General features: G+C 34.8%; 1 protein-coding gene across 1 annotated transcript; it reads right to left on the minus strand.

The window, feature by feature from the left end:
* Positions 1-17,158: 17,158 nt before the first annotated feature.
* LOC143234124 (exostosin-1a-like) lies at positions 17,159-105,939 on the minus strand. Its single transcript, XM_076471204.1, has 8 exons — positions 104,818-105,939; positions 39,729-39,930; positions 37,852-37,971; positions 26,164-26,415; positions 25,602-25,697; positions 24,634-24,723; positions 22,096-22,256; positions 17,159-20,295 (listed from the first exon to the last, which is right to left on the minus strand). Exons 1-8 carry the CDS (start codon positions 105,795-105,797, stop codon positions 19,926-19,928), a joined length of 2,271 nt encoding a protein of 756 aa, XP_076327319.1. The 5' UTR covers positions 105,798-105,939; the 3' UTR covers positions 17,159-19,925.
* Between the last annotated feature and the right edge of the window lie 38,240 nt (positions 105,940-144,179).

The raw sequence follows: 144,179 nt of genomic DNA on the forward strand, positions 1-144,179 counted from the left end.
GGTGATGCTGGCTAGTCTATCAGACAGCCTCCAGTGTCCTTGAGCGAAAGTCAAATAAAGAAGAAAATCGTTTATTTTTTAAAAGAATTTCGTTCAAATTGAAATTCATCGAGCAGATAAAATTTCTATGTGCGTGTATATATATATATATTATATCTTAGAATATTTATCAGACCTTCCTTATAAAAAAAACCTAGTGCACTATGTTTTATTATTCTAAATTTTCAATTTTCAGTAAACATAAGTAGGGGAGGCGAGGCCCGGCATGGCCAAGCGTGTTAAGGCGTGCGACTCGTAATCTGAGGGTTGCAGGTTCGCATCCCCGTCGCGCCAAACATGCTCGCCCTCCCAGCCGTGGGGGCGTTATAATGTGACGGTCAATCCCACTATTCGTTGGTAAAAGAGTAGCCCAAGAGTTGACGGTGGGTAGTGATGACTAGCTGCCTTCCTTCTAGCTTTACACTGCTAAATTAAGGAGACGGCTAGCGCAGATAACCTTTGTGTAGCTTTGCGCGAAATTTAAAAACAAACATTAAGTAGGATATTATTCTATGTATGTGTTCCATGAAAATTGAGACTTTATTTAAAAATTATAAAAGATAAAATTTCCTCGCTTAAACGGTCTGTGTCAAAACTTTGTCAAAACAACAGTATAAATATTATAAAGCAACATAAAACTCAGGAATATTACTGCAGAAAAAGTGAAAGCTCACGTCTCGTTGCATGTGGACTGAAACAAATTAGTACAGGTTAATCGCTAGACACAGACCCCCCGCTAGTACAGCGGTACGTCTACGGATTTACAACGCTAAAATCAGGGGTTCGATTCCACTTGGTGGGCTCAACAGATAGCCCGATGTGGCTTTGCTATAAGAAAAACACGCTAGACACTGCCGACAGTATGAATGTCCTACACATAATAAGGATAAAAACACTTCTGTTAAATGAATATCCATCTCACGCCAGCTTTCAATCAGAGAAGGTTTCAGTTTTGTTACTCTTATAGACAGATACCCATTCGTATGATAAACACAGATTACTTAGATCACAAACTCAGATTGAATCAACTTCGTTATTTACAGATTACACAAACTCAGATTGATTACAGATATAACTTTGTAGAACCAGTGTTGTACAAACATTGATACTGTTAAACATCACATGCTCAGGTAAAGTAAATAATCGATTCCTACAGCTATCTCAAATTCAGACTGAGCAAACATAACTATCTGTAGATCTAACAGAAACTCTTTTCATACGATACAAACTGTAGATAGATATACATAAAGCCATACAAGCGTTAAATGTTTAACGTTTAAACTACAACATATACTGATCTTCTTCGTTTTAAATTTCATGTATTTATGTCATCTTAGTTTCGATTGTACATTGAAAACAGTTATTTTGAAAAGAGAGTGTTTTTTGTTGCTCAACAAACAATAATTTCACCTGATGCACGAAATCTTGGTTCTCAGGATATTCGGTTCCTAACTGCATAATCAAGTAGCAGTTTGTAACAGTATTAACCATTTCCTCTTGAGTTAGACTGTTTGTATTTTAAGTCAGTTACACTCTATTATTAAGTATTATTTAAGAGTGATACAGTAGCGAGCATAGTGACAACGCAAATTACGTAGTCAAACACGTTATAATAAAACCAAGGAGATTATCAATGGAGCTTAAAATAAAATCGCTTGTGCTTTAAAGACTGTTGAGAAACGGGTCACTCTTGTAGAATGGTAACACTTAAACGGGTCACTCTTGTAGAGTAGTAACACTTAAAAGGATCACTCTTGTAGAATGGTAACTCTTAAACAGGTCACTCTTGTAGAATGGTAACTTTTAAAGGGGCCACTCTTGTAAAGTGGTAACTCTTAAACGGATCACTCTTGTAGAATGGTAACTCTCAAAGGGGTCAGTGTTGCAGAATGGTAACTTTTAAAGGGGTCACTCTTGTAGAGTGGTAACTCTTAACCAGATCACTCTTGTAAAGTGGTAACTCTTAAACGGGTCACTCTTGTAGAATGGTAGCTCTTAAAAACATTAGACATAAAGTGCCAAGTGAAAATGTGTACTTATTCACAAAACTACAAATATTATTTGCCGCTGTTCCTAGTTCTGAACCAGTAATCAGATGGAAGACAACCAGTCGTTAGTACTTTATCACTCATTGTTTAGACTAAGGGAATGATATTCATTTTTATAACACACCCACATCTTAACTGCGTTGAATATCCTGTGGTATACTATATGAATTCGAGCTCGGATAAACAACTTCGAAATCCAGAGCTCTACCACAAGTTGCTATCAGCTCGTTCATACATGAAACGCTTATTATAATGGAAGTCTGACAATATATTTTATTTTTGTGATTTTATTCATAAGAATAGCAATGATATTCAATGTTCTAGGATCTTTTTACTTCCTGTTTCTCAATAGCTATGTTCGTGGAGTGGTGTTAAAATAGAAGGTCTGTCAAAATATATGCAAACCGGTAAGCTGCATCTTTTACCATTAGATTGCTTGGTACGCCAGAAGGTTCGACAAAGTTAGACATTTCTTGGCTCCATATCCAGATAAAAGGAGTATAACAATCTTACACGCTTTATTGTGTTGGAGAGTATATCTATTTGGATGGAAATTAAAAATCTTCATTCACCAAAGCTTCTGTTGAAATAGTTTAGGTTTCCCTTTCCTGTTCTTTCAGACAAGATGGCAGTCATTATTGAAAGCACAGCAACAGTTTCCACAAACCTTAAAGGTAACGTGCTTAACTTTCGAGAAACAAGCATACTACTGTGTGAGACCTATGATTCAGGTATCTGTTAAAATAATGCCTTTCACGAATGGTCTTCGAAAACAAAATAATTGTTATGTGAAGGACAATAGAAGTAAACACACAAAGGAAGCAATGGTTTCGTGTCTTAACTGCTTACAAGTAAAATCGAATAAAAAAAGCCGTTTTATAGCTAAAATAGAAATTATAAAGACAAAAATGACAATAATTGTTTTAGGTAGAAACATTGTAATACAGTTGGCAACAAAGAATTACTTTTGTACTTTTTATTCAAACCATTTACAACACGATTTGTTTTTTTTTTAAGCACAAACCTACACAATCCAATAAGCTACATCTAGTGTAACCCCCGCAGATAACGAAATTTATGAGTCTTCAGACTTACCGCTTAGCTATCGTGGGACGTCATACATCTACATACCTTAATTAATTAATTAAAATCAGAAACAGCTTTAGTGTTTTGAAAATAACTATCCAGACGTTTACATGAAATTTCGTATGGAGAGAATAGTTCATACAATGTACCAAATGATATTTGTTTTACTATAGGCGTAATGTTTGTACTTTTCGTATGAAACATCTATTAAAGACATTAATGAAAACTTTAGAGAACAAACGTTTCACTATGATTGGTTGTCTTTTGTTCTTATAGTTTGAATGGTCTATATTTAGATTTAATTTGTTATAAACGTTGGGAGTATGGCTTTGACAAGTTTGATGTCTGCACGTTAATTAAATTCGATTTTTTTTACCAGATCCAGTTTTACACAATTTGTAATGGTATAAGAAACTGTAGTTTCTATTGTTTAAATTCTTTGCATTATTTCTAAGAATACAACAATATATACACTTTGTTGTCTTAAACTATTTTATACATTACGTAATGGTATAGCAGCCTGTACATTTTCATTGTTTTGAACTCTTTACATAACTTGCAATGGAATAATTTGTCCCCGTTTTATTATTTCAGACGGTTAACACGATTTGTAATGGTATACGAATATGTACCTTCTTATTGTTTTAAACTATTTATATATTTGTAATAGTAAAATAGTCTGTACATTTTTATTGTGTTAAGCTCTGCTTAAACTGCTTACACAATTTGTAATGGAATAATAGTTTGTACCCTTTTTATTATTTTCAAACTCTTTGTACGATTTGTAATGGCGTAATAGTTGTTACTGTTTTAATGTGTTAAATTATTTATGAAGTTTTTACACAGTTTGTAACGGTATAATAGTCTGTATCTTTTTATTGTTTTACTAATTGAATTTCTATTAGTAGATACAAAAGAATGGTTTTTAGTGGGAATTTGTTACAGATCACCATATGATACTAATGAAATTAGTAATAAACTTTACATTGAAATTAAGATTTCAGCGATTAATGAAGCCACACTTGTGGATAATTTTAATTTCAGGCTTATAGATTAGAAAATATTAGAGTCAAACCATGACGGAGAAAGGCTCTTTGAAACCTTTTAAGGTGATTTTCTTCACCAATTAGTCAACAAACTTACTATAAACAATGATATTTTAGATTTATTGTCAACTACAAATATAGAAATGATTGAGAGAGTGGAAATTGGGGAACATCCGAGTGCAAATTATCATCTGTATTACATTTAATGTTTTGGTTCTACTGCTGATAACCCCCGCTAGTACAGAGAGATGTTTACAGATTTATAATGCCAAAATCAGTGGTTCGATTCCTCAAGGTGGATTCCGTAGATAACCTTAGGTGGTTTTGCTATAAGAAAACACACACACACTCTTATGGAGATAAGGATAATGATAGTTTGGTTATAAAATTTCCAAAAACAATTTTTGAAGAGATACGACAAGAATTGTCTGTTAAGAATTGGACAGCCGAATTTTTGGAGACACTAATCCGATATGGAGAAATGTTTAAAGATAAATTTTAAATATCCTTTTAAATAAAAGGACAGTTTCAAATTAAAAAAAAACAATAACAGGTTAGCTCATAAATAATTTAGAAAATAAAACGTTTGTTTGTTTGGTTTTGAATTTCGCGCAAAGCTACTCGAGGGCTATCTGCGCTAGCCGTCCCTAATTTAGCAGTGTAAAAGTAGAGGGAAGGCAGCTAGTCATCACCACCCACCGCCAACTCTTGGGCTACTCTTTTACCAACGAATAGTGGAATTGACCGTCACATTATAACACCCTTACGACTGAAAGGGCGGGCATGTTTGGTGCGGCCGGGATTCGAACCCGCGACCCTCGGATTACGAGTCGAACGCCTTAACACGCTTGGCCATGCCGGGCCCTTTTTACTGAGTCCACCAAGGGGAATCAAACCCCTGATTTTAGCGTTGGAAATCCGTAGACTTACCGCTGTACCAGCGGGGAACAGAAAATAAAATGAAAGAAAAGTACCACAAATTTAATAATCTTAAATTGACAAGAGATTTATAACATTATAAAATATCAAGAAAGCTAGCGAAACAGAAAATTGGGACATTCAAAAGGACGTATGAGAAAAGGTTGGCTGAAAATGTAAAAATTAACAGTAACCGTATCTTTAAATACATTAAGAGTAAATATCCTTAAGGGGTGATAAAGGAAGACTTGTATTGGATAATTATGAGAATACTGCGTTAATAAATTTTGATTTTACTTCAGTATTTATTAGCAAGATTTTAACTAAATATTATTCCAAATCTTGATCAGATGGTAGAAGGAAATAAAAAGATCAAACAAGATGACTACATTAATTTTGAGCTGGTAAAAATAATTTGGGATGCTTAAAAAATGATAAGTCTTCTGGGCCAGACAATATTTCGTCCACGGTTTTAAAAAACATTAAAGATTGTGTGTGAGCCACTTGTTTCTATTTTTTACCAATTCTTGAATAGTGGGTAGCTACCAGAGAATTAAAGTTGGCTAATATAACTCTTCTTTTCAAGTGAGGTGGTAAAATTGTCCTAGTAATTATAGTGTGTGTGTGTTTTTCTTATAGGAAAGCCACAAAAGGCTATCTGCTCAGCCCACCGAGGGTAATCGAACCCATGATTTTAGCGTTGTAAATCCGGAGACATACCGCTGTACTAGCAGGGGAGCAGTAATTATAGACCCAGTAATCTTATATCAGTTGTAGGAAACGTTATGAAGAGTATGTTAAAAGATAATTTGCAATTTAGAATTTTATTGGATAGTGAACGCGGTTTCAATAAAGGAAAATGTTGCCTTAAAAATCTTAAGACGTTCTTTGAAAAGTCTGCTGCTTATGTAGATGAGGGTAATGGTGTATATTTGGTGTATCTGGATATTCAGAAAACAGATGATAAGGTGCCACATAAAAGGTGAGGGGGTTAAAATTAGCAAATGGTATCTCAGATTGGCTGGATGGAAAAAGCAGATCCATGTGACAAGTGGGGTACCTTAGAGCTAAGTCTTAGAATCTTTGTTATTTTTGGTTTACATGAAAGAATGATCAATAAATTACTTAAATTTGTAGATGATATTGTGATCCATGGTGTTGCTATCTGTGAAGAGGATGCTGCTGATTTACGCAAGGATTGACATCATTTATTGAGTTAGGTAAATAAATGACAAACGGGCTTCAATTTTAATAAATGTAAGATAATGCGCGTGGGTTATCACAATTTGAGTTATAAGTATAATTTGGACGGGAGTAACCTTAAAACAGTGTTATTAAGGATAGAGATCTTGGCGTAATAATCATTCAGTCCTCCAAACTGTGCGCTGTTCCTAGCAGTAGGGCAAATAGGATTTTTAGGTTGTATCTACAGTAATACTAAATACAAGTCTAAAGAGGTTATTATTTCATTGTATAGGTTACTGGTTGGGGCACATTTGGAAATATTGTGTCCAGTCTAAGGCTCGTTACCTTAAGACTTTAAATTGTTGGAAAGAGTACAGAGAAGGGTTACTAGAATGGTACCTTGAGTGTAGAGATTATCATATAAGGAGAGCTTGAAATCTTTCAAATTGTTTTCTCTTGAAAAAAGAAGGGTTATAGGGATCTGGTTGAGGTGTTTAAGATTGTAAAGGGAATTTATAGTGTTCATGCATCATTCTTTTTCATACTTAACAATGAGAATAGTTGGATTAGGGGAAACATATGTAAATTTTGTTAGGGTAGGAGTCACCTGCAGCTAAGAGAGTTTTATTTTGTAAAGGGTGGCTGACATTTGAAACGAATTGTATTTGGATGTTATGGAGTGAATTTAAGAGGTTTAAGAAAAAACTTGATAAGTATATAAATAATAAGGACTGGTTTTACGATTTTTTTAGTATGTACATTTTAAAAATATTTTAAACTCTTTACACAATTTGTTATGGTATAATGATACAGTTTTATTGTTCTAAACTCTTTACACGATTTACATTAGTATAATATTGTACTGTATTATTGTCTGCACCTTTTTATTATTTTAAACTCTTTACACAATTTGTTATGGTATAATGATACATTTTTATTGTTCTAAACTTTTTACACGATTTACAATAGTATAATATTGTACTGTATTATTGTCTGCACCTTTTTATTATTTTAAACTCTTTACATTCTTTGTAATAGTATAATGATACAGTTTTATTGTTCTAAACTCTTTACACGATTTACAATAGTATAATATTGTACTGTATTATTGTCTGCACCTTTTTATTATTTTAAACTCTTTACACAATTTGTTATGGTATTATGATACATTTTTATTGTTCTAAACTCTTTACACGATTTACAATAGTATAATATTGTACTGTATTATTGTCTGCACCTTTTTATTATTTTAAACTCTTTACATTCTTTGTAATAGTATTTAGTCTGTGCATTTGTATTGTTTCAAATTCTTTACACGATTTGTAGTGTTTTAATGTCTATACCTTTCTATTGCTTTAAACTTTTACACGATTTGTGTTGGCATAATAACCTATAGCCTTTTAAATGGTATACACTTTTTACAAGATGTGTAATGGCATTATAGACTCTATCTTTTATTATTTTAAATCTTTACAATGGTCTATACATTTCTATTGTTTTAAATTCTTTACAGGTTTTGTTTGTTTTGGAGTTTGAGCAAAGCTGCACGAGCGAGAGTTATGTACGTTAGCCGTCTCTAATTTAGCAGTGAAAGACTAGAGGGAAGGCAATTACTCATCACCACCCACCGCCAAATCTTCGTCTACTCTTTTAGCTCACGGAGGGCGAGCATGTTTAATAGGACGGTGATTCGAAGACATGACCCTCAAATTGAGAATTAAACGCCCTAACTACACACAGTTTGTTGTGGTATAATATTAAGTTTGTACGTTTTTTATTGTTTTGAACTTTTTAGCAGTGACACAAAACTCAAAACGAGCTTAGTTCTATGCAGTTTTTGACTGATCTAACAAATTACACAACAATGATTTCTTTGTTCGTGTACACATAACTTGCACTGAAATTTCTATCTTTAATGTTATTTCATTTCTGGTATAAACAAATGACATTAAATTTTGTATTAGTTTTCATAGTTTTCTTACTCCTATTCGTTACTAATGCTAAGTTTTGGCAGTTTTATTTCCTCTGCACCACCATTAATGAAGCTTATTTTGATGTTGGTAGTTTCCTAAGTACTCTAGGCTGTTAGTTTTATAGTATTGTTATGTCATCTTTGAACTACGTACGTTGAACTTCTTACTAGTATTGTTACAAAAAATGAACTACCTTCAATTTTTGATAATTTACTGCCTAACTGCCTTACTATATGCAAGTTATAAAGTCACGTAACAAGCACAACCTAAAACAAGTGGCAGTGGAACAGTTTGTATCGAAACTACATTTTTATATTGTTAGGTGTTCGTAGGTAATATGATGCTAGCAAAAATGAATCGCATTTGGGAAAGGTATGTAATAATCCTTTATGTTGCAAAACATTTATAAACTTAGATCGTATAAACATTTTCAGATCGGTAATTTAGAATTTCCAACTACAGTTATTTCCCTTGTCCTTTATGGCATTTCAAAACAAAGGAACATATGAATCAATTTGGGGTATCAAGGCCATCTAGAAAGAGGCCTAACATATATCGTACCAAAGCAGTGATAAACAAAGTCCAGTGTTTTCTAACATGAAAATTCACGAAACAAAAGGCAGTAGCAAAAGCTGTCCAATGTCCCAGGTTACGGCACGCAACATACTAAAGACAAAAACGCAACAGAAGTTGTTTCTACAACTTATTTGTTCAATAATCACTTACCTCAAGCAATTGCGCAATGAAACGGGAATTTATGCTAATACATATGAAAATATATTGACAAAGTCACCAGACGAAGCGTCTATGGTTTCTTTCTATCGGTTTTAACTAGTACTGGGAAACCATCGTCCTTGTACACTAGATGGATTGCTTTGGACATTATTACCTCATGGTGTAGTCTTTTGTAATGGAACTATGTTGTTGTTACGATGCACGTTCTCCAGAGAATGCATGACTGGACTATAACAACGTGATAAGGTTATAAAATCATTTCAATATAAATTCTGTCAACAAATGTATTCTAGGTAAACACACTCTTAAAATTAAATAATCTATTCTAAAATATTCTACTATATGGTGCTGTGACATAGGGCCTGTTCTGGGAGTGGGCCGTATTTCGTTAATGTATTGGTACGTTAAAAGTGTGAAATTGATTGTTGTGAAAAAATAAGTCGTTTTTACATGTATTTATTCATCGATATCCATAGGTACATCCTAGGTAAAAACAATTATACTGCGGAAAGGCCATCGAAAAGCAAAAAATTTGTAGTAACTATGTCAATTTTTTTATCTTAAGTGGTTAAGGAACTCGACTCGTAATCTGAGAATCGCGGGTTCGAATCCTCGTCACACCAAACATGCTCGCTCTTTCAGCCGTGGGGGCGTTATAACGTTTCCATCAATCCCACTATTCGTTGGTAGAAGAGTAGCCCAAGACTTGATGGTGGATGGTGATGACTAGCTGCCTTCCCTCTAGTTTTACACTGCAAAATTAAAGACGACTACCGCAGATAACCCTCGTGTAGCTATGAGCAAAATTCAAAACAAACAAAGAAACAAAGCCAATGTTTAGCTTATATAATAGTTTTCAACACCATGTGACATAATTTATATCATTCGTATCATTAATCTGGCATTGTGATGAAATGTGCCATTTTTTGACTTGATTAGAAAATATTTACCCAAACACTTTTTATAATATTTCATTGTTTGGGGTTCTATTTAGTAGAACAAGGCTACTTTTTGGTGTATTAGGATCTCTAAGTTAAGACAAAATGGTTGTAAAATAAGCAACCCGTTTTGGTATGTTATTCAACATGGATATCCATAGGCACCCTTGTCGATATTTTCATCCAAAGAATTACGTCCTAAGTCACAAAATCTGCAATAACGTCATCAGTTTTTGTGACAAAATTTGTACCAATGATAAATTTGAAATAGAGCGTTTATTACTTAATACTATTTAATTGACCAAAATTTCATGTCAACTTATGTTTAATAAATATATTAAAACGGGCTACTTTCTTCACAACCATTTTTCTTTAGTTATGAGATGCTAATACACCATAAAAAGTTTCCTTGTTCTACCAAATAGAACTCCAAACGATGAAGTATTACAAACAGTGTTAGAGTATAGATTCAAACAAATTATGTCCAGAACTAGTATATTTCATCACAATGCTAGATTAATCATACGAGTGATATAAATCACGTAAGAAAGTATTGAAAGCCATTATATGAACTTCATATTGGTACCACTTTTCTCAAGATATCAGAAAAACTGACAAAGTTACTATAATTGTAGTTCCGCAGCACAATCTTTTTTATCGATAAGATACTTATCGATATCCATACGTAAATACATGTGGAAACGGGCTATTATTTTCACAACCATCTATTACATATTTCTAACAATAGAATGCATTAAAAAACAGCTGTGTTTTGTTCCACCGTGGATAAGTGTACCTCCAATTTCTAATCCCCTTTTCGTTTGTTTGTTTCGAATTTCGCACGAAGCTACAGGAAGGTTATCGCTGTTAACCATCCCTAATTTAGCACTGAAAGACTAGAGGAAGGCAGCTAGTTATCGCCACCCACCGCCAATTTTTGGGCTACTCTTTTACCAACGAATAGTAGCATTGATAGCTACATTATAACGCTCCACGGATGAAAAGCGAGCATGTTTGGTGAGATGAGGATCCGAACCCATGAGCCTTGGATTGCAAGTCCACTTCCTTAACCATTTGGACATGGGTCCTTTTAGAGAATGGTCACAGCACTAAAAACAAACTGGTGTCATGCTGTGGACATTTGCATGATTGGCCAAGAACAAGTGGCCAAGAAAGTTTACTAAGTTGAATGACTTACTGTGTGCTCTAATTATATTAACGTTTGATTAGATTTGGTAATCTACTCTCTTATCTAATTATAATATATTTAAATTAATATATTGATTAAACTGTTTTCTTCGAAAATAAAAAAAAAATGTGGTTGGTGTGATTATTTCCTTGGCGAAGATTTTTTTATAATATAGTTCGGCGCATTATTGGACTTGTTTGGCACTAAATGCAATGAATAAATATGTAGACGTAAGTAAAGTAATAACCGTTAACAAAATATATGTACACAGGTTATAAGTGTGACTCTACTGTGTTTAAAGACAGATACCTTGCAAGGCACAGAAAAAAAAAAAGAGATAACAATTTGTAAATGATTCCATAATTTATCGAACGTTCACACCAAATTGCATTTTCACAAAAAAAGTGTTATGAAAGATTTAAAAAATTAAATTGCACAATGCAACACATGAGTTATTTTTGGAAATTTTAAACTCATTTTATAAATACAGTAAAACCTGTCTAAGGCGGAATCGCATGGGGTTGAGTAAAATTGCCGGCTTGGACGGTGAACATGCATTTCCTTAATTATATATAATTTTTGAATGGAACGTTACACTTGCTTGACTCAAGGGAAGCAAGCGTTCGTGAATAAAGTTATTATATTGTTTATGCTATATTTATTAGAATAAGAACAAAAATATACATCCAAAATATACATTAGTACACAAAATCTTAATCAAATTTATTTGAAGAAAGTGTGCAGTTTCAACTGTTTCGTTTTTTTTTTTAATGGACTTTTTCATTCAGTTAAAAGAGAACACCAATTTACGAACTTTCCATGAAGTTCATTTTCCCCCTTCATTTTTGCATACAATTTGATAGCGTTAATATAACTTAACACTTGCGATGAAGTAGGAATTTCTATTTCTTCACTATCTTTTCGGCCAGGTGGTTAAGGCACTTGACTCGTAATTCGATGGTCGCGAGTTCGAATGCTCAGCACACCAAACATGCTAGCCCTTTCAGCCGTGGGGGCGTTATAATGTGACGATTAATCTCATGATTCCTTGGTAAAAGAGTAGCCCAATAGTTGGCGGTGGGTGGTGATGACTAACTGCCTTCCCTTTAGTCTTACACTGAAAAATTAGGGACAGCGAGCACAGATAGCCCTTGTGTATCTTTGTGCGAAATTCAAAACCAATCACTATCTTTTCCATTTTGTTCATCTTCTGAATCTCTCACACTGTTACCATCTTACGGTTCTATTATAGATTTTAAATCAATTTCATCAGTTTATGTTAAAACATTCATGTCAACGTTTACAACACTTTCCACGTTCACAGAATCATCTGCATCAATCTTCTCAATCAGAGTTTGGATTTCACTAGAATCGTCATAACAAACAACTTTTTTAAAAAATGAGAGTATTTAGTAGTTTGTTTTTTTTTATTTAGGGTATTAAGTAAATTTTCCCTAAATTTTGAAATTAGTGAAGATAGGAGTTTATTTTTTCATGAGAATTATTTTAAGAGTAGAATTTTGCACTTAAAAGACAAATATATTTCTGCAAATCATGAATCTAATTTCACTGCAAAAATAATGATGGCAGAAAAAGAACAGAATATATTTAACTAATATTTACTGTAACAAAATATCCGATAATTTATTAATATTTAAACAAATTATTAATTAAACAAGAAATTATTAATTAAATAAGAAATTAATATTTAATCAAAAATATTTCTTCTGCCTTATTCAGGTTCCAATCTTATTAGTTTTCCGTCCGCCACATAGAGGGACTTTTATAAGAAAAAATTTAATATAAAGCTGCAAAATTTTGATATTTCCGGCTCGTAGAGGTTTTGCCTTATGAAGTTTCCGGCTTAGACAGGTTTCACCGTACATTTCATGAAAAAAAAAAAAAAAGGGAAAATTATGCTGTTTTCAACTTCGCACAAAGCTACTTGATGAATATCTACGCCTGCTGTCCCTAATGTAACAGTGATAGACTAGATGGAAGGCTACTAGTCAACGTCACCTCTGTAAACTCTTGGGGTACACTTTTTTTTACCAACGATAGTAAGATTAACTGTAACTTTATGACGTTCTCATAGCAGAAAGAACAACTTTGCTGAATGACGAGGATTCGGACCCAAGACCCGCAGACTGAAAACCGAGCGTCCCAACTACCACTTATGCATTTCACCGTGTAAATAAACTTTATTTACTAATCGAACTGATGACATTTCTCTACGTCTAAAACACAAGATTTGGATTTAGCCTCAGTAATATATTCATTAATTATAGATGCAAATAATTATAAATACAAATAATCTGTTATGATCTGACTAGCATAGAAGCTTGTCAAAAGTGATAGAAAATCTAAGCCTACTAAGTTTCAATCCTTAAATATGCATTTGCAACTTTGCCATATAAAAACATAAAAGAAAAACGAAGGGCCTTCTGGATTCAGGAAACGAAAGCCTACTATGAACAATATCTCCTTTACCTAAGGAGTGTAAACGTGTTATATATATTGGTACTTTCGGGTAAAAGATGGTCGATAATCACGTGATTCCACACACACCTGTTCTTTTTTTGAGGAAAAATCATCCTCTTCCCTATAGATAATTGATATCTTCAGTCTATTTTAACAAAGTTTTTTTTCATAATCATTTCCAAGCCAAGCACAGATTTGCTCCAATCTTTAACTTATTTCTGACAGGAGTCTTCCTGGCTTTCGTATTTCGGATACTACCTATCTTGACGTCATAATGATATGGATGATGTGGTGTCGCAGTGCCCGATTTAGTGTTATTGATGTTAAAGTTTCTTACTTGAGAAACACAAGGCGCTTTCGTTTCTAGTTATAATTAGAAATTTTTACATTTTCATTTTCTTTATTTTTGATTGTAAATTGTCTGGAACTAGTATTTAGAATTGGGGAAATGTTAAATGTAAATGTAAAAAGCGCTATAGTACGTCAACATTTAACTTATTTATGTTACACCTCTTCTTCCTTTCGTTTCAAACAAGAGGAAATCCTCAACAGCCGCGGTTGTAATTAGATCTCAAATCAGTCAAGAGTTGGAGTATTGAGCTCAAAATGTATATTTGAAAAATACAACAAAAAACAGAGGCGCGGCTAACAATATCAAACCTCTCATTGCTTTCACTATAAAAGCTCTGTAAAGTGTTTCTACTGTTTATTAAGGTAAAAAACATAAAACATTTTCAACAGAACATTTGAAATTTTCTAACTAAAACAAGATACTAACAGCTTTGGAGTGTTGAAAAGAAAAGTAATAGTTTTGTTTTCCTTTTTCAGACGTCATGCGATGACATCGCTTGCGAATAAGGATCAGTTAGTAGCAAATCATGATTATGAAAAGTTTTCTCACTTGAAACCCGAAATGTTGTTCTCTTATTTGTTAATCACTTTATTTCAAACTGGCGAACAATTCATCTTATTTGTTTTATTAACATTAATGAAGTGTTTAACTTATCTTTGTCAAAGGATTCACATGAATTAGATATGTCCTCAGTTATTAATGTTACAGCCTTTAACAGTAAGATGAAGAGGTAAGACAAGTCGCTACTTACCAACGAGGGGGCCCGACGTGGCCAGGTGGTTAAGGAACTCGACTTGAAATCTGAGAATCGCGGGTTCGAATCCCCGTCACACCAAACCTACTCGTCCTTTCAGCCGTGGGAGCATTATAATGTAACGTTCAATCCCACTGTTCGTCGGTAAAATAATAGCCCAAAATTTGGCAGTAAGTGATGATGGCTAGCTGCTTTCCCTCTAGTCTTACACTGCTAGAATAGGGACGGCTAACTTAAATAGTCCTCGTGTAGCTTTGCGCGGAATTCGAAAACAAACAAACCAACGAGGGTGGGACTAATTATTATTTTTTGAAAACTGATTTGTTTGTAGTTAAGCACAGATAAAACCGGATTGTTAGTGCTATAATCCCACAGACTTACCGCTGAACCATTAAAAGGGTTGTGGAAAGTTGTACGAAACTTTCGTTTGTTTGTTTGTTTTTTACAGCAAAGCCACATTAAGCAATCTGCTGGGTCCAAACCCACGAGCGTAATGTTGTAAATCCGTATAATTATGGTTATTTCATTGGGAGACTATATGAAACTTTGTAACTATAAATTCTTCAATTATCATAAATGGTTTAAGCCCCAAATTCATAGAAGAGTAATGTATAAGGAGACAGAATAAAATATAATAATATAATATAATACGATATAAATGGGTTTTGAAACAGTCAAATGTTGCTATACACAGAAACTAAATGTAACAATTGATTTGGTTTTGAAGCAGTAAATATGCAAATATTGTTACTAGCACAGTTAAAAATGAAATTTAACAACTAATTTTTTTAAAAACAAAGATACAAATATTAATGTATAATCATTTTGCTTATACAAATAAAGTTTCTGAAATAATATTATCCAATATATGTTGACGTGGTAATTTTGAATTTAATATCTCTTAAGTAAAGAGGTGTAATTATCCAGGTCCCCTGTTACTTGTAATTTTAATCAGCCACTCACGTGCTGATTTTGTCTTGTTCCTAAACTTGCGTTTTCGACAGGAATACCTCATAACAATAGCCCGAAACATTTTGGAAAAAAAAACACGAATAATTCATTCTATAACGAATACTTCAACAGTATAATGAAGTCCATAGATTATTGTTATGACACTAACGAATCTCATAAAGAAACATTGGTGTTATCATTTGATAGGGGTATTTATTTTTAATAAGAAACTCACTCGATATATCACAACAACGTTCGAACTAATTGAAGTCAAATTTTTCTTATACGTGTGATTAATCTTCCAATGTCATAAACTGAAACGTATCCGATCTAAATCTACTGTCTTAAATGGATGTTTTTCAACATTCTAGCCAACAATGAATAGAAATAAACAGTTTAACTAATTACAGAATAAATATTTTTAAATATATTTTTAAGTATCATACAAATTACCATTTTGTATGATAGACCTGTTCATTTCTAATCAAGGACTAAATAAAAAAATATATTAATTAATTCAGCTTTTCCGCTTTAACCATCATGACATATTCAACATTAGATATTTAATAACAAAACCTTTAAAATATACATAATGATTTGGTGACTATATCATTAAGCGGCGGATCTTTGTCGTAAATTCACTTTTTTTTTTATAAATCTTATTCATCGAAAATAGTGGCTATTCAGAAGATGTATACACGAAAACAGTTTTTCTTTGTGAATTTCGCGCAAAGCTATACGAGGGCTACCTGCGCTAGCCGTCCCTAATTTAGCAGTGTAAGCCTAGAGGGAAGGCAGCTAGTCATAACCACCCACTGCCAACTCTTGGGCTATTCTTTTACCAACGAATAGTGGGATTGACCGTAACATTATAACGCCCCACGGCTGAAAGGGGGAGCATGTTTGGTGCGACCGGGATTCGAACCCGCGACCCTCAGGTTACGAGTCGAACGCCTTAACCCACCTGGTCATGCCGGGCCTACAAAAACAGTCATCTAGTGTGTTTTTTTCGCCTACTTAGATATTGAAAAAAGAAGTTGTCAAGGTGCTTACGTTGTCTTTGGATGAACTTCGAAACAGAAGGTATAAAATAACTCCGCAAATAACACTTTACTAATGAATTTGTCGTTAGCTTTACTTTCCAAAAGAGTTCAATAATTGTATAATGCTAGATTTCTGAATTATTGCAGGAAAGCTGGAGCAACAAGACCTAAAAAATAAACGTTTACAAAATCTGTTAACGATTACATACACACTGAAATTTTAGCTTTATAATTTAATATATTAATACATCAAATACGGATTCACCTCATAAATTAAATAGTCTAAAACAGAGAATTTTATAAGTGGCAGGAAGGAAATCTGGTCTTTTTAAAAGGTATTAATAAAGGCATTAATACAAATGATTTTTTTCTATTTAATAAATCAAAGACCCATCAATTAACAAGTGAAAAATTGTGATAAACAATGTTTTTAATGCAAAAAAGTGTACTTTTTCAATACATATTTGTGGCAACGAACTTATTTCAAAAAACAGAAAAAGCCTGAAATGAAACTGCTATTATAGTTTCTAATTTAATCTACTTTCCATTTTAAATCAACAGTTCAACTTCAGTATAACAACGCTATAATAGTCCTTAAATATCAATGATATAGACTAACGTATTAAACACAGGCTTAATCTTACAAACGACAGGAACTGAGAATATTCAAACTGAATTTTAAAAATGAACTAATCCAAAATATTTTATCCATTTAAATACAACACCATTAATTTGAAAATGATATGACAGTTGAGTGTTCAGTTCTTGAATGTCATACATGATATTCTACAAATTTTATAAAACAGCTTTATACTGAGGAATGACTAAGTCGTGTTAAAACAAATTTTAGCATGCAAACTAGCAGGTCACATGACAATCACAGCCAATAAAAAGTCGAGTTGGAACAAATCAAAATTACATTTTCATACTATTTGGCATTACGTAGGAAGTTTGATGCCTTGAAAAAGTGATTGCCTTTGGGAAGTGTATGCAACAGTCCTATCCAACTCACGATATTGATACAGCCAGATCATAAAGACGAGTTAAGTTCGGAGATTTAGAGTTTGCGAGACGAGAGTATCCTTTGTAAGCAATATAATTTGAAAACAAAGGAATATGAATCAATTTAGGGCACCATAAAAAGACCTGCAAGAAGTCATATCCCAGCCATGGTGAGCAAAATACGTTATCTTGTAACAAGTAATAATCCATGCAGAAAAGTTAATAGCAAAAGCCATCCTCGTGCTCCATGGTACATTACCTAACAGTATCTTTATCTGGGAACAAAAACGTAGGTTATAGGCTCATCATAATGAATAGTTTAGTCACAACCTCCCATTAACTTGTCATTTACTTCAAACAGTTGGAGAATATAAAAAAGACCATCTGATAAAAGTCGTTTATTTCTAGTATTAATATGTATCCAGTACACCAACACACACGAAAGAAAATAAATAATGAATTTTCTGGTTAGTTGAATAATTGAAATTTATACCCTGAAAAAAACCAGCACTATTGGCAACAATAGTATCCGTCTTTATGCATATCTTAACTTAATTGGGGTTGCAAGTAATAATTATTGCTAAATAAGTTAAACTATTTACAATTTTCAATAATTTGGTTTCGACCACACTTGGTAATAGAAGTAACAGCCGGTAACGTTTATTCTTCTTTAAATTCTTGGTTTGTTTGTTTCGGAATTCTGCGCAAAGCTACACGAAGGCTATTTGCGCTGGCCGTCTATAATTTAGCAGTGTAAGACTAAAGGGAAGGCAGCTAGTCATCACCACCCGCCGCCAACTCTTGGGCTACTCTCTTATCAACGAATAGTGGGATTGACCGTGACATTATAACGCCCCCATGGCTGAAATGGCAAGCATGTTTGGTGTGAAGTCACCTTTTGAATGTTTGTTGTTTAGTAACCTACCTTAAGAGCAAGAAAATATATTAAATGAAAATATTTTACTTTAAAAAAGAATGTCAAATTCGTAACATGGAATATAAATAAGGTATATCAAAACATATAACTTTATGTTTGTAGTTCGCAAAATATACAGTCTTGTCGTGTTACAGAGTGGTGAAGTTGAATTATATCTCTTAGAAAACTGAAATCAGTTGTTGTTCTGATAAATTTTTATGAGCTTAAAATAGAAATGCTTGACTGAGTTGTAAAGAATACTTATATTTCTTAAATATTTGGAACGTAATAGATAGCTACGTATTAACGAAATACGTAAATAGTGGAAACCACATACTGTTATTGAGATGCATCGTTATTTTAAATTATATGTAAAAAGAGTCACTACCTGCACAAACAAACGAGAATACACTTGGATAATTCACGTTTCCTGTGTCACGTTAATACTAAAGCGAAATGTTATTATGTTTACGGATACAAAATAGCGCGTTTTTCATATTTAGTTACATTAGTACTTTTATTAATTAATTTGTAAAAAGTTGATGTTAGTGTTTTGATTTTTTTTTGCAGTGAAGTGTTCTACTTTTCGTTCAGTAAGCTATAGTATTTTTTTTCCAGTTCTCACTCCGTTTCAAGAGCTTGGAGCTGATACCAGATGTCAGTTAGAGTCTCTCTTCAACACTGAAAAATTATCTTTAAGCAGAAAGGTGTCGTAAGTCTGAGATTCCATGAAATGTTCTGCACGTTACCAATGCCACGGAAACCAAATGTTTTTACTATCAGAATTATCTTTTCTATATAAATAGTACTCTTTCTTTTTGTCTTTTAGTGCTTCGCGATGAATAATATATTTCATATGGACCATACCTTTCCCTGGTATTGAATGATCACAGGTCAACATGCGCCTGATTTACTGATAAGACAAAAAGCACGGCGAACGGCAGAACTATTCTAATTTAGGTGTAGTATTACAAGTATACTGTTATTTACATTTTAACATGTGAGTATTCTGAAGAATCAAGAGAGGTGTAGCCAGACTATTAGGTGGCACATGATTGATAGCTGACCTTGTCTACCAATTCAATAGTCAGATTAACAACTGTAATCAGTAGAACACAAAAATCGAGATTTTTATTATTGCTGTTTTTCCAAACATTATATTGGCCAGCCAAAGAATTCTTTTCTTTTATTTTGTGAATAGAATCAGATCTTGATCGACGCCTATGCTTTACAATCACTTTAATGGCACTTAAAAAACTCTTTTAACTCTCATTTCCAGACTTCCTGCTCCAGTTTCCGGTATCGCTTGCGTAAATTGGACACAGGGTCTTTAAAGAGAACTGGATCGAGGCGAAGACTAGACCTCACCAAAGGCATGTATCCAAATGCGTCAACAAAAGTGTTCACGCAGATCTGTCTTTGGACAAAATGGTCAGGGTCATTCCAAGGAGTTGGGTACGTTTTGCCATCTGCTGCGATGTTTTCCTTGTATTGCTTTCGTTGGGTCACTTTGATTGGTGGTAAGTTAGTCACATGACTGACTAAAAAGTTCATCAGAATATCCTCACAATTCTGCGATTGGTCCACAGTTTTGTGCAATAGATTGTGTAGATAGAAAGTGTACAAATAGTTGTAGTACCTGAAAATAAACAATGCCAGATTATTGTCGACAACTTTTGTTTTCGATTTTATATCTTCTTCAGGTTGTAAAGAAACAAATAAATTGATTGCTTCTAATTGTTGCAGAGTTAGAGTTACAAAAATTTGTCAGATATACGAGAAGACCAGCAGAAAGGTCACTATATCTTTAAAATATTAGTTCTCTGCTATTATTTAAAAGATAAAACACAAGAGAAACTGAAGGGTTGCATAGACAGTGAACTTATTAACACACTTACTTCATTGTGTCTCCAAATACGATGTTTATAAACTGATTAAAAAAACAAAACAGGATTTTATAATTCATCATTGTCACTGATTTCGTTTCGATGAAAATAACTGAAAAACACCACGTATGGATTTGTCTGTCACAAGAACGTGTATTTTTCTAATGTGTTTTAGACCAGTCCTTTCATATATAAACCAAGATCTTTTATTTTGTTTCAAAATCTGCTTCTTTCGCATTAATGGATAAAGTCAGAGTATGGAAAGGATTTGGTTAAGTAGTGTTTATAGAATAACACTAGTATGGCTCGCCACAGATGATAAGGCTAGTGCTATCCTTCCCCCACTCGATAGTGTACCTTAACCTCGCATTTCATAGCTAACTAAAACAAATAAAGTTTACGAAATCAAACTTCACCAAAAAAAGATACAGAAAACTACAGTCGAGGCAGTCATATGTCCTTTATGAACCAATCAAAATTAAGATCGTTCGTGAAATACATTCGTGGCGTATTCATGGAATAATTATTGGCAAAAATCAGTTAGATTAACAGCTTCTAATAAATATAGAAAAGTCAGTGTGTTTTAGTAACACTACGTTCTGACAATGACTTTTATGTGTGTGTGTGTGTTTTCTTATAGCAAAGCCACATCATGCTATCTGCTGAGTCCACTGAGAAGAATCGAACCACTGATTTGCGGGTTACCAATCCATAAACTTAACACTGACCAGCGGGGGACTGGCTTTTATGTCATCCAGCTTAGCAACAAAAGTATAACCTAATATTGTTGTTCTTCTGTACAATAAAAGTATAAAATGAAATCTATAGTGAATAAAACCGGAACAAAATATTAAAAACAACATCAACAGTGGTTTCATTAAAACCAGTTTGGCAGTAGATGTCACTAATAATCAATAAATAACTGAGTTCCAGTAAATTCCAATGACAATACTACGTCAGTAGTTTCAGTTTCGAGATAATGTAAAGTATATTCCAATAACAACAGTACATCAGTAGGTTCCATTCTGAAATTGTGGATTTTATTGAGAATCGGTAAATCAATGAATTTCTGTAATAATCATTAGCTCAGTAGAAACTGTTAATAACTGGCGTACCATCAGATTTAATTAATATTGACGCTATGCTATATTCCAGCAAGAAAACATATACCGGAAGAATCCTATTGAAACCAGTACGCTAGTAAATTCAAGTGAGAAAATTAGCAAACATTACGAGCCTACGAATCATGGAGTCATATAAAATGGCACATTACTGAATTCTCGTAAAATACAAAATACGAGTAAATTCAGTGTGGGTCAGCACTTCATTGGAATCTTGTAAGTATCAGTACACAATCAAGTCCCATTCAGAATCAGCGCTTCGATCACTAGGTTCCAACAAACGATAAAAACCAATGGTCAAAACAGGACTAAACTAACTAGCAGTTTTCACCATTTGTTTTGTGGTGAGTTGGCCTCTTCAGTGTGAGACCTTAATTTCAATAAATCACACCTGAAATATAACAGTAGTTGAATTTTAGCATGCATTCTTACCTGTGGTAGAAAGCAGCCCCTGTGAGGATCATCGAATATTCATTGGTCCACTTACTGGTATACCCCCAGCAGGATTTACTCTCTTCCCAGTAATGTGATCGAGCAGGATATCCAACAATCCTTTCTGGATATGATTGCCATACTTTAAAAGCAAAGTCAACCTGCAGAGAAATTAATTAGTAAGTGATATTATTTTGAATCATTATCTATTGGTTATAGGTTGATACGAATCTCAAATGACATATTGCGAATCTGAATAAACTTTTTATACCATAATAACATGGGTTTCTATTGTTTGGAATTTCGCACAATGCTACACGAGGACTATCTGCGTTAGCCGTCTCTAATTTTGCGGTGAAAACTAGAGCGAAGGCAGCTAGTCGCCACCACCCACCGCCAACTCTTGGGTTACTCTTTCACCAACGAATAGTAGGATTGACCGTCACTTTATAATGATCTCACGGCTGAAAGAGCAAGCACATTTGCTGTAACGGGGCTCTCAGATTACGAGTCGAGCGCTTTATCCACCTGGCCATGCCAGGCCTAATAACATGGGTAAATTTATTGTTATAAATCCCCCATGTGTTTATCATAAACTTTTGTTTGAGTCTGTAAAACCGATATTTAACGTACAAAGTCTAGTAATTACACTCTCGTTTATAACGACAGTGATTAAAAATCAAAACGAACACCTTCAAACGCTTCCTAAGCAGTCGAGTTCAAAAAGAAGTATTAATCAAATTAGAGTTATGTTTTATGGAAATTATATGCAGAAAATAATAACAGATACAAACATGGTATATAATACCCTTAAAAATTTAACTTTTATTATGCTTCCTTAGCGCAAACCTACACAATGAACTACTTTCGTTCTGCCCACCCTAAGGAATCGAACTCGGGACTTTAGCATTAAAAGTCCATAGATTTCCTGGTGAGCATCGGATGATAAACCAAACGTTCCCCAGTGGCACAGAGGTATGACTGTGAATTCACACTGCTTAGAAACCAGGTTTTAATACCCGTTGTGGGCAGAGCACAAATGGCCCATTGTGTATCTCTGTGACTTAATCCTAAATAAAGAAACAAATAAAGACAAACCAAACAACAGGTTTTACTTATTTGTTTGTAGTTCGTCACAATGTACCACGACGTCACCAGTGCTGTGTTTGAAACCAGGTTTTTAACTTTGAGCCTTCAGACTCATCATTGTGGAATCTGGAGACCCAAGCAATTGAGAAACCAACCAAGAAGAGTTCTTTTACTAAATCATATTAACACACTACATTATAAGACAGAGACTGTAAACCATTATCACATTACATTATAAGACAGAGACTGTAAACCATTATCACACTACATTATAACTTGGAGACTGTAAACCATTATCACACTACATTATAATTTGGAGACTGTAAACCATTGTCACACTACATTATAACTTGGAGACTGTAAACAATTATCACACTACATTATAACTTGGAGACTGTAAACCATTGTCACACTACATTATAACTTGGAGACTGCAAACCATTGTCACACTACATTATAACTTGGAGACTGCAAACCATTGTCACACTACATTATAACTTGGAGACTGTAAACCATTATCACACTACATTATAACTCGGAGACTGTAAGCCATTGTCACACTACATTATAACTCGGAGACTGTAAGCCATTGTCACACTACATTATAACTCGGAGACTGTAAACCATTGTCACACTACATTATAACTCGGAGACTGTAAACCATTATCACACTACATTATAACTTGGAGACTGTAAACCATTGTCACACTACATTATAACTTGGAGACTGTAAACCATTGTCACACTACATTATAACTCGGAGACTGTAAATCATTATCACACTACATTATAACTTGGAGACTGTAAACCATTATCACACTACATTATAACTCGGAGACTGTAAACCATTGTCACACTACATTATAACTCGGAGACTGTAAACCATTATCACACTACATTATAACTTGGAGACTGTAAACCATTATCACACTACATTATAACTCGGAGACTGTAAGCCATTGTCACACTACATTATAACTCGGAGACTGTAAGCCATTATCACACTACATTATAACTCGGAGACTGTAAACCATTGTCACACTACATTATAACTTGGAGACTGTAAACCATTATCACACTACATTATAACTCGGAGACTGTAAGCCATTGTCACACTACATTATAACTCGGAGACTGTAAGCCATTATCACACTACATTATAACTCGGAGACTGTAAGCCATTGTCACACTACATTATAACTCGGAGACTGTAAACCATTGTCACACTATATTATAACTCGGAGACTGTAAACCATTATCACATTAAATTATAACTCGAAAACTGTAAACCATTGTCACACTACATTATAACTTGGAGACTGTAAACCATTATCACACTACGTTATAACTCGGAGACTGTAAACCATTGTCACACTGCATTATAACTCGGAGACTGTAAACCATTGTCACACTGCATTATAACTCGGAGACTGTAAAAAACAAGATTACCTCCTCTGTTGATAAAACAGCGTCTTCATCTAGATTCAGTATGGCATCAGTCTGAACTAGAGGGTGCGGGTGAAAGCGAGAACTGATTGTCTGGATAAGAAAAAAAATCAAATAAAAGTATATAAAAACCCTACGTTAGAGTCTTTAGTTAGCTATTTAACTCAGTAAATAGTGTTAAATTTCAGTGATTACATTCGAATACTTGTGTAGAAACATTGTTTCATTAATCTTGGAAGTGTGTTGGAAGGAGGTTGGACTAACTTTATAAGCGCTAAATACATTCAATAATTACCTTGGTTTGTACGAAATACAACTATAAAGATTATTTCCAAAGATCAGTACACACATAACTGTGTTGCCCGTGTTGCATGGACAGAATAAAAAATCAGTAACAAAATAATTATTGTGGTAATAACAACTACCATATGTTAAGGTACAGTGAAAATATCTGAACACTATTTTTTAACTTCGGATCTTTTGACAGAATTAAGAACCATACGTTCTTATTTTGACATTATTGTAGTAGTTGTTTCTACTCATAAACAAACTGTAATCAACATATTTTAACTGTCAAACTCTGGCATATATTTTTTTTTGTATATGGATGTACGAGTACATATACATATATATATATATCGTTTTTTCAAGCTCAAAGTTCAAAATAGGTTAACTACAGTGTGTCCTCTACCGGCACCAAAATCCAATTTTTTAGCATGTAAATTTCACCTAACCTCCTTACCCACAGGTACTTGTTTGTGTCACTGGAATAAAATCCTAGAGAAATTTCATTTGGAAAGACATTTAAATTGTAATAATGTCTTTCAAAAATGCAATCGAAAATTAAAGTTTATTAATGAAGAGAAACCAGCTGAAACCTGTAGAATATAAATATATTGTTCTTTTCAATAACCAATCGTAATAGTGAATTTATGAGGAATATTTCGTTCTAAACATTTACAGAAGCTTACCTTTTGGGGTGGCTGAATAATATTCACCGGCACAGGGACTTGAGGTAATTTATTGGCAATAGGGGGAGGTATTTCCCCGTTCCATAAAACCAAAATCTGTAATTAACAATAATAAGGAATTTAACAATATAACCAGAAGTAGAAAAAGAAACAATTCTTCTCCCCTATTTCATAATTTCAAAACATTTTCATTTCTTAGTATTGCACTCTCAACAAGTCTGATTGCTTTTATGAGTTTGCGCAGGCATGGTTTTAAATTAAAGTGTTTTAAACTAACGTACTTAACACTTTATACTGAATATTTGTTATATTATAGTAGACAGCTGCCTTACTAAAGAAGGTATAAAAAAAGCAAGTTAGATTACGACAAAAAAAAAACAGGAACAGCTCAACGTTTTGTACAAACTACACGTTGTAACCAATCAGTCGCTTTAAAATATAATAAAATGAGCATTGAATGTACAGAACTAAGGAACATGGACTGTTCTGTTTACTTCATTTTTCGGAAGTAATATTACGTTTAAATATAACATACCGCAACACATCACAGATAAGCACTTACTCTTGAAACAAACGAAGATTTGGCAACGTTCTTGATAAGACGTACAAGTGGAGAAGAAGAAGACATAATGGGCACAGTAGCATAGATAATGGCTGTAAAATTAGGGCTTATGGATGCTGCCAGGTGGCGCCAATAAAAAGGAAAATCTCGCAAAATGTCGGAGAACTGAGGAAGTGATAGAAGTGCTCCAGGATGACTGTTCCAAATAACATAACTTCTCGCAGTGTGAGCACTTATTCGATCCTTAATAATCTACCAAAAACAAATAAAAATTTGATGTAACTGTTTAAAAAAAAATATATGCGCATACAACGTTAAAAACTGTAAAAAACCTAAATTTTTTTAACTTCATAGTAATTTTACATAATTTTTGATCAAATGAGAAATTTATACGTTCTAAGTGTTTCATTTTGTGAAAACAAATTTCTCATAGTTATCATACGGATTATCTAAATCTGACATAGTAGAATTTGTTTTTCATGTACGTATGTCTCTGACATTTTAGCCCCATGCAAAGGGCTGTTAGAAGTCAAGAAAGGCTGTTACATTGAAATTCACATAATCTCTATAGCAACTTTATCAACCTAAGAAAGATCGGTTTGTTTAACAAAATGGCGATTTGATGTCGTAACTGGTTTTTATTTTAGCGCTGCAGCCAAATGTATAGTTTTCGAAAATATAACAAGACCAAACAGAAGTGATTGTCCACTTTTACCGTCCTGCACAGTAAATATTGCCTGGATATTTTTCATTCATTTTAAACTGTAAAATGTCAGAGGTCAAAGCACCATATCAAAAGTATTACTGTTTTCATGATTGGCTACATTTAAAGTTTTACATTCCTAATCTGCTCATAATATAAGATAAAGGTCATTGTGAGTGTCGAGCATAGCAAGGGAGGTTAAGGCGCCAGACTCGTAATCTCATGGTCGTGGGTTCGAATCTCCCTCCTGCCAAACATGCTCGCCATTTCAGCCGTGGGGCGTTATAAAGTTATGGTCACTCCCACTATTCGTTGGCTAAAGAGTAGCCCAAGAGTTGGTGGTGGGTGGTGATGACTAGCTACCTTCCCTCTCGTCATACACTGCTAAGTTAGGGACGGCTAGAGAAGATAGGCCTCGTGTAGCTTTGTGCGAACTTCAAAACAAACAAACCAATCGTGGTGAGTTTTGCTCTTGATGACATCATGTAATATCAACTTTCTGGAGGTCACAGATTGGTCTAAATTAAAAATATTTTAAACTGTGCTCTATTTTAAGGTTGTGTCTTATTTACTGCATTACGTTCATTTTATTCTCTATTAGTCTAATACCCAAATATTTCCTTTATTTAATTAATAACTCATTTACCATCCGAGATAGTTACTGACTTTTCCTTTTTTTTTTCAGGTTTATTTTGTGTAGCAAGGAGACTTTGCAACAAATAAACTGCCAAGCACTAACAGAAGATGCTTCTGGCTGTTGTCTGAGGGCACGTGCAGAGCACGAGATAGCTCGTATGGGGTGGGGAGAAGAGGCAGTCAAATCGATGACAAAAGAACCTCAGTAGTTCATCATAGTACAGTATGTTTCAGAAGAAATGACATCACGCTTTTACGAACATGCGGCACGTGCTCGTTCTTCCGGAAACCTCGATAAGAGAGAAAATCCGATGTTACCTGGAGAGATGTGGCTTGTACATCGTTGCTAATTCCCCGATTGGATTAGACTGGTCGTTCCAGTATACATTATTGTTTGACTTCCGTACCACGGTTTGTGATAAGACTAACAATTGTACAAAGTGATGTTATGAAAAAATTCCAACCACAGCCTTTAACGTTCACCTGAACAACGTTATAATCATTTGTTTCTGTAGCATAGATTTTTGTCAAGTATGAAAACACGTGATTAGAAAAACAATATTCTAAGTTACCCGTAATTCACTTGAAAAAACTATGTGGAAACGAAAATCTTAAGTTAACGGAGAAAGTTAGAAAAACTGAAAACTAGCTATGCATTCCCGCAATGCCTAAGCAATAATAAATGACAAGAATTTTACAAACTTAATACATGTAAAATGTCACATTCTGAATTTTGTACAGTGATGACCAGGCGCTAGTGAGTGTTCATAGCGTAAACATTTTATTTCGTCTAATTTTCATATATTCTTGTTCAATTTGTACTTTTGTTCCATATTTCATTCCATCTTCAATTTAACGTTTACACAATTATACTTCAATGCCATTTACAGGACAACAAAAGTGAGTTGTATGAGTATTGGGTGATACACTCTTCCAACTAATTCCATTTATCTCTCACCTCTTTTCATAATTAGACCAAGCTACCAGTTTAGGCATATAGGCCACCCGACAACAAGATAGGCAAGACCAGTTTCAATAAATAATCATCTGACCATTGGTCAGTGTGATCCCGTCAGGAACTCTAAAGCCCACACAGGCTGTCAGTCTCAGCAGGATGACGACAGGTAATTATATCATAGAGACAATGATTTCGGTTCTTCACTATTAACAAACAAATCACAACCACAATAACTGGAGTTGTAAAAGAAGCACAACTAAAAGAGGCATGACTCGACTGTCCTAGTCCCACTCATTGACCATCAAAATTACCAGTTTATTGTTATATTTTTAGGGTATTTATATTGCATTATATTGAGTAATTTGTTTAATCTAATACAACGCTCACTGAAAAGAACTGCGCAACAATATTGAATAAAATCGAATTTTTATTGCGTAAAACAAATAACGGATTTAAGCTGTAATAAGCAGGTTTAATCGCATTATTAAAGATAATTTTGTTTGAATATTTTGGATAGCTGATATCTTATTAAGATCTTGTCTCGTAAACAAAAATGTCATAAATCGATAAGAGATTTGAGACATTAATAGTTTAGAAAAGAAAATGGATTTAAAATGCTGACCGTCAGCAGTTATAGGATTAAAGGAAGGAAAAACTTACCGGAAGTGCTTACATGTCAAATTCTAAACATCCACTACCATTGGATTACAAAGTCACTAAATCAGAATGGTGTCTCATATGTCTCATGTATACACACCATTTGTACGTGGATGAAACGTGTGTAGTACAAGTGATATATAGCAGACAAAAAATTAAAAAGTCCCAACAAGGTTGGTCCCGTAGCTGGAAAGTGGCAAAACAACCAGTTTCACTGACTCCAGAAAGGAAGTGCTTGGATAAAGCAAATAAGATCAACAACTTCGGTGGAATCGTAAAAATAAACTCCTGGAGTAAACACAAAGATGTGATAACTTTAAACATATGACTTCAAGTTAGGTCACTTCTCTTGATGCGATGGAACATTTTGATACAGACCAGCTGAACAGTTGAAATATGCTGATGGAGAATTCTAACGCTATTCTGATTCAATAAAATACTGAGAAAAATATCAGTTAGGGTTGAGAACTCATTGATAAAGAGCAACACTGAATATACATAGACGGTGTGCATTATCAGCAACAACAAAAAAACTATCTGGGAAGAGTTGTTGCAGATTAGGAGAATATATCGTGACACCAGTCAATTAATATTCGCCATCCTTGAACGATGTGGAGTTCATTGCCAAGTAAGATAATATTGACCATATTAGCAGTAACGTATTACCAGCCTCTAGGAGAATATTAAAACTCTGGAGATAGCCAGTCAATCTCAGAGTATTAGAGTATAAACATGAATTGGTATCGGCATCTCTGCTGTACTCTATCTAAATCCTAACGATAAATTAGAACCAAATAAGAATATTGATGAGACTTCTGAGCTTAGGCAGTTCACAAGGCATGGTTCTCATCCTGTGCCAGCTAGGAATGACTCTAGCTTAAACCATGACCACCCCAAACTACATCTAAACAATGCTCTGGAATGGTTTGCTTGAAAATAGCAACGTGAGGCCAGATATGATGTATACTTGCGCGATACAAGGACGGAAGTTCCCGTTAGATACATAGACTTCCATGACTATGTTTACTTTCGATAGCGAAACTTCCCATAATACCCATCAACATGAATTTTTGTTTGCCCAGTGGGGGTTTATTTGGAATACTTTATGAGGAATGCTTGGATCTACACACCACCAAGAAATCTGATTTGTTGGTTACCTTGGTCTTGTTTTGACCACTATCGTCCTTAGTAAAATAAGTTGCAAAATATTGTTCTTAGGAGGACAATTAATGCTTTCCAGCTCTTAGCTTAAGTACATTACATCAAAGGGTAATCATACAACCAAATACTTAAACACAATTCGGGATAGTTATGAAAACATTTGTAAGTGTTTTTCTGGCAAACACAGTAATAGAATTCACAAAAGAAACCTATTGTTAACGAACAAGTAGTAACGTAAGATGTCATGAAATTAAAAAATAGCACAGGTCGATTATTAACCTGCAAGTACACACAGAAGCAAGTAAACTTGCTTCGAATGATAGTAGTATTCGAAAGGCAGTGTAGTAGAAGAAGGCTACTATACATCAAAGCAGCACCTTAGTGTCAGAGCAATCTGGATGATAAGCAGATGAACGTAATTATAACGTAATGGTCAATCCCACTTTTCGTTGGTAAAAGAATAACCCAAGAGTTGGCGGTGGGTGGTAATGACTAGCTGCCTTCCCTCTAGTCTTACACTGCTAAATTAGGGACGGCTAGCGCAGATAGTCCTCGTGTAGCATTAAGCGAAATTCAAAATAAACAAACAAACAAACAGACAAGAAGAATATTTGGAGAAATTATAGTAACGTATTATTACATAGATACGGAGATTTCCATGCCATTGAATAACCACTACGTAGGCTAACATTGTTGACACGGGATCTGGGCGCTACAAAAACATATTGAATTTTAAAGACTGTATAGATAACACAGTCATTGGTGAAAGTGTGGTTAACGTTAGTAGATAATCTAAAGAGAAATTAAGAGACAACGAAACTATGCACAGAATACTCACCCTATGAACATGGGTATGCAAGAAGATACATTGTTGCTATTGTATAGAATCAAATGTTTAGATACTTCTTAGGTTCTTGCTGAATGGGTTCACTGAATCTGAGATTTGGTTACTCACAAGTTGACTCAATAAAAGGGCTAACCTGGTATTACTCTTACTCTAACAGACGATACGATTACGAGTTATTTGTCTTGTATTTTGGGCTCAAAAATATGCCCGCAACCAGCTAGGGTTGATGTAGTTGACTTTGTATGAACTGCGATTGGAGGATTGTTTAATCTATTTCAGTGGTGTGCTTATATTTGGCCAAACATTCAGTGTTATTCTCGAGGACTTGTAGCTGGCGTCTCAATATATTCAAACCGTTGATGTAAGACTCAGGCCCAGAAAACGTGCACTGAGCATGGAAGTTGCATTTCGTCATTTTTTTTAGTGATATTATATGCAGAAAAAAAGTACAGGTGGATCCTAAAAAAGATTGTACAAATGGATTCATAACCACAAGAAGACATAAACTTTATTGGATTTGCTTCCTACTCCTAGTGCTTCATCAGCAAATTATCAATTATTTTAGTATCGCTGGTGGTACTAGCAGAGATAAGAAAGAACCGTTTAAAGGCTCTGGAACTTACCTTAATGTTTCTGGCCAAATTAATATCAAGTAACTGTCTCACACCAGCCAAGCAAACAAGCGCAGACATCTACATACTCGAGTATTCATTTTGGCTAGCTGGCAACTGTGAATAAGTGCAATGAACCTTACAGACAGTCGTACAGTAGTTGTCAATACCAACAGTCTTTTTTTTTTTTAGCTGGAAATCCATTAAGCTCTTCTTGACACTGGAAAATTTTCTGCACAGTCACCATTCTGAATTCACAGCTTTAACGACTGCAGTAATGCCAGAACGTAAGTAAAGTGACAATACAGATAATACAGTCGGTGTGCATCCAAGCAGAAATATGCGCTGTGTCAAGTCTGGGTGAAATAGTGAATCGTAAAACTGCTTTTCAAACAAATTGACCTTGACGTTACTGGATCTTTAGTAGCCGATTTCTGCTGGTCAGAGTAATTTGACACACTAAGTGGACTAACGCCTTTTGTACTGTTTATACGACAGTACAGATTTCATTATCTGAGACAAAAAAAGAGCCAAATACACACCAGAAGCGTATTTTAGCAGTAACTTTTAACATTGCTGTACCATCTACTGAGATACGTAATGACATATACTTTGTAGTACTATCCTCAGTGAAATGGTCATACCGAAAGAATTGAGGCGCGGCATAGCCAGGTGGTTTAAGGCGTTCGACTCCTAATCTGATGGTCGCGGGTTCGAATTCTCATCGCACCACATATGCTCGACCTTTCAGCCGTGGAGGCGTTATAATGTTACGGTCAATCCCACTATTCGTTGGTAAAAGAATAGCCCAAAAATTGGCGGTGGGTGGTGGTGCCTTCCCTCTAGTCTTACACTGCTGAATTAGGGACGGCTAGCGCAGATAGTCCTCGAATAGCTTTGCGCTAAATTCAAAACAAACGAAACCGAAAGGGTTGAATGAATGAAAACAGAGAGCAGAACTTTAGAAAATTAGAGTATTGGTTTCGGCTTCATAAAATAACCATTTTTGTTAAATATTTGACGTAAATTAATAACCACGTAAACTAGTTCAAAAGTAAAATGAAACATTTGACACTTGTTAGAAATTGAAGTAGGCAGCGTTCGTAGATTTTTAAGAATTTGGTATTGAAGAAAATTTTTGTTTACGAGTTCATTTTTTTTTATTTGTTCTTCCCTTAAAGATGGAATAAAGTGATTTTCCAATGTTCTGTATAAGTGACGTAACAGTGAGTACAGTTTCTAAACGAAGGAAAAAATCTATTAAATTTTCTCGTTTACCAATTGATCGAAGACAATTATTGAAGTTTCCTTGGAAACCGGCTGCTCAAATAACATTCCTTGTTCAGGTCAAAACAAAAGAAAGCGACATGTTAACTACAGTTGTATGGGTAAGGATACCCAAATCTGGTTGATTTTATAATCTAGATAAAGATAACACTTTTAATAACCCAATGAAGCAACTCATGCAAAAGCAAATGAATAACTTCGAGGAAAAACTGAAACGTGGATTCCTGTTTCGTTTCATTACTGATCTGAATAGAGATCATTACCCCCAGTAGAGCTTAAATACACTTGCAGTAGTGTTATGGAGATTTCAAACGACGATCCGATATACCCATAATATTCGTGTGCTAGGAGCGTCCTAACGGTGAGCTTGTTTCACTGTAAACCTGAAGGCTCGTGGTTCGCGTCCAGTTGCCGTAAAACACATCACATGGTAGAACGCTGTTGACTATCACTTACCTTCTAGTCTGTCTGTTTGTTTATTTTTTTATTTCGCGCGAAGCTACACGAGGGCTATCTGCGCTAGCCGTTCCTAATTTAGCAGTGTAAGACTACAGGGAAGGCAGATAGTTATCACCACCCACCGCCAACTCTTGGGTTACTCTTTTACCAACAAATAGTCGGATTTACCGTCACATTATAAAGTCCCCACGACTGAAAGAGCGAGCATGTTTGGTGCGATCGGGATTCGAACTCGCGACCCTCAGATTACGAGTCGAACGCCTTATTCACCAGGCCATGCCAGGCCTGTTAGGGATGGTTTCCGTTGGTCAGTTACTTGAATGTTCGAAACAAACAAACAGAATATAAAGTAAAAACGTGGTCAACGTTATCATAACCGTTTCTAAATCCCACTTGTTCCTCCTAAAATACTGAAACCGTTAGTGATCGTCTGCTTAACTCCCCATTTAGTGTATTTATAAAAAAGAAGTAATGAAAACACGATACTTGTAACATTTACTGATATTTGCAACGCCAACTAAAGGAAACATCAATATTAATGGTTTACATTTATATTGTGTTTTAGCCTACACCTCTCGTTTAGGTATATGTCAAAGAGTTCTAGCAGTGTGAGTTCACAGACATGTCACTGAGGGGCAATATCAGAGATTATTAGTAACCATCACTAATCTTAACTTCGAAAGAAAAAAGTTAGTAAATCCATAAAAGGCACCGCGCCCCCCGCTAGTGCAGCGGTATGTCTCCGGATTTACAACGCTAAAATCAGGGGTTCGATTCCCCTCGGTGGGCTGAGCAGATAGTCCTTTGTGGCTTTGCTATAAGAAAAACACAAACACACAAAAGGCACCGCGTTGTGTTAGTTTTAAAACTACAAGACACAATACGAGTATGACAGTAATGTTACAAGAAACAACAGCTTATTACTTGGAAACGTTTACATAAAGAAATTTCTCATTTCCTGTGACATTTTGAGTGTCTTAACTTAAAACGATTTGTGAGAGCAGAATATTTGTGCAACTTTAAAGAAGGGAGGAATAGCTTTCTAAGAAGTTAGCAAGTTGAATAAAGATATTTATCACAATAAACGTGTGCGTTTTCTTACAGTAAAGCCACATCGAGCTGTCTGATGATCCCACCGAGGGGAACAGAACCCCTGATTCTAACGTTGTAAATCCGTAGAATTACCGCTGTACTAGCGGGGGGGGGAATCACAAATAAAATACAACAATAGATGCGAAAATGTACTAAAGATGATCATTCCAATTTACTGAAAAATAATAACTTAATAAGTTAAATCTGATATTTAAAATTCAGGTATTAATATCACAATACTTAATAAAAAATATGATGTTTGGATAGAACAATGGTTTAGCAATATTAAGAATTACGACGTGAAGTTTCGTCGATTAGAATAAGGAGAAACTTCACCACATCTTTCAATCAAATACACTGTACACGTTAAGCAATCTTAATACTTCAAAGGCCAGATAAATTTTGTATTAAAGTCTGGTAAAACAGTTCGCGAGTGACAACAACCGAGTCCGTGCACGCAAGCAGTTTGACATGGTCACGTGACTCCCATGCTTGCATCAATTTCCATTCGTGTGTAATTAACAGAGTGCTTTCCACGAGTGCTCTGTAACGAACTTGTAGTTAATTTCATTAAATACTGTGCATAAGCTTCTCCCATTTTGTTTTATTGTAAAGGGAAGAAAAAACATTAATTAAAATAAAAGAAAATATTTCTCTCAGAGAATTGGCAGAGTTTAATATCAGAATACACAAAAGGAACGAATAATAAAGTTAAATGGTAAAACATATATAAATGTAGACGTAAAACACAATGAAACCTGGAAGAAAAGAGCGATTAACAAAGCATAAGAATAAATAACCCTTGAACGTAAGTTAAAAATGGTTAAACTAACATATGCTTGGTTTCAATAGACCCCTCGCAAGTTGCCATTTTCAAGGATACATATAAAACTTATTTAAATTTTTTATTTATTTTTAGGTAGCTTTAGATTCCAAGGTTTTATTTCTCAGCCAAACATTCAAAACTACATTCACTAACCGCTGCTCTTCTAGAATCATTGGCGAACGTATGATAATCCGACATTATTTATAATTTTGATCGTGATGAAGCTCAAAGTTACGTAATGGTTCTTTGCGCTGTGCCCATTCCAAAATTCTAACGCTTATTTTTAATGTCACAAGATCCTTACACTTTCCGTTCTACTACTCAACAGTGTGCGAAGAGATCTTGAAGTGCTAATACTTGTGGGAGAGCAAAATGAAACGAATGGAGAAGCTTTGCTGCGAGGTCCGCAGATGTATCTCCGCGGAAAACGTTTATAAGTTTCAATAAAAATGATTCAATTTGGCAAAACCTGATGACGTTCTTACACCCTTTAAACATAACCATCAGTGGGAAAAAGATAACTACAGAATTTCACAAACTAATAACTTTCATAAGATATTATAATGCAAGAATACTATAAAATAAGTATTCAATTGCAATACTGAAAGTTTCAAGTTTATGCGCTAATTAAAATTGAGTATATGTTAATTAGAAATGTGCATATCAATATTTGTTCTTGTAAAGACTTAAAACCGCTTAAACTTCTTAAATCAAACGAAGACTTATTTTTGGGGCCCAGCATGACCAGGTGGTTAGGGTCAAGGGTTCGAATCCCCGTCACACCAGATATGCTTGTCCTTTCAGCCGTGGGGGCGTTATAATGTAATCGTCAATCTCACTATTCATTGGTAAAAGAATAGCCCAAGAATTGGCGGTGGGTGGTGATGACTAGGTGCTTTCTCTCTAGACTTACACTGCTAAATTAGGGGCGGCTAGCGCAGATAACCCTGGCGTAGCTTTGCGCAAAATTCAAAACAAAAGGACAAACTTTTTTCACGTTGTAAGCACTTTCCTCTTTTTACATGTGACACATACAATTAATGATTGTACGTATAATCGTTCATTTTTTGTCGTAAACGTAATTGTCATTTTTAATTTTGCGGATTAAATCAAGCAACAATGCAAGCTAAATGACCGTACTTACATTTCGAGAAGAATCGTTTCCATTATATTTTTAGAAGCAGTTTGAAGGTTAGTTTTCTGACCCATGTCTGAAAGAAATTGTTTAAGAAGAACGTGTCATAGCATTAACTATAGCGAGTTATAGTTTGTACTTAGGCGTTAAAAGACAAGTTGGGAATATTGAGATAACTCTAGAACAAGATCTCAACCTAGAAGACATATTGCGTTCAAGCGTACTTCAACCATATTTATAGTGTGAAATACATCTAAACAAAATATTATAACATTTAAATTGTGTTGTACGTATATGTGTAGGTACATATCCATCGTATTCATTCATTACGAAACTGTATAAATATTGGAAAGCTTCGTTACTCTAATATGTGTGTGTGTTTGCCTTGACAGTAATCAAATTATGAGACTGTAGAATTAGCCCATTACGACGTTTCGTTTATTTAGTGTGAGTGTGTAATCAACAATAATCAAACTACAGTTTTAATAAACGATCTACTATAAGGTCTGACATTCTTAATGCATAATCGATATTCTTAATATAAAATAATTTCGTACGTTTGTGCTATCGTTGTGTATTAGTTTGTTTTGAATTTCGCGCAAAGCTACACGAAGGTCATGTGTAGTCCTCCCTAATTTTGCAGTGTAAGACTAGAGGGAAGGCAGCTAGTCATCACTACCCACCGCCAACTCTTGGGTTACTCTTTTACCAACGAATAGTGGGATTGACAGTAACATTATAACGCCCTTACGGCTGAAAGGGTGAGCATGTTTGGTGTGACAGGGATTCCAACCCGCGACCCTCAAATTACGAATCGAGTGCTTTAACCACCTGGTCATGTCGGACTATGTGTGCTCTGTCCACCACGGGTATTTAAACCTAGTTTCTAGCAGTATAATTCCCATCATACCGCTGTGCCACACGTGTTTGTCAATAAGTTGTGTATATTTTCTTAACACATTACCAATACCACAGGTCATCAATATCATCAAAAACTTATTTTCATTTGATACCAGTTGTGACGTGTATAACTTCCGACATCAGTATCCCTATCATAAATTATGATTTTCTTATAGAACGATTTCTCTAGCTTAGTGCTAATCATGAAACTCTCAAGTAACGTAATCGTATCATAAGTAATGTAATACCTATTGTATTATAGTATGTAAGAGTGATTTTTATATTACAAATGCTGTAACATTAATAATAAAACAGATACACAGAAAATAATAGTAGCGTTGACAATACTGAAACATGCTTGTAGTTCATTTTTTGATGGAAAAACATCTGAAACAAGTGTTCTATTTCATGTTTACCTCCAAAGTAGTCATCACAATTTTTTCCATCGATGAAAAATAGTTATCCCAAATAATTCGCGTGTGTTGTCGAAGCGCGTGTACACGGGTCTTCCTAATCGAACGAATAATATCAGGAACCTACAAAAAGAATATATATATGTATAGAATATTAATACTCAACAGTCAAGTACAATAAACAAAATAAAACAAAATCAAAAGGAAAGAATGCGTTTAAGACAGCAAATCCAAACCAGTGTCTAATGATATTTTCTAGCAAACAAAAACAAGCCTAAACAAAAATCAAAAACGTTTCACAAATTAAAAAGACCCTCAGAATACAAGCTTTAATGTATATAAAATGTATCTTTGGATTTAGAGGTGACTGAAGAAGTAGGACCTACATTGCGGGTGGGATACATCATATTTCAGTCTTAACCTCCGTTCGCCAGTCTCACATGAAAAAATTAATAAGTAATAATAATAACTGAATAATCAAAAGCAATAGAAATTAGGAGAGCAAAATGTGAGTACTGAAACCCACAACGTCCCACATCCATGTCACTCTTCACTGTCTCCAGACAGTTGTGGGAAAATGATTTCTCTCCAAAGTGAGAGAAAAAAATAGAGTAATGATAATAAGGTACAACCGCTTGAGAGTAAATAAGGTAAACTTACCTTTTTTTAATAATAATGTACCGTACTCTTCTATTATAAACATTATAACTTCACAGTTATTCGGATTTTGTAAAATGTGCAATAAATTACAGTTAATGTTGAATTATTGATGCATAATTTAATATTTAATGGATTTAATAGAGAAACTTCAAATGAAATTATTAAAATATTCTGTGATAAATATAAGAATGTATTAAATAAATATAAAGATGTAAATACTAAGGATATTTCACTAAAAGTATATGATAACTATTACTAGTTGTTAATAAGATCATTTAAACAACTTCGCACTACTTTATGCGGATGAACACCTTATCGTATATAAAGGCTTGTTTAGAGTCGGAAAATTGGTAGCTGCAGTTGACTTGATGGGTGGTGGTTGGGAGTTATACTAATTAATTTAGATAACTGGTTGGGAAACCTTTATACTAGTATAATTTGTCAACAGGAATACTAATTAGTGCCTTACCGCCTTAATTGAGGTTGGAATAGCCAACTTCAGGAAGTACGTTTATTTACCTTACCCCCAAATGGTAATACCTTATTATTATTATTATATTACTTTGAAAAGCAGTCACCTTCGCACAACTGTCTGCAGGAATGAAGGGTGATATAGATGTGGGACATTGTAGGCTTAGGCACTCACATCTCGCTCTCCTTGTTTCTATTTCGTTTTATTACCTTATTATTATTTATGAATTTCTTCATATAAGACTGAGAAACGAAAATTAAAACTGATAGATGATGTGTCCCCACCACAATGTTGGTTCTACTACTTCAGTCACCTCTAAAACCTAGGATTCATTTTATATCCCACATTATATATAGCATGTATTCTTGGAATCCTTTTAATTTGCGCAGCATTTTTTATTTTTGTTTATTAAAAATACATATACATGTAGAGAAAGAGAGATTAGATGTCTCAGCACTGAAACTGATTTTATAAAAAGGCAACTAAATCATTAGCATTATTAAACATTAAATGATGTAAAACCATTTCAAAACTTCAATCTGAAAACGTATTTTCCTGAATGTAAATGACAATGATAGCTGGTAGAAATGTATACAATCTTAGGTGGATAATATCACGTCTTTAAAAATTAGGTTATTTTCTCTCATTATTAATTTAGCATGTTTTCGGTATTTTGTTTCATGCGAGCATTTCACACAATTACTGCTTTCAGTAAACCTAAACATCGAGTAGAAGTAGCGCCCCCTACCTGGAGTAACAATCTTTCGTCAGCCCAGATTGATGCTTTGCTCCAATCAATCACTTCGCCAAATGGAAGTTCCCAGCCATTGCTAAGCAAGACGGGAACACAGCCAACTTGAAGTGCCTCTAGAAAACGAAAAGATCCTAGACGACGCCCTCTGGGAACAAGGCAGAAAGTAGCATTTTCCATCAGCATTTGATAGTCCCATCTAAGGAAAACAAAATAATAATAATAAATAATACCTCATCTGTCATTTCATAAATTACTTATTTCGTAATCTCATAGACATCAGGCTGGTTTATTATACCCTGTAATCTCATAAATATTAAGTTGTTTATCATACTCTCTAGGCCTACTGCCACAGATATCAGATTGTTTATTATTTCTTGTAACACCATACATATATACTGTCCATCATACCTCGTTTATTTTATGAAAGTCATTCCATTTATTGTACTCATTTAACTCTTGACACTTCTCATGTCATAAACTAAACATTGCTTTCACGTTCAGTCGTTTCCTAGACTACAGATTGTCTTTATATCACAAGATCATTCAATAAATTAGATATATCTTGTAATGTCAACAGTCTTAAAAATCTGTTAATATCTACATAATGTAACAACCCAGTGTTACAGCGGTATGTTTGCTGACTTATAAACTAGAAACTAGATTTCGATACCCGTGGTGTGCAGAGCGCACATCGTCCTTTGTGTAGCTCTGTGCTAATAAACAACAACAGCACAAATGTACCAAATTATTGGCCCAGCATGGCCAGATAGTTAAGGCACTCGAGTCCTAATCCGAAGATCGCGGGTTCGAATCCCTATCACACCAAACGTGCTCGTCCTTTCAGCCGTAGGGGCTTTATGATGTGACGGTCAATCCAACTATTCGTTGGTAAAAGAGTAGCTCAAGAGTTGCGGTGGGAAATGATGACCAGCACTCCTCCCTCTAGTCTTACACTGCTAAATTAGGGATGGCTAGCACAGATAGCTCTCGAGTAGCTTTGCGTGAAATTCAAAAACAAGCAACACATAATGTCATATTAAGATGTACAAATTATATTGCAAATGTTTCTAATTCCATAAATAGATGGCAGGACTTACAGAACACGCAAAGCATGGAAATTGTTACATAAACATGTGATAATAGGTTTACAAAAACACAACATGATAACCATTACACAATGTGATAATATAATTTATATGTTAAACTGAGGACACAAAACATTCAACATTCACGCTATTTCTATATTTCAGAGACGTGTTCGTTTAATTCATAACTTTGCCCAAAGTTTCAATTGGGCTATCTGCACGTAGCCTTTCATCATTGGGAAGTGGTAGACTAGAAAACAGGCAGCTAGTTCACCAATAGTAGCCCACTGCCTACGATAGAGCTACTCTTGTCTAGTCGAATAGTGAGATCCAGCCTTCAATTTTAACGTTCTTCTACAGCCTCAAGTACGGACGAATTTTTGCGATATGGAGGGACAAACCACACCTCCTTCTAAGCACAGTTTAAATACACACAAACCGATAGAGCACGCCCGTCCAGTTTTAATTCTAAATTATTTTAATCTGCCATATTCTCAAGTCACTCCCACTGTTCTGCGTTTTTGTTCTCGTTGGAAGGAAGTTTCAGTCGTCAATGTCTGGTTACTGGATTTTGTTTATTTAAAATTTGTTTGTAGAGATAATTACATGGTATTGGATATGTAAGAAATGTAAGTCATATCAACATGATTGGAAAAGCAAATACTACTGTGAAGGTAAGCCACTGGGCTAGAGAGCTTAATACAGTGTACTTAGACGTGAAAAAAAGAATGATCACAGTATAGTCGCTGCTAATATAATTACGACACTTGAGTACAAATGTGGTTAATTTTTCGAATGAAAATTACCGAGATGACAACATCCCATTTTAAGAGTAAAATGTTTGTTAAGTAATTAATTTAGTCCATAATAAATATTGATAATAAATAAAGTAGTCTGTACCGGGAAAGATTTATGTAAATAAAGGACTGTGGAGAAAAAAGCAATTTAAAGGAAGAGCTGAAAGCATTTTTAAAAGACCGATCTAACGTAAACAGAAGTTGAGTTCGCCACATTAAAGCGATTTCGGAGTGTCACCACAATTCATATCGCCTCGTCCGGTGGTATTCTATATGACAACCGTGCATCTTGATAAGAGACCTGTGGCGTTTTTTTTTTTTTCATATCATTAGGTTTCGTTGTGAGGCAATCATATTCAATGCACACCACTCCTTCCTGTTATCATTTTATAAACCATTTCAAGTGCGAGGACGAAGGTTTTCTAGCGCACGTTCCAACAGTCTGATTACACAAAAATCCTTTGGCGATTCAACGTGACAGGACAGATATTCCTTTGAATAAAATAGCATGAATATTTGTTTCAGTCTTCAGCTGTATGAATTATGTGACGGCTGAACTGAGCCTTATACTCATGAACAACCTATACCTTGTTGTTCTCATTTCCAAACTTCTTGATCATTTTATTTTCTGTTACCTGCAGCACATTAAGGCCTTTATTAATGACCCATGTGCTCGTGAATTACTACCTCTTACAAGATGCCACCCTTTGCTTACAACGGCAGGGTTGGGACATTTTGCAAGTTCTGGTGGTCCCAAGTTGATTCATATTTCTTTGTTTTCCGATGCCATTAATTACTAGAAAGCTTCTTGTCTTTGAAGTACTGAATCTCTGATCTGAATACATTTTTAGTGATCTGAGTGTAGGAACATCTTGAGTCGGAAAGAGCTGTTAAATACATTTTCCCTAAAAACGATCAAGTTTTGGCTGGACCACATTACCATCTAAACATTGAACAAGTCGGAATGTGATTATGATAAAAGTTGATTGTGGCTGTCGCGTGACTTTCTGACTTGCATATAAAAAATGGTTTTAATATAGCATAATAAATCATATTTTACATATATAAAACTTATTTTATGCACCTATTTATAGACATTTTTCAATTTTAAAGAAAATTATTTTATGCTTTGCTTATAACGTTAATAAATTAGTATTTATCTATAATACCAAGATTGAAAAGATATAGTTTGATTGATTAATTGTTTGGGATTAAGCACAAAGCTGCACAATGAACCATCTGTGTCCACCAAGGGTATTGAAACCCGGTTTCCAGCGGTCTGAGTCCGCAGACATATCGCTGTGCCACTAGAGGGCGAGAATATATAGATAACTGATTATAGACATGTATTTTCCAATACACTGAATATCGATTTTTTATGGACTTTCAATACTAATACTATAAAGGTTAAACTAACCGTTCCTGTATGGCCTAGTGTCAATGAACATATACGTCTCTTCTAGTGTGTTCAATAAATGATTACAAAACATCTTGAAGACGATGTCATGATGAAAAATACCTATGAAATCACATGATAAATGTTTGCGATTCACCGTATGACGTATGTTTTATATTTTGGAACTGTATATCACATTACCTTAGGAATTTGTCTGAATACATAACTTGCAAGATATCAGCAGGCATTGCGTTGCGTTTCAGTGGTGAAAGGAATGCTTGGCAATACAGTGTTTGTACTTAACTTGTAGGCTTACGTTATGCTCATTAATTCTATTGGTATAAAGTATTGGCATCCACAAGTCTGTATCGACTAGACGCCCAGTTAATATTTACTTATTTAAGCAACGTTTCGAACTAATCAAACATGTAAGAGTTCTGGTTAAGAATAGTTGTTCGGAAAGTCGCTTTGCCTAAATATATGGCCAGGTAGTTAAGGTACTCGACTCGTAATCCGTAGGTCGCGGATTCGAATCTCGGTCGCACCAAACATGCTCGCCCTTTCAGCCGTGAGGACATTATAATGTGACGGTCAATCCCACTATTCTTTGGTAAAAGAGTAGCCCAAGAGTTGACGGTGGGTGGTGATGACTAGCTGCTTTCCCTCTAGTCTTACACCGCTAAATTAGAGACGGCTAGCGAAAATAGCCCTCGAGTAGCTTTGTGCGAAATTAAAAAACAAACAGAATCTAAATATATTTTGTCCTCTTGTTTCTTTGTAATTAAGCACAAAGCTACACAAGGAGTTATCTGTACTCTGCCCACCCCACGTATCGAAACCTGAATTCCAGCGCTGTAAGTCCGCAGACGTACTGCTATGCTACAAGAGGACTTTTTTGTTTCCTTTTAATACGACTTTGGGGTATTACAACCTCATTTGTGAATGTCTTGGTATTTCATCTTTATGAGTATTAAACTGAAAAAAATGCAGAATATAATTTTATTGGTCACTCACTGCAATAATCTTAATTGAAAAAAGTGTTGATGTCTTAATACACTGGTGAAAAATAAATATTTCATTCTTGAAACATGCATAAATGAGTTACATCAATTCATGAAACTCAAAACGATAATGAATTTACAATGTTGTAGATATGACAAAGCGAAAATTACTATTACAAAATAATGTGATACACCTTACCAAATTAAGTTTTATGGAAATCAGGCTTGTGATTATTAGTCACATAATTGGAAATGCAAAATATTGGCAGTTCAACCTGTACTCGTAAACGAACACTCAATAGAGGTTCATTTCAGATCTCTGTAATTCGTGGCATTTCTCTTCACTATCAAGTATGAACACTACGAACAGTCTAGCATAGAAGTTGCATGACCAAAACCAGAGTACTGATAAGTTGCTAAATATCCACGACCACTCCAGTGAAAAACTGTTTTCGGGGCATATTTAATGTTTGGAGTTATGTGATCGGATGTGACATGTCTCATAGGAACATATTCTACATTAAAATTCATTCAGTTAATATATTTTTTTCTCAGTTTAGCACAAAGAGAGTGTACTTTATCGGGTCAGCTGTACCAGTATATAACAACACAAAGGCTAGTAAGACATTATCATGAGCAACGATAATTATACCTTATGTAGGCTACAAAGGTCATGTTTATTTATGATCACATAAAAGTTCCACCGACAACGAGATATGTATCATCTCTGTGTATGAATATGGGTTTGATCTGGTTCTGAATACTCTATAAAAGGAATCGAACCTTTCACGTGATAGCAGGATAAAGCATGTCTAATCTGTAACATTACTCACGTATCTTTGACCAACTTCGCGAAATCCATTTCTAATCATTTGTACACTGACGGTGTTCACTTACGGCTACGAACATTTATTCAGTCACGGATCAGGTGGTGTTTGCAGTTGTGGATAACCAAAATTCGTAGATAACAGTCGTTCAATTGTGATGTGGATGTTGGTTTGCTTCTACAAAGTATCCACGCAACTATGCCATCGGTTTTACGTTCTGCTAATGACACTTTGAGAGACATTTTTAGCCAGTTCGCAGCACCTTGCTGACATTCAATCATATTTTAAATATGAGCAGGCTTCGTGAATAATTTGTGATACCATAAAACCAGACTGTGTAAGACCACCATAAATATCTAACAGAGCTTAAATGACCAATTGATTGCATATAAGATCACGTGGTTGATCATAAGATTCCTAATTTGCATAGCATTAAACTGAACATTGAAATGGATGTTATTCCTCACGAATAGTTTTCCTTGTCATGGCAATCATATTGCATATTCCTATCACATTTGGATTACTTTGTGTACTTTACATGATGTGGAACTTTGTCATGAGATTATTTGTCAAGTAAATGTTTGTTTCTCATGAACTTACACAAAGCACTTTGTGTGTATATAACATTACTTACTTGCATTACTTATCCATACTAAAGATGTACTTACTTTACTTTCTGTCATCGTAGCAATGCTATGGCTACTAGGGTGGTATGCATACCATTGGATATAGCACAGAGACACGACAAAATACGTCGTTCATGTTTCCAAAACAGTGTTTGTTGTTGTTGTACGTTTTAATCGTTATTGTGATCCGAGGTCGATCTTCCCTTATTGGAGTTACTTATATGCTATAAAATATTTAGATAACATGTAAATATATGCATGTATATGTTTTAACGTATATGAGGTGAAAGAAAAAATATTTTGGTCAAGGGAGCACTTGAATTTATCACCTTTTTGAAGTGACAATTCAAAGTTTCTTCCTAGAAGAAGGTTATGTAATTCATTCAATTTATTTGTGATTAATTATAAACTCTTATTTTGTTATAAAAATGTACAAATATAAAACTATAGCTCTAAAGAATACAAACTGTAAACTGGAACACGAGACACTGTCAAGATAATCTGTTTATCAAACAACTCTAGTTCTTTAAGACGCAAATAACAAGGAATGTATTACAGAAGAAATTTAGTAAACTAGTGAATATCTCACCACATGGTAAAAATCATATATGTACAAATAAGTAAATGACTATATATATTAGTCAAATTAAATAATTTATATGCAAATGAAGTTAAATGAATAAACAAAATCATGAGGAAGGACTGCTTTAGAAAGAGCAAATCCAAACATCTGATTAATTAGATTATAACCATAAAATATTCAAGCCATAAATCAAAACACATTAACACGAAAAAAATTTTAATGTTTACATGTGTTTTTTTTTAAACTACGCTGCGTATTTAAAAAAAGGGATCCCAGGGTACAAGCTACAACGTGGGATTATCAAATGTATCCTAGGTTGCACCTCCAAAGCCTAGGATTAAAATTTATTAAGAATCTTTAATTAGGAAAATTTTGCAAATTTTTGCTTGAACGTTAGCAATGAATAATACCTACATACTTGTTTGGTTCTTTTAGAAAGTTCAACCAGAAAGTGTGAATCTATATCTGCGCATGCTTTCGCCCTATAGTTTTGCTGCATTAAATCAGCTGTTTTTTTTTATCCGAATAACAAATATCTAAAAATGTCCACCTTTACTTTTAGGTGAAGCTGCAGAAACAATCTTAAACCGATAGATCACGTGATATTTTGCGTAGGTGTTCGCAAAAGTTTTGGGCAGAATTGGATGGTTTTTGTTACATGACTTTGCACATGTGGCTTATACGTTGACCAAATCTGACACCTAATTGTATGTTATAAAGATTTATTAGTGTATTAAATTTGAAAATAAATCCATAAAAATATCCGTACTTTCGATTATTGGAGATTTTATATTTCAGGTATTTCTTAATAGATCGCCTTAAAATATAAAATTTGAAGTAATGGTCCAGTAGTGTGTCCTGCAGGTTGTTTTGGGTGCACGGCACACTACCATCTGTCTTGATGGAGGAAACACAAAGATACAAGCAAAACAATTTACGAGTTGTGCATATTATAGGAGGGAGCCTGTACGTGAACATGAAGGATAATATATTATTTCGTGCTCACGACTTATTATCTCGTGCAAATGACTTACCTCGTGCTCACGAGATATTACATCGAGCGCACGACTTATTAACCTCAAAAACACGAGATAATTATTTCGAAAGCATAACTTACAACATACACACGAAATATTATTCGTGCTGACCGCTTATTATCTCTCAAAATAATTATCTCTAGCACTCAATAAAATATCTAGTGGGCATGAAATAACTCGTTTGCACGAGATAATAAGTCGTGAGCTAAAAAAAGAACAATTTGTTTCGTCCATGTCTTCTCTCAGTGTTCTTATCAATGGAGCTGACACGAATTTTATATTTTATTGCTATCATTTTTATGGTTGAATTATTTTGATTCAGTTCTAACCTCAGACTTTTTATCAAAAATTTTCTGCACTCGTATATCCTTGGTTTTAATTAAAAGCTATAAAACTGTTTATTAATACAGAGTTCATCAATACTGCAGATTTATGGTAAAACTCCTACGCTACAGAAATACTAAATGCACTATGTGTTGTTCGTACCCGGTGCTTGGATCCGCCACAAAACTGTTGAATTTTGTCATTTAGTAATGGTATTTCCTGTCAAAGGGCAACAGCTAATTTGCAGGTGATGTACTACATTCCTGTTTCAGGTTTAACTTTAGTCAAAGTCGACGCAGTCCTTATTTGAATAAAATATGTTCATGAGAAGATACTAAAACTTCTATAGGATAATTCGGCCTCAGACTGGTTAATTAAATTAACAATGAAACTAAATTGTTCAATGTTTTAGAGCATAATTAAACAACCACAACGATTACACGGTTCAGTTCGTTAACGCACGTTACAGATTTAACAGCCATTTCTTCTTCTTACAAACTAAAACTAAACAAATATCACAGACGTTTAATTGTCAAACAGGTAACCGTATATACTTCCTACGAGTCTTCAAACGAAAGCAAGTTTCGTGAAAAAAAATTTTAAAAATTCAAATTCTGTTGTTGAGAATTTTGCCTATTTTGGCTGTGAGGGCATTTTATGTGACGGTCAATCTCACTTTTCATTGTGAAAAAGTGATCCAATTAGAGACGACTAACACAGGTATCCTTCCAGTAACAAACAAAAACAAACCTAAGAAATAATGATAACAATAACAAATGTCCCGTCCTGAAGCAAAAACATTATATTATCACAAGTATTTTTCTTTCAGCGAAATCGTTCTTTAAACATCACATCTCGCGGATATTCTAGTCACAAATACAATTACACCAAAAGCTGTGAATCGCACTACGTCAGGCCATCATTACATGTTATTGTCTAGTAATAATGTTTGATGGCGGGTAGTAATAAAGGTTTATAATCTGGAGAAACATAGGACTAGATGTTTGACATTTCATGGCTGAATACACTTGTGTTAACGAATGTATCTATAAACATAACTGTGGAATATTCTAACAATGTGTAAATTCAAGCACTACACAAAATATAATTCATTATACACATGAAATATAGAAACTTCATCAAACCACGTACAGTTAGTACCAAAAAGTTTCTAGAAGTGTAAGCACGAATCAGAGACAGCAAAAAACAAATAACAACAACAATATTAATATGGAACACAGGTTACACTGTCCTCGTGCTATCATATCTCGTGAAGTGAACAGTCCCGAGGGACTTACAAAAAAAGAAGAGAAAAGTTACCAAGTCACATCATACTTCGTCATAGCAACATACCGTTGCTTCAGGGTGTCATTCTTTCTAGTACAAAAAAACAGGGTTCCGCCCTCCAATAAAAGAGTAATTTCCTTCCTTTTAACAGGGTTCGTAATATCAACCAACTGCTCATATAGCATGAAGTTTCACTCTTGAAAAAGTTTTATATTGTTTTCAAGTTTCTTTACCCTTAAGAGATTTAAAGAAACTTTTCTCTTTCTGAAAACAAACAACAAATATGTTAATATACATTGATTTCGTATCCATACATATGTTATTGTGTTTTTTTTTCAAGACTTAGTACGTTTATATACGCGTCAATAAAAAATACAAACAAGATAGTAGGGATGGCATTTGCATCATTCCTACATAAAAACACAGGCATACAGTACAGTACAACGTTACCAGACAGAAATAGGATAAGTTAAACTCGGTTGTGATTGAATAGTTACGAGCATTGTTATATGTTACTTCCCTTCTGTGATTTTATGTAAGAATGATGCAAATACAATCCCTACTGTCTTGTTTGCATCATTCTAGAGAGATTGATATCAACCACCCCTACATTTATTTCCTTTTTTTAAATGGTTTTCATTACTTCTGTGCTTGTTTTTTTTTTAAATCAGTGTTTTAGTAGGCATAGAAATACTATATTTATAACTAATTTGTAAATACAATAAGGTTCAAACTTTATTTATTGCTTGTCTATTATTGGCTGATAATTCCTGTTTCACCCCGTACTTAAGTTTTCTAAGCGAATACCTCATTTCTGTAACAAAGCTGACTTCTAGGGGTAATGATAACATTGTTTACATTGTTTGAATTATGAGGTTCTTAGTTACCACTAGTTATTAATAAAGCGTATTAATACTCTTCCTACCACTGCTCATAAAGCCTAATCCTATCAACGTGTACTACTGAATGAACGATAGAAGTTAATGCATATTTCCAACAACAGATAAATGGTAGAAACTGAGAATTTCAAATAAACACGACTTAAAATGTATAATAATACATTAAAACTTCGTAAATTGAATAACAACTTACAACCCCTCAATTTTGATTAAATGAACTATAAGTCACTGGTCTAATAAGAATGCCATGATTTGTTTGTTTGTTTTGAGTTTTAGCGCAAAACTACTCGAGGGCTATCTGTGCTAGCCGTCCCTAATTTAGCAACTCTTGGGCTACTCTTTTACCAACGAATAGTGGAATTTACCGTAGCATTATAACGCCCCCAAGGCTGAAAGAGCGAGTATGTTTGGTTCTGCGGGGATTCGAACCCGCGACCCTCAGATTACGAGTCGAACGCCTTAACTCACCTGACCACGCTGGGCCTACGTGATAAAAAAAAACCATCATTTGTCAAAACTTTCTCGATTACTGTGGTTATTATAGAAATCGTTGCATGTGCAGCATTTATTAACACATTGCTCGATTAATTAACATTTGTACATTTAATAAATTTAGTGCATGTATGAGTACAGAAAACGTAATAAGTTTTATTATATTTTGTGAACTACGTCTAAAATATTTATGTCGTTATAACTTGTAACCTTAATTTAGAGACACCAGAATCGCAAAGTGTTTTGTGTATATTTACAATAAAAGGTAAGTCTTTGATGGCACCATTGTTTCCTAGCAAATATCGATCGTGCACTTTTAGTAAAGTTAACCCATTCTTGTCTAACAACAAATGTATGTAACACCGCTTCTTTTATTGATAGTGTTCCTAAAACCCCAGGAAGTCTTTATAATCCCATCTTAAAAATAAAGCCCCAAGAATAAAGCATTCAAATAATCATTCTTAAGTAGAATTCGGAAATTATACAAGCACATGATCACACCCTGAAATATTCACTCCTAAATTGAATTTTCTGCATGAGGAGGAAGTCTGACTTTGTTAATCATGTAAACTAATAACATATTTTTGAAGGTTAAAACTCCTCTTGTGGGCAGAGCATAGTTAGCCTGTTATTTAGCATTGCGCTAAAAATCACAAGAACAACAAAGGTTAAAAAATCAATGTTCAACAAATTATTTTTCATTGCAATCGGCTCGGCATGGCCAGGTGGGTTAAAGTGTTCGACTTGTAATCTGAGGGTCGCGGGTTCGAATCCCCATCGCAACAAACATGCTCGCCCTTTCAGCCGTGGGAGCGTTATTATGTTACGGTCAATCCCACTATTCGTTGATAAAAGACTAGAGGAAGGGCATCTAGTCATTACTAACCGCCGCCAACTCTTGGGCTGATAACCCTTGAGTAGCTTTGCGCGAAATTAACAAAACAAACAGTCTTAACACGTATTTTTCCATTATATTTACTGTCGAGATATAACATTACTTTTTTTGTTTGGTTAACACTACAAATGTGCCTTCTTATTGACGTTTCTCTTAGAGCAATAATTTATTTAAGTCTTATCTTGTTGATGATGTCATCATTTCCTGAACGTAGACAGAATGACGTGTGAATTTTGTAAGTAATCCCTTTTTCTATTTCCATGTACTTAACAAAAGAAATAGAATCAGTAACCTGGTTTTTAAGATATGTAAAATTAAGTACATGGCTGATGAATAAAGCTGACTGCTCAACAATAGCGTCTTTGTCACAGTTACGGAAATTCGAATTAAGCGCCATGATGGAACTCAAAGTTAAAAAATGTAGTAACTAGTAAAGTCAAAGATAGGAAGAAATGTAAGGTGTCTCTTGTAGTAACTAGTACAGCCTGAGATATGGAGAAATGTGAAGTATCTCTCGTAGTAACTAATATAGCCTGAGATATGGAAAAATGTAAGAGACCTGTTACAACGGCTGCATCAGTATGGACAGAAACGTAATGATCTCTTTTAACCACTATTACAGATGAGAACATGTAAAAATACAAACAACAAACGTTAATATGTAAAAATACAAACAAACGCCACTATCTAAAAATAAAAACAACAAACGTCAACATGTAAAAATACAAACAAACGTTAATATGTAAAAATAAAAACAACAAACGTCAATATGTAAAATTAAAACAACAAACGTCAACATGTAAAAATAAAAACAACAAACATCAATATGTAAAAATAAAAACAACAAACGTCAACATGTAAAAATAAAAACAACAAACATCAATATGTAAAAATAAAAACAACAAACGTTAATATGTAAAAATAAAAACAACAAACGTCAACATGTAAAAATAAAAACAACAAACGTCAACACGTAAAAATAAAAACAACAAACGTCAACATGTAAAAATAAAAACAACAAACATCAATATGTAAAAATAAAAACAACAAACGTTAATATGTAAAATTAAAAACAACAAAGGTCAATATGTAAAAATAAAAACAACAAACGTCAACATGTAAAAATAAAAACAACAAACATCAATATGTAAAAATAAAAACAACAAACGTTAATATGTAAAAATAAAAACAACAAACGTCAACATGTAAAAATAAAAACAACAAACGTCAACATGTAAAAATAAAAACAACAAACGTCAATATGTAAAATTAAAAACAACAAACGTCAATATGTAAAAATAAAAACAACAAACGTCAACATGTAAAAATAAAAACAACAAACATCAATATGTAAAATAAAACAACAAACGTCAACATGTAAAACAAAACAACAAACACAATATGTAAAAATAAAAACAGCAAACGTCAATATGTAAAAATTAAAACAACAAACATCAATATGTAAAAATAAAAACAACAGACATCAATATGTAAAAATAAAAACAACATACATCAATATGTAAAAATAAAAACAACAAACGTCAACATGTAAAAATAAAAACAACAAACGTCAATATGTAAAAATAAAAACAACAAACATCAATATGTAAAAATAAAAACAACAAACATCAATATGTAAAACAACAAACAAATGTAAAAATAAAACAACAAACGTCAATATGTAAAAATTAAAACAACAAACATCAACATGTAAAAATTAAAACAACAAACGTTAATATGTAAAAATAAAAACAACAAATGGCAACATGTAAATATAAAACAACAAACGTCGACATGTATTTGAAGCAGTGTTGCAAGGTTATGTGGGCAATGTACCACCTCCAATACAGTGCAGAACGTTCCCTTATGCCTTTGTTCCTTAAGAAAACGCACGACGGTGACTCTTTGGATTTACAACGCTAAAATCAGGGGTTCGATTTCTCTTTGTAGACACAATAGAAAGGCTCATGCGGCTTTGCTACAAGAAAAAACACACATACGTAAACCCTAAAAAAAACAATATTGTATAGGAATTTGATTTCAAGTGTCCTGAAAACTGAATATCGGTTTCAATTATATCAAAAAAAGCATATTAAATATCTAGTTAAAATTTGTTTTTCACAATTTGTCAGTTTAGTTCCTATGATAAACCTTTCTCAAATTAATAAAGAATTGGTTTGGTTTTTGAATTTCCTGCGAAACTACACGAGGGCTATCTGCACTAGTCATCCATAAATTAGCAGTGTAAGACTAGAGGGAAGGAAACCAGTTATCACTACCCACTGCCAATTATTGGGCTACTCTTTTACCAACAAATAGTGAGACTGACCATCAAATTATAACACACCACGGCTAAAAGAGTGAGCGTATTTGATGCGACCGGGATTCGAAACCGCGATCTTCAGATTAGGAGTCGAACGCCCTAATCACCTGGCCATGCCGGGCTTTAATAAAATGTACTCACGAAGAAAATGTGGGTAAATATTCTTTCAGGTCACTACATCCCAGTAAGCAATTTAATATGTGTAATTTTGTGTGTTTTTTTTTCTTTTAGCCAAGCCCCATCGGGCTATCTGCTGAACCAACCGTAGGGAATCAAACCCCTGATTTTATCGTTGTACATTTCTAGACTTACCGCTGTATTATCGGGGAGCAGCATTTTATTGAATGTATTTTGATAAAATTTAAGATTATAAAAAAGAAAACATATTTTCATATTTTCCCTTTTGGGAAACGTAATGTACAACATAAAATATTATTTCCGAAAAAAATAGTTTATAAAAATTTTGACTCCACTTTAAATAGACGGAGGGCAGAAGTAACTATTTGTGTATAGCCAGCAGGAATCGTGAAACTGTTTTTTAGGTTTACAGAAAATAAAAACTTAGTAAAAGTATAAAATTACAAAATAAATGAATTTCATTTCTATTATGATAATAAGAGAATGTGTATATGGAATTAAATTTTAATTTGAAAAGGAAATAATATTGAAAAATGTATTTACTTTGAACATTTGTAATCTACTGATTTATGTGTGTTTTCTAATAACAAAGCCACATCGGACTAACTGCTGAGCCCACGGAGGGGAATCAAACCCCTGAATTTAGCGTTGTAAATGCGGAGACGTAACGCTGTACTAGCGGGTGCCTCGTAATCCGAGGGTCGCGGGTTCGAATCCCGGTCGCACCAAACATGCTCGCTCTTTCAGCCGTGGGGGCGTTACAATATGACGGTCAATCCCACTATTCGTTGGTAAAAGAGTAGCCCAAAAGTTGGCGGTGGGTGGTGATGACTAGCTGCCTTCCCTCTAGTCTTGCACTGCTAAATTAGGGACGGCTAGCGCAGATAGCCCTCGAGTAGCTTTGCGCTAAAACTCAAAACAAACAAACTAAGCAATCTTATTAAAGAATTTATTGTAACGGCCAAATTACAAACAAATTAAATGTGCTATTTTATTGTAACTAATGTCTATCTATATAGCACTTCCTTTGTTGAATATTGTAACTTTAACGATAACACATCCTTGAAAAAGTACACTCTAATTCGCAATAGCTGATTATCGTGTAAGGTTTATATTCAAACCCACACGTCATATGGCATATTACTACCTTTACCTTACGCAAATAACAAACATTAAGGTTTTAATTTTCACAAACAATGTATTCACCAACAACAGCAGCCCTGAGGCATATTCAGAGAAGTATCAACCACCAGTTAACCTTGTGTGATAATGACTTACATTAACATCATTTGCATTATGTTTGTTTAAATTTCTTTCCATAATGTGTGCTGGGAGTTATCGTAATCCTAGCCTCGACGTAAACATAGCTAGAATACTAATTAACCCGTTCCTACGGTCATGCTTCAAGTTACAGAAGTCTATTAAGAGAGCTTTTTCTAGATTTTCTCGTAGGAAGACAGGATGGATTTTAAATATTTGGAAAAAAAAATCACCCCTGTACTGAAACAAAATAATTTACTATCACTGTCGAGTCATATTTAATATCTTGTTTCAAAGGTAAGAAATATTTCATATTTTCAACTTTTTTAAAAATTTTGGATTGTTACCAAGAGTCATCAGCAAAATGGTCCCTGAGGTACCATTATTGTCATATTTTATATTTCATTGGAAACCTACAAACATCCATTTTTCACTTACTCTTCTATTTTCACAAACAAAGTGATCTCAAAATCGAAGTCCGCCGGTGGGACAGCAGAAAGACTATGGATTTACTACGTTTAAAATTTGGGGCTCGATTCCCCGCAGTGAATACAGCAGATAATCCGTTGCAGCTTTGCTATCAGTTATACATACATTAAAATAGCGGCGCCCCCTAGTGGCTAGACGGTATGTCTGCAGAATTACAACGCTAAAAACCGGGTTTCAATACCCGTGGTGGGCAGAGCACAGATAGCCCATTGTGTAGCTTTCTGCTTAATTCAAAACAACAACAAAATAGCGACATCGCGTAAGTTTACACTCATTACAACAATATAGCGTCTGGCTTAGGCTCGGATACTTCAATAATGTTGTACTTCATTAACATCCTGAGTTTGTTGTGGTGTAACACTGCAGTGAGTTCATAAGATTTATATATCGAGTTGTTTGCAGAAGGCATGTTTTCATTTTCCTATTAACTCATACTTTAGATTTTGAATTCACCACGTCCAAAAAAAATTTTTTTTTCCTAACCGTTTTAAGGCTACGTGTTGTTTATCCTGTCTAATAAGTTCTATGTGTGTCATGTTTCTGGTTACCTTTCAAATACATTGCTCAATGGTATCAGAGAAATTTAAACTTCCATATAGGCTTCATTTTTCCCATACGATGTTAAGCCGAAAGATTTGCTTTCGAGGTGAATTTGATTCGACACTATGCTAGCACTATATATACACAGTTCTATTCTATCTCAGAGATGTTTTGTTTGTTTACTTTTGGAACAAAGCTGCACATGGACTCTCTGTGTTGTATGTCTGTCCGGTGAACTTTAATCTACTTAAAAAACAAAAGAACGTACGTACGCATTCTCTACACTAAAATGTTATTTATTTTGTTTATTGCACAACTTTAAAATTATTATTTATATTATGACAGTGGAAAGAAAGCAACGAAATATCTGTCAACAGCTTAACACCGATTCTATTTGTATATTACTTTTATCACTTAGAATTAGGCCCGGCATGGCCAGGTGGTTAAGGCACTCGACTCGTAATCCAAGGGTGTCGCGGATTCGAATCCCTGTCACACCAAACATATTCGCCCTTTCAGCCGTGAGGGCGTTATAAGTCACGGTCAATCCCACAATTCGTTAGTAAAAGAGTAGCCCAAGAGTTGGCAGTGGGTGATGATGACTAGCTGCCTTCCCTCTTGTCCTACACCGTTAAATTAGGGACGACTAGTGCAGATAGCCCTCGTGTAGCTTTGCGTAAAATTCAAAACAAACCAAACAAACAAATTTAGTATTATTCAGCTATCCAGCAAACTATAATATCAAGGTGTGCATGCGTGTTGTCAAAACAAAGCTCTCTTGTATAAATTCTTATCCTTTATGTAATAAGAGAAACTACTATGAAATTCATGAAACATGTGGCTGTCTTAAAGTTATTCATACGCTAATTAAACTGTTTGGTATAACAACCAGTGTGGTGTCGAATTGAACATTTTTAAAACATAATCAGTGTGATGTCAAGCTGAACGGTTTGATATTATAACCAGTGTGATGTCAAATTGAACAGTTTGACAACATAATCAGTGTGATGTCAAGCTGAACGGTTTGATATTACAACCAGTGTGATGTCAAATTGAACAGTTTGACAACATAATCAGTGTGATGTCAAGCTGAACGGTTTGATATTATAACCAGTGTGATGTCAAATTGAACAGTTTGACAACATAATCAGTGTGATGTCAAGCTGAACGGTTTGATATTATAACCAGTGTGATGTCAAATTGAAAAGTTTGACAACATAATCAGTGTGATGTCAAGCTAAACGGTTTGATATTATAACCAGTGTGATGTCAAATTGCACAGTTTGACAACATAATCAGTGTGATGTCAAGCTGAACGGTTTGATATTACAACCAGTGTGATGTCAAATTGAACAGTTTGACAACATAATCAGTGTGATGTCAAGCTGAACGGTTTGATATTACAACCAGTGTGATGTCAAGCTGAACGGTTTGATATTACAACCAGTGTGATGTCAAATTGAACAGTTTGACAACATAATCAGTGTGATGTCAAGCTGAACGGTTTGATATTATAACCAGTGTGATGTCAAATTGAACAGTTTGACAACATAATCAGTGTGATGTCAAGCTGAACGGTTTGATATTATAACCAGTGTGATGTCAAATTGAACACTTTGACAACATAATCAGTGTGATGTCAAGCTGAACGTTTTGATATTACAACCAGTGTGATGTCAAATTGAACAGTTTGACAACATAATCAGTGTGATATCAAGCTGAACGGTTTGATATTATAACCAGTGTGATGTCAAATTGAACAGTTTGACAACATAATCAGTGTGATGTCAAGCTGAACGGTTTGATATTACAACCAGTGTGATGTCAAATTGAACAGTTGGAAAACATAATCAGTGTGATGTCAAGCTGAACGGTTTGATATTACAACCAGTGTGATGTCAAATTGAACAGTTTGACAACATAATCAGTGTGATGTCAAGCTGAACGGTTTGATATTATAACCAGTGTGATGTCAAATTGAACAGTTTGACAACATAATCAGTGTGATGTCAAGCTGAACGGTTTGATATTATAACCAGTGTGATGTCAAATTGAACAGTTTGACAACATAATCAGTGTGATGTCAAGCTGAACGGTTTGATATTATAACCAGTGTGATGTCAAATTGAACAGTTTGACAACATAATCAGTGTGATGTCAAGCTGAACGGTTTGATATTACAACCAGTGTGATGTCAAATTGAACAGTTTGACAACATAATCAGTGTGATGTCAAGCTGAACGGTTTGATATTACAACCAGTGTGATGTCAAATTGAACAGTTTGACAACATAATCAGTGTGATATCAAGCTGAACGGTTTGATATTATAACCAGTGTGATGTCAAATTGAACAGTTTGACAACATAATCAGTGTGATGTCAAATTGAACAGTTTGACAACATAATCAGTGTGATGTCAAGCTGAACGGTTTGATATTACAACCAGTGTGATGTCAAATTGAACAGTTTGACAACATAATCAGTGTGATGTCAAGCTGAACGGTTTGATATTACAACCAGTGTGATGTCAAATTGAACAGTTTGACAACATAATCAGTGTGATGTCAAGCTGAACGGTTTGATATTACAACCAGTGTGATGTCAAATTGAACAGTTTGACAACATAATCAGTGTGATGTCAAGCTGAACGGTTTGATATTATAACCAGTGTGATGTCAAATTGAACAGTTTGACAACATAATCAGTGTGATGTCAAGCTGAACGGTTTGATATTACAACCAGTGTGATGTCAAATTGAACAGTTTGACAACATAATCAGTGTGATGTCAAGCTGAACGGTTTGATATTACAACCAGTGTGATGTCAAATTGAACAGTTTGACAACATAATCAGTGTGATGTCAAGCTGAACGGTTTGATATTACAACCAGTGTGATGTCAAATTGAACAGTTTGACAACATAATCAGTGTGATGTCAAGCTGAACGGTTTGATATTATAACCAGTGTGATGTCAAGCTGAACAGTTTGGTATTATAACCAGTGTGATGTCAAGCTGAACAGTTTGGTATTATAACCAGTGTGATGTCAAGCTGAACGGTTTGATATTATAACCAGTGTGATGTCAAGCTGAACAGTTTGGTATTATAACCAGTGTGATGTCAAGCTGAACGGTTTGATATTATAACCAGTGTGATGTCAAGCTGAACAGTTTGGTATTATAACCAGTGTGATGTCAAGCTGAACGGTTTGATATTATAACCAGTGTGATGTCAAGCTGAACAGTTTGGTATTATAACCAGTGTGATGTCAAATTGAACAGTTTGACAACATAATCAGTGTGATGTCAACATAATCAGTGTGATGTCAAAACTGAACAGTGTGATGTCAAGCTGAACGGTTTGATATTATAACCAGTGTGATGTCAAATTGAACAGTTTGACAACATAATCAGTGTGATGTCAAGCTGAACGGTTTGATATTATAACCAGTGTGATGTCAAATTGAACAGTTTGACAACATAATCAGTGTGATGTCAAGCTGAACGGTTTGATATTATAACCAGTGTGATGTCAAATTGAACAGTTTGACAACATAATCAGTGTGATGTCAAGCTGAACGGTTTGATATTACAACCAGTGTGATGTCAAATTGAACAGTTTGACAACATAATCAGTGTGATGTCAAGCTGAACGGTTTGATATTATAACCAGTGTGATGTCAAATTGAACAGTTTGACAACATAATCAGTGTGATGTCAAGCTGAACGGTTTGATATTATAACCAGTGTGATGTCAAATTGAACAGTTTGACAACATAATCAGTGTGATGTCAAGCTGAACGGTTTGATATTACAACCAGTGTGATGTCAAATTGAACAGTTTGACAACATAATCAGTGTGATGTCAAGCTGAACGGTTTGATATTACAACCAGTGTGATGTCAAATTGAACAGTTTGACAACATAATCAGTGTGATGTCAAGCTGAACGGTTTGATATTATAACCAGTGTGATGTCAAATTGAACAGTTTGACAACATAATCAGTGTGATGTCAAGCTGAACGGTTTGATATTATAACCAGTGTGATGTCAAATTGAACAGTTTGACAACATAATCAGTGTGATGTCAAGCTGAACGGTTTGATATTACAACCAGTGTGATGTCAAATTGAACAGTTTGACAACATAATCAGTGTGATGTCAAGCTGAACGGTTTGATATTATAACCAGTGTGATGTCAAATTGAACAGTTTGACAACATAATCAGTGTGATGTCAAGCTGAACGGTTTGATATTATAACCAGTGTGATGTCAAATTGAACAGTTTGACAACATAATCAGTGTGATGTCAAGCTGAACGGTTTGATATTATAACCAGTGTGATGTCAAATTGAACAGTTTGACAACATAATCAGTGTGATGTCAAGCTGAACGGTTTGATATTACAACCAGTGTGATGTCAAATTGAACAGTTTGACAACATAATCAGTGTGATGTCAAGCTGAACGGTTTGATATTATAACCAGTGTGATGTCAAATTGAACAGTTTGACAACATAATCAGTGTGATGTCAAGCTGAACGGTTTGATATTATAACCAGTGTGATGTCAAATTGAACAGTTTGACAACATAATCAGTGTGATGTCAAGCTGAACGGTTTGATATTATAACCAGTGTGATGTCAAATTGAACAGTTTGACAACATAATCAGTGTGATGTCAAGCTGAACGGTTTGATATTACAACCAGTGTGATGTCAAATTGAACAGTTTGACAACATAATCAGTGTGATGTCAAGCTGAACGGTTTGATAACCATATTACATAATCAGTGTGATGTCAAGCTGAACGGTTTGATAATAACCAGTGTGATGTCAAATTGAACAGTTTGACAACATAATCAGTGTGATGTCAAGCTGAACGGTTTGATATTATAACCAGTGTGATGTCAAATTGAACAGTTTGACAACATAATCAGTGTGATGTCAAGCTGAACGGTTTGATATTATAACCAGTGTGATGTCAAATTGAACAGTTTGACAACATAATCAGTGTGATGTCAAGCTGAACGGTTTGATATTATAACCAGTGTGATGTCAAATTGAACAGTTTGACAACATAATCAGTGTGATGTCAAGCTGAACGGTTTGATATTATAACCAGTGTGATGTCAAATTGAACAGTTTGACAACATAATCAGTGTGATGTCAAGCTGAACGGTTTGATATTACAACCAGTGTGATGTCAAATTGAACAGTTTGACAACATAATCAGTGTGATGTCAAGCTGAACGGTTTGATATTATAACCAGTGTGATGTCAAATTGAACAGTTTGACAACATAATCAGTGTGATGTCAAGCTGAACGGTTTGATATTATAACCAGTGTGATGTCAAATTGAACAGTTTGACAACAACATAAGCTGAACAGTGTGATGTCAAGCTGAACGGTTTGATATTATAACCAGTGTGATGTCAAGCTGAATTGAACAGTTTGAACAACATAATCAGTGTGATGTCAAGCTGAACGGTTTGATATTATAACCAGTGTGATGTCAAATTGAACAGTTTGACAACATAATCAGTGTGATGTCAAGCTGAACGGTTTGATATTATAACCAGTGTGATGTCAAATTGAACAGTTTGACAACATAATCAGTGTGATGTCAAGCTGAACGGTTTGATATTATAACCAGTGTGATGTCAAATTGAACAGTTTGACAACATAATCAGTGTGATGTCAAGCTGAACGGTTTGATATTATAACCAGTGTGATGTCAAATTGAACAGTTTGACAACATAATCAGTGTGATGTCAAGCTGAACGGTTTGATATTATAACCAGTGTGATGTCAAATTGAACAGTTTGACAACATAATCAGTGTGATGTCAAGCTGAACGGTTTGATATTATAACCAGTGTGATGTCAAATTGAACAGTTTGACAACATAATCAGTGTGATGTCAAGCTGAACGGTTTGATATTATAACCAGTGTGATGTCAAATTGAACAGTTTGACAACATAATCAGTGTGATGTCAAGCTGAACGGTTTGATATTACAACCAGTGTGATGTCAAATTGAACAGTTTGACAACATAATCAGTGTGATGTCAAGCTGAACGGTTTGATATTATAACCAGTGTGATGTCAAATTGAACAGTTTGACAACATAATCAGTGTGATGTCAAGCTGAACGGTTTGATATTATAACCAGTGTGATGTCAAATTGAACAGTTTGACAACATAATCAGTGTGATGTCAAGCTGAACGGTTTGATATTACAACCAGTGTGATGTCAAATTGAACAGTTTGACAACATAATCAGTGTGATGTCAAGCTGAACGGTTTGATATTACAAACCAGTGTGATGTCAAATTGAACAGTTTGACAACATAATCAGTGTGATGTCAAGCTGAACGGTTTGATATTATAACCAGTGTGATGTCAAATTGAACAGTTTGACAACATAATCAGTGTGATGTCAAGCTGAACGGTTTGATATTATAACCAGTGTGATGTCAAATTGAACAGTTTGACAACATAATCAGTGTGATGTCAAGCTGAACGGTTTGATATTACAACCAGTGTGATGTCAAATTGAACAGTTTGACAACATAATCAGTGTGATGTCAAGCTGAACGGTTTGATATTATAACCAGTGTGATGTCAAATTGAACAGTTTGACAACATAATCAGTGTGATGTCAAGCTGAACGGTTTGATATTATAACCAGTGTGATGTCAAATTGAACAGTTTGACAACATAATCAGTGTGATGTCAAGCTGAACGGTTTGATATTATAACCAGTGTGATGTCAAATTGAACAGTTTGTCAAATTGAACATAATCAGTGTGATGTCAAGCTGAACGGTTTGATATTATAACCAGTGTGATGTCAAATTGAACAGTTTGACAACATAATCAGTGTGATGTCAAGCTGAACGGTTTGATATTACAACCAGTGTGATGTCAAAGTGTGATGAACAGTTTGACAACATAATCAGACAACATAACCAGTGTGATGTCAAGCTGAACGGTTTGATATTATAACCAGTGTGATGTCAAATTGAACAGTTTGACAACATAATCAGTGTGATGTCAAGCTGAACGGTTTGATATTATAACCAGTGTGATGTCAAATTGAACAGTTTGACAACATAATCAGTGTGATGTCAAGCTGAACGGTTTGATATTATAACCAGTGTGATGTCAAATTGAACAGTTTGACAACATAATCAGTGTGATGTCAAGCTGAACGGTTTGATATTATAACCAGTGTGATGTCAAATTGAACAGTTTGACAACATAATCAGTGTGATGTCAAGCTGAACGGTTTGATATTATAACCAGTGTGATGTCAAATTGAACAGTTTGACAACATAATCAGTGTGATGTCAAGCTGAACGGTTTGATATTATAACCAGTGTGATGTCAAATTGAACAGTTTGACAACATAATCAGTGTGATGTCAAGCTGAACGGTTTGATATTATAACCAGTGTGATGTCAAATTGAACAGTTTGACAACATAATCAGTGTGATGTCAAGCTGAACGGTTTGATATTATAACCAGTGTGATGTCAAATTGAACAGTTTGACAACATAATCAGTGTGATGTCAAGCTGAACGGTTTGATATTATAACCAGTGTGATGTCAAATTGAACAGTTTGACAACATAATCAGTGTGATGTCAAGCTGAACGGTTTGATATTACAACCAGTGTGATGTCAAATTGAACAGTTTGACAACATAATCAGTGTGATGTCAAGCTGAACGGTTTGATATTACAACCAGTGTGATGTCAAATTGAACAGTTTGACAACATAATCAGTGTGATGTCAAGCTGAACGGTTTGATATTATAACCAGTGTGATGTCAAATTGAACAGTTTGACAACATAATCAGTGTGATGTCAAGCTGAACGGTTTGATATTATAACCAGTGTGATGTCAAATTGAACAGTTTGACAACATAATCAGTGTGATGTCAAGCTGAACGGTTTGATATTACAACCAGTGTGATGTCAAATTGAACAGTTTGACAACATAATCAGTGTGATGTCAAGCTGAACGGTTTGATATTATAACCAGTGTGATGTCAAATTGAACAGTTTGACAACATAATCAGTGTGATGTCAAGCTGAACGGTTTGATATTATAACCAGTGTGATGTCAAATTGAACAGTTTGACAACATAATCAGTGTGATGTCAAGCTGAACGGTTTGATATTACAACCAGTGTGATGTCAAATTGAACAGTTTGACAACATAATCAGTGTGATGTCAAGCTGAACGGTTTGATATTATAACCAGTGTGATGTCAAATTGAACAGTTTGACAACATAATCAGTGTGATGTCAAGCTGAACGGTTTGATATTACAACCAGTGTGATGTCAAATTGAACAGTTTGACAACATAATCAGTGTGATGTCAAGCTGAACGGTTTGATATTATAACCAGTGTGATGTCAAATTGAACAGTTTGACAACATAATCAGTGTGATGTCAAGCTGAACGGTTTGATATTACAACCAGTGTGATGTCAAATTGAACAGTTTGACAACATAATCAGTGTGATGTCAAGCTGAACGGTTTGATATTATAACCAGTGTGATGTCAAATTGAACAGTTTGACAACATAATCAGTGTGATGTCAAGCTGAACGGTTTGATATTACAACCAGTGTGATGTCAAATTGAACAGTTTGACAACATAATCAGTGTGATGTCAAGCTGAACGGTTTGATATTACAACCAGTGTGATGTCAAATTGAACAGTTTGACAACATAATCAGTGTGATGTCAAGCTGAACGGTTTGATATTATAACCAGTGTGATGTCAAATTGAACAGTTTGACAACATAATCAGTGTGATGTCAAGCTGAACGGTTTGATATTATAACCAGTGTGATGTCAAATTGAACAGTTTGACAACATAATCAGTGTGATGTCAAGCTGAACGGTTTGATATTATAACCAGTGTGATGTCAAATTGAACAGTTTGACAACATAATCAGTGTGATGTCAAGCTGAACGGTTTGATATTATAACCAGTGTGATGTCAAATTGAACAGTTTGACAACATAATCAGTGTGATGTCAAGCTGAACGGTTTGATATTACAACCAGTGTGATGTCAAATTGAACAGTTTGACAACATAATCAGTGTGATGTCAAGCTGAACGGTTTGATATTATAACCAGTGTGATGTCAAATTGAACAGTTTGACAACATAATCAGTGTGATGTCAAGCTGAACGGTTTGATATTATAACCAGTGTGATGTCAAATTGAACAGTTTGACAACATAATCAGTGTGATGTCAAGCTGAACGGTTTGATATTATAACCAGTGTGATGTCAAATTGAACAGTTTGACAACATAATCAGTGTGATGTCAAGCTGAACGGTTTGATATTATAACCAGTGTGATGTCAAATTGAACAGTTTGACAACATAATCAGTGTGATGTCAAGCTGAACGGTTTGATATTATAACCAGTGTGATGTCAAATTGAACAGTTTGACAACATAATCAGTGTGATGTCAAGCTGAACGGTTTGATATTATAACCAGTGTGATGTCAAATTGAACAGTTTGACAACATAATCAGTGTGATGTCAAGCTGAACGGTTTGATATTATAACCAGTGTGATGTCAAATTGAACAGTTTGACAACATAATCAGTGTGATGTCAAGCTGAACGGTTTGATATTATAACCAGTGTGATGTCAAATTGAACAGTTTGACAACATAATCAGTGTGATGTCAAGCTGAACGGTTTGATATTATAACCAGTGTGATGTCAAATTGAACAGTTTGACAACATAATCAGTGTGATGTCAAGCTGAACGGTTTGATATTATAACCAGTGTGATGTCAAATTGAACAGTTTGACAACATAATCAGTGTGATGTCAAGCTGAACGGTTTGATATTATAACCAGTGTGATGTCAAATTGAACAGTTTGACAACATAATCAGTGTGATGTCAAGCTGAACGGTTTGATATTATAACCAGTGTGATGTCAAATTGAACAGTTTGACAACATAATCAGTGTGATGTCAAGCTGAACGGTTTGATATTATAACCAGTGTGATGTCAAATTGAACAGTTTGACAACATAATCAGTGTGATGTCAAGCTGAACGGTTTGATATTATAACCAGTGTGATGTCAAATTGAACAGTTTGACAACATAATCAGTGTGATGTCAAGCTGAACGGTTTGATATTACAACCAGTGTGATGTCAAATTGAACAGTTTGACAACATAATCAGTGTGATGTCAAGCTGAACGGTTTGATATTACAACCAGTGTGATGTCAAATTGAACAGTTTGACAACATAATCAGTGTGATGTCAAGCTGAACGGTTTGATATTATAACCAGTGTGATGTCAAATTGAACAGTTTGACAACATAATCAGTGTGATGTCAAGCTGAACGGTTTGATATTATAACCAGTGTGATGTCAAATTGAACAGTTTGACAACATAATCAGTGTGATGTCAAGCTGAACGGTTTGATATTACAACCAGTGTGATGTCAAATTGAACAGTTTGACAACATAATCAGTGTGATGTCAAGCTGAACGGTTTGATATTATAACCAGTGTGATGTCAAATTGAACAGTTTGACAACATAATCAGTGTGATGTCAAGCTGAACGGTTTGATATTATAACCAGTGTGATGTCAAATTGAACAGTTTGACAACATAATCAGTGTGATGTCAAGCTGAACGGTTTGATATTACAACCAGTGTGATGTCAAATTGAACAGTTTGACAACATAATCAGTGTGATGTCAAGCTGAACGGTTTGATATTACAACCAGTGTGATGTCAAATTGAACAGTTTGACAACATAATCAGTGTGATGTCAAGCTGAACGGTTTGATATTATAACCAGTGTGATGTCAAATTGAACAGTTTGACAACATAATCAGTGTGATGTCAAGCTGAACGGTTTGATATTATAACCAGTGTGATGTCAAATTGAACAGTTTGACAACATAATCAGTGTGATGTCAAGCTGAACGGTTTGATATTATAACCAGTGTGATGTCAAATTGAACAGTTTGACAACATAATCAGTGTGATGTCAAGCTGAACGGTTTGATATTACAACCAGTGTGATGTCAAATTGAACAGTTTGACAACATAATCAGTGTGATGTCAAGCTGAACGGTTTGATATTATAACCAGTGTGATGTCAAATTGAACAGTTTGACAACATAATCAGTGTGATGTCAAGCTGAACGGTTTGATATTATAACCAGTGTGATGTCAAATTGAACAGTTTGACAACATAATCAGTGTGATGTCAAGCTGAACGGTTTGATATTATAACCAGTGTGATGTCAAATTGAACAGTTTGACAACATAATCAGTGTGATGTCAAGCTGAACGGTTTGATATTATAACCAGTGTGATGTCAAATTGAACAGTTTGACAACATAATAATCAGTGTGATGTCAAGCTGAACGGTTTGATATTATAACCAGTGTGATGTCAAATTGAACAGTTTGACAACATAATCAGTGTGATGTCAAGCTGAACGGTTTGATATTATAACCAGTGTGATGTCAAATTGAACAGTTTGACAACATAATCAGTGTGATGTCAAGCTGAACGGTTTGATATTATAACCAGTGTGATGTCAAATTGAACAGTTTGACAACATAATCAGTGTGATGTCAAGCTGAACGGTTTGATATTATAACCAGTGTGATGTCAAATTGAACAGTTTGACAACATAATCAGTGTGATGTCAAGCTGAACGGTTTGATATTATAACCAGTGTGATGTCAAATTGAACAGTTTGACAACATAATCAGTGTGATGTCAAGCTGAACGGTTTGATATTATAACCAGTGTGATGTCAAATTGAACAGTTTGACAACATAATCAGTGTGATGTCAAGCTGAACGGTTTGATATTATAACCAGTGTGATGTCAAATTGAACAGTTTGACAACATAATCAGTGTGATGTCAAGCTGAACGGTTTGATATTATAACCAGTGTGATGTCAAATTGAACAGTTTGACAACATAATCAGTGTGATGTCAAGCTGAACGGTTTGATATTATAACCAGTGTGATGTCAAATTGAACAGTTTGACAACATAATCAGTGTGATGTCAAGCTGAACGGTTTGATATTATAACCAGTGTGATGTCAAATTGAACAGTTTGACAACATAATCAGTGTGATGTCAAGCTGAACGGTTTGATATTATAACCAGTGTGATGTCAAATTGAACAGTTTGACAACATAATCAGTGTGATGTCAAGCTGAACGGTTTGATATTACAACCAGTGTGATGTCAAATTGAACAGTTTGACAACATAATCAGTGTGATGTCAAGCTGAACGGTTTGATATTATAACCAGTGTGATGTCAAATTGAACAGTTTGACAACATAATCAGTGTGATGTCAAGCTGAACGGTTTGATATTATAACCAGTGTGATGTCAAATTGAACAGTTTGACAACATAATCAGTGTGATGTCAAGCTGAACGGTTTGATATTACAACCAGTGTGATGTCAAATTGAACAGTTTGACAACATAATCAGTGTGATGTCAAGCTGAACGGTTTGATATTATTAACCAGTGTGATGTCAAAATTGAACAGTTTGACAACATAATCAGTGTGATGTCAAGCTGAACGGTTTGATATTACAACCAGTGTGATGTCAAATTGAACAGTTTGACAACATAATCAGTGTGATGTCAAGCTGAACGGTTTGATATTATAACCAGTGTGATGTCAAATTGAACAGTTTGACAACATAATCAGTGTGATGTCAAGCTGAACGGTTTGATATTATAACCAGTGTGATGTCAAATTGAACAGTTTGACAACATAATCAGTGTGATGTCAAGCTGAACGGTTTGATATTATAACCAGTGTGATGTCAAATTGAACAGTTTGACAACATAATCAGTGTGATGTCAAGCTGAACGGTTTGATATTACAACCAGTGTGATGTCAAATTGAACAGTTTGACAACATAATCAGTGTGATGTCAAGCTGAACGGTTTGATATTATAACCAGTGTGATGTCAAATTGAACAGTTTGACAACATAATCAGTGTGATGTCAAGCTGAACGGTTTGATATTATAACCAGTGTGATGTCAAATTGAACAGTTTGACAACATAATCAGTGTGATGTCAAGCTGAACGGTTTGATATTACAACCAGTGTGATGTCAAATTGAACAGTTTGACAACATAATCAGTGTGATGTCAAGCTGAACGGTTTGATATTATAACCAGTGTGATGTCAAATTGAACAGTTTGACAACATAATCAGTGTGATGTCAAGCTGAACGGTTTGATATTATAACCAGTGTGATGTCAAATTGAACAGTTTGACAACATAATCAGTGTGATGTCAAGCTGAACGGTTTGATATTATAACCAGTGTGATGTCAAACGGTTTGAACAGTTTGATTGAAAGTTTGACAACATAATCAGTGTGATGTCAAGCTGAACGGTTTGATATTATAACCAGTGTGATGTCAAATTGAACAGTTTGACAACATAATCAGTGTGATGTCAAGCTGAACGGTTTGATATTATAACCAGTGTGATGTCAAATTGAACAGTTTGACAACATAATCAGTGTGATGTCAAGCTGAACGGTTTGATATTATAACCAGTGTGATGTCAAATTGAACAGTTTGACAACATAATCAGTGTGATGTCAAGCTGAACGGTTTGATATTATAACCAGTGTGATGTCAAATTGAACAGTTTGACAACATAATCAGTGTGATGTCAAGCTGAACGGTTTGATATTATAACCAGTGTGATGTCAAATTGAACAGTTTGACAACATAATCAGTGTGATGTCAAGCTGAACGGTTTGATATTATAACCAGTGTGATGTCAAATTGAACAGTTTGACAACATAATCAGTGTGATGTCAAGCTGAACGGTTTGATATTATAACCAGTGTGATGTCAAATTGAACAGTTTGACAACATAATCAGTGTGATGTCAAGCTGAACGGTTTGATATTATAACCAGTGTGATGTCAAATTGAACAGTTTGACAACATAATCAGTGTGATGTCAAGCTGAACGGTTTGATATTATAACCAGTGTGATGTCAAATTGAACAGTTTGACAACATAATCAGTGTGATGTCAAGCTGAACGGTTTGATATTATAACCAGTGTGATGTCAAATTGAACAGTTTGACAACATAATCAGTGTGATGTCAAGCTGAACGGTTTGATATTATAACCAGTGTGATGTCAAATTGAACAGTTTGACAACATAATCAGTGTGATGTCAAGCTGAACGGTTTGATATTACAACCAGTGTGATGTCAAATTGAACAGTTTGACAACATAATCAGTGTGATGTCAAGCTGAACGGTTTGATATTATAACCAGTGTGATGTCAAATTGAACAGTTTGACAACATAATCAGTGTGATGTCAAGCTGAACGGTTTGATATTATAACCAGTGTGATGTCAAATTGAACAGTTTGACAACATAATCAGTGTGATGTCAAGCTGAACGGTTTGATATTATAACCAGTGTGATGTCAAATTGAACAGTTTGACAACATAATCAGTGTGATGTCAAGCTGAACGGTTTGATATTATAACCAGTGTGATGTCAAATTGAACAGTTTGACAACATAATCAGTGTGATGTCAAGCTGAACGGTTTGATATTACAACCAGTGTGATGTCAAATTGAACAGTTTGACAACATAATCAGTGTGATGTCAAGCTGAACGGTTTGATATTACAACCAGTGTGATGTCAAATTGAACAGTTTGACAACATAATCAGTGTGATGTCAAGCTGAACGGTTTGATATTATAACCAGTGTGATGTCAAATTGAACAGTTTGACAACATAATCAGTGTGATGTCAAGCTGAACGGTTTGATATTATAACCAGTGTGATGTCAAATTGAACAGTTTGACAACATAATCAGTGTGATGTCAAGCTGAACGGTTTGATATTATAACCAGTGTGATGTCAAATTGAACAGTTTGACAACATAATCAGTGTGATGTCAAGCTGAACGGTTTGATATTATAACCAGTGTGATGTCAAATTGAACAGTTTGACAACATAATCAGTGTGATGTCAAGCTGAACGGTTTGATATTACAACCAGTGTGATGTCAAATTGAACAGTTTGACAACATAATCAGTGTGATGTCAAGCTGAACGGTTTGATATTATAACCAGTGTGATGTCAAATTGAACAGTTTGACAACATAATCAGTGTGATGTCAAGCTGAACGGTTTGATATTATAACCAGTGTGATGTCAAATTGAACAGTTTGACAACATAATCAGTGTGATGTCAAGCTGAACGGTTTGATATTATAACCAGTGTGATGTCAAATTGAACAGTTTGACAACATAATCAGTGTGATGTCAAGCTGAACGGTTTGATATTACAACCAGTGTGATGTCAAATTGAACAGTTTGACAACATAATCAGTGTGATGTCAAGCTGAACGGTTTGATATTATAACCAGTGTGATGTCAAATTGAACAGTTTGACAACATAATCAGTGTGATGTCAAGCTGAACGGTTTGATATTATAACCAGTGTGATGTCAAATTGAACAGTTTGACAACATAATCAGTGTGATGTCAAGCTGAACGGTTTGATATTATAACCAGTGTGATGTCAAATTGAACAGTTTGACAACATAATCAGTGTGATGTCAAGCTGAACGGTTTGATATTATAACCAGTGTGATGTCAAATTGAACAGTTTGACAACATAATCAGTGTGATGTCAAGCTGAACGGTTTGATATTATAACCAGTGTGATGTCAAATTGAACAGTTTGACAACATAATCAGTGTGATGTCAAGCTGAACGGTTTGATATTATAACCAGTGTGATGTCAAATTGAACAGTTTGACAACATAATCAGTGTGATGTCAAGCTGAACGGTTTGTCAAGCTATTATTAACCAGTGTGATGTCAAATTGAACAGTTTGACAACATAATCAGTGTGATGTCAAGCTGAACGGTTTGATATTATAACCAGTGTGATGTCAAATTGAACAGTTTGACAACATAATCAGTGTGATGTCAAGCTGAACGGTTTGATATTATAACCAGTGTGATGTCAAATTGAACAGTTTGACAACATAATCAGTGTGATGTCAAGCTGAACGGTTTGATATTATAACCAGTGTGATGTCAAATTGAACAGTTTGACAACATAATCAGTGTGATGTCAAGCTGAACGGTTTGATATTACAACCAGTGTGATGTCAAATTGAACAGTTTGACAACATAATCAGTGTGATGTCAAGCTGAACGGTTTGATATTATAACCAGTGTGATGTCAAATTGAACAGTTTGACAACATAATCAGTGTGATGTCAAGCTGAACGGTTTGATATTATAACCAGTGTGATGTCAAATTGAACAGTTTGACAACATAATCAGTGTGATGTCAAGCTGAACGGTTTGATATTATAACCAGTGTGATGTCAAATTGAACAGTTTGACAACATAATCAGTGTGATGTCAAGCTGAACGGTTTGATATTATAACCAGTGTGATGTCAAATTGAACAGTTTGACAACATAATCAGTGTGATGTCAAGCTGAACGGTTTGATATTACAACCAGTGTGATGTCAAATTGAACAGTTTGACAACATAATCAGTGTGATGTCAAGCTGAACGGTTTGATATTATAACCAGTGTGATGTCAAATTGAACAGTTTGACAACATAATCAGTGTGATGTCAAGCTGAACGGTTTGATATTATAACCAGTGTGATGTCAAATTGAACAGTTTGACAACATAATCAGTGTGATGTCAAGCTGAACGTGTTTGATATTATAACCAGTGTGATGTCAAATTGAACAGTTTGACAACATAATCAGTGTGATGTCAAGCTGAACGGTTTGATATTATAACCAGTGTGATGTCAAATTGAACAGTTTGACAACATAATCAGTGTGATGTCAAGCTGAACGGTTTGATATTATAACCAGTGTGATGTCAAATTGAACAGTTTGACAACATAATCAGTGTGATGTCAAGCTGAACGGTTTGATATTATAACCAGTGTGATGTCAAATTGAACAGTTTGACAACATAATCAGTGTGATGTCAAGCTGAACGGTTTGATATTATAACCAGTGTGATGTCAAATTGAACAGTTTGACAACATAATCAGTGTGATGTCAAGCTGAACGGTTTGATATTACAACCAGTGTGATGTCAAATTGAACAGTTTGACAACATAATCAGTGTGATGTCAAGCTGAACGGTTTGATATTACAACCAGTGTGATGTCAAATTGAACAGTTTGACAACATAATCAGTGTGATGTCAAGCTGAACGGTTTGATATTATAACCAGTGTGATGTCAAATTGAACAGTTTGACAACATAATCAGTGTGATGTCAAGCTGAACGGTTTGATATTATAACCAGTGTGATGTCAAATTGAACAGTTTGACAACATAATCAGTGTGATGTCAAGCTGAACGGTTTGATATTACAACCAGTGTGATGTCAAATTGAACAGTTTGACAACATAATCAGTGTGATGTCAAGCTGAACGGTTTGATATTATAACCAGTGTGATGTCAAATTGAACAGTTTGACAACATAATCAGTGTGATGTCAAGCTGAACGGTTTGATATTACAACCAGTGTGATGTCAAATTGAACAGTTTGATAACATAATCAGTGTGATGTCAAGCTAAACGGTTTGACAACATAATCAGTGTGATGTCAAGCTGAACAACCAGTGTGATGTCAAATTGAACAGTTTGACAACATAATCAGTGTGATGTCAAGCTGAACGGTTTGATATTACAACCAGTGTGATGTCAAATTGAACAGTTTGACAACATAATCAGTGTGATGTCAAGCTGAACGGTTTGATATTACAACCAGTGTGATGTCAAATTGAACAGTTTGACAACATAATCAGTGTGATGTCAAGCTGAACGGTTTGATATTACAACCAGTGTGATGTCAAATTGAACAGTTTGACAACATAATCAGTGTGATGTCAAGCTGAACGGTTTGATATTACAACCAGTGTGATGTCAAATTGAACAGTTTGACAACATAATCAGTGTGATGTCAAGCTGAACGGTTTGATATTATAACCAGTGTGATGTCAAATTGAACAGTTTGACAACATAATCAGTGTGATGTCAAGCTGAACGTTTTGATATTACAACCAGTGTGATGTCAAATTGAACAGTTTGACAACATAATCAGTGTGATATCAAGCTGAACAGTTTGACAACATAACCAGTGTGATGTCAAGCTGAACAGTTTGGTATTATAACCAGTGTGATGTCAAATTGAACAGTTTGACAACATAATCAGTGTGATGTCAAGCTGAACGGTTTGATATTATAACCAGTGTGATGTCAAATTGAACAGTTTGACAACATAATCAGTGTGATGTCAAGCTGAACGGTTTGATATTACAACCAGTGTGATGTCAAATTGAACAGTTTGACAACATAATCAGTGTGATGTCAAGCTGAACGGTTTGATATTATAACCAGTGTGATGTCAAATTGAACAGTTTGACAACATAATCAGTGTGATGTCAAGCTGAACGGTTTGATATTACAACCAGTGTGATGTCAAATTGAACAGTTTGACAACATAATCAGTGTGATGTCAAGCTGAACGGTTTGATATTATAACCAGTGTGATGTCAAATTGAACAGTTTGACAACATAATCAGTGTGATGTCAAGCTGAACGGTTTGATATTATAACCAGTGTGATGTCAAATTGAACAGTTTGACAACATAATCAGTGTGATGTCAAGCTGAACGGTTTGATATGATAACCAGTGTGATGTTGAACAGTTTGTCAAGCTATTATTAACCAGTGTGATGTCAAATTGAACAGTTTGACAACATAATCAGTGTGATGTCAAGCTGAACGGTTTGATATTACAACCAGTGTGATGTCAAATTGAACAGTTTGACAACATAATCAGTGTGATGTCAAGCTGAACGGTTTGATATTACAACCAGTGTGATGTCAAATTGAACAGTTTGACAACATAATCAGTGTGATATCAAGCTGAACGGTTTGATATTACAACCAGTGTGATGTCAAATTGAACAGTTTGACAACATAATCAGTGTGATGTCAAGCTGAACGGTTTGATATTATAACCAGTGTGATGTCAAATTGAACAGTTTGACAACATAATCAGTGTGATGTCAAGCTGAACGGTTTGATATTATAACCAGTGTGATGTCAAATTGAACAGTTTGACAACATAATCAGTGTGATGTCAAGCTGAACGGTTTGATATTATAACCAGTGTGATGTCAAATTGAACAGTTTGACAACATAATCAGTGTGATGTCAAGCTGAACGGTTTGATATTACAACCAGTGTGATGTCAAATTGAACAGTTTGACAACATAACCAGTGTGATGTCAAGCTGAACGGTTTGGTATTATAACCAGTGTGATGTCAAATTGAACAGTTTGACAACATAATCAGTGTGATGTCAAGCTGAACGGTTTGATATTACAACCAGTGTGATGTCAAATTGAACAGTTTGACAACATAATCAGTGTGATGTCAAGCTGAACGGTTTGATATTATAACCAGTGTGATGTCAAATTGAACAGTTTGGTATTATAACCAGTGTGATGTCAAGCTGAACGGTTTGATATTATAACCAGTGTGATGTCAAGCTGAACAGTTTGGTATTATAACCAGTGTGATGTCAAGATGAACGGTTTGATATTATAACCAGTGTGATGTCAAGCTGAACAGATTGGTATTATAACCAGTGTGATGTCAAATTGAACAGTTTGACAACATAATCAGTGTGATGTCAAGCTGAACGGTTTGATATTATAACCAGTGTGATGTCAAATTGAACAGTTTGACAACATAACCAGTGTGATGTCAAGCTGAACGGTTTGGTATTATAACCAGTGTGATGTCAAATTGAACAGTTTGACAACATAATCAGTGTGATGTCAAGCTCAACGGTTTGGTATTATAACCAGTGTGATGTCAAATTGAACAGTTTGACAACATAACCAGTGTGATGTCAAGCTTAACAGTTTGGTATTATAACCAGTGTGATGTCAAATTGAACAGTTTGACAACATAATCAGTGTGATGTCAAGCTGAACGGTTTGGTATTATAACCAGTGTGATGTCAAATTGAACAGTTTGATAACATAATCAGTGTGATGTCAAGCTAAACGGTTTTACAACATAATCAGCGTGATGTCAAGCTGAACGGTTTGATATTACAACCAGTGTGATGTCAAATTGAGCAGTTTGACAACATAATCAGTGGGTTGTCAAGCTGAACGGTTTGATATTACAAACAGTGTGATGTCAAATTGAACAGTTTGACAACATAATCAGTGTGATGTCAAGCTGAACGGTTTGATATTACAACCAGTGTGATGTCAAATTGAACAGTTTGACAACATAATCAGTGTGATGTCAAGCTGAACGGTTTGATATTACAACCAGTGTGATGTCAAATTAAACAGTTTGACAACATAATCAGTGTGATGTCAAGCTGAACGGTTTGATATTATAACCAGTGTGACTGTCAAATTGAACAGTTTGACAACATAACCAGTGTGATGTCAAGCTGAACGGTTTGGTATTATAACCAGTGTGATGTCAAATTGAACAGTTTGACAACATAATCAGTGTAATGTCAAGCTGAACGGTTTGATATTATAACCAGTGTGACTGTCAAATTGAACAGTTTGACAACATAACCAGTGTGATGTCAAGCTGAACGGTTTGGTATTATAACCAGTGTGATGTCAAGCTGAACAGTTTGGTATTATAACCAGTGTGATGTCAAGCTGAACAGTTTGGTATTATAACCAGTGTGATGTCAAGCTGAACGGTTTGGTATTATAACCAGTGTGATGTCAAGCTGAACGGTTTGGTATTATAACCAGTGTGATGTCAAGCTGAACGGTTTGGTATTATAACCAGTGTGATGTCAAGCTGAACAGTTTGGTATTATAACCAGTGTGATGTCAAGCTCAACGGTTTGGTATTATAACCAGTGTGATGTCAAGCTGAACGGTTTGGTATTATAACCAGTGTGATGTCAAGCTGAACAGTTTGGTATTATAACCAGTGTGATGTCAAGCTGAACAGTTTGTTATTATAACCAGTGTGATGTCAAGCTGAACGGTTTGGTATTATAACCAGTGTGATGTCAAGCTGAACGGTTTGGTATTATAACCAGTGTGATGTCAAGCTGAACGGTTTGGTATTATAACCAATGTGATGTCAAGCTGAACAGTTTGGTATTATAACCAGTCTGATGTCTCACCTTCACTCTACACAAAACAAACTTTTTATATACTATTCATAAATACGGATTTGTGCAAAAAAATGTGGCACTTTGTTGCAAACATTTGACGTTACTTTGATAAAGCATAAGATGCATAATTTATGAATAACAATAACACTTGAATGCAGTAATAAAATGAAGTCGACCACCAAAATTTCTCAATTTTTTTTTATAAATATTCAACAAGTTTCGTGAACGATGTTTTAATTGTGGGATATTGCTCTAAGTTTTTCTTTGCATGAACTGAATCATCATATTTTTGTTTTGTGTTCAGACAAAATTGTTTTTCTCGTATGTCTTTTACATTTTCTAATAATTTTTTGAAACATTTATAGTCTCCGATATTCGACTGAAAAATGTGTTTGACAATTGTTTTATTGAAATGGAAACATTTCATTCTTATGAAACGCAACAAAGTGACGAATATTTTGCAACAATTTGTAATTTCTCATGTTGAAAAGTACAAGCAATAATTACTAAATTACCTACCTAATTAGATTCTAGCTTGCAAACAAACAAACTTTGAAGATGTCTTAAAAAATAATAAAAATATAGACTATATAAAAAATATTTGAGTGAGACGTTTTCAGGTGAGACATTGTCCGTATCCCGTTTGCTACACCTAATATACGCCGTAGAAATGTCAGGTCAGGAATTATCAACATTGCCTGTCACCAGGGACGTACACAAAAATTTCAGTTTGACCGCTATTGGAAAATGGGGAATATTAAACACACACACACACACAATACATATATATATATGATACAACATAAGCTCGTGCGTCATATATACTGAAACAGACAGCAGTACACCCACCAAACTAGCCAAGTCCCGTTTACACACAATGATTGAAGGGATGACCCCTACTTGCTCCCTTTGTGTATTCCTCTGTTCTCTTACCACGTTGTCACACATCCCTGCCGCGAGTTGTTAGGAGAGAACCAGTTTATATCACAATAAAATACGCGTACAGTGCACTGGTATATGAATATGAGCATTTCCAGAACCAGTGGTATTGTCTCAAATACCCACAACATTTTCACGTAAGTGATATCCATAGCTCTTCTTAGCAAAAAACATTTTCGGACGTGGAAGAGAACGAACATACCAGGTGCTTTTGTTGTTTTGCAGGCTAATATAATCAGTTCATACTTTTTGACAAGATCGCTCATTTTTGTTATGCCAGGGCGTTTTAAATGAAGAAACGTAAGTTGAAAATAACACTGGACGTATTTAAATCCAAACACATCTTTTATAATGTAATTTGTGTTTAGCTCAGCTCTAAACATACACGTATCTCGACAGTTTTTGAGGACTCAATAAATTTCGGTTAAAATAATTAATAATGGGGGCAGTGCTCCACCTAAACCAGAATGGGCAAGCTGTTTAACAGAAATTTGAAATGCTTCTAAAAACAACACCAGTAATTCTCCTGCAGTGTATAAGCACTCGGAACTTAATATATCCTAAGAAAAACAAAAATATGCAAAATTATACCGTTAGGAGTGTGGATTACTTACTCTAACATACAGAGCGACATATTCACATATTTAATACGCATTTGTTGTATATTTTTGTGCACTTCTATCATAAAATGTATAAATTGTCATCATTCCTACCAATACGGGTGTAAGTGTTAGCATGTCCCTTTCTCACTGAGACTTTTTTGTTCTTATGTTATAATTACTTATTTATTATGTTATGTTATTAATCCTATCGTTAGCATTCTAGATTTGAGAAGCTTTAGTCGTTTACTAGAACCATTGATTTTACTATGGCCATGTTTATTATTTTTTCTTAGTAGCACAAAATAACCGCGCGCTCCGCTGTGTGGGATTCTAAAGATCCCCTCATAATTCACGTAAGTCCAATATACCTATCAAGTCCTCATTATTTCCAGGTACTTTTATAGATACCTCAGGAGAAGGAGTTCCTGTCAGAAAAGAACAACAATAAAAATGTCCTATGAGAGGAGGTATGAACCCATTGTAAAAAAATGGCGACCCGGATATCTAGAAGTGCCAGGAATACATAACCAAATGACAAATCCAAGTTCAGCGACCCTGCAACTCCATTCTTGGATTCCCTTGTACCTAGGTGACATTGTGGACGCGTTTTAAATTTCCTTGGTGTGGAAGAACTACGTCATATAGATAAGAAAGTTTTTTTGGGGCCTCTCAAGTCGACCTCCAAAATTGTGAAAGGAGTTTGCTAAGAAATCAACAGAAAACGCGAATTAATACAGGATTATGGTTGAACATATATTTTTCACACCACTTACTAAGATGGTGATTCTTAAAATCGTTTATTGATTACTTTCTTAAAATCGTTTATTGCTCACTCCTTGCTTGCTCTTTGATAACCAAATTCGAAAAAGCGATTGCCCTTTGACCCAATAATTGATTTGATTCAAACCATACGTTTAATATGATATAAATATATATATATGAATTAGATAAAACACGTTCAATAGTTTTCTATCCTTCCAAGACTGCAGTTTCGAGTTATTTTGAAACTCATCAGTCCAAATAGATCGACGAAGAGTAACAGGAAATGTAGCTTAACTTTCCTATTAGTTTCAAGAAACATACGCTTAGTACTTTCTTACACACAATTGTACTCTTACCCAATAAAGAAAATGCCCTAAAATGATGAAACAATAAAACATCTATCGGGGAAACTTTACATTTGGAGTCGGTGAAAACGTACTTCTTAACACTTATTACGCTTTTTTTCTTAACATTCATGGTATTCTTACTCGTCCTATAAACATTCTTCATCATCACTAGGACCTGTAGAAATAAATTTAGTGTAATAACTTACATAAGAAACCGGAACTTCAACTACCAGAATAATGAGTCATTTTCTCTTAGAAGCGTTACTGGTTTTTGTAAAGTAAAAATAAACATCTTTCTCACGGCAGGACTGTACAAACAGTTTAGTCATCAAGCATGCTCATGGTTCACGTGTCAAGTAGCAGGCTTAGCATGCAAGTACTTCCCTCGTGTATTTTTTTCGCTTCTAAACAACAGGTACTGATGTCTGCCATCTGGTTCGTATTACAGTCAGTTTGAGAAGTGGACGTTGCACTCTTTCTCTTCCTGATGTTTAAGCAGTCACTTGAAGAGAGTATTGTGAATGTTATCATTTAATCCATTAAAACTGGTTTGTGTACACGTATAATTTAGGAAAGCTAAAAATTGAAAAATAAAATACATTAAAAGGAAGAATAGCAAGCAGGGGCGTAGATTTTTTACACCAGATGGAGGGGGGGGTGATTTTGAAACCACCTATGCGGACTATTCAATTTGCAAATTGGTAATCTCTGATTACGTGAATCTGAAAGCTGTAAACATGTAGTCACAGAGTAATCTTGTTGCCACGATACTTGGATGTACATTTAGGCCTACTGACTGATACTTACGAAGTTACGAACTATAACTTAAATCGAAAATCACAAGAACAAGCACACAATTTGTAGGCCTGTGATGCAATAAAACAATTCAACAGACCAAACCGTAGGGGGGATGATTGTATGCACCATACCTCCCACCTAAAATGAAGGGGGATGTATCCCCCCATTCCCCCAGTATCTATGCCCCTGATAACAAGAATTTTACGCCGCGTTTCCAAACCTTAGATGAAAACTAATTAAATTTAAATTCTTAAACAAAAATAATAATTACAAAATATTTTAAAATGCAGTCACAACACAAACCTCTAATGCAATTAGGATCATAATTCCGCTAGTATCTTCGAAAACATAGTGACCCAACATATGAGTTGTGCCCTGGTACTGGATGTTTGTATTGTATATGTATATATTTAATTATATAATTAAGTTCATTGCTGTTTTATAGTGTTTATTTTAGTTGTCTATTAACAATTAATGTAATTAATAGTATTGAAGCTATATACTTAATTCACCAATAAAGACGAGAGGTTACTTAATAAGTCGTGATGTCAAATACAGATTAAAAACAGAAATACGTCTTTCTTTTTCACAAATCTATAGAATTGTTTATAACTCAATTTTATGTAACACAGAACCAAAATTTATTTATCTCTGTTAGAAATAGCTGGTATACACAGAGGTTAAATATAATAAAATTATTTTCAAACGTCATCACATGAATATAATTTATGTTGTCACTTATATGTATCCTTACAACAGCTCGGCATTTTAAAAAAAGGCTCCATTGTATGACTATCGTGTCTAAAGCACAACCCTCTTCCCCAACTGCTTTCTATAGGCCTATGAGATATGAGGACGACAGTTTCCAATCGCCTTTCAACAGTCTAATGGCATAAAAATCCACAGACGCAGCATCCGAGGACTTGAATGATACGTTATTTTCGTATAAAGTAGCATGAATAGCGGTTTTATTTTGTGTTAGCTTAAGGTGTGTGAAGGTCAAATAAATTTATCGTGGAAAAAACCTGTATACAAGTTGCGTCGCTTTTTCAGGCAACATAGATCCTTATGGTTTTTGTTGTGTGCTGTTGCTCGGGACACCTGGGGTGCTTTTGTCACCAACGTTTGTGTTTATGGATTCTCACTCATTAAAAAAAAACAACACTGCCCTTTGCAAACGACGGCTGAGGTATGACTTGTTGCAAGTCTCTTTCTGAATGGTCACGAAACCTCAAGTTAATACATAATCCTTTGTTTTCCGATGCTATTCAGTACAAGAGATATCCTGTCTTGGAAATTCGGAATCTCCGATATAAACAAATATTTATAGTCTCACTGAACGGTCCTCCGCTAGTACAGCGGTATGTCTACGGATTTACAACGCTAAAATCAGGGGTTCGATTCCCCTCGATGGGCTCACTAGATAGCCCGATGTGGCTTTGCTATAAGAAAACACACACACATTCAGTGAATGAATATTTTGTGTCAAAATGGCTGTTACACAGTTTTTCCAAAACTGATAAATACATTACGGCTAAATAATGCTAAAATATAGTTTCGACGCATGTCGTTCCACCATGACTCCATATCGGCTGTGGTTGTCACGTGACTCGATCCTCTACATATTCAAAATCGTATCAGTAAATCGTATTCAAACCTCTATATTTGTCGTTTTTCGTTTTCTAAAACTTTCCCTTTCTTTGCTACATCTTTGTACAAAAATTTGATGGTGCCAAATATGGCACTTAAACAAAAGTGGTAAACTTTGCTTACCGATTTTGTTACATATTATTCTACCGTGGGACACTAGTTGGTTGACCAGTGAAGATTGAATGGTGATTCAATAACCACTAAAATCATCGGAATAACACATATGGAAAGTAAAACATAAATTAAAGTAATTATATTTAGATAACATGAACTTTTGTGCAAAGTATAAGCCGTCATTAGGATAAATATTAATACCAAAACCATATTGACATTACCGCTTAGTTATTTGAATAAAAACAAAATAATCACGACCATTAATATTCTGTTATCCACGCCTGTTTTGCTGGGATTCGATAATGTTACATACACGTAGCAATAAAAATATTCCTAAAGTGGTTCACTACAAGGGTGACATATAACACCCGTGTACTTACATTAATTCTAAATTGACAGCTGTCAATGGAATTTGTCATTCACGCTTAAGTATTCTCTAAACACTACTCTTGAAGTTTCTCAAAGACACAATCATTGTATCAGTGTCTCTCAACAGATATTCCTTCTAACCCATGACATCCAGTTATTAATTAATTATCTTATTTCCACTTTCACACGTACATCCTTACAGCCAAGGAGAAACAGAGAATAGCATTTCCAAGCTGTTCTAAAACTAAAAACAACAGTAATAAAGAAATAAAAATGAAAATTTGTTTATACTAAAGATTCAATACCTCTAAAACTTATACTAACAAACAAACTGTTTACAATTATTTTAAAATATAAACCTGTTTGTTTAGGTTTTGACAATAAACTCCAATGAGTTAAATAATGTCACAAGAAAGGAAACATTTTAATTATGGACTCCAAATTTCAAACTGATTTCATTAATTATATGTCTCTAGGAATGAATACAGCAACAAGTGTCATAAAAAATATACCTCGCTGAGATGGACTTCCTATAAGTAACATTTCTGTCTCTCTCATTTTGACTATACGTAAGGAAAGATTTTCTTATAAGCTTTTGAAAGCTGTGCAGTTTAGAATTTTAAAACTGTATACAATTATATATGAAATTGAAACTATCACACCAATCAATGTACGGAGATACTTATAGTCTCTGTAATATTTCTGATGTTCTGCAATGTTATGTAGTTTGTTAAACCTAAAATGATTATTCACTTTGTATAAGCAGAACCATATTGGTGAGACGAGCCCCCACTTTCAGTGTTGTATATCCGTAGACTTACCGCTGTCCCACCAAAGGGCAAAAAGAATTCAATAAAAGTCTGAAAACTTACGATGTCCTTGACGACCATTTAAATGACCTTATCAAATAACTTTTCTGTTTCTTTCCTAAAGAAAGCCCAAATGTCCTTCAACCGGACAACTATATTTACAATTTGCTTTTCTGTTTTAAGATTTAGAATTGATAGCGACATCTGCAGTTCATATTAACAATTCACTTACGAAATATCAGGAAATATTCTTCCAACTTGTGACTAAATAACCGTCCTAATTCGCTTTTAAATTATTGTTTGTTTGTTTTTGAACTTCGCACAAAGCTATACGAGGGCTATCTGTGCTAATTGTCCCTAATTTAGCAGCGTAAGACAAGAGAGAAGGCAGCTCGTCATCATCACCCACCGCCAACTCTTGGGCTACTCTTTTACCAACAAATAATGGGATTGACCGTCACATTACAACGCCCCCACGGCTAAGAGAACGAGCATGTTTGTTGTGACGGGGATTAGAACCCGCGACCCTCAGGTTACAAGTCGAGCGCCTTCACCATGCTGGGCCCTTTGAAATTGTGAACAATATTAAGTGTGTCAGCGTCTGTTTTATATTGCTTCGTGTTGGCATAGCTATATGACGTAGCAAGCAGATGACTACTGTGTAATTCGGAGATCGGTTATTTGTATAATATTAAACTTATATTTGCGAAAGCTTGTTGAATCAGACCTTTTTATTATACCGACGACACCGGTTTCAATCCCCAGTTTACTATTTGTTCTATTTTTGTACGTGTTGAAAAAATGTGTTCTTACGAGAAAAAGACTGATTTGTTTCGAATTTCGCGCAAAGCTACATGACGGTTATTTGTGCTAGCAGTGAAGACAAGAGGGAAAGCAACTAGTCAACACCAACAACCGCCAACTCTAAGGTAACTCTTTTACCAAACGAATACTGGGACTGACCATCAAATTATTACGCCCCCACATCTGAAAGGGTGAGCATATATGGTGTAACGAGGATTGAAACCCACAGCCCTCAGACACAGGACAAGCGTCCTAACCATTTAGTCATGCCGGGCTGTTGTAGTAAGTAATTTAAAGTTAGTAATTTTAATATAGTTATAATAAGTTATTTCTAAGGTACTTCTACCACCTGACTTTTCTGTCTTCAATTTTATTGGATAGGAAATTTTTAAATATAGCAAAAATGAAAAAATAAAACGAATTACTGCCGCATGATAACGCACTAACGTTAACACAGCTTTGTTTGTTTGTTTGGAAATTTCGCACAAAGCTACTCGAGGGCTATCTGTGCTAGCCGTCCCTAATTTAGCAGTGTAAGACTAGAGGGAAGGCAGCTAGTCATCACCACCCACCGCCAACTCTTGGGCTACTCTTTACCAACGAATAGTGGGATTGACCGTCACATTATACACCCCCACGGCTGGGAGGGCGAGCATGTTTAGCGCGACGCGGGCGCGAACCCGCGACCCTCGGATTACGAGTCGCACGCCTTACGCGCTAGGCCATGCCGGGCCATATTCTATAATGCCCCTACGGTTGGGAGGGCGAGCATGTTTGGCGCGACTCGGGCGCGACGCCCGCGATGCCGGGCCCTATAATGCCCCTACGGTTGGGAGGGCGAGCATGTTTGGCGCGACTCGGGCGCGAACCCGCGACCCTCGGATTTCGAAGCGCACGCCTTAACGCGCTAGGCCATGCCAGGCCTGTTAACACAGCCCCGTTACTTTTCTTCCGTCCTTCCCGACCTAACGGAAACTTGCCAGAACTTCGGTTAATTCTTAGATCTCAAAGAAGTAATATGAACATAAAAACCTCCACATCACAAAGAATCGCCAAAACACAGTACTTAGATCAACTTCAATTGCAATTTTTTGTCGACAGTTTCTTGAATACAATTCAAAAGAAATTCATTCTCAGAATGATACCGTAGAATACTTCGAAACGTATACAATGTATGAGACTATTTTCCAGTCTCAAAGGGTTTTTTGCTCATTTTGTCCTGTACAATAAGTTACCAGTAAGTTATTTGTAATCTATTGTAATTTTGAGACTAGAAACTGTCTCGTTTTTAGAAGTAAAATAGATTACTTAGGGCCTGGCATGGCCTTGCGCGTAAGGCGTGCGACTCGTAATCCGCGGGTTCGCGCCCGCGTCGCACCAAACATGCTCGCCCTCCCAGCCGTGGGGACGTTATAATGTGACGGTCAATCCCACTATTCGTTGGTAAAAGAGTAGCCCAAGAGTTGGCGGTGGGTGGTGATGACTAGCTGTCTTCCCTCTAGTCTTACACTGCTAAATTAGGGACGGCTCGGTGCAGTGGGCCAACAACCTCCTCACTTAAATCCTTGTTGAAGAATCCGCAAGCAATTGCGGCCCTATATTCCTAGATGGAATCTAATGGTGATAACTAACTAAAATAGATTACTTGAATAATTATAATTAAATAATCGTTGTTTAATAAAAATATGTTTTTAATATTGAACAATACACAAGTGTCAAGCAATTTTATAATTAAGAAACCTTTATATAAATATACTGTATTTACGATTAGAACGAGGTTGAAAGTTAATCTCATCTGGCTTCCCTGAGTCAACTGATTCCTCGTGATCGATTCAATCGGTTGTTCGAGAAGTAATGATGATTTTGTTTAATATATTGGAAGTTGGTTTTAGCCTAATTGACAACATATTCAGTTACATTGCTTCAATTACACAATTGCGTACTGTTGATACAAGTTCCAGTTCGAAGATTTTTAATACTACAGTGTACATTGTGAAACAAGACTAAACATAGTACACTATCTTATGTAATTCGGTGATCAATTATTCGTCTTTGCCTAATTGATAATGCTTTCGTTTTTCTTGTATCACACGAAAACACGATTCCAGTTACAGGCCTTGTATCTTGCGTAAATGTTGCACCTGAAACATTGCTGGTATAGAATACATTCTAGGTACTACCATGAACCCGTAAAACAAATTTTGGAGATCACATTTGTAACTTCTGTAAGGCCCACATCCAGAGAAGTTGGCCCATAAATCCAATCTATTAAGTTGCAGGTAATTTACATTCTGACGAATCTGTAACTGATAAAGATTTAGATGAGTATTGGAAAAGAAAATCGTTTATTGAATTGTGTTTAAAAAATGAGGGGCCAAAAATATATTATATAAACAGAAACGACTTTTAGAGTTTAAGGTAACCATCCAGTAGTATTCGTAACAAGGTGTACCACGTGTTCCAATGAAATTGTTTTCATTAACGAGCTATATAATTAAGTCATAAATGTTATTATTTCCACGCTTCAGCTACGTCCATTGGAGCATGTTTGTGGATCAACATGCCCTACGAAATTCGTCATGAAAGACGTTAATATGCAGCTCAAATACTAACAATTTTATTGAAGTCGCAATAATACTTTAATTATAAGTAGTACTTAAACTAGTTCAAACAACTTTGTATTATACGAGAGAGAGTAATGACTTGTCTAAATGTACATATAGAACTAAAAACTATGCTAAGTCTTCCTAGTGGACATTTCGATTATTTCGTAACTACAATGATCAACTACAGTTACTCGTACGTACATACGTAAACGGATCTGCTGGCGCCAACAAGGTGCCGGGTGGTGCAAAACGCATTCACTCACTTCTGAACATTACTTCAAGAAAAGAAAACCAAGGCAAACAGAACAACAAACAGATCTCAAATACGATAACTAATACTTAGAGCACACAGATTTTTTTTATATTGGGTTTAAAAACAAATCGTTGTAGGCAAATATTTATTACATCTAATTATTGTGAAACAATGAAAAACAACACATAATAATTTTACGAAAATTTAAGTTAGAAAGATAGGATAAGATATAAGTCCAGATAGGATGAGAACACGAATTTTGCCTTCTCACACTTGTAGTGATATGACAGTTGTTGTGACGATACAAAATTTACGTTTGCATATCCTCTAAAATACAAGATACCACATAATTGTATTCTCATGTGAAAGAAGCAAATGACGTTTTGTAGTCCTAACAGATCGATAAAAATCATTCCTGAATCAGTGACATCAAATAAAAGGAGACTGTTATCTGTTAAGAAAAACCTCTGACGAAGATCCAGATGGAAACAAATTTGTTACAGCGTTTTTTATGCCTTAACTGAAAAAAAAAAGTTGCGGAAGTAACAAAAGAAATACAGAGAAAAAAATGGATATTTGATCTTTTGTTTTTGTGTAACAAAATTCACTTTTATTCGAAAACATCCCATGAAGAAAAAACAACAACTGGCAATTCTAAAAACAACAAAAAAATGTTATCAAGAGAAACAAAAAGAACCTACAGTGTTTGAATACATATTTGCAATATGTATATTTTAATACAATCTTTGTATGTTTGTAATTAAACATAAAGCTACAATCTGTACTCTGCCTAACATGAATATTGAAACCCGGTTTCTAGCCTTGTAAGTACGAAGATATTCCGCTGTGCCACAGGAGGGCTTAATACAGCCTTACAAACCAAAAGCCCCCCCCCCCCGTGGCACAGCAGAATACCTACAAGAAACCGAGTTTTAACACGCATGGCGGGTAGAGCACAGATAGCCCTTTGTGTAGCTTTGTGTATAATAACCTTTACAGAAAATGCACTAGTAAAAATTCAAAAGTTTTGTTGTTGTTTTTTTACTGTGAAAGTGAATAACTTTATAAAAAAACATTTATTTATCTTTAACTGGTAAGAAAGGCTCTGTTGATTAGTACAATCCTTGTCTTTATAAGAAAAAAGACAGTCTCTGGACTCGAAGTACTACTACAAGCAACTTCCTTCATCCAATCTCTTGTCTTTTGAATTGATTATTTATAGGAAAATATGTTATAGAAACCTATAATTTACAAAAAAAGATTTATTCGCTTCAAATAGCAACCCAGCCCTTAGATTTGCCTTCTGATGACGATTGTTTGGAGCTGATTGAATTATTAAGATCAAGAACTGGTTCATTAGAGCCGGTCGATCATCGATTACAATTGGCTAGAGACATTTTCTTCAAATTTCGATAAACTAAAATAAAAATCTTGCAAATTAGTTGTGATTGTTTGGAATTATTTTCTATTTCTGTAAATTTTACGGCACAGGATAAATTTCTAGTAAAAATTTGTGGCTTAAATTTGTGCCCGGATATTTTATTAAAATTTTATTTTGTATAACATGACTTTCAAGCAATAAGCTACTTCTAGTTTCTTTACTGACAAAGAATTCCAAGAATTGTTTCAGTCCTTTAATTATCTAACAAAATCTCTGATTGGCTGGGCTTGGTTACAGTTAACCAATAAGAATATTCGAATTATTTATGTTTGATTTATCAGCTAAACAACCAGTTTTTCTTGCGACGAGGGTAAGAAAATGGTATAATAAAAATATAAAAACAAAATACAGCTGAAAAGTTATATTGTAATCGGCTGTAATCGATTATGTAAACTCACAGTCGCCGGCTTATCATTCAATTCTAACGACCAATCTTCGATTATTAAATTACTTTTCTTACCTATTTAATATGTATATAATAACTTAAATCAGCTGGACAAAACTGAGAAATGCCTATTCAACTTGATCTAATAATAATATAACTTAGACGTTTCACATTGTACAGATAGTAGGTCCAAGTTGTAAGCCAATGCAATAAGTTGATTCGATATCAATGCCTCCGCCTCAAGTATAAAACGTAGCATATGGGCACATACATGAAGGGCGATAGCTACATTTACTCTGTGCTGAAGACAGAACTCATGTAGGAAGAAAATTTTCCGTGTGATCTGTAACTAATACCAAATTTATTACTCAATAATCATGGATGATTGAGCTTTGGCCATTTTTTTTTTTTTCGAGACTAACTTCTATTCCAATTTCTTTGCTATCTGAAGAGATATGACTTTTAAAATTGTATACTTGCTATTGAATTCAAATTTACAATAAATTATTCACGTATACGTGCAGACATATGACTGTATGACGTGGATCGCTTTTCTTGAATTGATTTTGTAATGATCCAACACTGTAGAGAAATGGAACTGACAAATACATATATAACCATCGCTCAGCCATTCAGTGTTCGTAGTGGTCGAACATCACAGAGTACTAGAACTGAAAAACATGGATAAATTATTGGAAATTGCTGAAATTACTATTTCTATACTCATATATCATTTATCAGGTATATATATATATATATATTTACAGTAAAGTTGTAACTCAGGTCTACATATTGTTTGTCCGTATATCTATGCATATACACAAAGATGTCACTGTGTGACTCTTATTTGCCAGGATTACGGAACACGAATTTGAATACTGTTAAAAAAGGAACAGCACATCTGCATTCAGTTGAGTCGTAAATTACAATGAAAATTAAAGTCATTAATTATATTTGCGTGTTTCACTTGATGTGCATACAATGTGTGTTTGTAAGAAAATGATCTTGTGTTGTTGTTGTTTGTTTTTTCCCAGTTACAAACTTGAAAATTATCCTCTCGTGAATTCGCTTTGAAAAATCACAATTTTAGGTCACAGCGATTCGTAAAGTTTTCTCGTTTCTTTACAATTACCATTTTAAATATTTGCTACCAGAAGGACGTAATCGTACGAAGCTCTTTCCGACATCAAATTGTGGGTTCGTTGGACACCCACAAGTTAGATCTGGGTATATATTAACTTCGTTTTTAACCCCTGCATATCTCATTCTTTTATATCATTCTCGTAATGTCCCTTAAATGTTTTCTTGATTAAGACGTAAACGAGAATGTTATGTGCACTGGTTAGGTCAGTTTAACTAAACCACTAGCTTTACAAACTGTTAACCACGTTCCTCGTGCAATACAAATACGTTCGACAATTGAGATGAATTGCGGAAATGGGGAAATCAATGCGACATCACGCAATCTGCTCATCTGCTAAGTACATCAGTGCATCCTACCACCAAACATTTTTACTCTAATAGCTCAGGAAGTACGAGCTTAAGATACGCATTTATTAAATGGTATCGTACAAGTGCAATAAACAAAATTAGAAATATACATTTGACATGATTTATCAGTACCGTACGTAACATACACGCGAATTGATGTCTCATGTTCTGTATGTCTCATACCTTATTGCTACTTCTGATTTTAATGAATGATGGATATATTAATTAGAATTCAAACATATCCTAGGATATATGAAATATCATCAGCTAACATCACATAATAATAGAAAGTAAGAAGGTGGCAAAAGGCACACGATATTAATATATCTAACTTTATTAAAAATTAAACAAAAACGAAACATATGCACGAAGTACATTTCCATACTTAATAATGGAATAGATAAATTAAAGCTCAATGATACTTCAGACTTGATTCATTTTTTATTAGCTATAAATCCCGAAATGTTGGAGATGAAAATAAAATTCAAGTTTATTTACACTAGTTCGCTTTGAATTTCTCAAAGCCATACGAGGGTTATCTACGGTAGCCCTCCCTGGTTAAACAGTATAAGACTAGATGGAAGACAGCTAGTAATCACCACACCCACCCCTAACTTTTAGGCTACTCTTTTACCAAAGAATAGTGGTATTGACTAGCACAACACCGCCCTCACGTTTGAAAGGGCAAGCATGTTTGGTGGGAGGGGGATTCGAACCCGCGAACCTCAGATTGTGAGTCAAGCGCCTCTAGTCACCTGGCTATACTGAGCATACTTACAGTAGTAACTGATTGAAGAACTAATGAAAATGGCAGTTCAGTATTGTAGAATTTTGAACCAATTGCACCTACTCCATTAGGTTGTCCTGTCTCTTTTAAAACCATTTAGAAACATTCTTTATAACGTTTAAAATCACGTGAAAAGGTCAAGGGTTCATACCAGTTTTCTCATTTTATATTTCTTTATGTATTTTGTGACATAGTAAATGAATTCACTCCTTTATAAATACTTGCTTGTACACACCGTATATATTCAATTTGATTTCACCAGGTGCTACATTTTTATCTTTAGAATAGCATTATATAACTTGTGGCGAATCATAAATATATGCATACGAGACATCACTCGTAGCTTTGGTGCGATAATTCTATGGCACTGAAGGGGTGTAAATATTTACTTTTGGAAAACGTTTTATCCGAGAAGTACTTTTTTTGTAAATAAATCAAGTTGATGAAATTATACGAACATCCTGAAGTTTATTATTCTGTTTCAAGTACTTTCAAGTACAGTGAAATGCCAATGGAAATCTTACTGAAGTGTGTTTGTTGAAAGTTTTAACGACATTACTGTTGTAATTTTTTTCGTGCTACCCCATAAAATATACACGTGACTATTTATTCTAGTCATAATAATTAAAAACAGTTGTGACTGCCGAGTTATTATTTCGAGATTCACTGTTTCTAATCGTTTTGTTTGAGTTTCGCGCAAAGCTACAGGAGGGTAATCTGCGCTAGTCGTCCTAATTTAGTAGCGTAAGGCTAGAGAGAAGGCATCTAGTCATCACCACCCACTGCCAACTCTTGGGCTACTCTTTTACGAATGAATAGTGGGATTGTCAGTAATATTAAAACGCCCCACGGCTGAAAGGACGAGCATGTTTGGTGCGACGGGGATTCTAACCCGCGACCCTCAGATTACGAGTCGAACGCCTTAACCCACCTGACCATGCCGAGCTATAATCGTTTTTGACACGTCAATGTTGAAATCGCTTCCAAAATGGAAAATGTAGTTTCCACAGAGTGAAGTGTGTTTATTCTTTTAATTTTTTTTAGATGGAATAGAAGTTTAATAGTTACTGTTAAAAATATCAGAATTACTATCACTTTCATAAATTTCAAAAGATTGTTATATATTTTTAAAACATTAAATTATTATTTTAATACCATTCTTCTTCCAATAGGAAATTTCATCTAAGCGACTAGTAAGTAAATTCCACTAACTGCTTATCCAGTTCCATTTGACTTAACAGGGCATCAAGCATGGTCCTGTTGTTAGTGCACCGGATTGTGGATCTGCAGGCCTAAAGTCTGCGTCTCGTTACCGCAAAAAGAAAACATTTCTATCCTACAAGAACAGCAGTCACGTGTCACTGTTCGTTCACATTAGAGTAACCTGCTCTTAGTTGGTGCTGTCGACCAGCTATCTTCTCTCTAATGAGTAGTTGTTGTTTGTTATTAAATACAAAATTACACAAAGGGCTATTTGTGCTCTTTCCATCGCGGGTATCGAAACCTGGTTTCTACATTTCAAGCCCGTAAACATACTCTTGTGTTACTGGGAAGGGGGTCTCTCGTAAACCAGTTCAAAATTAATGACGGATAGCGCAGACAGCTCTTGAAAACAACAAAAGCAGTTCGATTTTATGGACTTCACCATTTGGGTCCGGCATGGCCAGGTGGGTTAAGGCGTTCGACTCGTAATCCAAGGGTCGCGTGTTCGAATCCCCGTCCCACCCAACATGCTCGCTCTTTCAGCTGTGGGGGCGATATAATGTGACGGTCAATCCCACTGTTCGTTGGTAAAAAAGTAGCCCAAGAGTTGGCGGTAGGTGGTGATGACTAGTTGCCTTCCCTCTAGTCTTACACTGCTAAATTAGAGACGGTTAGCGCAGAAAGCCCTCGTGTAGCTTTGCGCGAAATTAAAAAAACAAACAAACAAACAAAACAAACCGACACAATTTTATATCACATGATTTCAACATTGTTCAACCTATCGCAATGATTTACTATTATTATGCGTATTCTACTGAACATAATTGCTAGAAACATTGTTAGACATGCAATGTAGCGAAAAGACATTAAAACTTGAATAGTAGACACATTGACGTTCCGCCACATGCTGAGAATTTTTTTCTTCCTCTGATTACTTCCTTGTAACAAGCAATATCATTTAGAAGTTATAAAAGACAACAAGAAGGGAGTTAACCGTGGAATTTATTGATTTTTTCGTTTATATTGATCGAAATGAAAGAAGTGTCAGCCACGTTGGGTAAGTTAAGTTACACCGAGAAGCAAGTATTATAAACTGGGCCGTTCGTTTATTTCATTATTGTGAAAATTTGTGTGAATTAGCTTAAATGAACGACATAAAAGTTGACAGTTGTGAGCTAATCATTAAATGACGATATAAAAGTTGACAGTTGTGAGCTAATCATTAAGTGTTTTCATCTAAAAGCTTTTTACTTTGTTTCTCATTAATTTTTTTAAAAAAATAATTACGATAATTTACACTAATGTGATATGTTAAAAATTCAAATCTACCACGCTTTGAATGAGAACGTGATTATAAAGACGCATAATACGAATATTAATTTACTCAGCTTTATTTAAAAACTAGATTTAAAGTGATCAATTAGTAATTTACAACACGTCAGCGTAAAAAAATATATATATAATTTTAAAACTGCTTATTATTAAGAGTTGGAATCTGAAAATAGCTCGCGTTTTTGGGAGTTCCTAATATTCCTTTACTAAAGATTCCGTACAATTGTCTTTACTGGGTTTTGTGTTGTTTTTGGCAATATAGATTTATGGGTTTTGTGTTGTTTTTGGCAATAGAGATTTATTGTTTTTGATATTTTGTGTAAATTAATCTCTGAAACACACTTTTCGAAAACAATCATCAAGAAAGATAAAATCTCAACAACAATGCTTTTGACATTTGATTGTATTTTTTTAGGTTTTATTTTCAACTTAGGCAGAAAGAGATTGTTTCTTTATTTTCCTATATCAAAGTCACATCGAGCTATCTGCTTAGTCCACCGAGGGTGATCGAACCCCCTCATTTTAGGTTCTAAATTCATAGACTCACCGCTGTACTAGCAAGGGACACAGAAAGAGATAAAGAGAAACATTATAATTATCCAGGTTTGGGAACATCGTTATAGTTTGTGTAATTAGGTGATCTGGCTGATTAAAAGTGGTATCAAGTGAAAGTTAATGTTTCTACTTCGTAACTGTCATATAAATGTACATGTGTATTACTTACACATATGCATTCACTCGTTTCAGATGTTGTTGAAGCCCTGAAGTAGCCTTTTCATGTTCTAGGCCTTTAGATTTGAATTTGCTGTCATTTCTGGCCAATTGTGAAAACAGCTTAGGAAAGCAACTAGATGTGGCTAGACATTAAGTCGAGACTTTAACGTCAACAGTAATTTCATAACAGATTTATATGAATGAATCTCTTGGTTGTGTGTGTCTGTGTACACTATTTCTTTTGTGAATATTTCATTTGAAGTAAGTGCTTTGATCAATTTTTGGTGTTAAATTTCTTAATGTATAGTTTGTTTTCATTGTTGTTTTCTTTTAACTTTGTGGTCTGTGTTTTTACGATAATATCTTCTTTCTTTCTGTTTGTGTTTAAGTTATCGTTACTCCTTTCCAATCTGTACAGAATGAAGTGTTATAACTGGTTTAAGATACACTTTAATGGTTAGGATGTTGCAATCGCTAAACATGCCCTGGTTGGACTAGAGGTGGCTGACAGTGTTTAGGAATACTTTTCAGTGTTTGTTTTAACACCTGTCTTACTGGGAAAATTGGGTAACATTTTGTAATGGAATAGAATTGCCAAATGTCAGTCTTAGAATTCGATTGTGGAAATGATAGTAAATGGTACTAAATGAAAGTATGGCTACATAAAGATTGATGTACCAACGAATATTAGTCATATATTAAGAACGTTAGATAAAAATCACTGGAGCTGTAAACAGCCCCATTTACAAAATACAGTAAGAAGCTTAAAATCAGGTAGTTGATTTGGTTTTAATATCGAATTTAAACGCAAACCAAAAACCTCAAGAGTTTGTATTGGAGCACACACTGGAACTAATAACACTCTTCGCTGCATAGAATGATGCGAAAGTTTCTTTAACTTGTTACTGAATATCATTTATTTGGCTTCTCTGCTATCTTTCACAGTTTGTTTTCCTATATAAAGCAATAATTTGTCAACATCATTGGATAAGATAACACTATGTAACAAAATTTTTACTTTTTATCGTTCCTGGGCAGAAAGTGTTATTTCTCAATTTCTTATGCCTAAAGTAAATGAAAAAACCTATTTTTCTCTTCAAACTTTGCTTTTGTGACCTGGGAACATATAACAAAAACATGATGGGAGACTATATTTGGGGGCTGATACGTGGAAGTGATTTACATTACAGTCGTAAACCTCGAAAAACTACTCACTTCTGAACATTTTTGTATAACTTTAGTATAAATACACATAAATCTTGATTCACATGTTGTTTTATTTAGACCTTATGTAAAAGTGCAAATTTGCCCATTTTTTCATAGAAAACAGGTTGATTTCTAAATTTCATTATCCAGGTCCCAAAAGCAAAGTTTGAAGGGACAATACAAGCAATAAAGAAATAACACATACTATCCAGGAACAAAACTTGTGTTACATAGTGTTATGGAACATATTTTCTTTAGTATTAAAGTGTAGAAGGTGCTTTACTAATAAAATTAAAGGATTAGCTTTAACGTTATTTTCGACTTGGTAAGTTTCTCGTCGAAGTTTGTTTTATGAATTTCGCGCAAAGCTACTCGAGGGCTATCTGCGCTAGCCGTCCCTAATTTAGCAGTGCAAAATTAGAGGGAAGGCAGCTAGTCATCACCACCCACCGCCAAGTCTTGGGCTACTCTTTTACCAACGAATAGTGGGATTGAACTTCACATTATAACGCCGCCACGGCTGGGAGGGCGAGCATGTTTGGTGCGACCGGAATTCGAACCCGCGACCCTCGGATTAGGAGTCAAACGCCTTAACACGCTTGGCTATGCCGGGCCCTTTCTCGTCAAAGAAACATCTATTACGTAAACTTTTTTGATAATGTATACACTTTCGTGACATATTTACTTTCGATTTTCATCTCCAGTTTCATCATCACTATAATCAGTTTCAGCCAGCTTGTCATTCTCCATTATCGTAATTTACATTATATAAAACTTCGCTGTTCATGTTCACAATGTTCTAGTTTTAATTTGGCCCTGTTCATTTTTTTCTACTGTTTTCTGGTTTCTTCATATTTGTCGATATATTTTTTGGCTGCTTCATCCACCACTCGTACTCAGTTTTACAGAAATTGATAATCCATCACTTTAACAGCCACAATCAGAGCACACTAAGCATTCTATACATCTAGACCTTTTATAGTTTCAATACCAAGGCTAAATACGTGAAACTTAAAACGAATTTTCAGGTCCGGCAGAATGCAGGTAATGGCGAATATTTATTATACTACTAAAACATACCGCAACTTTCAAATATCTCCGCCTCCCAGTGGCCAGTGGCGTGGGGGAAGCATGGGGATACATCTGTCCCCAGGCGCAGCATCGGGGTGGGGGCGCCAAATTGATGTTACATAATTAGGAATTATGGCTTACATTTTGTCACGAGGGGGCGCGAAAACTGACTGTGTCCCCGGGCGCTGAACACCCTAGCTACGCAACTGCCAGTGGCACGTCGGTATGTCTGCGGATTTACAACACTAGAAACTGAGTTTCGATACCCGTAGTGGGCAGAGCACAGATAGCGCATTGTGTAGTTTTCCGCTTAACTTCAAACAAATGAAACGAATATTTCCAGAAAGTATCCAGTCGCACAGCCATTCATTCAGCGACATATTCCTTTTGTCCATAAATGTCCATTAGACAAATCCTATAATACAAACATACATTCGGAAACATACTTCGCCTTCCTTGGCTGAGGCGCTCGACTTGCTACCTGTGGGCCGTGGGTTCGAATCACCGTCACTGAATATGTTCGATCTTTCAACCGGAGGCACGTTATATAATAGTATAAGAGTGACTCGAGAGATAACATTATTATTAATAGGAACTTGTGAACTAACCAGGCATCAGATTGACATTTTTCTAGGGTAATATTTTACTGATGGTTGAGTTTCGTTAAAATGTTATGAACTGATATGATAGTTAGAGCATTCGGCTCGCAATCTGCTAGTCACGCTTTCGAATTACAGTTACCGAATATGTTCACCCTCTTCAAACGTGGGAGCGTTGTAATGTGAAGGTCAATACCATTATTCATTCATAAAATAGTAGCCCAAAACTAGGCGGTGGGTGGTGACGACTAGCTGCTTTCCCTCTAGTCTATCACTGCTGGTGCAGATAACCCTGGTGTAGTTTTACTTGAAATAAAAAAAAAACAGACAAACCTCACCTGTTAAAGGCTTCCATTAAAAAACCTGTCACAATCATTCACTATACGACATATCTCACCTCTCAAAGAATCTTGCTACACAATCAGCCATTCAGTGACATATCTCACATTCCAAACACTTTCACTACAAAGTCCGCCACACAAGTATTTATTCAGAAACATGCCTTGTCTTCCAAATACGTTCATAGTTTTCAACTGCTTCCACTAGACGTTCTGTCACACAACCATTCATTCAGTGACATACCTCGTCTAACATAAACTTCCACCAGAAATACTGTCATACAACAATTTATTCAATAGTATAACTCACTTTCTAAATACCTTTACTGTGCATTGTGATTGCTGTCACATACTTAGCCATAAGAAGACACATTGCACTTGAAACAAACAATGCCTTTCGTTTTGTTAACTGTAACAATCTTGTCACACATCCAGTCGCCCGAAGAGACACCTCATTTAATACATTTCTTGTGGGAGATTCAAGAACCAATCATCTAGTCACCACATAAACTTTTTCAATGTCAGAATTAACCAACAGCACTTGTTTTATTTACTTTCTCATTGAAGCACCCAATAACATAGAAATCTGTACCACATAGCTTGGTCCGGCATAGCCAGGTGGGTTACGGCGTTCGACTCGTAATCTGTGGGTCGCGGGTTCGAATCCCCATTACACCAAACATGCTCGCCGTTTCAGCTGTGAGGGCATTATAATGTTGCGGTCAATCCCACAATTCATTGGTAAAAGTAGCCCAAGAGTTGGCGGTGGGTGGTGATGACTAGCTGCCTTTCCTCAAGACTTACACTGCTAAATTAGGGAGGGCTAGCGCAGATAGCCCTCGTGTAGCTTTGCGCGAAATTAAGAACAAACAAATCAAACTACATAGCTAATTTATACGCTTAAAATAACTTCTTGAAGTAAAATTATAAATGGTAGTGATTCAGTCTTTATTAATTGACGTAATGCGACACGTCGTATAAAATCAAAACACCTGTTGCTACATGTAACGGTTTTTAAAATGTATGTTCCTATCGAAACTCATCAGGAACTGTTTTAAGATCTATGAATCATTTATGTTATAAAAAGTGGGTTCCCTAGGAAACCATAACACTTCATTCTGAATGTTTTTTTCTTATTTTATATCATTAACTTGTGATAAGTGGTTTTATAAATAATAGTTATGAGTTTACGCTAACGACCCCTCCTCTTTCTGAAAAATAATAAATAATATATCTAGGGCGAAGCATGGACAGTGCAAACAATTGGATCTAATAATGTTGACTTAAGTACTTGCCGATAGATGGAACTACTGCGAACGTGCACTTTAATGCACGAGTTACACCCATTACCACGATTGCAACACCTTAGAATAGAAAGAAAAAAAAACAACACATCTAAGCCTTCTGTAAACAGATGTCAAGTATTTACTCTCAAACAACCAGACCTTTTAGAGTACACGGAATGTTTTTACTAAAGGTGCCACATAATCAGCTTTTTCATAATTTAGATAAACTTTATTAGCCTCTGATATAACATAAAACTAAGGTAAAGTGTGCTTGTTTTCACATTTGTCACCACGTTGTTTGAGCAAAATACCTAAAACAGTAAGCTAAAACGTACTTTATATCTGCTCTTTTTTGTCTTAGAACAAATAAATGGTGCCATACTCTCACAGTACTACATATGTAACAGTAAATAAATATGCAAAGACCTCTCCCGCCCACCTCACTTCTTATAGGTACAGGCGTTGTAGCTAGAATGATAAAATACACACAATAAAACGAGTCGTTATCCTTAACTATCACCAATTACGACATTTGTTTACTTGGAATGGTAAACAAGTATGAAACCACGACGCAGAAAGATAAACGAAAATATAATTGATCTAAAAACATGTTTCCGATAATTAGTATCACATAGCAACCACTGTGTGGTGTTTAGCCTCACGTGATAATCCTTCTTGCTGTAGAAATAAGCTTCTTTACAGGACATACACTAGATTTTTTATGAAACGAAGGAGCTAGACTCGAAGATATAACCCTAATTAAAACATCTTTGTCATATAAAAGACATGTGCTATTCGATAATTGGAGGGATTTAGTTTACATTTTGAATAGTTCACTATAGAATGAAAACTATGCTGACACATAAAGACTAAACCATGAATCAATTATCTTTACTACTATCAAATACTTGTGCTCTACTATGGGATTCAGAGCTCTCGTCATGATCTACAGAAGTTGCAATGGACCAATTAAGATGCCCCAATATCCTTGATTTCTTCTATAACTAACCAAAGAAAGTCCGTTCCCGAAGAAAACTCAGAACATTTATTCATGACACCTAGTCCCACCAATTATGATTATAGGGTAAAAATACAGTTTCAAAAATAAAGTCCCCTCGATTCCAAGAGGGGCAGGAACATAACATACGATATCAGATTCAAGCACAACCTTGCAAACATACTCCTAGACCTCTATATGGCCTGGCATGGCCAAGCGTGTTAAGGCGTTCGACTGGTAATCCGAGGGTTGCGGGTTCGAATCACTGTCGCACCAAACATGCTCGCCCTTTCAGCCGTGGGGGCGTTATAATGTGACGGTCAATCCCACTATTCGTTAGTAAAAGCGTAGCCCAAGAGTTGGCAGTGGGTGGTGATGATCGGCTGCCGTCCCTCTAGTTTTACACTGCTAAATTAGGCACGGCTAGCGCAGATAGCCCTCGAGTAACTTTGCGCGAAATTCATAAAACAAACAAACAAACAAACAAAAACAAGACCCCTATATAATAAGTGGATAACCCTAACGGCGCAATTTAGTACCCAAAATAGATATAGGTAAGGGTACTTTACTATACAAAAAAGAAAAACTCCCTGGCGACCTAGAATCAACCAGCCAAGTTTGGTCCTGATAGCTGCAAATCTGTCTGGGAGGAGATTTCCAAATAGACAGCGTGAATTAAATACAATTGTTACATCATTTAGAAGCTTTTCGGGAATTAGTAAAGCCAATAGACTCCAATTTAACCGTTTACGTGAAAATATCTTCATCGCATCACTAGACTCTTTTTCTTCTTTGTTTGTTGTAGTTATCATCTCTTACGTTTCAATAGCACCTGTCTCTTTTTCTTCTTTGTTTGTTGTAGTTATCATCTCTTACGTTTCAATAGTACGTGTCTCTTTTTCTTCTTTGTTTGTTGTAGTTATCATCTCTTACGTTTCAATAGCACCTGTCTCTTTTTCTTCTTTGTTTGTTGTAGTTATCATCTCTTACGTTTCAATAGCACCTGTCTCTTTTTCTTCTTTGTTTGTTGTAGTTATCATCTCTTACGTTTCAATAGCACCTGTCTCTTTTTCTTTTTTGTTTGTTGTAGTTATCATCTCTTACGTTTCAATAGTGCCTGTCTCTTTTTCTTCTTTGTTTGTTGTAGTTATCATCTCTTACGTTTCAATAGTGCCTGTCTCTTTTTCTTTTTTGTTTGTTGTAGTTATCATTCTCTTTGTTTAACTATCCTTTACTTTCTACAATATTCTATATTATTCCCTGTTTTTCTTCTTTCGCTAAAGCTTTATTTTTCGTCAAATATTCTTTTTTTTCCGACAAATTTTGTTTGTGTTCGTAATTACCACTCATGATTTTTGACTCTCTTTACCACCTCCATGTTATTTTCACTCTCTTTACCACCTCCATGTTATTTTCACTCTCTTTACCACCTCCATGTTATTTTCACTCTCTTTACCACCTCCATGTTATTTTCACTCTTTTTACCACCTCCATGTTATTTTCACTCCCTTTACCACCTCCATGTTATTTTCACTCTCTTTACCACCTCCATGTTATTTTGACTCTCTTTACCACCTCCATGTTATTTTCACTCTCTCTACCACCTCCATGTTATTTTGACTCTCTTTACTACCTCCATGTTATTTTGACTCTCTTTACCACCTCCATGTTATTTTGACTCTCTTTACCACCTCAATATTATTTTTTACCACCTCCATGTTATTTTCAGTCTCTTTACCACCTCCATGTTATTTCTTTACCACCTTCATGTTATTTCTTTACCACCTCCATGTTATTTTCACTCTCTTTACCAACTCCATGTTATTTCTTTACCACCTCCATGTTATTTCTTTTATCACCTCCATGTTATTTCCTTCAAGATATTTTTTTATTTCCATCGTTGAAATACATTTTTTATTTTCTCATTGATATTTTAAAATCTAACTCGAGAAATTAGAGCCCTACAGTGGCATAGTGATAAACTTGTAATGCTAACATTTAGTGTTCGGTCTCCGTGGTAGGCCCAAAAGAGGTAGCCAGTTGAACATTTCTTGGCTTAACTATAATTGTTTTTTGGTTTTTTTTGGAATTTCCCACATAGCTACACGAGGGCTAACTGTGCTAGCCGTCCCGAATTTAGCAGTGTAAGACTGGAGGAAAAACAGCTAGTCATCACCACCCACCGTCAACTCTTAAGTATTCTTTAGCTAACTAATAGTGGGACTGATCGTAACATTATAACGTCCCCACGGCTGAAAAGGCGAGCATGTTTGGTGCGAGGGGATTCAAGCCTGCGACCCTTAGATTACGAGTCTAGTGCCTTAACCATCTGGCGATGTGGGGCCTTTAACTACGACTCAATAATCCTATGAAAAAAGTGGACTAACACAGTTACAATGAACATATTTTACGAATTCCTTTACACACGGTAAATAATTTTAAAATAATTTCCATAATATCTCTCTAAATCGCGTGTTGAGCGTAGCCCAACTATGGGTATTTAGATCTAACACTCGCCTTCGTTACCGGAGATCAAATCGCACTCCTCAATTGAAGGTTGTGGGTATTTCATAAGCTGACGGTTAAATTCCATTATTCGGTCAGACAAGAGTAGCCCAAATGGTGGTGGAAAGTGCCGCTTGCCTTCCCTCCAGCCTATCAGTTCAAAAGTACGGACAACTAGCGTAAACAGCCCTTAAGTCTTAAGTAGATATTGCGAATATTTGTAAACAAACAAAACTCTTAATCTTACTTTTCAACTACGACCGACTTCAATGGTAATTTATTATTCAATTATTATTATAACACATCATACACATATTCCAAGCAAATTCTTAAAACTCCAATGACCGAAAATACTTTTGTTTTTAATTTCGCGCAAAGCTACTCGAGGACTATCTGCGCTAGCTGTCCTCAATTTAGCAGTGTAAGACTACAGGGAAGGCAGCTAGTCATCACCACCCACCGCCACCTATTGGGTTACTCTTTTACCAACAAATAGTGGTATTGACAGTCACTTTACAACACCCCAACGGCTAAAAGGGCGAGCATGTTTGGTGTGATTGGGGATTTGAACCCGCGACCATCAGATTACAAGTCGAGTGCCTTAACCACCTGGCCATGCCGAGCCGACCGAATATATATTAGAGCTTTTGAAAATGATAATTAGTACCACTACCAGCGATCAGATCGAAATTGGTATTATGAAAATTTAACCTGAAACAAAAAAGTAGTATATTGGTATAGAGTTGAGACCTGACCAAATAATGAGCAAATACGCTACAGGTTAAAATAACTTAATTTCCCGCTGATTTTTATGAAACAAAAATGACTGTTTTCACTAATATTTTCCAAATCACTAGTTTTGAAAGATTAACAAACAGTAAAGAAGTTTAGAAACCACTATTCTGAGTAGTTGGTCTGATATAAAAGTTCATAACCGACTGTAACGATTTGTTTGTGTCTACAGATAAAAGGTGTTTATTTTAAACATCAAAATTAACCAGTCATATAGTGAACCGAAACGACATCTTAAAGTATTTTTGTCATATTATTTTAATGATAACATTGTGAAATATATGTATGCACATCTTTGGTGGAAACATGTAACAAGTTTTGTATTGTAACGGCAGGGTTTATATACACTTTTTGTAGAAGAATAAAAGTAGACAGCAGTGAAATCATTTATTCAACTATGTGTCATACATGTTCTGCACACGAAGCTCATGCCAACAGAGACGTAACTATACACATTACACGATAATACATGTAATAAACTATCAATGTCTTGTGTGATTTATGAATGTTCCAATAATATAATTGCAGTCCGGAACCTCTTCAGAATTTTTCCTCTTTTTCCCTATTTGACAATCAGTCATAGGTAGATTTCAGTTACCATAACAGGCATACTACACTTTGGTCAATCAACTTAAAGTGCTGTTACTATTGGGATAAAAAGTGACACCACAAACTTTTATTTCGATAGATTGTAAATGTATAAACTTAGTGAAAGTTCTATTGATTAATCTGTGGTTCACATTGAGATGAATAATTTGTTTACTCTGCTTAGTTAATATTTGTGAATCGCACAAAATATTAGAAAATTCAGGTTAAAACAAACGCCAGTATAATAAATATACCAATTAACAAAGATTATAACTTTTACTTCAATCATACTTCTGTACAAATCTAATTCCTTTGGTCAAAACAAACTGTTTTATATTTGTATTTCTCTTTTTATCAATCAGTTTGAGCATCACTGATAGTTTTGTTATGTCGTGGTGCGTAAAACAATAACAAATTAGTATGGTTAATTTCCTGCAACATCTGACCCTTGATGTCGTGAGACGTAAAACAGTAAAAAATGAATATGGTTAATTTCCGAAAACATCTGACCTATGATGCCGCGAGACGTAAAACAATAAGAAATTAATATGGTTAATTTCCAACAACATCTGACCTTTGATGCCGCGAGACGTAAAACAGTAAAAAATGAATATGGTTTGCTTCCAGTTATAATAATATCCGACCTTCAAGTTTTTAAAAATATCAATGAAAATGTATTTTCTGATTAATTAAGTAATTCGCACATAGGATCACATACAAAAGTTGCAATGGTTTACGAACGAGACCCAAAACTCGAGCACTTTCGAATTGTGAACTATTCTTCTTGAGGGAAAGTTTTTGTGTTTCGTTTAGAAACCATTGAAATATGTATTTAATATCGTAAACAACACATATAATTGTGTTTTTATTATAGCAGGTTAATTATTAAAGGTCATAATCTGATATTCATTAACACAGTTTTCTTTTTGGTTTTATGTTAATACATGAAAATGTGATTTTTCTCATTTTTGAAAGGGAACATGAATCTCTGAAAATGCATGTTTAAAAAATTAATCTCACCTGTCAAATCCAATGTTATCTGTCTCACAACGTTCATCCTTTAGTTGTTTCCACGACTTTCCATGACGACATGTCGTTAGAAGAATTATGTCTTTATTATTATGTATATGATGCAAAGAATTCCTAGTTTCTGAACCAATGCCATGCACGTATCTCTTACCTTTAAATACTAACAAATATTTTTTATTCACGGGAAAATTATTTGAAATCAGAGTATCACGTTCTCCGCCCTTTTTAGGATGATGTTTGGGAAACAATGGAATAGATACGTCAAAATATGGTCTGAATTTGGACACTGATGTGCTCGCCTTTGCTAATATGGCTTGTCCTACATCGAAACCCAAATCTTCGATGTAGTCAGGCCAAGTACCTGAATAAAGGTTAAATAATACATGATTTCTACCATTGTTCCAGTATTTAGCTCGTTGATTCAGTTTTAAATTGATGTTTTTCACATAGTCTGGGCTCAGATGGTCTCTGTCCAATGTATCTATAGAGAGTACAAACAAACATGCTTGACTAGGATCGTTTGTGTAGAATCTCGATTCTTGAATAATACTTAATATTTTCTGGTAAGCGGGTGATACACTATCTTCGACTGGATAAACATACACTTTAAAGTCATCGACACAACGCGAAAAATCAAAGCATCTAGCCATGTTACATTTGACGGTATCTGTTATCTTGACTTTTTCTTCTCTTCTGAACCTCGAGGAAGCGACCAAATCTTTTTCCTTGTGCACTTCCTTTGTAGACAAAAAACTCTGAAGCTTATGTTTCGTGTGCCTAAAGTCCATAGCTTCTCTCTTTCTATTTGTCCACAAATAGTACTTTCCGAAATAACACAATATGAGAAACGCGCAGCTTATTAAAACTAGAAAGTAACGCTTTTTAGCCTTCATTGAAGAAACAAGCAGACCAGTGACCGCGTTACATAATACCGAAGTCGAACTATTAACATTCACGGTCTGTCTCCTCATGCATAGCCGCTACCATGCGACTACACCGATGTGACTCCAGTTCAAAGTAAATTGTCCCATCTTCATCACGTACATGCGTAAGGCATCGTTTCGAGACCGCGCGGCGTCAGGCAAGTCTATATTTTTTTACAGGGGTGTCAGTGCCTCATTCAACTTGTTGGTGAAAAGAATGACTAGCATTTTCTGAAAATGAGAGATTCGGTAGTTCAACTAAGAATGAAACCTATTTTTGGCATCAATATGCTAATATAAACACATATATCAAAATTATAATGTAATATAATATTCACTACGGATTAGTGGATACTCTCGGTAGTGCCTAGTGGTTAGGTTACCTAGCTCGGATTCGGTTGACAGATACGAAATTTATATTTCAGTAACGTCGTTTTTGTTTGCGAAACGACAATGATTTCAAACGTCCATAACAAGCTTTACTGTATAATATTAATGAGTGTCGAAAAATCCCAACTGAGGAAACTGAAGAGAAGCAGTGGTTTAGAATGGCTTCTGTGATATTTCAAATCAATATTTATTATACTCATGGCCTACGTTGAGACCAGATCGTGAATTCGTGTCTTGTTGCTACACAAACATACTTTCCACTCTTGGACTGTGGATACCCTATAAGAGTGACAGTCAAATCCCACTATTCGGTCAGTTGAGAGTAACCCAAATGTTTATTGTGGCTGCTGTTAACTAGCTGTCTTTTACGTTGTGTACCAGTCCAAAGTTAGATACGCCTCGAGTAGATAAGCCCTTCAATGGCACAGTAGTATGTCTGCAGACTTATACTACTAAAAGCCGAGTTTCGATACCCGTGGTGGGCAAAGATAGATACGCCTCGAATAGATAAGCCCTTCAGTGGCACAGTAGTATGTCTGCAGACCTATACTACTAAAAGCCGAGTTTCGATACCCGTGGTGGGCAAAGATAGATACGCCTCGAATAGATAAGCCCTTCAGTGGCACAGTAGTATGTCTGCAGACCTATACTACTAAAAACCGAGTTTCGATACCCGTGGTGGGCAAAGCACAGATAGCCTTTTGTGCTTAATAATAAACAACAACGAGTAGATGATCCTTCTGTAGCTTCGTACTAAATTTTTAAAAACAATAACAAATATTACAGTTACTAAAGCAAATCATCTTTAATTTTCTCTATATCTCTCTCAAGCATGCAGTGTCTGAAAACAATTATTAAAGCAATGTCACATTTATTCTCATTATTTTTAAATATTTTATACTGAATTTCAATGTTAGAAAGAAAAAACAACTAAGTCTTTGTATTTAATTCTGGACATAATTTGCGTATGCAACAAGTTGCTTTGGTTTCTAAAATTCCTTCACTTTAATCGCTTCCCAGGATACTGAAATCTTGAAAATTATGAAGGATTTGTTTGTTTGTTTGTTTTTGAATTTCGCACAAAGCTGTTCGAGGGCTATCTGTGCTAGCCGTCCCTAATTTAGCAGTGTAAGACTAGAGGGAAGGCAGCTAGTCATCACCACCCACCGCCAACTCTTGGGCTACTCTTTTACCAAGGAATAGTGGGATTGTCCGTCACTTTATAACGCCCCCACGGCTGAGAGGGCGAGTATATTTGGCGCGACGCGGGCGCGAACCCCGACGGTCGCGCAAGTCGCACGCCTTACGCGCTAGGCCATGCCAGGCCTAAATTATGAAGGAAGTTATATACTTAGGTCCGGAATGGCCAGGTAGTTAGGGTACTCGACTTGCAATCTTTAAGTCACAAGTTTGAAGCCCCCATCCAACCAAACATGCTCCCCCTTTCAGCCGTTGGAGTGTTATAATTTGACGTTCAACCCAACTATTATTTCGCAAAAAAAGTAGATCAACACCTGGCAGTGGGTGGTGATGACTAGCTGTCTTCCTTTACACTGATAAATTAGGGACGGCTAGCGCAGATAGCCCTCGTGTAGCTTTATACAATATTCAAAATAAACAAACATTTTATTTATTTAGTACGTAATTAATCCAACAAGTTTAAACATTTTTCATATCATTTGAACTCAAACAGTTATTCATACAGTCTCAGAACAATTAACCATGGAAAGGTTTGATCTCTTTTGTAGTTAAGCAAAAAGAAACTGCATTATAGGGTATCTCTGCTGTACTCACCACGAATATCGAAATCCGATATAAGTCCGCAGACTAGCCGCTGTGACAATGGTGGCTCATGTAAAGGTATGGCTCAGCATGGCCAGGTGGTTAAGTCACCCGACTCGTAATCCGAGAGTCGCGGGTTCGAATCCCCGTCACATCAAATATGCTTGCCCGTTCAGCCGTGGGGACGTTATAATATGACGATCAATCCCACTATTCGTTGGTAAAAGAGTAGCCCAAGAGGTGGCGGTGGGTGGTGATGACTAGCTGCCTTCCCTCTAGTCTTATACTGCTAAATTAGGTACAGCTAGCGCAGATTGCCCTCGTGTAGCTTTGCGCAAAATTCTAAAACAAGAAAACAAACAAATCAAACCAATGTAAAGGTATAATATTTAATAATATTTTACCAAGCGTGAATTTCATATTATTGATACAAACAATTCACACTTTTATATAAGAATCACAATTTTCAAAATTGTTTGCTATTTTTTCTCAAACTGGTGAAAAGAGCAGTGTTCTGTTGGTGTTGTCCATGTGCAAACACAAACATTGTTCATTGAATGTTACAACCTATGAGAACTGAATATACTCTTGTAAACTATATTTTCGACAGATAAAGTTACTTGTACTACTATTAGAGAGTAAGTTTCTGTTGAAACTGAAAATGTTATTTAATAAATTATATCTACATCTGATAGAAGCCCGAAGCAAACTTTAAGGAAGAAATAAAAGTAATTCGTCATCGTTAAGCAGACTAGAGTTTACATTGTTTTTACCAACCAATCTTAACGAACTTGCCAAAGTATAGAAGTATTGGAATGCGTTACAATAATGATATTAGAAGTGGGATTATTTTGGTGAAAACAAAATATAGCTTGGATCAATTTCAACATGGAAAACAAAGAGAAGACGAAGTTTCACTAGAGATGGTAAAACAATTAATGGAGAGTCAAAAAGAACAAGACAGAAAATTAAATGAGACCGAAAATAATATAATAGAAAATGAGATAAATGTCACAAAGAATTAAAAGACGACACACAGGTAAGAGACACAAATTTAAGAATAAGTAAAAAAAGGAAACGTACTACATAAAGTTTGTTTGGTTTAGCACAAAGCTAAACAGTGGACCATCTGAGCTCTGCCTTCCACCAAGATTTTAGCGTCGAAAGTTCGTAGACTTACTACTGAGCCACTGGAGATGCTATTCAAAGAAAAATTAAAATATAAAAAATAAACTGATTGATGAGAAGACCGATAAAACTATGGGAAATATACCAAGGAATTACGACACCAATGTTGAAGAACTACAAAAGTATATCGATAAAATACAGAAAGACATCTAAACAGTTAGAAAAGAACATAACAGTATAAAATAATTGTAGAACGAATTATTAAATTCAATAATTACACCAGCCACACATATTTCTGCACTCCTTCAAGAGTTTTAACCACTTCCAATAAGGATAGAGCCATCAGTGATTTCATTTGACCACATACCCAGAAAATTTTCACATGACAGCCAATAATGGGGCCTCAAAAGATAAAGCTACCAAAAGATTTGATAAAAGCACAGTTTAGTGTTTTTATATTTTTCTTAGGATTTTTCAACAGGCTTCACAATAGAAAGGAGCAATGCTGTGAGCTATATTTTCAATTTTCAAATTTAGATGTGTGCTACAGGATGCATGGCATGCATATATACGTGTTGTATTAATTTATAGTTTAATCTAGGATTTCGAAAGAGCATTCAATGACGTCACTGCATACAGACACAATATTTAAAAAAATATATACTATTGTTAAAAGATAGCATTGGTTTGCAGGTTACAATAGATATAGACTGTGGAACAATTAAAAATATTAAACTCGGTGAATTAGAAATTAGGTCCCCAGTGGCTCAACAGTAGAATTGAAAGCTTATAATGCTAAGACATAAAACACTAATCTCAATCAGGTACAGTGCAGATAAGCCATTGTGCAGCTTTGGATTAAAAACAACGCAATCATGCATTACAATGTGATGAGGTTAAACCCAAGCTATGTATACACAGCCTACTGATAAGCAAATACACGCTCTAATATCAACCATATCCTTGACGTTGTACCTAAATAGCTCCCAACATATCAATACAAATATATCTCGATAGAGGTCACTGAATACGAACAACCATACTATGAGCGAAAGGGTTTCGAGAATTCAACTTACGTTCACTTTGTCGCACAGACAGAATGAATGAAGTCAGCTACAGATCGCCACGTTACTTAAAAAAAAATGTGTATATAATCAATAAATTATCTGGCAATGCAGTTTTAATCACGTAGAAGTGAAAACTCAGCAGAGCAGATTCTTCATGTAGTAAGAAGGAAGTATAAGCGTGTTCCAAAGCTATCAGAAGTTATCTTCACAGAATCGTTACGATGCTAGATTAGGTAGATGGAAGCCAATCTCCATTCCAAACAATGTAATTTTGGTATTTTTATTATGGTGTTGGGTGCCATTTGGTATTTGTGTTATGGTGAGTATCATTTGAAACTTGTGTTATTGTGCATGTTGCCATTTGATATTTGTGTTATGGTGTGGGTTTCATTTGATATTTGTGTTATGGTGTGGGTTTCACTTGATATTTGGGTTATGGTGCCCGGTGAGTTTTGATATTTGTGTTGTGCTATGGGAAACCATTAGATCAGCTAGACCATCACAGCTGGTGGTATCCAAGTCACTGATGTTTGATGGGTAAAACATCTTCATGCAAGGAGAGGGGACAGTGATCCTGCTTATTCAACTCGAATAATAAAACAATGGTATTAACCCCACTGACTAAGCGCCGTTAATTTTTTATAGTTCAGAAGAATATGCCCCGTCCAAGTTATTTCCCAGTAGCAGAGTGCAAACCCATAGTTCCAGATTTTAGATATTATAGATATAATGTATACCGTGTTTCTGCCTTAAACAATGCAAAGGGCAAAGTCCCTAGATTCCAATACTAAACTTGATGTATTTGTTTAACTTTTGTTTATTAAACAAAATATAATTAGTGTCTAATTTGTTATTAACTTTCTATTTGTGTACCTTTAATATAAGTTCGAAGGCTAGTTACTGTTAAATAATTAAATATTATTTTAATTTGATTATAAGTGTAAAACTAAGATAAAGAAACCGCAAACGTACGTACTTCTCAATATTGAATACATAATTATCTTACTCTTAAAACTTTTAGAAATTTACATAGTTTTAAAATAACCATTGCAAAATACCAAGTTATTTAATCCATCAATAACAAGAAAAAAGAAACATGTCTGAAATTATCGAAAATCATTTCTTCGAGACAAAGATGAAACACTGAGTGTCGATGAGTTGATAGCAAACAGCAATATATACTACGATTAAATCAGTAAATAATACACATTTAGAAGTCAGTGTTACAGTTAAAAACTGTTTAACAGTATAAGTTAAACGAAACAAAAACACAGGGAATCGTTTAACCATCGAAGTTCCTGTTATGCCTTTTGTTACATTTTTACAACTGATAAGGTAATGGAAGTGCATTAATCTTTTGGTTAAGAACTGTAGTCCGGTCACATTAAAAAAACCAAAAAAAAACTTGTTGAGATATTGCTTGTTTGTTTTTGATAACAGATTGATTTTAAATTAGTTTGATTTATAAATAACGCTCTAACGCTAACATACACGATACCAGTAACATTACCATCCACTGTCTGAACGAATGGAACGTTAGGCCTACCTCCAGTTTTTTACGCTTCATTCGCTATTCCCAGGAAGGATTACGCCTCAGGTTGTTAGAACCTCGAGCCATTAAGCTACGAAAACCTATTATTAACTTGAAGGTGAGCTAACTAGCAATGTATCTTCATTAAGACAATGTAAAAAAAAAAGGACAGAACTTTAATTTCTAACATTGAGTACGAAATGGACTAAAAAACAAGGAATCATTTAGTTAACATCAAAAATGAACTGCGCATGAGTGACAAACTTGCAAGTCTTGTTTATGTAGAGAAATGAACTCCACTTACGTCACTTAAAATTATTTATTTGATTTTATAAACTTGTAAAGTTCTATTGTGATGAAATATACTACTAAATTAGAACATTTTTCAAAGAAACCATATCCTTGAATAAATGCGGTCGGAAATACCATTGCAGTTAATGGCAGAATTATCTTTTTTATCAGCAGTTCCATAAGAGTACTGGCTGAGCAATGATAAGGTTATTTTCATGTTTCATATCTTCTTTATTGGAGTTCATCTGTGCGTAAAGGAAGGGTTTTATTGAGGGTTTTGAGATATCGTAACCAAAACCAGTCAACTGAGTTGAGATCACTCGTTATACATCCACTACTCTTCACTAAAAATGTTGTTGCTAAAAAGCACAAAATTAAATACATGTCAAAAAACAGTGCTGCCAGAAGCCGCTGTGATATTTAAAGACACTGAAACAGTATTAAAATAGAAAAATGAAATATATTAACATAATACCCTGCCCTGTTGGACAGAAAATAGCGGTTATGTTATATTCACAACGTAGGTTTTTTGTACTTGGTTACGAAAAATTTATAAAATGTGTCATAATAATTTTCATATGTTAAAATATATTTTTAATATTTAAAACAGAAATACAAAAACTGAACGTTCTCGTAACTGTAACGGATTTATATAGTGTACGTTTATTTTAGTGCCTACGTTTGTTTCAGTATATTTTGTATACATGACGTATATTTTGGATGTCTACTGCACAAGTACCGCCTGTTCTCTAAATTTGTAGAAGATTCTTGGGAGTATAAAAACGCTAGCGTGTTATAGAACATTGTTGAACGTTTTAAAATCTCGCGTGATTGGTATATAAAACCGACTAGCCGAGAGACAATTATTATTATTATTAGTCAGCTATAGTCAATATACTATAAGCCTCGGAAGCTGTAATTGTGATTAACGCTTATTGATTGAAGAACGACAGAAATGGGCCAGAAATGTTTACAGATTTCAAACGTTCCAAAATGATCAACTTCAGTGAATTATCTTTGGGCGTTAGTATTTCTACGAGGACATTAAATATCTCCGTCGGGGAAAAACCAGCGGTGTGAAGTCAGCCAAGCTATGCCAGATGTAAGAATATCAACTCAGAATTAATTTGCTCGTTGTGGAACTGGATGGTAGATAAAATAGTCAGTTCTAGACCAGATATAAGACTCAGTATAGTTTGTTAGTTTGTGAAACTGTTGTATATTAATCATTATTTGTAATAACCGTTATTCTCAATTGTATTATTATTGGTATATTAAAATATATTTGGGTTGAGAAAAAATTATGTTTATCAATTTTGTTGGCAAATATCATAAATTTAATACATATTAACATTTTATTAACTTCTAAATTAGAAATTAAAATTTCCGATTATTTGAAATAGTAATACATTACGAGTCTCCGATTTAAATTATAATACACAATTTAACTTATGGAAAAAGACTTGGTACATACTTTAGAAGTAAACGTGAAAAATCCTGAAAATAAATTGCTGAATTACATTAGCTTAAAAAAATAAAAACAAAAACGGGCTCAACTGTAGCTTTGTCATTAGTGCGTCGGACTGGAGATTCGAGTGTCCCAGGTTCGATACATGATACTACGAGACAAGCTTTGCACCTCTTGAGCTGAATAACTGGATTGAGAGATACTCTTATATATCAACCTCCCCCCCGTGGCACAGCGTTATGTTTGCGGACTTACAACTCCAGAAACGGGGTTTCGATACCAATGGTGGATGAAGCACAGATAGTCAATTGTGTAGTTCGTATTTAACTACAAACAAACATATCTCGCCCACAGCTGAAAGTTCGAATCTTTTTTAACTTTTTACCGTGCAGTCCGAAACGCTAACTATAGAGTTACGCAAAGCTCAGTTCAGGAAAAAAACCAAAAGAACTTGAATGCTAAAGTATAAATTATTAAACGTATCATGTTTATCAGAGAAAACCTAAAGCAAAAATAACTCTGTAAAAGATACTATTATAAGTAACTCAATAACAAGAGATTTATTTAAAGTTTTGTTTAGCAGAAAATATCCAACTATAGAAGATCAAATTTCTATGTAAGCGAAGAATAAAATGATCACATTTCAAATTCTGTAAGCTTCAGATTCGTATGTAATTGGTTCTAAAAATATCAAACTACATATAAAGAACGGAATACTATTCATGGATTATACCTTCTGAATGATATTATTTGTATGTTAGTTTCATAAAGAAACACCAGTTGATCACGTTTCGTGAATCACATCCATGAGGAAAACTCTGTGTTTACGTTAAGCAGTATAGACACATCAAATAAGCTCTTAAACAGTTGGTTGGTTTTACAACAGGGTCAGTTGCTAAGAGATAGACGCTGCTGTTTAGTGTTTCTTGCTATATATGTAATTATAGGAAGTTCGGTTATGTCCATCCGCAAACTTACGAGAACGATACATTTTACTCGTGTATTAGTATAACAGATTTATATGTGCACAGGTAAAGGGCAAAGGTAAGATCATGATAAGGGTCAGCTTTAAAAAAATTTATGAATTTTATCTTTTTACTATACTTTTGGGACCTGGCATGGCCAGGTGGGTTAAGGCGTTCTACTTGTAACCTGAAGGTTGCAGGTTCGAATCCCAGTCGCACCAAACATGCTCGCCCTTTCAGCCGTGGGGGCGTTATAATGTGACTGCCAATCCCACTATTCGTTGGTAAAAGAGTAGCCCAAGACTTGGCGGTGGGTGGTGATGACTAGCTGCCTTCCCTCTAGTCTTACACTGCTAAATTAGGGACGGCTAGTGCAGATAGTCCTCGTGTAGCTTTGCTCGAAATTCAAAAACAAACAAAGAAACTACGCTTTTGTCTAGATGTGTTTTAACGTCATGCTGTGTTAGGTCACAAACTCTTGAATATTTCGTGTACTACCAAATATCAGTGAAAATGGCCACAGAAGCGTCATTTCCTTCCTTTTGTTTTTTCTTTCTTCTTCTAATTAATTACTAATTTATTTGGAAGAACTGGTCTTTGTCTTCAAATGTATTCCAACCTGTTTTAGTATACAGATTCTAGCATCGTCCTTGTCATCTTGTATATATGTTTCTATCCCTCTCTTCTGACTCTAACTACGAATTTATTGCAGCATTATCTACGTTTGCATCTTACAACTGTTGTTTCTTTTCGTGTTTCTTCATTGTTCAATATGACTTGATTCAAACTCAAGTCGTGTTTCTTATATAAGGTATAATGTTAAAAGTTTTTCGTAATAGAAACACAGACTACCAGCCATCTGCGTGGGTTTATTCAGTTTTACATAGTTATAGATATGTTTAATCCATAATACAAGAAAGAAGTTATTTCATGTCGAATATATTTTCTTTTAAAGCTTTCTTTAATATTCTATAACCTTTCCTTGAGAGAACATAATCATTTGACAAGTAGAGGAATATCACATGAATCGGATAGAATTTAAGATGAACTTGGATTAATTCTTTCTCAGTTACGTATTTATTTAGAGTAAGTGGAATATTATTATCACCAAGTAGTATAGAGGCAAAAGGAAGGAGAAGAATGTACTTTTAGCAAGAAAATCTATCGTTGAAGAATGATACTTGTCACATTTAATATACTCTATGTGTTTGTATGTTTTCTCATAGCAAATCCACATCGGGCTATCTGTTATGTTCACCGAGGGGATTGTTTGTTCGGTTTTGAATTTCGCGCAAAGCTACATGAGGGCTATCTGCGCTAGCAGTCCCTAATTAAGCAGTGTAAGACTAGAGAGAAGGCAGCTAGTCATCACCACCTATCGCTAATTCTTGGGCTACTCTTTTTCACCGACGAATAGTAGGATTGACTGTCACATTATAACGCCCCTACGGCTGAAAGGGCGAGCACGATCTGAACCCGCGACCCTCAGATTATGAGTCGAACGCTTTAACCCACCTTAACCATACCGGGCCTTCACCGAGGGGAATCGAACCGATAATTTTAGAATTGTAAATCTGAAGACGTACCGCTGTCCCATCGGGGAGAAGTTAATCTATATTTAATAACGTTTTTCAAACATTTAATATCTGGAAGGTGAAACGCATGCACATGCAAGTAAGCTTAAAAATTTAATTCTATGTACTCAGTCGTACTATGTAGTAAGTATAATAAATAATCCTTTATGAGCGTTCTCTAGTGGCTCAGCCACAAGTCTGTAGGGTTACGACTCAAAAACAAATTTGATGACCGTGGTGGTCTGCCTTTCGTGATTACTAGTAACCAAACAAAGCTTAATGAAAAATTCAACTAATTCAAAGCAATCATACTATGACAATTGAATTTTAAGTCAGAGAAAATAATAATTACAGCTATGCTTTATATACTAAAGAAATATAAATTCTGATTATATTTACAACCCGTTTTTTTTCAACCATATCAGTTGCACACAAAAATAGTATATGTATGTGGTATCTAATATTGCTAAGCCTTTTTATCCATCAACTAACCAATAAAACACGATAAGATTACCTCATAAGTTGTTATTCCAGCTTATTTACTGGTATATGAATAAATTTAGTTATTTTACCAAATACGTGCGTATATTTTACATAAATCTCGCACAGAAGACGGTAACTAAAAAACAAACACATTACATAATATTGTTCAATCTCAGCTTCCTGAAATAACTGTAGTTTGGTAAGTATGTGTGGTCATTCTTACTCTTAAGCGAAATTTGGAAAGCATGTTATTTTCCAAGTTTTGGGGTATTTGAACATTTTCTTAGGCAGAAAAATAAATAAATAACTGTGATACTCTCATATTTTCAACCATGATATAGATGCATCTGAAATGGACCAAGGAAACAAATTATAGGTACAAACCAAAAGTTCATTTCCTTGTATTGATGTTAAGCGAAAAGCTACGCATTGAAGGTCTGGCATGGCCAGATGGTTAAGGCTCTCGATTCGTAATAGAGAATCCTGTGTTTGAAACCCCGTCGCACTAAACATGCTTGCTCTTTCAGCCATAGTGACGTTATAAGTGATAGTCAATCCCATTATTCGTTGGTAAAAAAGTAGCCCAAGAGTTGGGTGGTGGGTGGTGATGACCTTTCCTCTAGTCATACATTGCTAAATTGTGGACGGCTATCGCAGATAGCCCTTGTGTAGTTTTGCGCGAAATCCAAAAGAAACAAAGATACACAATGAACTATCTGTATTGTGCCCGCCTAAGGAATCAAACCCCCAATTTTAGCATTATAAGCACTAAAATTTGTCACTAAACTGCTCGAGGCCATAAATAATGAGAATGCAAATCTTCACTAAATGACTGTTAATTTTATTAAAATAAAAAGTTTTCATCTTCTACAATTTCTTGAATAAATTACAATATAAATTTCAACTCGAATACTGCTGGTAATTTAATTGTTAGTTAACATTAGTTTAGAAGGAATTAAAGCTATTTCTATCCTCACATTTTATGCACTGATATAAAATATTCGTGCTATGATGTAGGGTTCAAAAGTACCCTCATGTTTCATATAGATCCGAATTTACCGATCAAGCTGTCCCATTGTCCTCAGTTACTTCCCCGTGAGGGTCCTCATCAACAGAAGCTTCTTTAATATACCAGCCTGTAGCAGCTGAGCACGTGTGCCATGTTTGGGAAGAGGCAGAAACACAAAAAACAATGCCACATAAGAGTTCAGCGACCTTGCAAACTTACTCATAGAACACCATCATGCAGTTGTGAGCTTTCCTAGGTGTTTTAGGTTCCCTTGGTAAGTACGGATAGGAGGCTAAACCATAGATATGAGAACAATCTGAATTCTCCGCCAAGTATGGTTCTGTTAGCTTCAAAACTCTGGGGGAATTCGCGGATAAACAAATTCACAAACACACATACAACTTGAATCAATATAAGACTATATCTCAACAAATCTACGGATGGAGTGTAGACAACACAAAAACTTTAATCACTTTTAAAACCAATTACTCGTTGATAGTTTTGAAGACATTTTGTAGGGAATGATGTGGTGTTAGTCTCCCTAAAGTGTGCCATTAAGGTTAAACATATATTCATTTAGTAATTAATATATTCAATGAATAGGAACTTATCATCTGTATTTAGTGAATACTGTTTGATTTAGAACTTTTTAAACATATCTAGTTTATAATAGCATCACTTGATATAGTTGAATTTAAAATCCCAGGGTTCTGCTGATTATAATAGATATAAAACTTATTAAGACAACCCAATTATAACTCTAGGAAGTTGAGATATTTGATCTTTTGTAAAGTTAAAAACATTCAAAAAATTTTAAAAACAGAATAAATATATGAGGAAGAGTGGTTAGTTATAACCTCAGCCTAGTTCTTATATCTGGAGAAAAATACAAAGGCTTTTTTCAAAATCCTGTAAAAATTAATTAAAGCGAATTTCTGTTTATTCGGTATATATAACTACGCTACTTTAGCATTATTAGGCAAACTTCAGCCATTTTGTTCTTATCGAGCGCTTGACAGCAGACATTTGCTTATCATAGTAAGCCTAATATTGACCACTTTGTTACCAATTCAATTCTAACGATAGCCATTTTGTTATTTTCTTGAGCTTAGTTTTTGCTAGTTTGTTAACTATTTTGTTACTATATGAGTCTAATGTTAGTCGTTTTTCTTAATACTGTGAGCCTATTTTATTAATATCAAAAGCATATTGGTAGTGTTGTGTCATTATACTTAGCCTAGTTTTAATTATTTTTTTATTCAAACGAACCTAATGATAGCCATTTTTTTATCGTCTTTAGCTTAATGTTAAACAATGCTTTATTATTATAATCTTTTGTTAGCAATATTCTATTATATGGAACCCTAGTTGTAGCCATTTGTCTCTGATCTGGAGCTTAGTAGCAGCAAATTTTGTTATTATCGAGCATTATAAAGTGATTGTTCTGTAGTAATATTGAATTATAAATGAATACCTAAATAAAAACGTAGTTAGAATTTTTTTGCAAGGATAAAATCAATAGATATAAGGCTTAACTTCCATATTTGCAGTTTTGTATTGTATTATTCCTAATGTCATAGATAGACTTGTACACGACCTTCCGTGTAAACCACCAAACTTACAGTTTCTTGTGGCGTGCAGGCACGCCTTTCAAACGGCCATGACACTATCGATGTAATCATTCAATATCTGTACATTCTGACAACAACATAACCGTGAAATGTATTATTACTTTGGGCCTTTAGATGGAGAAAATAATGGTAGCACGAACACACCGCCGTCTACAGTGTGTTTCCTAGATACTAATAAAATGAAGCTAGAAAGCTGGAATGTCATATCTGTATTTCTGTTACCTTGGTACAGAATTAGGTTGCCAGTCTTACTGAGGGTTTTACTACGAGACAGAAAACTTCATTTCCAGCGACTTAACTTTGAAATGCGTAGGATATTTTTGACAATGTCGTGATATCTGCTGAATGAAAAAAAATTGCTTGAGATAAAAAGGAATGATTCTCTAAATCTAAAATTGTTAATTTTATCGCAAGTACAGTAAATTCCAGTTAGATTTTTTATATCTTACAGGTAAAATATTCCATACTTTATATGAATTTCATTTATATTGCAATGGCTTGACATTTGAAAAACCGCTGTTATTTAATCTACATCCAAAATCCGTAAGTGTAATTACTACATTCTTTTAAGCCAGTCTAATAACAAGTAGTTATAAGTAGTGATAAACACTTTGAATTTATATGCAATATTGTGTTAAATATTGAGAAATATTTTGTTAAAATAAGCGTCACTAGGTGGAACTGTTTAGTTCTTCACATTTGTATCTTTACTGTAAAATAAGTTTTTTTCAAATAAAACCCTGTAAGTACAAACTTCTCCAAATAAAACTAAGATTTTCTATGTCTGTTTATTACTTTTTATTTTATTTGTCTTTATTAACGTATTTAAATAAAGTTTTAATTATATTAATATATTTGCATTTATTCACACAGAATCATATAGACTAGCATACAGATGTAATTGTGCCAGCTTCTTCCATTATTCTTTCGCTGGAAGAGATAAAGGTATAAACAGATTGACGTAACTGTCATCTTCGATTATGGATTTCACCTGAGATGGCAAGTGTATAAATAGATTAGTATAACTCTGTCAGATCCTTAGATAATGGATTTCCCATTAGATGACCAATATGTAAGCAGATCGATGTAATTCTGCTAGTTTCTTCAGTTATGGATTTCATTTGAAATGGCAGGCGTATAAGCAAATAAAATACACTGGGTATCCGTTATGCGTTGTATCGAATTACTACTACTGCAGCATTCAAACAAAGATGCGTAGTTTCATTAATTTGTTTGTTTGTTTTTTGAATTTCGCACAAAGTTACTCGAGGGCTATCTGTGCTAGCCGTCCCTAATTTAGCAGTGTAAGACTAGAGGGAAGGCAGCTCGTCATCACCACCCACCGCCAACTCTTGGGCTACTCTTTTACCAACGAACAGTGGAATTGACCGTCACATAATAACGCCTCCACGGCTGAAAGGGCGAGCATGTTTGGCGCGACGGGGATGCGAACCCGCTACCCTCAGATTACGAGTCGCACGCCTTAACACGCTTGGCCATGCTGGGCCCAGTTTCATTCGTTCTAGAGCGTTCCAACATCGTCGAATACTTTACCAGGCCTAGTGTTTACTTGCTAGTACCAATATTTCTGAAACACTCTCACTTTGTTTGAATACTAGAATGTTAATTAAAGCATTGTCGGATTACTTTACCAGGCGTGGTGTTCATCTATTACTGTACAATATCGTACGACCAACACGTGCGTAAAGCAAAGTTGCCGTTTTCCATGAGTGGACCGAATTTTTTCAGGGACATATTCCCTGGTATTACATGTAAACATTTTGTTGTTTAACGTTATTTCTGACGTACATCCCACTGTTCAGCAAAACATCATGACATATAACCGATTCTCCTGTATTACAGGCCTAGTTGTTGAACCTTAGTATGATGTAATTTATCATGCACCTCACAATATATAAATACATAATTTGACCCCCATTGACTCAGTGATATGTCTGGGGATTCACGCTGCTAGACTCCAGGTTTCGATACCCGTGGTGAATAAAGCACAAATCGCCTATCACGTAGTTTTGTGCATAATTACAAACAAACAATACATGATTTCTATGTTATGATGAATTATTATTTCTACATTTTAACGATTAATATATTTAATTATAACATAAAGTATAATCGTAGTCGTTAAACATTATAAGTGTTAATTACTTGTAAAAGCAACGAGGGCACGGGTTCTCTAACAATGGGCTGCTAAAGTTGAATGGCTTCCTAATTATTTTAAAATTTTGACAACTAGGCTTAGCTTGTCCGGACCGCAAATCAAAAGGTCTGATTCTTGTGCCGTAGTCTCTGAAACGCCCTCCGCATATTATAGCTACAGGTTATTTAAAATAATGAAGATCAAGTTATAAATTACACTATTCGATTAGACATAAACAGCTTAAGAGTTGACAGTAAATACCACTGGTCAGATGCTTTCTCTCTACTGCATCAGATCAGAATAAGGATGGCTGTATACGAATGTTCTTTTTTTTAATTTTGTGCGGAAATTCTTAGAGAAAATCAGACAGTACGTTACTTATATATATAATCGTATGATTAATTACCAGTTTTTGTAATGTTGCTGACAAACAAAAATTACGTGATTGACTTTGACTTTTATTACAAAGCTTGGAATTCATTTTGAGCGAAGTCACGCGCGTATTGTTTGAACGATAAAAGAACTACTTATAAGTTTAGCAACTTCGTAAATATGATTCGGTTTCGAGAAGAGAACAGGAGATTAAATAAAGCAAATGAGTTGATTTGAGTTGGTTCAGTTTATTACTTATTTGTGTGTACTTCCGTTTTGTTAGCTTACAAGAAGACCAGGCACTTTGTAAGCACCGAGGAAAGATTTTTAATCCTCTATCAGCCATTCGATGAAAACATGCAGAGTCCAGCCGAAAAATCTTATACCAATCTCTGTCAAGGATAATCATCAGTCTTTATAAAAATCACGTGGCTACAACCAGAGGCTCTCAGCTGATCGATCGTCACAAAAGTTCGGTTTCAGTTCAAGGTCAGTTTTGTCTACACGTGCCATGGTTTACTGAAAGTATTTAAAACCTAAATATTTATCTTGTAATGAAATACCAACACAAAAAATGGTTCATGTGTATATATGCAACAAAAACATACCTGTGTAAGGATCAATACGTACTTGCTACCAAAACACTGTTTTATAAAAATTACAACCAAGACTATGTAAATCAATAAATAAGAAACTTGAAATGATTGGCGAATAAATAATATTACCAATGTGTGTCACTGGATAGTTCTAATGCATTTTTATTAGCATGAAAACTACAACTCAACGTAACTCATCTCTAATGGTTGACAAATCTGAAGTTCAGTTTAGGTTCCTTCAGAAGTAAAATTGGCGGCCATTTTACTCTTGCAGTGGTGTGGTGTGCATGATAAAAACATGATACACATGTCCGTATGCGCTTTAAATTCTCAATTCTTTTATACCATTACATTAGAATAAAGATTGTCAGAAACGTATGGTACGTTTTGTATGTTGTTGTTGTTGGTGGTGGTGTTTTCTACTATATTACCTTATTCGCGGTTTATCATTGAAGTAAACCACATTTTTAATCACGACATATTACTTTTTGCGGTTTAACATCGAAGTAAGCCACATATGTAATCGCAACATATTACTTTCGCGGTTTAACATCGAAGTAAACCACATTTTTAATCACGACATATTACTTTTCGCGGTTTAACATCGAAGTAAACCACGTTTTTAATCACGACATATTACTTTTAACTTGTATCCCTTTCGTTTCAACTGGAACACATATGGTTGAATACTATCCAATAGCAACAATCCTTCAAATAAGCGTAATGTTTTTTTTTTAACTGAGGTTTAGCCCCCCGCTAGTACCGCGGTAAATCTACAGATTTATAACGCTAACATCATGGGTTCGATTCCGCTTGGAAAGCTCAGCAAATAGCGTGATGTGGCTTTTCTATAAGAAAACACACACACACAAACAGAGGCTTTTCACGTTAATAACGTATACCTTACTTTAGCTCCGAAACCGAATGGTTACCTTGTATTGTTAACATGCAAAAATGAATGCCAGCTGCGTGGGACTAATTTGTATAATTATAACTTTATTATTATATTATGTATTGCTGAATTTAAAATGGAAAATATATATGTGCGTGTAATATCCAAATGCATGTCTGTCATGTTCTGTATCTCCTGAACGGTTAATCAGAAGAAGAAAAAAAATACATTTATCAAAATGTTTCTTCTCGACAGTATATTACACGAAATTATTCATTTTTTGCAATTCCTAAAATTTCATATCGATATCTTCGATCCGTCAGTCTTTGTATGTGCTGAACGATCAATCTGAGGAGTAAAAAAAGAACAAACATGTTTCTTTTTGTGAGAAAGTTCAAAGAAAAAAAAAGGAAATATTTCCGTCGGCTGAGTAAAAGAAATATTTCCACGACAGGAGAATGAACGGAAAAATAAAAATATGTTTTTGTGCATGTTGTTTGGTGTGTGTGTGTATATATATATATATATATATATATATGTCTTTTCTATGTCGGTGTTATATACATGCATGATTTTACTGTACTTACTGTACAAATTGATTTAAATGAATGTACCACTTTTGACACTTGTAAAAATGACAGTGGTCTAAACAAGCTCACTTCGATAGCAATCGTTTCCTTGAACTCCGTAAAATGACAAGTAAAAATTCCCCGCAACCACTTAGTGACTGGAATACTCTATTGTGCTTGATGTACCCATTATAACGAAACCCAAATATATTTGACAACAATACATTTCAGCCAGTCTCCTTAGTTTAAAAACAATCACAATGCGTTTTTTATTGAAATAACGTGCGATAACAAAAGATCCCGTAGACGATCATATTTTATATACGCTTTGTCCAACGGATTGTGTTTATTGCACACTTGATGTTTATTCATCACTATGTTTAGGAAAATTACTGCTGAATTGTTTCAACGAACATTTGCTAGTACAAAATAAGCTCATTGCGTAAAAAAAGGTTTAGATTGATAACGTGACAGTTAAATAAAATAATGAAAACACCTTATGAAACTAACCGAATGAGAAATCTGGAAGCTAGATAAGACAATCCTTGCTCACAGGACTGTTTGGTAGATGGTGCAATGACAGTTGTTGAGGAAAAGACTTCCGATATCATCTTTTTGAGTTGGATGATGTTCCGTCAGGCTGTCAATGCTAATACTTCTTCATTCATGGTTTAGAATACTGATGAGAGTAAAGAAGATGGAGATGATCCCTGAGACAGCAGCTCATTTGCGCTCCCATGGTGGTAGTAATGGAGACTGTAGTGATGACACCAGTTTTGATAGTTTCATCTTCAGATGTTGCAAGTTTCATAAAAATGCCTTTATTGCTACGATCATCCCTTGGCCCGGCATGGCCAGGTGGTTAAAACACAAGACTCGTAATCTGAGGGTTGCGGATTCGAATCCCCGTCACACCAAACATGCCATTTCAGCTGTGACGGTCAATCCCACTATTCATTGGTAAAGGAGTAGCCCAAGAGTTGACGGTGGGTGGTGATGACTAGTTGCCTTCCCTCTAGTCTTACACTGCTAAATTATAGACGGCTAGCGCAGATAGCCCTCGTGTAGCTTTGCGCGAAATTCAAAAACCAAACGAACAATCATCCCCTGTCCTATTTTATCATTGACAAAATCCAATTTCTGGAGAAAGTTTAGTTTGGTATATTAGGTTCTTGTCAAAGGTGTGAAAATATCAATCTACCTTTGTGCTTGGTCACGTCACTTCCTTCAAGGAAACATTTCAGAAATTGATCTTTATTCTTAGATGCTGCTGCTAATTATGTTTCCACTGTGATGGCGTCTGCAACTGTTCAACTTGGAGGCTCAGTTCCTTTGATGTGGAAGAGGCTATGGTTGTTACTGTCCCTTCTACGTCGGGCATGTTCAATAGGCATGCTCAGCTTCAAGAAATTTCAGTACCAACTCAGCGATAAGCCCTGGTCAAAGTAGTCTTCATGGAATTGGTCGTTCATAGCGCAGATAACAATCCTTCAAGAAATTAATAACAAACAAGGTGACTCAGCACTAGCTGTTCGACCTCGTGTAGCTTTGCGCGAAATTAAAAAAAAAAAACTTCTAAAATGACGGGGAGAGACAGGTATGAATAATGTTGATGCCAAATTTTATTTCACAAGCTGAATATTCCACACTGAGACGTTATTACAATGTAATTCACGTTTTAAAATGTGACATAAGTTAAACTATAAACATGTAGATTTAACATTAGTAATTCTCAAACATTATTTTTTCAGTGAACGGTATAAACACCTCAGAGCTTTCGCTCTAAGTGTAATCACAATTAACTTTTTTAAGGCCCACGAAATAATTGATATTGACAGATTAACTTAAACTTTCCCGTCATTGTGGTCGGGTACGTTTGTTTGGTTGATAAGTAAGATATATAGCTACAAAACTTTTGCCTCACTTTCGATTCGAAACGCTATCTCCTACTTGTACAATTTTCGCCACTTTGAGCCAGCTTCAACGGTTACTACTGTATCTGCAATGCCTATCAAATTCGTAATCAGGTAGTGTGGGTTATAATTCGACACTTAAGACAGGCAATCACTTCGACTGTCGATCCGATGCTCGAAACTGAGCTGGATGTTACCTTTTAAACTACTGTTTAAATATATAAGTTACAGGAAACTAGTTGATAGAGTTCATGATGATTTACTGTATCTGTTGAATATTGGATTTCATTAGTTCCAGATTTAAAAATTTAAGCTGCAGCTGGAGATTATCATGGAAATTTATCTAGAAATATAGTGAAAATTTATAGTGTCTGTGTAACTAAATCATCTGTACTTAATGTATAATAATTGGTCAATGTATATATCTGTGTATGTGCTTAGACTAAAACACACGCCCCATTAAGTACGTATACAATTTTAGTAGTATGAAAGTAACCTTTTCAAATAAATCATATACGTTTAACACATCGCTTTAAATAAATCCTTGTGTTTTTAAAGTAATTGTTCTATAAATGTGTGTGATAAAAGTGAATATTATATGTATTATTTTTTTCACTCCTTCGCGTCATACATAATATAGGGGTTGGCTCCCTAAATACAAGCGTGTTAGCTAATGCCCGTTCGTTATTGGCAGGCAATTCCTGTTTCACACAGTACGTAAAATATTTCAAGTAACACCAGATGTTTGTAGAACAACAACAACAAAATAAAGTACCTTCAAGGTGTAACGATTGGTGTTATGTTTGTTTTAGCTTATGAAATATATCTAAAACTAGTTTCAAAAGTACTTCATGGAATGCTCGATGATCCGTTTCATTATAATATTCGCGCCCGATTTTGCTGTAGACTGATGGAACAATAAAATAACAAGTAGGCAACTCCTATTATAAACAACTACTGTGGTTCAAAACATTAGTCTAAATAATTGTTCAGCAACCTTTCCTCCGTGATTTTGGTTTAGCTGTTGTTAATCACAAGGTTAAACAATAACACACATGTTCATTACCCATCACAGGTATCGAAACGCGATTTTTATCTGAGATATTTGGGAGAGTGGTACTCCATAAGAATCTTTTAAGCGACAGTAATATATAAAACAACTGTAAGATGGTCGTTATAGAATCGATTCTTTTGTCAAACTTACACACACACACACACACACACGTACGTGTGTATTTTTGAGATTAGGTAAGCAAGTTTGTTTTTAACACAAAGATACGCATTGGGTTATCTGCTCGTCCATTACTGCGGGAAATATATTTTAGCACTGTAAAGGTGAACAAAAAACATTTACATATCTTGTAAAGGATTAATGGGACATGTTTACGCGTCTTTTAAAGCTGAACAAGACGTTTTTACGTGTCTTCTAAAGGTGAATAAGATTTATTTACGTGATTTATGGAGGTTAACAAGAGTTATTTACGTGTTTTGTAGAAGTGAACAACATATGTTTGTGTGTCTTGTAAATGTAAACAATAATATTTACGTGTCTTGTAAAGGCGAACAAGAAATATTTACGTGTCTGAATCAAACGACATTATACGGTACCAGAAGTAAGTTTCGCATATTGCATAGCTGTTATCTGTTTGTTGTTGGTAAGAGCAAAGTTACACAATGGGCTATCTGCATTGTACGTCCTCATCACGGATATCAAAACCCGGTTGTTAATGTTCAGAGTTAAGGCTAAGCCACTGGTGGACCGCATAGCTGTTGTTGTTGGCAACTTGATTAGAATATTTTGAGATATAGCGAGTGCACCTGGACTTTATTTGTCTGTTGTTACACTGACAATGAATTCAGTATTTGTTTGTTTGTTTATCAGTTGTTAAGCACAAAGCTACAAAATAAGCTACCTGTACTCTCCCACTGCGAGTATCGAAACCCGATTTTTACCGTTATAAGTCCACTAACTTAACCACCGAACCACCGGAGGATGTGTATCGAGCCATCCAAGATCACGTGTGGATAAAAGGACAAAACATTTTAAAATATAAATCCAAGTCTTAACTTAACGTAACTAGTCAACATTTGGAGCTACTTCTTATTATTTCATATTACAGGGACGCCCCACGCTAGTACAGCGGTATGTGTACGGATTTACAACGCTAAAATCAGGAGTTCGATTCCCCTCTGTGGGTTCAACAGATAGCCCGTTGTGGGTTTGCTATAAGAAAACACACACACACATTACGGGAACAAATATTAATTCTTACGTGATTTACTGAAACTAAACTAATCCATCATGTTTTATGCTGGTATTAAACGGTTAAGTTAAATCAATTATGTGGCGTTTTTCCTTTTAGTAATTTCTCGTGAATAATTTGATAAGTTTTTGGTACACATTTTTTTTCCCTGCTGAGCATGCTCAGTCCTCTTGCCGAAAAAAATAAAACATGCTCCAGACTTCAGCGATCTGGGTGCATAATAAAAGTAGAGGTCAAATCTTATCATTCTGCCACCACGACTGAAAGGACGAGCATGTTTGATGCGACCGGGGCTCGAACCCGCAACCCTCAAATTACCAGTCGAACGCCTTATCCCATCTGGCGATGCCGGGCCCTATAAGAATACATACCTCTTAAGTTTACATTTTAAGTATTGGAATTAATAAGATACGACTATAATGTGTTAACTTTTATATAATTTTAGTTTTCTGCCAAGTTATTAATTATTTAATGTTTACTGTAAACGAGCCTCGTCAGGAAGTTTTACTATCATTCTGGAAAAGATTGCTACTCGTTATGTTGAACGTAACCGAGACAAAGACTAAATTGGAGAATTTATATAAATCACACAAGACATCGTTAAGATTAGTCTTAAAATAGACAAGTACTAGTAGTTAAACTTATTTAAAATTAAATTTTTACGAACACAAGCAAGTTGAAACTATCTTAGTTTTTTTTAGTTCTTCACTTCAGATTTGTTTGTTAAATTTTAGATATACGAAAAAGGTCTGAAAGATAATAGACTAAAGAGGATATTATTATTTATTGTTTATTATTGAAATTAAACAACGTTAGCTTAAGAAGTTATTTAGTATATTGAATTATAAATGAATTACAATATAAATCATGAATAGGTCTAGTATTACAACAGTTGTTAATTACGCCAGATATAGTTAAATATAAATATAAGCAGGAATTATGTCACCATAAATATTTCTGACAAAAATTTAATAGTTCTATAAATTTTCTTTACCAGGCGATATGTCTGCAAACTTACAACCGGGTTTCGATTCCCGTGGTGAGAAGAGCGCAAACAGCAAATTTCTTTTATCTATGGGCTGCGAAATAAAGATTCCAAGGTTAAAGACTTATGCCACTAGACAGACTCCATACTTTTTCCTGTGAGTACGCTATAAACGTGATAATCATTCACTTATTCCGTTCAAATAGATAGGACAAAATGTGTTTTTGGCGGAGTTGTCGGGGCTTTCTGTCTTCTCTGTGTTTGGTTGCTCAGACTTTAGTTGCGGCTATACTTAGAGGTCTCTGGTTTGGATGTGTTTCCCACATATTCCTAAGATACTGTTCAGTTTGGAAAAAAACAAACAATACTGGGTACATTTGGAAATCCTCTACGACATAAACATAAATCCATAGAGAATTACAACGTTACTACATGTAACCTGCTTAAGCAGTCACCTTCAATATCCGACATTCCATAAGATTAAAATGTTCTCGCGTATTGCAATTACGTTTTACATGCTATAAAATGAGAGCATACGTTATAAACATGTGTACGAAAAAAGATATAGAGTATCATTTTTTTTGTCTGCCATTATGAGTGCTATCTTGATTTGCTCAAAACCTTTTAAAATTATTAATCTTATGTCTTCTTATTTCAGTTCCTTAATTTTAAAACCCTAGTTTCAGTTTAAAAAAATTAGTTCGATATCACAGGCTAAAATATAGGTCTGTTTTTATTTTGTAGCCATCTTGAATATTTAAAATGCTCAAGTTTGATACGATGTAATTAACCGGAGTAGTAATTAGCACCCTTGAGTTACCCTAAAACCATTAAAAAAAAAAACCTTTGTGTAAACACAAAGTTCAGCTTTAGATAAAGAAGTGGGTTTGACTGCCGAACTGTAAAAGAAGCTGAAATGCCAAGTTCAGCAGATAAATTTTGCTTATCTATTTGTTTTGAATTTTGCGCTAAGGTACTCGAGGGCTATCTGCGATAGCCGTCCCTAATTTAGCAGTGTAAGACTAGAGGGAAGGCAGCTAGTCATCACCACCCACCGTCAACTCTTGGGCTACTCTTTTACCAACGAATAGTGGGATTGACCGCACATTATAACGCCTCCACGGCTGAAAGGGCGAGCATGTTTGGTGCGACCGGGATTTAAACCCGCGACACTCGGATTACGAGTCGAACGCCTTAGCCCACCTGGCCATGCCGAGTCTTTAATAAGAATGCACCAGAGAGCTATGTTTGAAACTTCACCTACCCAAAAATGTCCCCTTGACTTAAAGATCGTGTGTTAAACAATACAATCGATCAAAAGCTTAAGCAAAATGGTCTGATGTTATAACTAATCTGAATTCATACAAAATAACCAACACTGCAAAACATTAATTGAGAAACAAGATAAAAAACAGTAAAGATTATAATGTTACACAATAACCTATTTCATGAGACGACCTCTTAATTTATCGTTTTTAATTTTACGAAACTGTGGGGAAAATTTTAAAAGTTCAGTTATATCGGATAGAGATATATATACAAAAATACTTCATGTGTACGAAACATTAGAAACAACATCTATTTAGGCGTGTGAAAAGTGTGTTTCTACAAGAGGTAGGCATGTGTAACCGCGTTACAAGGATAATTAGAATTGCTGTGAGAAAAAACAACTTAGATTTTAAGATAGAGAAATTAGTTTTCATTTTAAAAGAGATGAAACACGCTGGAACAAAAACGATCGATGTGATAATTTTAGGCTCGGAAAATAACAATTTTTTTAATTTAAAGAAAAAAACAACAATTGTATCTTCAAAACGTTGCAATTTAAGACTGAGACACGTCTGTAGATAAAGCTTTTGAAAAACTTTTAATTACTAAAATAAAAACGAACTATCCGAGACAATGTAACTTAATTCTTTGGAATGGTTCCAATTTTTTCCGATAAGAGAATTCATGGATAGAAATTATTACTGCTTAGAAACCCAAAAATAAAGTGGTATTCTAAAGATTGTTCGGATGTTTTTTCTTCTCATTCCAGGATATGATTATTAAGACAAAATGTTTGTCGTCTATTCTTTATTTTCATACTACTTAACTGTGTAACCTGCGATGCTCATAGAAAATACTTCTAGGTCTCATAGCGTCTATCTTCATCTAGTTTAATTCATAAAGCAATACAAACGAACTATTTAATCAGTTACATTTTGTCAGAAAACAATAGAATTAGGCTTATCGTAGTTTGTCTTTAACACTGGATTCTTTATTCAGTATGTTATGGGTGTTCCGAGAAGAGTGTATAATAGCATTTCATCCACACTATTAATGTGTTTCAGCCACTACTGTCTTTCTTATATCACAGTTGACTTAATGAGCTCTGGCTCTGTGCGAAACACGTCGTCGGCAATGGATGTGGCGGAAGTGGTATGGATGAAGAACCATTACAAAATCCTCTTTTCAGTTAAAAGAAAAAATCTTAAGAGTACTTTGAGTTTTGGAACATAGAAAGCTAAATTATTGAGTCTATAAGTTGGGTGGGGCTGGAAAAAAATAATAGACTTGATGTTTTAGTCAAATATCAATCAACAGTGCAACCAAGGTAGTCTTGAAAATTAGTTATATTGTTTCTGCCTTTACATAACAATATCCGTTTCTCAAATCTCAAGAAACTAAGCACTACATTTGACCCATTTAAGAACTTCTATTTTAATTAATCTGATTTAGAGTTCTTAAAACATATTTATTTCTTATTAATCACAAAGCTGCATAATGTGTGTACTGTACACTCTGCAAAGATGGAGTCTAGTATTTAAATTTATAACACTCTACGCAGCCATCTAGAAAAACTTTACTTCTTACTTCCGAGTTTACTTGAAACAATTAACAATCATTGTTGTTCCTTTTTCTTGAAGTTACTTCTACAATTTGAAACTCAATGACTTGAAAGTTTTGGGCCTGACGTAAGATCTAATGATAAGCGTAATAGATTAGAAATCCAATAGTTTGTGGTTAAGGCACTATCACCAGAATATTGCGCTTCGCACTTTCAGGCCGTACGTGTCTTATAATAATCACGACTTAATTAATTACATTTGTTCAAAAGTTAGCAGTAAATTATATTGTTGACTATCTGCCGTTCCTTTAATTTATCAGTTCAAAGTAGAAAACATCTGAAAAGAAAAAAATTATAACATCTATACTTTGTCAGCATTGTTATTATGCGCAGATAATATACGTATGTATTATTATAAAGTTTTTGCGTGTTCTAAAATCAACAAGAAATGTATAGTTTCACTAGAAAAGTAATTATTGATGGGAAGTGACCGCCAGGAAGCGCTAATTGTGCTGAATGTGGCTACTATCCAATCCAATGACAGTCTACAGACTTGGAATGACGTGATAGACAGCTGTCAAAGTTGTTCAGTATTTAGCTTATGTGTTTGTTTATTCAGTTGATATTTCAACATTATTTTTTAAATTTTCATCTGCGTGATTTATAGTCGACTTTTTGTATCAAAACTTTTGGTCAGCTTAAATTGATATTTGATTCTATAGACAAACCAGATAGTCAGCGATGGTAGAGCGTTTTCTTTAACAAACGTACTTTAAGTACGTACTAAAAGCACTTAAAGAAACAGTAAACACATTAGAAGTGTGTAAAGTTGAAGTGAAAGTTAATATTTATGGTGTAAATTACGCGCTCTACATAACGGAAAATTGATTGAAAGTTGGCTTAAGGATAAAGTGTCATGTGAAAAGCACCTAAACAGAAACTTTATCCCAATGCTATACATTTACTACTAGTGTTTTAAAGTTAGGTAAGTTAGGGGTAACTTTACGTTTTTTTATCAAGATGGTATTTTTATTAGCAAATATATAAAATTATAACAAAATGCAATTTTAGAAGGTCAACAAAAATTTTCTTACTTTCAAGTTGATTATGCTTTGTAATACTATTCTATGTTGATGTTATTATGTACGTGCACGGAGTAGTTACTGAGTGAATGCCCTCATAGTAATAGAGGAGGTAACGTATAACCGAGCAAACATGCACAAGTTGTTATTCTGGTCTGTAAGTTGTTTTGAGCATCTGTTCATCAAAATACTCATACACGTCTATTTCGTATAAAAGGATGTACTTTTGGTATAATCTATTTTCGAAACAGGTCAAAGCTTTGTTTGGACAAGTTCAGTCATGTATTGTCGCCTACCAGAGGTTATAAGGTATCAAATTGTTCCACTGTCCAGAAATGATATGAAATAAACGAACATTGCCAGAATAGTATAGTAACCCCAATGTACTGTACCCCAAAATACTCAAACGTCTTCAAATTACACAAAACGTTGTTCCAATAAGGTCTACTACTATACGTCAAACACTACTGCCCGAGATGACCTTGTTTTGATTAGGTTAAAATGTCAAGATCGAAAGAACTATTTTAACACTTTACGACAGGAATGACATGAGCACAATCATTCCAGGTTATCCAGAAGAACAGTTAAAAGGGAACAGACCAACTGTTACTTTGCAGAAAGAGGTATCTTCAAACCAATATTAACTAGAATTAACTGCTGTCACTTTGTTATTTGAATAATAAGCACACCAACTTATAGTTAGGACCTGGAGATATATTTTCAGATCAGAGTTGTTTCAACATCTTTAAAGCTGGTGATAGGGTTCATGTTCGTTGTTTGCCTGGAGAACAGATCGAAGTAGACTATTTTTCACACATAGAACAAAGACGAGGTGGTACTATACATGTTTGGAATGCTATTCGTCGTGGTGGAAAAACTTCTCTTCATATCGTACATGGAAACGTCAATGGCGCTTCCATAAGCCATCACATGGAGTCAATGTTTCTGTTATATTTTGCTCATATGCTAGGGCAAGGTTTGTGAATTAGTGTGTTTTCCAGGATGACAATGCCGTTACTACAGTTCACGTATTGTAGATAGAGAAATATCTCAACCAGGAGGATGTTACAAGATGGCCATGGCCAGCAAAGTCTCTAGGTTGTTATTCCATTGAACGTTATTGGAAAGAACTGAGCATAAAATTCCTAATCAACCACGACCCAAAATCAGATACTGTAATTGAGTTGTAGCACCTTCTAGTGAGAAGCTGGGATGAAATCAGGGTGGTTTACATCAATAATATTATCGACAGCATCCTACACGTACCAAATTATTTAATATAACATAGGTTTCTCAGCGTGACAGCTTTAAGTGCATTTGTATTCCATTTTAATAATAATAATTATCGTGTTTGTTACAAAATATGCAAACATTTTGGCCAAAAATTAAATATACTGCCTTTAGTAGAAACTTTCGATATCTATGATACGTATTGAATGGCGTTTGTTATAATTATATATTAATTATGGTACTTGCGTATTTAGTAGCTGAAAAAATCTCAAAGCAATAACAGTTTGCTTTTTTTTTTTGGTAAATGAGATCAGGCACGTGTTGTTTGATTAGTTGGTAAAGTGGTACAAATTATGAAAGTTAGATATTATATTAGAAAATGATCGATAAAAGACGTTTTATGCAACTATATGGTGGTTCAACTGGTGCTCATTAGCCACACCCGTCCCCAGGATTGAACTTAAACGACTAGCTCACTCAAAGAAGATATATCAAACTTATGCATCAATAACACTTAAGCAGAAATTTTAAAAGAAAATTGATATACCAGAAGCCACATCAGTCACACATTATGGATTAACAGTGTTTTCATTCTTTACTGCCTGGAACTCCACATATACAAAATTGCGTCACCCTCACTGAGAGGTACTCACTTTATTTTTGTACTCACTGCCACAAGTCAAGCAAGATGGACTTTCCATCTGAATATAACGTACATAGTTTACTCGAAAACAAAAAAGAAAAAATGTTACTACGTAAAATAGTAAATCAAAAGTAGATATTTTGATGTTCACAATGTCTTTGGTAATGAAACCAAACTTTAAAACGCTCCGAATATTAAAACGTCTTCTTATCATTTACCTTTCTTTTGGTAGGGAGGGAGAATATAGGTTTTTCTCTTTTTTGTTTCCGATTTAATCGAACCACAGCGGTCTTTGTCTGATTTTTTTTTTTTTTTTGCAAACAATAGCCTGATATAAGTTTTCCAAAATCCAAGTTACTAGTTTTTAGTATCTAATAATTTAATGTGACAGAACAGTTATACATAACAATGCAGATATATAATTTAAGATTGTTGACTTATTCGCACTCGTGCTATATATTTTGTGAACTGTTGACGAGAGTATATGTCGTTATAAAAACAAAAGGGTAACAACGGTTAACACTTCATTAAAAAAAATACAATTTAATTTTGTGCACTTGCAAAGTTATACAAACTTTCTGCCTTTTTCTTTCCCCACTTTGATTAAGTGACTGGGAAAATGTGTAAGTTTTAAATCACTAACACTGAGAATCTGATGACATCTGCACATATACTCGACTTGAATTTGTAGAAGGTGCATGTGGGAAAAGGTATGATAACATTAGCAGAATTAATGCTCTCTTTAAGAAATACATATACGCTGTATGTATGTATTTCCTTCAGCCCGTTGTGCTTTCACAAAGGACTTTTCACTCTGCACAAACCTGAAGATCTCGAACGTCTTTGAGAGACCGTGTAAAGCTTCTTTTGTACGACAGCCCTCGAAGCGATGAACGAACACACATTACAGTCCAAGAGAATATAAGTCTGTTCAATCAATACATGGTTGGGATAGGCATGTTGCATGCTCTCCTTGTTTGATTTCATGGCTGTACTATTTTATATTAGTAGTTAGTTTCTTCGACATCAGCTCTTTGAAAGCTGGATTAGCAACTAGTGAACAATGCGTTAGTGCAGTTTTTCATAAGCTTTAGATATAACTGAAATACAATTCTCTATCTCAAATTGTATTATTTTATGTCAATATGGTATGAAGGTTTGATAGAAAAAAAAATAATGCGTTTTTATTTATTTATTTTTATCCAAGTAAATCGGAAAACCATTCCACATTCTCAGCGTCTCACATTTCTTCCTGACTCGTCTAAGAAATGTCCATGTTTGTTCTTGTATCATAAAACAATAGGAAGTTAATTCCGTATCCATTTTCGTATAACAAAGCTACATCAGGCTATCTGCTGAGTCAACCGAGGGGAATCGAACCCCTGGTTTTAGAGTTATAAATCCGTAGACTTACCCTCTGTACCAGGGGGGAACAAAGTTAATTCCTTAAATAATTATATATTACTGTGTGTAAATTAGAGAACATTATTCAGATTTCAGTGCAGAAGGTGACCAGAATCAAAAATAGAAATAAAGTTAGTTTAAAACTCTTATTTATTTAAGTACCTTACAAGTAATATGTTTGGCTCAGATAAATTATACAAAATGACATACGTATTTTTTTCTTAAAATGAAGGCATATAGTTTTAAGATATAGTAATGTTGTAACTACTATAATGAAGTCCAACATTAAATAGCGTTCCAAACGCTTTTCTATTGTAAAAGTATTGAAACGAGTACTGTTATTAATCGTTAGCTTTATTACTCGCTTTTATAAAAGTGGACATATTGTTATTCAACCTGTAACTCTAACGTGATTGTCAATTACCAGATATGAAATTTGCCTTTATAATACAAAGAAAGGCTAAAGTCAGTCGAAGATTTTTGCAAAATTAAAAGTAGCTCTAACTAGAGTTAAAAAAATAATTACAATTTACAATGAAACTGGTTCCACTGATAACAAGAACAAATCCTGAGGAAAAGTAAACACCTCGGATCAAATCAAGTACCACAGATTTACCTCATTCAGAGAAAGGCAAATCTAGCAGCCATCTTGTTGCAGAAATTCAAGAAACTACTGTAATTAAAGTTGACCCTCTTAAGGTACAAATCAAGTTGTTTCATGAAAAGGTGCATTGCAGTTATAAAACCTTAAGTGTGTAAGAAAACCCTGGACAACCCATACATGAAAAGGTTACTTTGGTCTGATGAATCAAAAAATGGACAATCTATACATGAAAAGGTTACTTTTCTCTGTTGAGTCAAAAACTGGATAGCCTATATATGGAAATAATGCTTTGCTTTGATGAGTCTAACTCTAAGAATTTTGGAACCAATGGTTTCCAAGTACGTTTTTCACACGAGTATTAAAGAGAACTGCTTGCAGCATTTAGCTAATCATAATTTATTGAGCAACCGGACATGGTACTGTTTAGCCACTGTGGTTTGTAATCTCTATCGTACTAATAGCGTCTTGAATCTTATCCTGTACTATTTACTGGGGAAATGTAAATTTTCCAACATAATGATACCGAATATATAATAAACATTGTGAAATGTATTTTAATAGAAATAAAGATGATGGAATCCTTTTATAGTTAGTGTGGTCACAGAGGCCGGAACTCAACACTGATGGTAAGTGTATATAGAAATATCTTCATAAAAAACAAACAATCAGTGGAAGCCGCAATCAAAGGAAGAACAATGTATGGTACTTGAATGACACTTTAAAGTCAATTCTTACTGAGCATCTCCAATAGATTGAAGACAGTATTTCTCGTCAGCTTCGTAGAGTGATGTCAATGAAAGACAATCGTGAAAGATGTAATCTGAAAACGGCTGGAAAGGGTATTAAAACTATAATTTAAAAAAGTACAGATCAACGTTTCGAACTTCTTAGGTCATCTTTAGGGTAACAAAAAGCATAAGTAGGGTTTAATTAATAACCTACCATCTAACTGCAACGCCCCTACAAACTCTTACCCGTCAGACTCTCGTCCCAAAAACATGTACCCAGTCAAGGTCAGTTAACAAAGAGCATAAGTAAGGTTTAATTAATAACCTACCATCTAACTGCAAAGCCTCCTACAAACTCTTAGCAGTCAGACTCTCGTCCCAAAGACATCTGCCCAGTCACGGTCAGTTAACAAAGAGCATAAGTAGGGTTTAATTAATAACCTACCATCTAACTGCAACGCCCCCTACAAACTCTTACCTATCAGATTCTCGTCCCAAAGACATCTGCCCAGTCACGGTCAGTTAACAAAGAGCATAAGTAGGGTTTAATTAATAACCTACCATCTAACTGCAACGCTCCCTACAAACTCTTACCTATCAGATTCTCGTCCCAAAAACATGTGCCGAGTCACGGTCAGTTACTAACTCTCATTGATCAATGTAGAAACGTCGTTTTGTACTTTATTTTAATTAAAGTTTTAATACCCATTCCAGCCGTCTTTAAAATACATTTTTACTTCACGTGGGTTTCTCATCATCATGAGTCATACAAGGTATTTAAGAATGAACTATAAAATTTCTTTAGCTTCAGACGTTATGAAGTAGTGAGAAACTTGCACTGACAGGAATTCAGCGCATCTTGTATTTAAAATATATGGTTTATAAGTCAGGCATAGTGATGTACATTATATTTTCAGGAAATTGTCTGTCATTGAGTGATACTGTTTGATGACTTTCCTACCAACCAGCACTGTTGTTTGAAAATCTTGATTCCTTCATCATTCAGTTGTATGAAAACATGCAGTTCTCACTTCTACCTTCATCAGTGTTAACTTATCACACGTTTGACGTTGCGCTTCTTTAACTGCATTTTTGTTAACATCAGCAAAGTATTTTTTTAAATTCCGCATCAAGAGATTTTACTCATTTTTAACTGGACACGTTTCGGGCAGTAAATCAGTTTCGAAATCCTAAAACAGTTTCATTAAAATATTTTCCTTCATCTTATAAAAACCTATTACCAATTTCTTTCTTTGGAATAAATACCTTCTGGAGTTTATCGCAAATGAGCCAAAGATTCAATAACTTGAGTGAAGCTAAATTGTGTTTTACAAGCACTTCAGAAAAGGTCGAAAGTAAACACATCTTTACGTACTGTTGTACATTAGTGAAGGCAGGAACTCCTTGGAAAAAGTTGGCATTCTCAGAAAGACTATTCGGTAAAGAGGGGATGGAGGAAGGCACAGAAAGAAGTAGTCACCATTCCCCTGTTTTTCAATATTTATTCTTTAGGACGAGTGAACTGTTCTTTTTATACAATGATGTACTACTGTCTTAGCTTGGTTAGTGTTTTTTCTATCAATCTCCAGCTCATCAGGACGAAGAACTGCAGGAAGAAATAGGCGTTTTTATTTTTTGTTTCTCTTACTCCAAAGTGTAAAAAATTCTTTACGTAGACTTTCGTTTTTGAAACGACATAAAATATTCGTATTTTGTAGGTGGCTGAAAATGGTGTAGTATTATTAGATTAAAAAATATTGTTTGAAAAGACGCATAAATAATACTAAGTTACGTTTATTATATTGATGTTTTCACATATTTTGTTTTACTTTTGGTCTGTGCCTTTAATATAGAAAGTTTCATTGGTTAATATAAGTCACAATAACCTACATAATCTAAATATAACTTATTCAGTTGAAATTTCGTCATTCATAAAAGTAAACTAAAAAATGAATGATGATGCCTTATTCATAGTTAAAAAAGACAAAATAATAGTGAAATACGTTATGTTTAATTATCAGAAGTAAATTACAAACCGTTCGTTTGTTTTCGAATTTCTCGCAAAGCTACACGAGGGCTATCTGCGCAAGCCGTCACTAATTTAGCAGTGGGACACAACGTAAAGGAAAGGTAGCTAGTCATCACCACCCACCGCCATCTCTGGGGCTACTATTTTACCAAAAAAGAGTCACATTATAACACCTCCAGGGCTGAAAGGGCGAGCATGTTTGGTGTGATGGGGATTTGGACCAGTGACCCTCAGGTTACGAGTCAAGCACTCTAACCACCTGATCATGTTGAGCCTAATTACAAATCGAACCATTAATCTATAAAAAAGAATTGGGTTTTGTGAGTTTCGAATCTTTGTGTGTGCTGTAGTTGTGGGTACATTTGAAAAAAACCTGCTTTAAATGTTATCATTTTTATACTTCAGAATGTCCTTTTTTTTCTGTTTAAACAGTTGTCATTATTAGAACCAGAATACCCCTGAAAACATTACTTTTAGCAGGAATCATTTGTTCATGCATCTAATATTTTTAAATATGTAATCATTGTTGATAGTATTACATACAAGTTTTGTACATTTAGGTTCCTTGTTGATAAGACTTGTTTTCTAGTTTTTACTTTGTAAGTGTTTCTGTACGGTGAGTTATGATAACAAACCACCACAGTGAGTTTAAAGAAGGCTTAATGAGTGATAAAGTTACTTTTTAATAGCTTTTCACGTACGATCATCAATGTTTTTTTCATATATATATCATTAGTTTAGTTCGATATTAAGCGCAAAGATTTGCCATGACCTATCTGCATTGTTCCTATCATAGATATTTAATTTATCACTGAATATTAGTGTTAGCTATGAGCTCTCGTAGTAGGATATCTTTGAATGTTTTTTTCTTCTAAATATAACTATTGGAATAAACTTATTTTTAGTAGGATATTTTATATCATTCTAATCAATAACCAATGTCAAAGTACAAGAGCTTACAATCCATGTAAATGTAAGACACATGACATACAGGGTTTTCTTTTAACACGAAAGAGTGTTTTAACAGCTACAAGTGGACTTGTCACACAATTTGACGTTTTGACTTTGGGTTGAGAAATAATCCATGAAAGCAAATATTATATTATTTAAACCTGAAAATAAAAACTGCTAACAAATATGAGAAATTGAAATAACAAAGAAACTTCAAAGCAGTTTTGTTGCTGTTGTGTTCGTGTTTTTAATGTTAGTAAGCCCTCTAGCGTTAATAAAACATGTTATGAAAATTAAAATTAAAAAAACATCTTTCCCACACAGAATTGTTGGTAAGCGAAAATTTCACCCTTCAGTTGCTATGCTACAAGACAACTAATAATGCTTGCCAATAGTCTGTCATGGCAATTGTTTTGTGCGTGGGCTGAATAACATTCCTACAATTTCCAAAAATCACTATGACTCCCTCTAGAGGGTCCGGCATGGCCAGGTGGTTAGGACACTCGACTCGTAATCCGAAGGTGGCGGGTTCGAATCCTAGTCGCACCAAACATGCTCGTCCTTTCAGCCGTGAGGACGTTATAAAGTAACTGTCAATCCCACTATTCGTTGGTAAAAGAGTAGCTAGCCATCACCACCCACCGCCAAATCTCGAGCTACTCTTAAACTGACGCAGGTATCCCTCGTGTAGCTTTGCGCGAAATTCAAAAACAAACCCTCTAGAGAGCATGCCACTTGTAATATAATCATATATATATATGATTATTATGCATAAGTCAATAACAGTGCGACTCCTAGCATTATTTTACTTTTATGATAAAAATCACTGGTTTAAGATTTATCAAATGAAAGGTTTTGATTTTTTTTACTATTTTTGAAGCAATTATTATTTACAGAAAAGAACATATAAAAAACATATAATATCTTGGAGAAAATAACATTTTACTAATAAAATTTATCTTAAATATAATGTAAAAACTTGAGTGATGATGAATGAGTTGTGTTAAATATTTAGATTCTTATCTTTCCTCGAAAGGCTTAACTTCTGAAGAATTTATCATTATAACTGAAAATCAAGTTTACTGTCATTAATCTTGAACTTTTTGCAATTTCCTTTAGACTTTATAGTCCAAAATGAAGATAAATCTGATATACGTAAAGGACAAAGAAGAACATTATACACATATGTGTACTTATCAAAAATTAACAATAATCGTACATTAAACAATGAGCATTGTGTTCAGCCAGGTTCTTCACCGTTGTCAAACGTACACAGTAGCTAATATATGCAAACGACATATAAACCTCAAAGTTTAACAATTTCACTTCCTGTCTCATGACACATGAAGTAGTTGCTCGTATGGTGGAATAAATCTTTATTTTCGCTTTCATGTCCAGAACACAGGTTTGCTTTTTAGTTGTATTTCATTCATCACTGGTTGATGGGACCCTCGAGGCGTGCAAGGATACAGTTGTAACGGACGCGAAAATACAATCATGTAGCCAATGTGAGCTTCCAAACGAAAACAAGAAGGATTATCTCACCAACTGACGGTAGTCTTGTGCACGTAGTTAATGTACTGTCCAGAAACGATTTTTTTTTCTACTGATCTCTTCTTGAGTGGTGATCAAATCACGAGACCAAGAAGTGACTAGGACTATATTAACTTACCACTGCAATGAAATAGAAATTACTACACTGTCGTTATTTAAAATACAAATAAATCTCTAGTTCTACACTCTTTATATTAAATTGTATATATTTTAGTTTGTTCAGCATTGAATCTAATAAGAATTAATTTGAAACGCTATTAGAAGTTTTTAAAATGGATTGAATAATGATAACTATCTTATATTCGAAGAAATGAAAAACCTTTTATATTTCAGAAAGTTACTTGTCATCAAGGGAATAACATCGTCTGCATATACGTTACCCAAAATTTCATCCAATCCACTTCATACGATTATTCACAATATTAAAGTTTCTTCAGCTAATTTGATTTTACCTAAAACTGCCCTCTGTACACTTGGTATTACTACTTCTGATAATGTAAAACGATCATTCTTCAATTAGTATGACTTAACTGAAACTATATCTCACCCCCAACCCCTGTGTTTCACATCGTATCTGGCTCATGTCACATAACTCTGAATTATAAAGCTAACACACCTCAAAAGTGTGCTTAATACTTTATCTGGCCGCATTCCATAACAGAAATACAAACTGATTTACTTAATGCTGTGTCTGACGCATCTCATATTACCTTATTAAATAATTTCACTCTCTTTCGTTATTGTGACTTCACACTGTATTTCATGCATTGGATATTAACCACAAAAATGTCAGCATCATTCTTCCTTCAGATTCTCAGATTTTACCTTGTATTATACGTATATGTGGTTAATTTACACGCTGTACTTGGCTGATTAACTAACTCTGAAAAACACATCTACTAAACCTTACTTGGCTTCTTAATAAAATGTGTGAATCTCATAATTATATGATTTATTTTCTATAACACTGTTTAACATGTATATATATATAATCCTGTTCATTTCTTGTCAATTCAGCATTGTTACATTGGCTATTATCATTAACTTCTGATCAATAAAGGCTATCTATATAGATCAGAACTAAAACTTAATCTAGAAATTAATGCACCTCATTTAATATATCATTCTAATTAGGTGTATGACAGATCGTGAAACAAAACCTATAATGACTAAAATGCGTTAATTCATCACTTCAGTACTCTCGCTGTTAATAACGTTTTCGGCCGTAATTCCAATAACATCTCACAAGTTTTGGCTAATTATTGAATGAATAAAAATGAATATATTAAATATTTAAACCCTGTAACCAGTCTTTCCTGGTAATGAAACTAGCATTGAAGAAAACGTAAAATACAACCTTCAATATACAAAAAGTAGTTGTTTGCTTCGCATTTTAAAAACAGGGTTTTATCTGCAGTACAAATTCAGGTATAAAGATCGCATCTTTTCATTGTAAACATTAAATGTATATTATAAATTTACCTGCCCTTGTTGTAAGCAATGTTACATTTATTTTACTACGAGAAAGCCTCTGACATGAGTTAAAAAAGATACAAACTTAAGAAAGCCCAATAAATCAATTGTGTTCGAGCACGCCCAAGGTGAGTGTGACGTATTCGTTTAATCAAGTTATATTAAGATCTTAACAAGGGCCAAAGACGAACAAAGCTTTCACATAAGAGAAAGCACACTCACTGAAAAGCTTCCGAAATTAACCGTGTTAGTTCAGCTTATAGATTGTTGCTTGTTTTATAATAATTGTATCCCCTGTGGACCTAAGGTATCAATCATAAATTCAAGTTTGAATTAAACATACACACACAGAGGGAGATGGGGAAAAATAAATTATTACAAGAAAAATTACCGAATTTACCCGATATCTTGGAGAAGTAGGGTTCATCAGAAGAGAATTCAATTTTTAGGCACTGAAATATTTCATTGTTTTCATGTGGCTGTACCTTTTATATGTACAGAGATGCTGGTTTTGAATTAGTTTGTATATAAGTATACAGGTAGCGCAAGTACTCTTTAACCGTCAGTTAGCATATATGTAAGAAACATACATCGAAAGTATTATAAATTACTTACCAAGGATGGCTCTACAATACTGTCTTGAAAGTATATTTGCTGACTACATGACATCGTTGGGAATTTAAAAGTGTGAAATTGTTTTCAGAGATCAAGTACCCTTCAAAAGGTAGAATCGTTCCAAGTACTTAACGATAACGCTTGAACTGGAAATCATATTCATCTTTACGTACTGATTGTCGCCAAAGTAGGCTTCGTGCTGTTATTCTCGATGTCATA

Source organism: Tachypleus tridentatus, chromosome 12, assembly GCF_004210375.1.
Source record: "Tachypleus tridentatus isolate NWPU-2018 chromosome 12, ASM421037v1, whole genome shotgun sequence".
NCBI lineage: Eukaryota > Metazoa > Arthropoda > Merostomata > Xiphosura > Limulidae > Tachypleus > Tachypleus tridentatus.

Bases quoted from the DNA above. Each gene is read 5' to 3' on its own strand.
- LOC143234124 (XM_076471204.1), bottom strand. From the start codon at position 105,797: ATGAGGAGACAGACCGTGAATGTTAATAGTTCGACTTCGGTATTATGT. The intron at 37,972-39,728 runs GTAGGGGGCGCT...TTCTTTTTGTAG, and splicing joins ACGAAAGATTGTTACTCCAG to GTTCCTGATATTATTCGTTC. The intron at 26,416-37,851 runs GTAAACATGAAA...TGTTTTTGGTAG, and splicing joins TTGTGATGACTACTTTGGAG to ATTATTAAGGATCGAATAAG.